Raw genomic sequence first — 121,896 nt, 5'->3', positions numbered from 1 at the left:
AACGAAGTACGAACGCCAGAGGAGGCAGAAGAGGCGGCTGTAGCTCTGGCGATTGTCACGACGGACTCCAAATACATCTTTAGCGACTCAAAAACAGCCATTAGAAATTTCGCAAAAGGTAGAATTCATCAACCAGCAGCCAAAATTTTGAAATTTTTTGATTACTCTAAAAACGCACGTTCGATCAAAATTTTGTGGGTCCCCGCACACGCGGGTCATCCTGGAAACGAGGCGGCGCACCAGTATGCCCGAGGATTTGTCGTAGGCCGGGAGGTACGTTACCCCGAACTAAGGTCGGCTCGAGAGAGATACCCTACGTACAGAGGAATTACGAATTGGTATGAAAACAACAGACTGAAATATCCGGAGCCCCACTATACACTCAGCAAATCACAACAAACATTACTTAGAAAACTTCAAACAAATACGTGCTTTAATCCGTATAAGCTAGCACAATGGTATCCAGGCGAATACAGCCCCTCAAGTTCACTTTGCGGTGACCAGAGGGCAGATCTCGTACACATGTTTAAATGTGAAAGCATGCATCCGCCGGAGGGCCTGCAGGTTACCAATTCGGAACAGTGGGAGACCGCATTGCTTAGCTCTGATCCAAGCCGGCAACACGCCATCACGGCTTGGGCCAAGGAGGTCGTCGAGCGCCATCGAGCGATGACCACCCCTGAGGCGGCTTGAGGAGAAGCGAACTCCCACGAATGAAAGAACTTTCCCAATTCTCCTCAATAAAGTTTCCTCCTCCTCCTCCTCCAGTCCCGGACGCGACTTCCCTCGCATCCCGGACTAGGGGCCCCACCTACACATCCCCCTCCCTTATCTCTACTCAATATTACGTTTTTCACTCACTCGCTCCACTGACTTATCGAAAAACTATTGAGAGATAAGAGAGGAGGATGTGTGGTTGGAGTCTCTTGTATGGCACTCCAGCGGCTGCCGCTGCTATCCGTGCGCGTGTGAAAAGGGCTCTTTGGCCTTGTGTCTGGAGCTGGATATGGAGCCTCCCACCCTTTCGTGACAATGCCCGACGCCACTGTTGAACTAGGCAATACCACGAAAAATAAAACTCGCGTACGAGTCAGTTGCATCGTCGCAGCACGAGCAGAGTCAAGGGCGAACTTTTCTTGGTTAGCAAGCAAACCCGTTCATTCGAGGCTATACAATTGCTGTGATACGACTGCAAGGTGCTCCAGGGTGCTTTCAGACTGAAAGAATCTGAAGCATTAAAAGACTACCAGCTAATAACTGTTGAGGTGCAAAATTGCCTGCACAGCCGCACATAAATGTTTAGAGTTCTTCGATACATGCATTATTGTTCGGGAAATCGAAGCATGCTGGATTTATCAGCCTAACTTGAAAAAAGAAAGGTATTTTAAACCACCAGCCAGCTCATATTCCATGTTTTTCAACAGTGGCATAGCAAAAACACTGCCTGCGTGCCACTCTTGATAAGTCTTACCTCCCAACAAAATGCAACATAGTGCGGGTTTCCAGCTGCAAAGACTGAAAACGGCGCAGGTTTTCCCTTTAAGATGACCACCTTGGTTTTGGAAGCCCATGCCAAGGAAGCTGGGGGTGTACCGAAGCATAAGTGCAATGTATGAGACCCGCTCCCATTCCGTACCAGTACCATAAAACCTCTTCCATCGCCTCAAAAAAGAGACTCAGAAAGGCGATGTCCTGGTGGTCTTTATTGCACCCAAAAAAATGGCTGGGCTATGCAATATGGTGCAGACAAGGCACCAGAAGGAATGCGACATCAAGCACGTAGACAGGTTTGCCCTGCACAAGGATGGGGTCGCTTACCGAATACCCCTCTCCTGTGGCAAAAGCTACACAAGGCAATTTGAACGTTGCATAAACATTAGACTTTGGGAGTGCCACACAAGAGTAGGCATGTTGGCGGGAAATGGGCAAGTGGCTGAGAATTGTTGCCACAGCCACGGTTACATGCCTCAATTCCACAAAACAATTCTGAAAAAGTTCGTGCCCCACCCAAGCAGAGAATTTAGCTCGTTCATCACCAAAACCTCGGCCTCCTTATTTGATAATGAGGTTTCATACCTTGGTAGAAAGCTGTCCCACACACACAAGCTTGCCAGTATTTTGTGATGGTTGTATGTTAGGTCCTGGTGTTATTACGATGATGAATATGACGCATCTGTGTAAAAAAACTCGGTTGATGTTCTGCACTCTGTCGTGTTGTTTTCTTCCTCGTTCGCTGTCCTTTGCGCTGTTGTAATATGAATACTAATAACTGCATAATAGGTTTGGTTAACTTCCTTACCACTTCTGTGAGCCTCTTTGGGGCTGGAGAGGGACAGAACACATGGGCACAGTCAATGTACTGTCATGGATAAAAGATATGACTTTAATTCTGATATACATTCAACAATACATGAGCTGCTGAGACAGTGCACCACGCTACCATACATGGTATGTAGTGCTCTGGCTCCACATCACAGTTCCCGACAGAGGGGCCAAACAGGAGAGAGGGGCTTTGGTATACGCAACCGGCCAACATGGCAAAAGGCTGACAGGGAGAGGGGGGAGAAGTCTCAACAGTAACTGACACAACTGTGTACACTGGCTGGAGAGCAATTGCAAAAAATAGACACTTCATCAGCACAAACCTGCCCTGTAGGTAGAGACATGCACCATGTGAACAGGGGACAAAATGGTTCCGCCAAATTCGCACCGAGGTCTTCTCAGCTAGACACCCGATAGAGGCACTGCTAGAGCTACATCCTGCACAGTCTCACCGATTAAAAAAAAAAAAGAATTTATATGCGCCTCACAGATTCTAGTAAGCCATTTACATCCTCTCTCAGATGCTAATTGCGTGGTGGACAAAATATTTCGTCTAACATTTTTGCTTATAACAAACTCATATCGATCGTCCCCTGACGAAGTTCCCCTGCACCACTGTAATATTTGCATACTAAAAATGAGGAGCTTTTCTTTCTAATGTTTGGACATTATTTTTTCAATGGACAAAGAATGTTGAGGAATAAAGGAAATGAAAGAGCAATCAAATTTATCCATCACTACCACTACATGCCAAATGACGCTTTCATTTTCTACTTGGTGCTACACTTGCTAAGCCATCATAAATGCTTTATCAGGAGCTTATACCTACTACTGTCGAACCCGGTTATATCGAACCCGGATATATCGAATTTTGGTTATATCGAACTCATGAAATATCCCCTTGAAAATCCCATGTAAAAGTATAGGAAAGCCGCGTCATATATCGAACTCAATTTCACCGGTCGTTCGATATATCGAACTCCACACCACGCACTGGAAAGTGTGCCTTCCCCAAAGACAATCGAATCACCCTTGGCCGTTCGCCGCGTGACGTTTTCAAGCCACGCGCGGAAGAAATGAGAGGGGGCAGTTCAGCGACGGCCATTCCCCAAAGGCACGCGCATCTGCAGTTATCGTTTCTCGCACGCGAGCTCATGGCGTTTGCAAGCCATGTGCGTGGGTGTGCCCATTCTTTTGTCGAGCTATCTCTCTTCTTCAGCATGCGCTAGCTACGCATGCGCCAAGCCAGCTCGGCCCGTTTTCAGACAGACATGGACGCTTTCTCCAGCATGTGTTGCGAACCCTCTGCGCGCGGCGGCTGACGTGGCTATGGCGCCTGCGGATGTTAAGAAGTGGCAGATTTTTTTTTTTTTTGTGAGAGTCATCCATTCTTATTGTTGTTCTGCACGCGCGGCGTAGCGTAAGATATGTCGGCTGCAGACGTTAAGAAGCGGCTTTTTTTTTTTTTTTTTTTTTTTTTGCGGGAGTCGTTTATTTTTGCATGTATGAATCAACGAAAGCACGTGGTCAGCTGCGATCATGACGCCCACCCTAAGCGCGGCGTGATAAATCGAACCAGGCTTGTGCAATCAAGCCATCAGGGCACTCTGCCAAGTTCGCTCCCCGCCACCGCAGGAGCTATCAAAAGATAACCACGCCGTGACGTTATCGCTGGGCAGCATCTTGGCATGCTGCCAAGAAATGAGCTATGGATGAGACGACCGAAACGGAGTGGCGCGCGCCATCCACATGCAAGCGGAAACGCTCGCGATTTCTGCCGCGGCGACTCAGAAACCTTGTTTTGAGCTGCCGCGGTGGTTCAAGCGGCGAGAGGGACACAGTTCCAACAAGTTGAAAATTTTTTTCTCTGTCGCTGCCGCTCGTCGCTGAGATCGCTCAATCGCTGGCATGTGAGCGAGCTGGCCTTAACGCTTTTTATTTTGTTTGTTTTTCAAATTCCCGGGTGCAAAAGTGGAGGGTGGGTTCATTATGCGAGTGGGTTGATTACGCGACAAATACGGTATCGTTTTTTCGCATCGTAAGTGCCGTCACAGGCTGATTTCTGTATATCGAATTATCGATATATCGAACTATTTCGCGATCCCCTTTGAGTTTGATATATCCGGGTTCGACTGTATATTAATTATGACTAATCGAAATCCCACCTGTTTGCAAGTTTGAGGTAAAATACCAAACTAGGCGCATGCGCATTCTTTCTCAATTTATCAAGGATGGCGAGCCAACATTCAAGAAACGTGACTCCACTTAAGTTCACCTGCTCTTGACCTGAAATCAAGGTATGATGCCACAGTAGTCTTGCCCAACCACACAAAAGAGTTCTTCAGGGCTCTATGATAAGCAGATATAGTTGTGACACTGTGCGCCCTGACTGACTTCGTGTTCCCTCATTTCTCTCAGCAAAAAAAGAAAAAGAGAAAACAAGCAAGTTCCTGTCAACCAGATGTATAAACTCCAATACAGACATGCATGGAAAGAAGTGAAATTACCCCTCAATTTTTCAAATGCAACCGTGAGAACAGTTGGAGAAACGGGAGGAAGAAAAGGGGGCTTGGACATGGTAGAGAGCGCATGTCACACGAGACCCGGCGGCCAGAAACACGACGACACGTGAACGAGAATTCCCAACACTGCACAGTTGTATGCGCCGCAAGATCAAAAGAAAAATAAGTTATCTCTCGAGGGAAGTATGAACGAAAGCAATGAAGCACAGTCCTCCCTCTCTTCACACTGCGTGCACGTGTGATTGTGCATGCAAATCACATACGCGCACGTGCAAGCACTGCACAGAGCAGTAGTGTTCATACAGGGCTCTGTGAACCAGAGGAGACAGGTGCGGGGAAAACCAGACTCGCAGCCTCACCCATAGGCACTCATGCATACACCACACACATGCACATACACACATCTACAGGAGCAAGCCTCCTTTTCCCGTAGAAAGTTGTAAAAATCAGAACCGCGCAATAAATTAGGGCATTCTTTCTCCATGTCCACGATAACTGGAGCAAGCAACACCTCCCTCAAAAATCGGTTGGTTAAATCTGGATGAGGACACACAATGTGCAAAGGACACACACTTCAGGTGACAATGGTGACGATGGCAATGATGGCAATGACAGCAGTGGTAACAACAGCAACAATGAAAAAAAAAGAAAAAAGGAAACGTCCTAAATGAAAAATGGGGGAATGAACACCGAGGTGAGTGTAAGAAGCGCATGGCACAATTCTTACTCATCTCACATACCGCTCGTTGGCGGGCCTTGATCCGCACGCTGTCACTCACTTCCTTTGCAAAAGGTCTTTTCGGAGTCGCTCGCCGAACGCCTCAAGTGTAGTGCGAGCTGCAAGCGCACGCGTAAGGGGCGCTTGTCACTGCTGCTGCCCTTCCTACACGTTCTCTTTGCGTCCGCACACAGCACACGCACATCATGTCTTTTGCTCGGACAAGGTATTCTGCACAAAATCCGTAGCCAGCAAAGCTCGACCTTCGTCTTGGGTGGGGCAACACTAGAGGGGCTGTACAACTGTCGCATATCGACCACACCACTATGATCACTCTTTCCCTCCTACGGCACTGACAACGTTGGCCACTAAAGTTAACATAAAAAAAAAAAAAAGAGAGAATGCCACTTATGAAACATCACAGCCTCGTTTCACGAAAACGCCTTACTATTTGTACTCTTCGATTTGTGTTTTGTGTTGTCGTCACCACCAACTTCATGGGTTGTGTCATTCGGCAAGAAAATGGTCCAACGTCACAAGGGCAAAAGAGTGCGACTGAACCTGCCCCTTGACGTGCTAACAGTCAGCCTAGATGGTAAACGGACACGCTGCGAGAAAGGGCCAACACAGGCCATATTTCTGCACCCCCTCAACAACACTTTAACAACAAGGTCTGAAAACTCCTGGAGAAAGAATAGAATGCTTCACTGTATGCATGTACCAGCACTCATAGCTCAACTATCTGCACTCGATTCCCATGCTGGACCAACAGGTTGTACGCACCACAGTGCGACACAATGCCTACCACGACTCAAGCTTGTGCTTAAGAGCCAACTCACGAAAACTCATGCACCAAGATGGCCTCCACTTTGATTCTAGTCTGCTCAGAACAGCTTTCATCCCTCACGATGCAAACTGGAGAAGAACGGACATCCCGATCCAATATCATGCCCTTCAAGCTGGCCACAGCTGTTAATGGTAGGGGCACGACTTACAAGGGCCCAAGCCTCACCACCACAACTGTGAGACATGACTCGTGCAACAAGTGCTCTTTGGTGTTCGCACAGCGGTTATAGTTTGCACTAAACTTAAAGCCAGCACCTCGCAACAAAAGGAAAGCGGCGACACCTGCAAAGGCAGGCCATTGAAGGAGGTCATAATCACATCTAACGAAATTTATAAAGCAGTCACCCCCCCATCATCAAACCTCCACAAAGCATACAGTAGGCAACACTGGATGCAGAAATGTCATAGGACGCTCACAACCTCGGAAGTCATACCGATCTTGAACAAAAACCATCTCTCTAAGCTCTAGTGATGTGACATTTTCGAGCATCACAAAAGGAGTTGATAGGAACAGATTAAGCCGCGGCAGGCAGCTGACTGATGCGACCAAATTTCCAAGGACATACAAGAAGTCTGCCTTCCTGCAACAGTGACCACATGTGCACATCATCTCTCATGGAACTGCAATTTCATGATGGCCTAACACTTTCACGCAACTAGAGCTACGTCTTGCACTTCCTCACCATCCCTGGAACCACTGAAAGGTGAGCACTGTAAAACAGGGTCCCCTGTGCAGAAAAAGTAAAGCCTTGCCAAGGCTGCAGTCCACAAACACATGCTCTGGAATGTGCACAGCTTTGCCATTAGTAACAACAGTCCACTGCACTGACAGTAGTGTGACAATTTGCAGGGGTCACAGGGGCCAACTGAGTATTTACCCAAGTGACCTATCCTTGCTGTGGAAAACGTCCAGGAATCCAACAATGGCACATCGCACTTTGGCGATTTTTATGGCAACCGTCAACCGACAGTTGAGCTGCTGCCCATTTCAACAGTGTAGCTCTTGAAGTGTGATCACACCCATAACGAGCAAAGCACATGGGTTGTGACAGAAGAGAAAAAGACACGTAGGTGGATAGAATCCGTAGCGATTGTCCCGCAGAATGACCCTGTATGCAAGGTGCTAAGCCTCCAGCAGCCTGTCCCGTGACACATGGGTGCCAGTCTAGAGTCGTCTTCTCTCACAATGACAGCACTGAACTGAACAAGGACTGATCGCAATGCCTTGCGGGTGCACTAGAAGCATCTAAGCGCGCATTAAAGCACAGTAAGCACAATTAGTTCGGTGCACCATGAACCAAGAATGACAGGCTGCGGCACCATGAAGTGATCAACTTCGCGGCAAAGCAGTGCTATGCCACTCGCATCTGAGAGTATACCATGGAGAAAGATGCAGAGCTCAAACTTTCTGCAACATGGAGGACACATACATGGAGACACCCTATCATTGTCTTCAACGAGGTGGACTGCACACGAGACATTTGGAAAGTTCTTTTCTGACACCTGGAAACTGTGGAACCCTGCTAAGAGCCCACCCAGTAAGAACCCCTCTAAAGGTGGGGCTAAATGGGGAAACCGAGGCACCACATTTCAACTGCGGGCCACAAACTCCGACACGCAGGAACACAGCCCCTCTCAACACTCTGGTGAGATCACCAATAGATGACTGCCATTCCAAACCGCCAATGAAGCTCTTGACCAGTTACGGTTCCCTCTCTAGTAATGCAAAGTCAAAAGGTGGCTGCGATTGCTTGACTGTGTCTTCAGAGCAAAACGGTGCCTTTTGGTCACACTAGGTGGTATCAGCTGTCGTAGCTCAGTGAAAAGACTTCAAAAGCTAACCTTCGTCGAGCCACCTCTGCCGATCATGACCAAAGCAAACTCCAGACAAGGCGAGTCTCCATCACCAATTCAGACGGCTCTGCTGTAAAGCCCTGGGGTAAAATGACTTAGTCTTGAATCATTGCAAAGCCAGTCATGCACCCTAGGAGATGGTGGATGCCAACGCTGGTCCCACATCCCAGAAGCGTGCGGGCCGAAGCTGGTACTGCAGTGCATGTCGGAACTGCTCCACATGGCACCGCACGGCTAAGTGTTTGCCAGGGACAATTCAGATCCGATTTTGTCTCGTTCAGGACGAGTTGCACAAGGGTGGTGGTGGGGGCCTCGAGGATGCTCCTCAGTGGGAGGTGCGGCCGCTCTTGGGTGCCCCCGATCCTCCGCCAGGATTCTTGCACTTGAAGCTGCGCTGCTTGGAGAGCTGGGAGGCCGAGCGAGCGCGGTCGGGCGGTGCCCCCGACCCTGGCGTTGGCGCTCCGCCCCCGTCCGAGCAAGCCCCGTCCTTGTCAGTGGGCGAGGCCAGCGTCAAGCTGCTCATGGATGAGGACAGGTTGATGGCTGAGGCCACCGACAGCGAGCTCGGGTACTGGCTGAGCTCGCCTTCGTCCGCAGGCAGGCACGTCTCCACCATGGCTTCCAAGCAGTTGACAAACAGCTCCGCATTGTCCAGGTTGGTCTGGCTCTGCTACAGGAAGAGAGTGAGGAGGAGGAGGCAGTTGCACTAAGCAGAACACAAGACTGCTTGCATTCAATCATGCATCGCAAGTCATGAGTAGCACTTCATTCTTTACTCAAGGATTACCCTTCTTAGTCCAAAAGCCCTGCAGGCAGGGAATTAAAATGTTGGGGAAAAAAAAAAAAGATTTTTAGTGGCAATGGTCACGCGTCTTTTTTTAAAGGCAAGTCTATTCATTGGTAAAGCAAACAAAAAAAATGATTACATATAATTCACTGATTTTGGCCCTGTGTTGCCGACTCTTAAGAATTATCAGGGTGCTTAGAGAAATAACAGGGCCTATGCAAGTATGTTTTTTTACAGATAGCTGTATGAAACAAGTAATGAGAGGAGGCAGAGAGGACAGCGCAAGCAATGGGAAGAACATATTTTCAACTGACAGCCTCCGTACAGCTTCCACTAAAAAAATCAAACTTATGCAGGTCTTGTTACATCTGTAGTAGCACCAACAATATCTCACAATTCTGAAATGCCATACCGAAATTGTTGAAATCATGTTGTTCCACCGCCCATGCACTCCCCTCTGCCTCCTTTCCCTACTCTCATCTCTCACATGAGGCGCCTGTCTTGTATGAATGGATGGGTGACTGCACGTGACGTGTGATTGCCAGTGGTATGCACGGTCGCCTGAGACAACTGTCGTCCTACACCCCAACCCACAACTGCACACCCTACACAACTCGTTACTGAACCTACTACTCCGACGATCTGAGGAAAAAGCGTTGTTGAAAGCTTGCATCATGTGTGTGCAACACAGCGTAAAATCCAACAGTCGTCCCAGAATCTCACATAGAGTTACACCGTCTGGTGTCAGCATTCCGCACCAGCACAGCTGTTGCTGCAATTTGCATCATCAATTCGTAAATGTGCAGCCATATTTTTTTTTTTTTTTTGCAATTCTGTCCATACATTATTTGCTAATTCTTGCTTTACCCTTAAATTAGTAATAAAGAGCAATTGCTCAAGCTAATAGGATTCAGGAAAAAACTGAGGTGAAGAGAAACCAAAAAAGGAATGAGGTAGAGCTATAGTTCGCTAGCTAACGTTTTGACAAGTAGATGTGTCTTAGCCTGGGGAGCCCAAAAGAAGTCGCTTGTTTGATTTCCTTTGATTCGAGGCAACAGTTGAACTAACGAGGGTATGAAACATTGTGTTAAAACAATACCCTAGAATGCCCGGGAGTCCCGAGGGCAAACTTCCATGCAGATACATACCTTGGAGAAAGGTCCAGCAAACCTCCACAGTCCTCCAAAGCCACAGGCTGTCGCAGAGAGAGAGAGAGAAAAGGAGATGCACATGTCACACAAGGGGCGACACAAAAGGGGAGCAGCAAAGAAGGCAGGTGAGAACTCACTCTGCAGGTAGTGCAGCTGCTGCTGGCTGCTGTCCTCGCAGGCGATCATGTTCTGGATGATGCACTGCACGGCACTCAGGATGATGTGGTCATGGTTCTGGGACAGCACCGTCGTTATCTTGGCGTCCAGCAAGCTGTGACTGCAAGGTCAACACACAACGCAGGCCAGTCAGGTGAAAGGGGGTCGATACCTTTGTGGCACTGGAAAGCATCTCTTCATTTTCAAGAATCTTCTACTCCAGAAGCACTAGCTGCCTACCTGGGTGGTACCTTTCCATCCAATTTCACCCTCCAGAAGCACTATATAGAGCAATCTTCCCACTTCCCCACCTTTCTGATTTCTCGCCCAGAAGATCGTATAGCAGCAGAATACAAAATAACGACCGATTTAGATTGGCTAGGCCAAACACAAATGAGATGTGCTAGCACTTCGGTTAAGGTTTCTGGCTGCACTTACTCATTAGCGTACATCCGCAATGTTCTAACACATTATGTGAAAGACAACTTGACATAGACCGAAAGCCCCACTTTAACAGACAGTTACAAATTTGCCTGTAAGGCCTAGGGGAAGGTGCCTGACTGCGACTCCAAGGGTCCCGGTGGGTTCAACTCCCACCTCAAAAGTGCTGATGCCCAAGTAGGCTGCTCATGCTACTTCAGCCGTAAAATGCGGTCTCATGATGTCACACTACTCGTTGACCGATCAGTATGCAGCCACGTTACCTGCCAACTGGCACTTGCCAGAGGCAAGCTCGTGAGGAGAACCACCGGGAAAAAAAACATTGGCGAAATGTAGGAGTGGGGGTATTAGTGCAAGTGTGCTAAGGGTGAAGGAGAAATCGAATTCAAGGATGCAGCAGGAAAGCTGACTGTCCACTGGAAGCCCACCCACCTTTCCACCGAACCTCCAACAGCCCAATTCAAGCATCGAAGTAATTATCAAGGGTAAATGCTACTGTTACTGCAGCTTCCTCACATAAGATATCATGATTGTCGTTGCAAATTTCCTTTCTTTTTTCTCAATCCCTTTCGTCTCAATCAGCTTTGATACATGTGTACGCATGCCCTGCAAAGAGCTCGTGCATACAAAAACAACGGTTGCACTCACATGACGGGGAACACCTTGGGGAAAACCACAGAGGCTTCGGCCAGGTACTCGTACAGGATTCGGGTCTCATTTTCATCCGTTGCAAAGCGCACCAGGGTTGCCTGCAGCAGCGAGATGAGGAAACACCACGATTCAGAGGGAAGCGCCACTGCACCCAGCTCAGCAACAGCGCAAAACTGTGACAATTCCATCACAGGACGAAGCTGCTGAAGAGGCCACAAATTGACTTCAATCGAGCGAAGGACACGACGCCTAGTTAGCAGTTAATCCATCGCAAACAACAAGTTCTCCAATCATGCCAGATGTTCCAAAACACCCAATTCTCTAGTTTCCCACGATTAGCATCATAAATGCGCAGTAATTCCTGGGTGCTCACTTTTATACAAATGCTGATATCTCTGCAAATGCCATGTTCTCCACAAAAGCCTAGTTCTTTGCAAGATCCCCTCCTTACCCCCTTCCCTCCTTGTGCAGGAAAGAAAGGGTATGCATGTCATGTGCAGTGACTCAATCAATGACATGACCTGTGCGAGTGAGTGGTGCATTTAGAGATGTACTGAATGTTCAAGTGAACGATGCTCACATATGTTTGGTGCTGTTTCTCCTGAAAATTGCCCTATACTACTCATATTAATACATTTTCACATAATATAGTAATGTGCCCTTATGACTCTTTTTATGAGGGAGGGGATGTAAGAAGGTCATATCACACCATCAGTTTCAGTTCTGAATGAAGGAGAGAAGAAAGTTGGGCTGGTTGGTTGAAATGCAGGCTCAAAAAGTGTGCAGAGATGCACAAGGACAAGCTGTGAAAAACGTTCTCAAAGCGAGGACAAGTGTGCTTTTCTCGCCTTGTCCTCGTGTTTCCATGCAAGCTTTTTCAGTATGCGTTTCTGGACTGCCTATTCACTATACAGGGAAACCTCGTTATAATGAACAGTTAAAAAATCGGAAAATAGTTCGCTCTATCCATAATTGGTAATATAAAATTTCATAGAAAATACATGCAAGAGCAGCAAAATCCAATCAGAGAAAGCACAGCAACTCGGAGGATGCCTATTTGGGTCACGTCCATTTATTTACGCACAAAGAGGCAGCGCAGTAAATCCAATGCAGCAAGCGCTTCTTGTGAAGTCGGAATGTTCTCATCGTCTGCAGGGTCAGCCTGAGCTTCGTCTGCGGGATGTTCAGAAACTTCCACAGCGATTTCGGCGTCCGTCAGTACAGCCGTGGTCGCCGCGATGTCGTCGCCGCCTACAATGTCCTCTACAGTTATTGCAGCGGGCATGTCACCAACAGAACGCGAAAAATCGTTCCAGGCTCATCGAGCTCGCGGAGCTCTGCTTCTGCTTCGTCGGGATCGTCCCCATCGTCATTTGATGCACGGGCCTCTGCTGGAACAAAACCTGCGTGCCGAAAGCAGTTGGCAATCGTTTCGCCTTTCACGCTGTCCCATGCCACTTTAATGTTCCCAGCAAGTCGATCTTCAAGTCCTGCTTCACGAGAAGAGTGCCAATCAGTCTCCTCTTGTAAACTGCCTTGAAGGCCCCGATTTTATCTTGAGCTTGGTCTTTAACGTCAGTGCTGCTCTTTTATTCACGTTCACCGCCATCACAGCACTACGCACACCACACTCGACACGACAACCGACGCAGCCTCCGCCGAATGCTACGACGGCCACGGCGCTGTCGCTGCCACTGCTGCTGAAGTGGTGCTGTCAGCGATTGTGAGATGCGAACAATTTCTCGTGGCCTCCGAGATCACCTCCGCACGCACAGCTGTCAACTCCCAATGCCGTCGTGGCATCTGTGGCGCTGTCAGCGCCTGCGAGGTAGTCCTGAACGTTTGCTGCACCGCACAACACACATGTAGTGCAATGGAGCCTACCTCCTGCGTCGCGAAGTTCGTAATACAGTGAAAGCTCGTTAATTCACAACTCGTTAATTCAAAATTTTGGATAATTCGAAATAGTCATCGTGGTCCGGTCCGCAGTGCATAGAAGTCTATGCGCGTAACAGCTCGTTAATTCACTCAAAAATTGGCGCCGCCACCCATAAATTGAACTGCGCGCCGCCAAGCGGCGCTGTTAAAAACCATTGTTGGAAGCTTTCACGGCAGAACGATAGATGGCACAACCATCGGGGCGCCGCTAGGGTGCTGGAACAAGTACTAAACAGTCTTTCCTGCCGCGACTCCTTCGAGGAACGACGTTTTAGTGTTATCGACCACGGTTTCGTGTTGCATTTCGTGAGCCCACGTTTTGCACGCCGCTTGTTGTGAGCTTGTGTCCGCGAGATGTGTTCGCGTGGGAAATACTGTGCCAAGACGGTGAAGGAGAAAGTAGCTATTTTACGCGAGGTGGATGGACGGAAGGCCAGCAAAGTGGAAATCGCGAAAAAGCATGGGATTCCACCAAGCACGTTGTCGACGTACGTCCGAAATAGGAAGGCCATCGAGGATGCCTATGAAGCCGAAGATTTCACCAGCAACAGAAAAAGGCTTCGGTTAGCCAAGTATCCGGAAATTGAGACCGCTGTGATCACGTGGGTGAAAGAAATGAGAAGCGCTGACATTCCACTGAGCGGCCCAATTATCATGGCGAAGGCGGCCGATTTCGCCCTGCGCTTGAATGTGGAAGATTTTGTCGCCTCCGAAGGATGGTTTCACCGCTTTAGAGACAGACATAATCTTGTCTTCCGGGTGTTGTCTGGAGAAGCCAAAGAAGTGGATGCAGAAACTTGTGCCACGTGGCGAAGCGGTGCTCTGCAGCAGTACTTAGAAAGCTACTCGGCACATGATATATTCAATGCTGATGAGACGGCTTTGTTTTATAAGCTCCAGCCCGACAGAACAGTAACATTTAAAGGGGACAGCTGCGCTGGCGGCAAGCGAAGCAAAGAGCGGATTACTGTTCTGGTCGCCGCTAATATGACCGGGACGGAGAAGGTCCCTCCTTTTGTTGTCGGCAAGGCACATAAGCCTAGATGTTTCAAGAACATTAGGACGCTGCCGACGGAATACTCCGCCAAAAGCAAGGCGTGGATGACGGGCGAATTGTTTAAAAAATGGCTCTTGAAATTCGATCGGAGGATGGAGCTAGGGAAGCGTCAAGTTCTCCTCATTGTGGATAACTGCTCGGCACACAAAGTCGACGCCGAGCTGAAAGCCACAAGGCTCGTCTTTTTGCCCGCCAACACGACTGCGGCCTTGCAGCCGATGAATCAGGGGGTGATCAGAAACATCAAATGTTTCTATAGGCGCCACATGATTGAGCGCATGACTTTGTGCACTGGAAACCAGAAGACCAGCACCATCACATTGCTCACAGCAATGCACATGTTGGTGCGTGCATGGGAGCAGGTCACGCCGTCCACAATTGCAAACTGCTTCCACCACTGTGGCTTTGCTGCCGGAAGTATGAAAGAAAGTGGCGACGATGGGAGTCCGGAGCCTCTGCCTGCGGCTGTGCGTGCTGTGCTGCAGGACGTCAGTTTTGATGATTACGTTGGAGTAGACAGCGATGCAGCAGTGTGCGGTGCCCTAAGTGATGAGGACATTGTCGCGGAAATTGTTGGGGAGCAGTCTGTCCCAGAAGAGGCAGAAGACGAGGACGACGACGAGGAGCAAGAGCCCGTGCGTCCATCCGCGGCAGAAGTTATGGGAGCGCTGTCGCGCGCCTTTTCTTCAGCTTTGAAGAGGGGGAAGAAGACTCCCTGCATCGCATTCGCATGCTAGAAGACCGAGTGAGTACGGTAGCCCTCAGAGAGAAGAAGCAGAAGATGATAACAGACTTTTTTGCTAAATAAATGTTTTTCGTGCCCTCCGGGCATCAAACGCCTTCATTTTTGCTCACTTTCATTAGTTCGAATTTTGGTTAATTCGAACTGGCCTGGCGGCCCCGTGGAATTTGAATTAACGAGCTTTTAACGGGATGTGTATCCGTTTTATGCCGAACCGCGCTTGCTATGGGAAATTAAAAATACATGTGTTTGACAAAAATATTTCGGAAGAGTTCGATATACTCAATAATTCGTTATATGCGTGTTCGTTATATCGAGGTTTGACTGTATCTAGCTTTGCGACCCGCCTTGGTGGCAAAGTGGTTGGGACGGTCGACTACTGTGCCCAAGGATGCCAGATCAAATCCAGCCATGGCGGCCACTTTTCGATGAAGGCGAAAAGCAAAGCCCCCGTGTCCTGTGTAATGTCAGTGCACGTTAAAGGAGCCCAGGTGGTCAAAATTTCCAGTGTCCTCCACAACAGCGACTCTCATAGCCCGAGTCCCTTTGGAACCTTAAACTCCATAAACCAAACCAAACCCTAGAGTTACGCCTAGCATCTCTCACCCTATGTGTCACATGAATTCCGGCTATACACAGACCTCTTGTGTCCACAATAAACAATCTTGGTTTTATAATCTGCAGTCTACATCCGTTTCAGTATGACTCTCACTCTCTACATCCGATGGGTCACCACTTACAAGGACGGTGAGCACCAGGGCCTGCGTGGGGAAGTCGGTGAGCACCTCCGGGTCCAGCAACACGTTGTCCTCATTGGAGACGGACACCCGAGAGGAGCGCGGCGGTGCCAGCGTGGAGGCATCTCCCTCCGTGGTGCCAGGGGGACCCTTCTGCGACCGGGGCGTCGGCATGGAACTGCTGCGCTGGGTACGGAACAGCGGACGGCTTCCCCCCTCACCCGTCGTGTCCAGGCTACGCCAAAACTTGGGGTCCTTGGCCGACGAGGAGGGCGTCACACCACCCTGCATGCAAGGTAAGATTTGCGCGTCCAGTGCCATCCACTACTAAAGTGAACGCAGAAGCGTGGAATAAAGCAAAAAAGTAGCTTTATGGAGCACCGCACGAGAGTGATCGCCACGTTGCTGTATGCCTACGAGAAGTACAGTGCCTCTATGGGATGTGTCAAATAGGTTAAAAGTTGCTTTCATTGAGGGGGCCAGAAATTCAGGACTGACAAGAAGAAGGCATCTAGCTGTCCTGAAAAGAACTGCATGCAATCATTCCATTTTTCTGTCCCCAGTGATGCACAAAATGGTTGCTGCCTCACCGAGCCCACTATTTTGCCAAGCGCAGTTATGTGGCAGTAGCCAGCAGGCACACTGCAAAATAAGGTACTACACGTATTTGAAAATAAATGCCCCAGACGCAGCCGATAGGCTAGCAATTCCACAATCATGAGTTCTGCGCTGTCCTGACAGGAATGCGTAGCTCTGCCCACAGGCCAGAATGAAATGGGAGTGTAGGGTAGCCATTAGAACAACCATAAAACTAACAATAACACCACATTGCATAAAGTTAAAAGCTGATGATCGCATGCATGCCCTGCTAACAGCCAGTAGCCCAAGGAGCTTCCCACAGCGCACTTTAACCAGTGCGTAAAGCATTATTACCACGGTAGTTAAAGGCCCCGTTCACTGAACAAAAAATGACGAGCATGGTGCTGGAAGGCGGTAGCTGGCAGCTGACATGGCCACATGCTGACTGGACGTAGTGCTGCCTGACATTACAGTTGGCAGGAGCTACTAACTTGGGCCTCTCCTTTCGTATGAGAGGGTGACATCTGGGGCCGTATTACGCACCGCTCTCAAACGGATCGCTCTCAAAATCGCTCTCAAAGGCCTATGTCCTATTGGTCAGTTCTGATCGGTCAGTTCTGCGTCACCGGTGGACGTCATCAAACGTCATGAACACGAAAGAAATGATGACGTTGAGCCCCTAAATATGGCCGCCAATTGAGAGTGTTTTTTTGAGAGCGACAGAAGCAGTCTCAAACGTTTGAGAGTGAAAATGGCGGCCGCGTAAATTGCGATGCGCCGCTTTGAGGCATTGTATCGGCGATCCACAGCGAAGAATGAAGCACGAGCGCGCGTTTGACTTGCCGGACAAGTTGCTCCGGCTCTGTTCAACTCGGGAACAAGCAGAAAGTGTAGTGACTGCGCGACGATTGCCGACGAACATCGATGAACGGCGGCTTGCGGGCGAGTACGTCGTCACCGCGGCGGCAAGCGCACCGCATTTTTTTGCTACCGGAGGCTTCCAACCACGATTATACTGTGCTTCCAACGTACGTAGGGAATGTAAGATCGTTTGCATCACGCAGTGCGTCGGCAGCGGAAGCCATCGGGCGGAACGATGATTGCCGTCAAGAATACGGAAACAAGTCGCTAGGCAAGGGGTACTACGCACGTTGTGAGCATCACAATAGTGAGTAGATTTTGTTATTGACTGCGTGTGTTTGCCGAAGAGTTCTGAAGATCATAGTAAACTTGTATTGTGCCTGCTTTATCTCAGATCTGCGAAGCGAACACGCGCATTTCGTGACACTGGCTGCCCCGCCGGACCAACGCCTCCTCCACGGCGCGTTCGTCTAGCGTTTGTGAATGCGCCGTAAAAACGCCTGCTTCTTTTCATTTCATCCTTCTGTCAATTATATATTCGCGAATCAAAAGCGTCCAAAATAAAGTTGTAAGTTCAGTGCAGTTGTGTGTGTCCCTAGTCTTGTCCTTGTCTGCCAGCGCTGCGACACCATAATGTTTGATAGCGGTACTCCTGTGCATCGAAAGGTGATCGAAGGTCTGCTGAACACCTGCGTCTTTTTCCTGATTAAGATCTAAAAACCCGTGTTGGTCATCGAACGATCTTGATTATATGCATTGATGTGTGCAATACCACTTGTTGTAAGTCGGCTTCTCTGCAAGGCTTTTTTTCCCAACCAAAAGGTCTCGTTCCCACTCGTGCATTGTTTTTTAACAGTTGTCTTCAAAATGACCTAGCGAGAGCTGTCGAAAGGGTTCTGTATACCTGCCCTTTATATGTAAAGCACGGAATGAAGGGACTATTGATTGTCCAGCGCGCCTTGCTCCTCGATGACTGGTTTCGGGCCATTTGTCACGCTCCCTGCCTGCGACACATTCGCGGCTTGAAAGTGAATGCGCCGTAAGAACGCCTGCTTCTTTTCATTTCTTCAAAGACCGGGAGTCTTTTCTGAGGACAAGACTTTTTCTTTCTTTTTTTTTTTTTTTTTGAAAACAAGCCTTGCAGGGAGAGACTGACTTAGATTTCGGCTTCGGCAAGAGATACATTTCCTGAATATGCTGAGACGGGCTATATGCCAAAGAATGCATGTTGCAGTGAAATTCTGTTCATGGCAAAAGAAATAGGAGACAAACATTTATAGTGTTTAAATTTATTTGCTGCCTAAGAAATCGGGGTGCTTCTGTTTTGCAGGTAATCATCACTACCAAGTTACAAGGCTGTCCTTACAATGATGCTTGCCTAAACAGCATTGGCACACGTTGTAAGCATTCCTGCGAATGTTTACAATTCTGGCTGTGGGCTACTTAGTATAGATCTTCAATTGAGTGCTAAAGCATGCTCAAAAGCTGTTGGGATTAGCAAAAGATGGGCCTAAGTGGATGTCATATTTTGGTTACCCATGAGACGGCAACTACCCACTGAAGTCATGGCTGATTACACCAGTGCCAAAGCCATCCCAGTCCCAGCTCGCTGTCTCTTCTCTGCTACCGTCTTGCAGCCTGGTACAGTTGGCTGTGGTCACTGTGGTGTAAACATGCTTAAACTGAAAAGTGCAGTATTACAGCAAGGCAGTAAATGTTCATGATGCTGACTGTAATCAGAAAATACTACCAACAAAGATCTTTTTTTTTTACTGCCACTTATATTCAGTATAAACACTTATTTCTTGGCAGCCGCATTTCACTCGAGTGTTTTTACTGCAAAAGAGGCAGCATATAGAGAAGCACATGCACCTTGATATACATTGACCATACAACATTGACATGTACATTCGAGAATAAATTACTAGGCCCAAAGAAGCCATTCCATTGCATATTGAAGCTACCTATACAAATAGGTACTGTATGCATGGTGCAGTATACAAAATGCTTATATATCAGATATAACAAAGCTGTAGCTGCTGCTCTGCTGTAGCAGCTGCTAGGAGAATAGTGCATTTTACTTGGCTTCAGTGCCCAGAATGACTGCTGAATGACAAAAATCTTAGTGACAATAAAATAACTGCAATCATAACAAATGCATTGCTGGGGCTATGTGTGAATAAAGGTTATTTTACACTAATAAAACGTGCAACACTGTCAAGAAGAATGCTAAACAGCTTGAAGACAGTAGACGAAGCTAAACTATAAGCATCCAATAAATGAATACGCCATAAATGTGTGATATACACATTTTGCACAGCTACTTTTGTCATTGGCATTTATTTTCTAAGTCTTTTCAACAAATAACCAAAAAAATTCATCTTCTGTTCAAACTGGTATTTTAATAGAAAAGGCTTGTACATAATTCACACAATATTGAAAGAGAATGCGTAATGTGTGTAAATTGAACATATTTTGAAACACTAAAGACTCTTTGATGGATATAAAGGCACTTGAAAGCTAGTTGTCATAGTGCGATCGCAGAAATTGAGCCGATTTCGAGCTCGCTCGCGGCATCACATGCATGATACACTTGCTTTTCCTGCCGACAGAGTGGACACCGTCTAGCATGAACAGAAACTATGACACCGTCAGAGAGGCCTTGCAACAATGTGCGACCAACACCATCACTCTTACCGCTGCGCGAAATGCAACATACTAGACATCCCTGCTCAGGCCTACCTTTATCGCCTCTAAACTGAGGTCTGGTAGAACAAACTCGTTCTCGCCTCGGTGACAATTAAAAAAAAAAGTGCTTTCTTTCTCTTGAACAAACCAAAACGGAGCGTAAGCGTCGGTTTCTGTACCTCACACAGAACATCAGCTACTGAACATGAACGGAATGGAGCATGAACGGAGCAGTAGCATCAATCGCAATATGAAGAACCGAGCCCAATGTGCCTGAAGTCAACTGGTTGCGAAGCACAGCAGCGAGTCACTGTGGCTTGCACGACAAGTCAGTGGTGAAGGGTCGTGCGTCAGATCTCGTTTCCCGCACTGCAGTCGCGAGCTCTTGCATAGCGGCTGACACCTACTTTACTGATACTGTCAGCTTCCATCTATCGGCAGAAGTAATAGTGTAGCCTTCATTTTCCTCTTGTATTTTCCAAAGAAACAACACTAGATCACATGGCTACCGCTCGTCGCTCTTGTCATCGCTGGTAAGCACTGATGAAAAACACTCTTCAGCAAGCTATTTTCGTGACAAACACTTTCACCAAGCTGTTCACTGCAGGTTCGTAGCCTTTACTGCTTTCAGTCAGATTTTTCCGGCAACTAACAACATCCGCAGAGGACCTCGATTTTAAACTACGCGTAAAAAGCAGCAACTAGACGGGAAAATCAGCTGTTTCTTTGCAGGCCGCCATGTTCACGCCTCGCTGTCGTCAGCTGACCCTCGCGGCGGAAATCGTTACCTAGGCGCACATTTAATTGTAATACTGAAAATGCTTCTATTTTTACTTGCCGTGTAATAGCTTCGAACAATGTTTCTTAGGTAAATAGAACATTTATACTTTTATTCGCTGCGTTTTCACGAAAAATGTTTGCACACGGCCCCTTTATCGTGCAAATAAAAGTTTCCGGGGTGGGGCTTTGCTATTAAGCACCCTAGCCTGCTTGTAATTGGCTAAAGCCGTGATGTCGTCACACTTCACATGTCTGAGCCTCGTCATTTTGACGTCACGCTCTCAAACTTGAGAGCGTTTTTGAGAGCGGTGCGTAATACGGCCCCAGAATCAGCCTAACAGGAACCTTGCATTTCCGTTACTCCTAGGCCACACAGGCACACTTATGTGGCTTGGTTACGGCTTTATATGTGGGCTGGTAACCTACGCTATCGCGCCATAGCCTTAAAGGCAGAGCTTAAGTGTCCCCGATTATTTCTATTTTAGGAACCCTATGTTACAACAACATGAGAGATGTGACACATGCGTGACGAGGTTGTCTGCCTTGCCAATCAACACACAGCTAGCCTGCTGTGGCTAAGTGCGTGCCCACCTGCTGTGGCTGCCCTAGCTGCTGCTGTCCTGCCTGCTGTCCTTGGGTGGCCCCCTGTGGTCCCTGGGAAGCAGGTGCCTGCTGCTGCTTGGCCAGGCGTGCCTGTGCCAAGGCATTCTGGTCCAGGAGGTCCCAGGACTTCTGCCGCCGGCCCTGCTGCTGGCTACCCAGGGGAGGGTGCAGCTGGTTAGCGCTGCTGCTGCCCCTGCACACACACATCACCATGTCAGAGCCACGTTTGCTGCTGCCTCTTGCGCCCACGTCAGCCAATGACCTGCCTGCAACGGCAGACAGTAACACGAGTCCATATTCCAAATTTGCGCCGTCATTGAAGGTGTCGCCATCTCCCTGAACTCGAATCACCTCATTGGTGAACACAGCAGAACTGGTATGTCCACCACCAATCATCCCACCATTGCCACCATTTCCGGTTCCGGCATTTCCGCCACTCGGATGGCTCGAGGTCGGAGAGACAGCGACACTTTCGATAATGACGCAAGCTCACAGTAAGAACACGTGCTACTGCCCCAGGCACTGTGTAGAGAGCACATAATTAGGACTCCTGCCTTTGGCGCACGGTATACTCGGAAATGGTGTGCCACCAGCCATCGCTTGAGCCGCCATGCCATAGATGAGAAGGAAAAGCGGCTGAATTAAAGTTCCAGAGGAGGACGAAGGTTCGCAGTTTTGGTCACATTAGCACTCAGACATTATTGAGTGTTGAATCCACGCCCACACTATGAACCACACAGGGCAAACAGCACCACTGGATTAGTTCTACAACGTGGTGCCATATGTGCACGAAATCCTCAATTCAGAAGTCATACCACTGCATACCTTCGTATGTAGCAAGTCCTAAACGTAAAGGATTTTTGTCTCAGGCATAAAATGAAGCCCTCATGGTACCACTAAGGATTAAAGGACCGTGAAATGTTCTGTGATGGTTTCTTGCTGTGAAAAGAAATCATTTCCCATCATTTTAACACTGTCCTCTCCGCGGAAAATGGGGTGGTTTTTGGGTGGTGTCATTATTATTTTTTTCTTTAACAAAACTTGCTTGAAACAGGAGTGTCTGGTATCAAATTGTAGAGGAGGGATTCCCTTTCACAATGGTATTAGTGACAATCAACATATTTATTGAGTAGGTGACAAAAAAAAAAAAAAGGCTATCAGCAAGAAATTGCAGTTAAAAACAAATACACAAAAGCATCTTAGTTTCTTGGCACAAATAAAACATACAAAATTTTAAAAATATACGTTTTTGCAACAGGGATCAATGCAACATTGCAGCAAATTCTAGCTTTCTGTGTACAGTATTCGCTCAGTTAAGGTAGAAAGCAGTAGTCGAGGTCGACTACGCTGAGGTCAATCCCTGGCTGTCGCTCTAGCAAAAACACGACTCCCTGCGCTGCCGGTGGCAAGTAATACTGCCCAAAAGACGCTGTCACCCTGCAGATAACAGTTGAGACCTTCAGAACAGTGATCTCTTCCGATCAGCATGCAGAAAAGCGGAAATTTTCTGGGGCGAAAGGGAAACTTATCGGGACATAGCTGTCGACATTCTGGGTAGGTTTGATGTAGTCTCGCTGTCAGTGCTAATGTCTGAAGAGCTGAATTCGTCTTCCGACTCATCACTGCTGCTGTTCGCATCTAAAAACGAGCTTTCCGATGCGTCAACTTTCGCGGAACCGCGCCGTTTCCGCGCAGCAGGAGCACACGACGTCCACGCCATGACATAAACAAGGAGCGCCGATCACCTGATTCCGGAGACCATCAGGACGGGCGCGGCACGGCGGAAAAAATAAAACCAAAAGCAAAACTGAAAGAAGGGTTCCTCTAGTTCCCACTTGATAATGCCATTTGTCAAAGAGCGCTTTGAAAGCGGGAATATTCTAACTGTGAAACCATTGATAGTGGGCTATATCGATGGGAATAGGTGCGGGCAGGAAAGTGTTAATGGCCTTTCGGCCTTTAATGATGCCGTCGCGCCTCCATTCCGATTCCGGTGTTTTTTCTAATCAGATGACTCAAGGTCAGAAAGATAGCGACACTTTTGATAATTACGCGAACTCGAAATATGGACCGTGGACTGCCCGGGCAATGCGTTGAGACAGCCACTCACCCAGCTGGCATGAGGGAGGTAGGGGGACTAGGCGCCGCTCCACCTGCGGCTGACGGGGACGAGGCGCCCCCGACGACACTGCCCGATGAGGCCGAGGATGACTGTGTGGCCAGAGAGGTGGGCACGGGACTGGGCGGGGTACGTGCCAGGGCCTCTGATGCCACCCGCGTGGCCACCCGGTGCTTCAAGTGGCACCGGCTGCGCACCTCCTCCGATACCGACACCAGTGCTGCAACAAACAGTGCCAGGACAAAGGCCATGCGCTCAGCACCCACAACATCTCCAGTTTTGAGAGAGACTGGAAAAACTAGCACATTGCAATGGCAAGTGGGCTTCAATGAAAAAAAAAAACGACATACAGCGCACTGGCGATTCTGCATGTGAATTCAACCAGCTTAACAGCTGCCCCTGAACAAGAATGCAGGCACGGTGACCAAACGCACACGTCACTCGGCGCCCTCAAAGTGTACAGGCACTTGCCAGCACAGTCAACTCTTCCTATTGTTACTACCCCATAAAATGAAGTTTTTTTTTTTAAGTGTTAAAAACGCCGGAGCAAAGACGGACTGTTGCCCTTGTCTGGCTTCGGTGTTTGTCTTCAAATCTCATTACAAGAGACACTCGGTTATAAGAAACATTTGAAAAGGATTTGGTTGTGTTTCCTACGTCTGCTATGTTGACAATATTGCATACAAGAGACATGGTTAAAAGAGACACTCGGTTACTAAGGGCAACTTTTTCAGGTCCCTGGAGTAAATCCTTCATTATTTAGAAGAGATACAACCCAGGTGTGCTCATGCAATGCAGCTGAAGCGTACCAACTTGTACATGATGCACTTCAGATTTACTTTGCTAAATTCTGTTCCATATCAGCATCCTTTTAGTTTTATATGTCAAGAACTGAGGAGTGCTTCTCCATGATTGGAAAGTGTAAACAACCCCGCTGTTTTAGCCACTGGCATTGCGTTACTGTCACCTACGAAGCAAATCAAAATGCATGAATGACATCCAGCATTTTTAACTCCTCGCTGTTAAAATTTGATCACAAGATGAAAGCTCGAAATCCCGATGTCTTTTTCTTTGTGAGCAATGCTTCGTTATTTTTCCCTCCAAACTAACAACCTACCTTCAACCGACAGACAAAGGCATTATGTACTCAGTCAAGTTGCTGTACAAAACAAGGTTGGTAGAACGCCTGTTGCTCGACAGGCAGCAAGACTGTAGAGTAGTAATTGATGTGAAGTTCGCTGTTCAGGTGATTTCAGGTGCCTGGAATGGCCTGAGAAAAGAAGTTGTGTAAAACCATTTCAGAAAAGCAGGCTTTAAATGTGGTGATATGATGTAAGAGGGCCTATATATGAATACTGTGGATAGCTTCCTGGAAGGTGAAGCTTGGGCGAGCATCCAAGAGACTGCTGAGATACCAGAATCTTTTGAGGAGTTCGTATCTGCAGATGTGGATCTTGTATGCTCCCGAAGAGCATACAAGAGATACGGCCCGTATTCTGAGTTGGCGTCATTATCGTGAGTGTCGCTATCTCCCCGACCTCGAGTCACCTGATTGGTGGAAACGCTGGAAAATGATGTTGCCCCCTCTTCCGGTTTCGTAGTGGCAACACCCTGTTCCGGCGTTTCGACCAATCAGATGACTCGAGGTCACGTGAGATAGTGACACTTCGATAATGACGCAAACTCGTAATCCGGACCATGGTGTGGGCAAAACAGGTTACAGTGAGAGAGATACTGACTAGCCAATCACTTTTTGAGTAAACTGCAGTCACTGGCAGCCTTGCTATCTCTATCACGCCTACGATCAGCAGCTGATGAGGTGTTGACCCTAACCGACTCAACATGTCTTAACCTCTTCATTTCATTTTTAATTTCTTGCACGGTCCTTCTAACACTAAAACAGTGCTGGTTAAGAGGGTAGAGCTGAGACACATCAGCAAACCAGTTGGAACCTGTTCACCGCCCACCCACCATACTGCAGCACACTCTCCTTACCACAACACGGTGTAAAGCAAGCATTAAAGAAAGCAAGTCCTCCTAAACTGGCACCAACAATTAAGTGCATTAAGTTCCCAGGTGAAAACCAGGGAAAGACAAAACAAAAATCACGAACGATCGAGATCCATGAGGCAGTGTATGCATCAGCATTAGAGAGTCTGCCTCCAGACTGAACACAGCTTCATCCCTTGATGGCCCATCTGATTCTTCGAACTTGCCTTCACCATGTGTTCGTTGTACGGGGTCCTGCTGGATGTGACAGGGTGTGTGGAGGTTGTTATGAGGGTGGACGCTCGCTGGTGGGAGATTTACCTTCCAGGTACGGAAGGTGTGAGTGAAGTGGAGGCCCAGACCCTTTTCCTGCACTAGCACTACAGCCCCCCCTCAAAAAGTTACGCCCATGACTGTCTGTCTAAACCCAGGAAGGTGGGAGCTGCCAACTTGGTCAGCACTTTTGAGATGGAAATGAAACATCTCCCGGACCCCTGAATCCCGAATCACAAACTCTACCCAAGGCCATGCAGACAAATTCGTTTGGTTTGGTTAAAGTGAGGCTCCATACCTCCATGTCAAGAGGTTTTTCATGCAATGTGGTAGACTGTGGCTGTGTGTTAACGAGTGTGTGCTACTCGGAACTGAAGTGAAAACCAAAGTGCATACCTACTTTGCATTTGTCCTAAAGATACTAAATCAGCCACCATTTTTTCTAATGCCAACGCGTTAAAACTAGGGGTGTGTGAATACTGAAATTTTCTAATATGAATCGAATATGAATATGGGGAAATAACGCTTTTGAATATCGAATCAAATATAGACTATCAGATCACTGAAAGAAAACAATAATTACAAAGCAAATATCTTTCGTCTTGTTTATTTCAGAAATCGTATGAGATAACTTCCTGGTGGAGATGTCATATCGCTGCTGAATAGAGTAAACACTCATTCATTCGGCCTTCAAGGCAAGGGACAAGAAAGAAAAAATGTCCGAATAAGTAGTTGAAAGGAGGAATTATTCAATGGGCCTGAGAAAATTGTAGAAAACCATTGTGTCGCAGTAATTTTATCTGATTACCACCTGCTCACTGCACGATGGTTGTCTGTTGTTTTGAGGTGAAACCGAAGTGAGACCGATGATCTTTTTTTCTTTTTTTTGCTATGTCGGGAAGGCACCTCTTCACAAAAATTCCCCCATAGCATCTTGAGGATGCTTCACTGCATAATTGACACGCTGAAGCATTGCGGTGAAGCCCAATGTTTCCTCTTCACAAAAAGGCCCCCATCGCATTTTGGGGATGTTTCACAGCACTGTATTCAACACGGTCAATCGCGCAATGCAGTCTGCGTGAATTCAAAAATTTCTAATATTTGAAAAGTTCTCGAAATCACGCAGACAGCGCTGCGCAGACCGTTTTGATGACAGTGCAGTGGAGTATGCCTAAAATGCGATGGGAGCCTTTTTGTGAAGAGAAATTTTGCGCTTCACCTCACTGCTTCAACGTGTTGATTATGCAGTGAAGCATCCTCAAGATGCGACCGATTCATATTCAAAATTTTTAACAGTCGCACACCCCTAGTTAAAGCATGTGTAGTGACAAGCGCAGTGTTCACATACAAGCAGCACGACTGCAATGACTGCTTGAATAGTACTAGGAAACAGGCTCCAAGGCAGCGTCTCTCTCACCTGCGAGGTAGGCCACACTTTCAGGTGTCACTTCAAACTTGTCCCTGCAATGGGACAAAACACTTGCGTCACAATGTGTTCGACCCAAAGGGGCGTCCTACACCCAATCAAAGTCAATGTGCAACATTATTCTAAGAGAAGATTTGTTTGAAGCACTTCACCCCAATCGTTTATGCATTTATTTCCCTTAGAGCCAGCAGATGCGGGCGAGGGAAATGGGTTACATAAGCATGAACAATAAAGAGCAATTAACTGAGATGCAGATACTTCCAGGGCATTGCACAGCTCTCTTAAATCATTGTTTGCAATTCGGCTGGTTGGTGCATTATCCTGCCAGCAACAGTGGGAACAACAGAGAGAGGGGGAAAAGAAAAATGGGGGAGAACACAGTTACACCTAACTGCATGCATAACACTAGCTAAAAGCACTGTGAAACCTGACGGCCCCATAGATTTCATTACTGCATCCAAAATGAAGTACATGCATTCTTCATCAAAACCCTTATTGCGAGAAGCTGCAACGCAGTCAAACGGCAAATACTGCTTGTGAATTTGGGTGTCTCCGATAGCCCGAGTTGCTGAGACGTTTGACCCTATAAACCTTAAAACAAAGAGCGATGTACCCTGACTCAGAATGGCTGGCAACCGTGCATGCCGAGACAGACAGAAGGGGTCACTGACCTCTTGTGTGGCTTGGCCACAATGCCCAGAAGCATGCTGAGCACCCGCGCTGTCCGGGATACCGTGGTGGGCGTGGGATGCCTGAAGCCTGGACAAGGGAGGGAGAACAATGTTTCCATGTACTATACTAACAGCGCATCTAAAAGACAGACAATGGAGAAAGGCACTTGCACACACACACACACGCACACACACACGCATGCACACACACACACGCACACTGTTGGCATGTCATTCTTGGCTTAGTCAGTTTGTGCACGTCAATTTAAGAGCTACTCCTACTGCTGCTGCCAATCAGTAGCCCAGAGAAGCTAAGAGTAAGACAAGTGGCTCCCATGGCAGTTTAAAAAGGATAGTTCGCAAGCTACACATAATAGATGTTCTGTTCAATGAGCACCTGAGGTAATAAAATGACGGAATATGACTGACATCTGGTAAACAAAATACATATGAGTGCACAGAGTATTAAATGAGAAATGGAAGAAGCAGAGCAAAAAAAGTAGGGATATCATTATGACCAGCAATGCATGTACAGCCAAACATCAGTGCGAGAAGCCTTCCAAAGTAATAATTTTCTCTGCTTAACAAGCGCATGCAACATGCAAGCAACTGCAAAACAAAATAGTTTTTCGATTTAACTTTACTACATATAAATGTATAAATGTCTATGTATAAATGTCTTCTACATATTCTATGCCTCGCTTAAACTTAAGCCCCCCCCATTAGTTCGGCTTTATTTAGACCTGGCATTAGCTTGTTCCTGGAACCTTCCTCATAAGCATTGCTAGCACCCAGGAAGGTTCCAAATTGAGGTGTTGTACAAGCAGTGCAGTCAGTGGTTCCTTTTCGTACACTTTCTCAACAGTGTGTTACTCTCAAGCATAAGCAATGAAGCCAGACAAAGATGGCACTTCATCGTCAACCACCCGATAATTCCTGGCCCCAACAGCCCTAGGCTGCAGCTCACCCTTGAGCAGGTGCCCGACGAGTGCAAAGTGGAAGCTGGAGTTGAAGCTGAGCCCCACCGAGTGGTCGAGCTGCTTGAAGTGCCACTCCAGGGGCTCCCGGGTGCTCATCATGATGTTGCGCAGAGTTTGCTGCATGCGCGGCACATCATTTTTTCTCCCGTCAGACAATGGCTCTTCCCCCGCACCCCAGGCAGCACAATAACTGGCCAATATTGGTACTGCAGTTGGAATGCCACCACAATGCCAATGTTGGGCTGATTTATTGTGCTTTCTGGGACCTCGGTGTGTAATTCCTATTGTCTCTTACCGGGGGCGTGTCGAACATGCCCTGCGAGTCGAGCGTGTGTAGGTTCTGCTCGAGCAGGGCCAGTCCGGAGGCGTACAGGTTCATCTCATCCAGCTGTAGCACCGAGATGGCCACCCAGAACAGGGCCCGGTGGATGGGTGACTCGAGCCTCAGGAGGGGCTGCAGCCGCGTCAGACCCATGATGATGGCATCGATCAACTGCAGGTCCTGCAATCCGGGGGGAAAGCGCACTTCACATATACGGCCGCCCAACGGCCAACAACCCACCCCACCAGTGGAAGAGGATCCCACCTGGAAAGCCTCGAGGGCCTTGACGAGGACACGCAGCAGCTGCTTGGCCTCCTGGTCGGTCACCCCCTTGCTTATGCAGCCAAACACAATCAGGGCCCGTGGCTGCAGGGCCGGGTTGTAGCGGAAGGCAAAGCTCTTGGCTAGGGCCGTCCACTGGCTCAGCCAGTCACAGCTGGGAATGTTCTTCATGCACGCCTGCGACGAACGAGAGGAATCTATGCAACGCCTGTTGCGAGGAAAGGCTCACGGGCCCTTTGACAAGGCTTCCACTCTCGGCTCCCTCACACCAAACACATTAACAAAACAAAATAGAGTAAAATCATATTCATTCAAACTACTGCCTAAAAAAAACTAAAAAGAACCTCTGGCATTCCTAGAAACCCATTTGGCAAAAAACTTAATAATGATCGTCTACCTTTTAGACGAAGATAGTGCGACTATTGAGTATTTTTGGCATTCCCATCGATGCTTTATTATATGCATGCTGTCAGGAGCATCAGAGCAGAATTGCTCTAAAATAATTAGGGCTTCCCTCCCCGGCACCCTTCAAGGTGCGATGCAATAGCAGTGGCAACCCCTCATAAGCAGCCTGTGACGCGAGGCTTCACAGCACGACGTATAGAATATAACTCGATAAGTGCACATTTTCGGAACAGTAGAAGAACCACACATATGGAAGTGTGGAAAACGTCCAGTACCACTAATGCGCATCTGAAACGGCATGCAACTGCAATCGGTTAGCTGGTTGATGTGCAGTCAACAGCTTCCGTTTACTGCCCTGGGCTGAGGGCATGCTTTTTTTTGCCACCACAAACATCGCTGCAGGCTGGCATGAGTAGCTCAAAGCTCATAAAACCATACTCGTGTAACGCATAGGCTCATAAGATGTACCAGGATGCAGCCTAACAAGTGCAAGACCTGCAGCGCCTGTCTGACAACACAGCCTTACAGGGGGCGGCATTGCCTGTGACCATACCAGCAGTGAGATTTATATGCATTTCCAAATTAACAGTGGTGAAATTAACAAACATTTAGTTGCAAGTCTCGTGGATTACACTGAACAGAGAGCAGGCAGCGGCTGCCACGGCCACGAGCCTCTACTCTCCAATGCCGCCGCCAGCCGCGCCAGCATTTTGCTTCGCCCATTCTTCAATGTTTTCTCCTGGTCTTATGTTCTTTCCCCCTTTTTGGAGGTGCACAGCTTAAAAACTTTGAGAGCGCTGCAGAGATGTGCATTGGATAAATGCGAAAGCATGCGCGTTAGCTGCTCTTTAGTAGCTCCTAGAGTGTCATGACTCAGCACTCCTGAGTGTTATGACTAGACACTTACACAATTGACTTACACAAGTCATGGACTCGATAGCCATGGACATTTGATCTCCAATCTGACTGACTCATGACTAGTGACTACGACTCATAACTAAACTATAATGGCTCACATGATATGACTAGGCATGACATGACATTTATATACCACTTGCCATTACGTACACATTCATGAATATCATAGTCACCTTAATGCAGCGTCATATCATATATATTTTTGCAAACATAGCCAATTAAGGGGGGACACGGGTCTTTCGGGCCAAAAAATTGCAAAAAAATCACTTTTAAGAAAATGTGATTTTCAAAATCAGTAGCCTTTTATCTACCTATCTGCTAAGTTTTTCATCTCTAGGATAGTATTTTAGTCACAGTCCCAATTTATATAATCGATGTTGCCCGAATTTGGGCCAAAAACAGCCACCAAAACAACCATTTTCCGCATGGCGTAGCTCCCATTTCGTGCGCGGCACCGAAGCCATCTTGGTGTCATTTGAAAGAGCCGCCTTTCGTCTTCAAATTGTCGCCTCTGCTGTTTCCTTTTGACCATTGGTTGCATAAAAAATAGCAAAAAATAAAGCCTGGCATTCGCAATCCCATTGGCTTTCGGGGTGCAAGTGACAGCAGGGCGTCATAGCATTAGTGGAGCTGGCTGACGGCATCTGCTTGGCGTGCCCGAGCCGCGGGGAGACTATGGAGACGTGACACCAGTCACTCTTGGTTCCAAACCGCAAGGTCCATTCTCGGCAAGATTTTGGGAAAACAGAAAAAAAATTGATTAACCATTTCAAGTGATGCCCTGCACCGGCTGTGTGCGCTCAGGCCGACAAAAGTTGTGCATCAAACGATTGAGCGTACGAGCCTGAAGTAGGCCTAGCGTGTTCCCCAGCACGGGAGACTGCTACTGTCAGTGGTCGCAGTAGGGTTATTTTTTAACCTACACCAGCTGCACCAGTGTAGGAAATCTCCTATACCTACAATGAATTTTTGCAGCACTGGTGTAGCTAGTGTAGATTAAAAAAATCGCCCTATTGATATCGCAGGCCGCAGATGGGCAGGAAAATAAGCTCAAAACAGAAAAAGCTTGAACTCGCGGCAACTCTAGCAATGAAGCGGTAGTCAGATTGTTTTCGTGACGATAACGGCAGCGCAGCGGACAGTCCGCTTGATGAGGCAGAGTTCACGATCGTTACATGCAAACAGTTTGCAGAGACTGGCGAAGTGTAAGACATACGGCGGCAATATTCACGTTGAAAAAGGTGATCGTGAATAAGAAATCGCCATCAAACTTATTCTCCAGTGCGTAAACTGCGGGAACACGTTGTTGTCATAGATCTCGCCGCACATTTGCGCCGATCAGATCGCGCTCAAAGTGTTTAGTGAATGCGCTTGCTTCCTGTGCAATGCAGAGCACTGGGAAGCAGTAAACAGCTCCAAATGACATTTTTTTCCCCACAATGAACGTTCCTCACCACAGCCTTGATGGGAGAATGTGGCAAAATAACTTAAGTGGGAAAAAAAAAAAAAAAAAGTTGCTGCCCTGCAAGCGACTCGCGCAGCTGAAAAAGTGACAACTGAGCATGCTGCAACTGCAAATCAAAATGAAAGAGGCGACACTTTGATGTTGGAAAGCAAAGAAACTACATCCCTGAAGGTTTCTAGCCATTTTAAATTGTAAATGTGCGCACTGCACCAGGAAATGTCTTAAATAATCCCCCACTTCTTTTCTTGCTCTTTTCTCAAAAAACATGTACTGTTGACCACTTGTAGTTTTCTGGCCTCAATATCTCTGCACCCAAAGCACATAGAGCTGGACTTCTTTTTGCAATGGGAAGCTGAATGAATCCTGCGTGAAATGCTGGAAGCAGATTTCTTGTTTTTGAAAGTTAAAATTAATTATTTTGATGAGTTTATTCCTACTTGGTAAACACGCTTTGTATACTGAAATTAATAGAGCCCCAAAATGAGAGCTAATTAGCATATTGGGAAACTGCTCCCAACATATCATTCTTTACTGTTCTGGCTACCTTATTGTAAGTTTTTAACAACCCATTATTTCAGAATTTAGGCCTCAATATTTATTACAATTTGCCAAAAAATAACAAAAAGAAATCTAAGACCCATGTTCCCCCTTAAGCGCCTTAATAACTGTGCCGCCCTATCGCAGGGACGTATTTATGGCCATGTGCTGGGCGCCAGGGCACCCAGGTGTGGCAGTGCATAGTTCAAACTATACATGGCAGAAGCGACTCGCACTGAAGTTAATGGAATTTTAAATACACAGACTTCTATGGAGCTAGGGTGAATAGAGCAGTGGAGTTCGAATTATCCAAGAATTCAAATTATTTAGGTTCAAATTATTGAGCTTTCAGTGTACAATTTTAAGCCAGGAACAAAATGTGAAGCCACTTTGTACACTAGAGTGACGTGCACTTGCACACTGCAGCAGCAAGTTAAGCCGGGACAAAATAATGCCAAACATTTGCACATTCCAAAGTACGCACTGATCAGTTTGTGTCACACTAATGTGTTTAGGCGATCTATGGATAATGCTTCATGGGCTACCATGTTTTTCAAAATCCAATGCCCCACATCACCCTGTGGTCTGAATTTAGTAGGGTGCTCAGCTAGCTGAAAGGACCATGAAGCAATGCCTTCAAATCATCAAGGCGTAAAATGCAAAGGTACAGTATGCTCTATTTCATGACCTCATAATTCGCCCACTACTGACCTCCATGATCTCTAGGAGGGCGTCGGTGATGATTTCAAGGTACGCAAGCGGCATGCGCTCCTGGTCGGGGTTGGCACAGGCAAACGACCGGTCCAGCAGACCGTGCCGGCAGTTGGACCGGAAGGCTGTCACTGCCGTCGACTTCACCTTGCCGATGCCAAACAGGAGGTAGAACTTGGGCAGCGAGAATTCGTCAAGGCTCAGCCTGAGGACGCGCTGCGTGTCTGCAGCAGGCACCAGGGTAACACAGTCACGCGAAACCCCCAACGAAGAACATGGTGGCAGTGAATAAGGCTACTGTCGGATACTCTTCTCTCATTAATACTTTGTTCTTTCTCAAAGTGGCGTGCATCAGGAAGTGGGGCTAAAGCCACATCAGCCCCAAAAACAAATTCCAAGTTTTTAACCGCTTTAGAAGACGGAGAACTAACCCCACACAAAAGCAGCGAATGCAAGAGTAATATCCATTTTCATAACATATCCTTACACACTGAACGAAACTCTGCTCACTGTAAAGCAAGAAATAGCAATCACTAGAGCACATGAATGGTCTGACCCATAACTAAGCGGTCAGAAACATTCAACAGTCAAAATTTCACAGCATATAAACAACAGCCATTGTTGGGGTGCAGCATGGTGTGTGAGGGTACCGCATTGACAGCCATTGCCTCACGGAGGAAAAGCAGCCTGGAAATATGCCACACGCTTCACTGTGACCCTAGAGATCCAGAACTCTGGTCACGTCACATGAAGGGGCCCACTTGCCGTTGAAAGAGGGCTTGGTGCAGGTGCATAAGGAATGTATGATGTTGATGACCAGGCCGTGGATGGAGGCCCTTAGTGAGATGGGCCCCGTGTGCACCAGCAGCGTCACAATGTGGAAGAGGTACGGCAGGTGGCTGGCCACTGCAAACAGGTCAGAGGTCACACCTCCGGTTACACAATTGGCCCCTCTCCCCAACCACTGAGGGCGCCGAAAGCACTGACCGTCTAGCGAGTTGTTGAAGGACAGCATGAGCAGGTAGCGTGCCAGGATGGCAATGTCGTCCCACATGAGGTGCTGCTCCAGGGTAGGCGTTGGGGACGTGCACGTCTTCTCTATCACCTGCACCAACAGGGGGCGCATGAACGGGTATGTTGCAAATGATAACAAAGCTACAATTTCAGCTGCGGTTGATAATGTTAAAGAACCATGCTTCCTAAGCCAAACACCCCACTAAAGATCACACAAGATGCACAACATAATGCAACCAATCTATTTCTTTTAAATGTGTAGCAACCTGCAACGTGCATTAGCAACCACAGGTGCATGCAAGAACTATTCCGCAATCTGACACAAAAAAATTTACTGGTCTTCACATTTGCTTTGAGTCCTAGTAAGACGTCAAAAGCATTTCTTAGAAGAGCAAAGGGAAGTACGCACCCTGCACAGGCGACTGATCACTTTCATGGCCACCAGCTGGACGTTGGAAGAGGCCAGGGCCACTGCCGTGTCGGCCATGATCTCTGCCTGGGCTGACCCCAGGCCACCAGTCACACTTCTCTGCAAGGACACATTGGGACCACTCCCTCAATCCATGCACACACCCTTCACGGCACTTCAGGAGAGGGGAAGACAGCGGCCCTACCTTGATGAAGCTGTCCAGGACCATATCCAGGAGGTCGGACACCTGGCCGATCTTTCCCCAGATCTTGGCCTGGATGGAGGGGTACATCTCGACCTCCTCGATGGTGAGCGTGATGAGCTTGTCCAGGATGGTGGCCACCCGCTGCCGCTTGCTGTCGTCCGAGTGCTTGCAGAAGCGGGTCAGGTTGGGCAGCCACGGGGTCATGTACTCCAGGCACAGGTGCTTCAGCTCAATGGAGGACGCCCGGAAGCCCTGGATGCACTCTTCCAGGAACTCCAGCGTCAGGTGGGACGCATTGGTGGCCAGCTTCTCGCTGATCTGCTTGATGAAGATGGTGTTGTTCGATGGAATGCATAGTCCTGCGCAGAATCAAAATGGACACATGGCAGAGGACTTCAAACATGGAAGCACAAGCGGGCACACTGAACTCCTTGAAGTCTCCTCAGTTTTAAAGCTACAAAGGAAAGCCTCTTGCATGAAGCTGTTCCTCCCAAGAAACCTAGAGCATGCTGGAACTTGGAGCCCTCCGAACTCAAATGGGCTGCGCCCATAGCTCTACGCCGCGCCACTCTCCGAAACACGAATGGACTTCGCAAACACGCCAACCGACAGCGCTAATCTGCCTGCTCGCCCATCATTCTGAAGGCAGTTCTGCTGGTTCTGCTAACGGATTTGGTTGTTTGAGCAAGTTGATTGTGTCGAGGTCATTCCTGGCCACGTGGTTTCTCCATCTCGTTTGAATCGCTACCGAAACGGAAGATGGCTGATCCGCCCACTGATTACCGGACGTTGCCAGTGAAAGGAAAGTGCACGGCTATCGATTTGGAGACGAAGTGCAGTATCGTGAAGGACTACAAAGAGGGTAAGAAAATGTGTGAATTGGTTAAGAAGTACGCACTATCACAACCGACAGTGTCGACGATCATCCACTCCGCTGAGAAGTTCGACAAAGTAAGTCCTCGCTTGACAGTGGGCGCAAACGCATTCGACAAGGTGCCTACAAGGAAATGGAGGAGGCCCTCTACAAGTGGTTTCTTGGCGCCTTTGCCCAGAACTTGCCTATCACAGGGCCGATTCTGGCCGCAAAGGCGAAGCAGTTTGCCCTGCTAATTAACAATGCGTACTTCCAGCCAGGTGGTGGCTTTCAAATAAAAGTTTTGTCTATCTCTGTTCACCCCACCATTACTTTGGGATTTCTCAAGCCGAGAGGCGGCCGTAGCAACCTTCTCGTATCTTTTACAAGGCCCTTTTCGGGGCCACCAAAACGATGCCTTGGCAGAGCTTGCATGTCACTTGCCGTTATGCTTTAGTTATGCTTTTTTTCGTGCAAACCGTTTATAACAATTATCGGTTATAACAATGGAATTTTCATGGCACTTAAATATTGCTATAAGTGGACTCGACTGTACAAAGCCCACAAACTGTCCAGCTGAAGAGAATCATAAGTTTGTTTAAGGTGTCCAGGTAGAACGAGAGGAAGAAAATGGTTTACACGGTATGAAGGAGTACTGAACAAGAGTAGAGGGGATATGCCTCAGTTCACAGGTCGAGGCTACGTTTCAACAAGTGGACTTGTCTTCGTCTGGGCGTCTATGTGGTTGTTGTTCTGTGTTGTGATTGATGGCGCATAAGTGATTAAGACCATCATTTGATCGAAAGATAGCCATTCGGATTGAAGGTTCAAGAACTCGAGAAATAAAGAGCCAGGGACAATGGAAATGCACAAGCGTGCATTTCTAGTTCCGTATCCCCACGCGCAATCCCTAGATCGCTGCGTCCCAGCTGTCACATGCAGCTGAGCATGATGAGGGATTATAGCTCACCAGCAGTCTCCAGCAGCTGGCCTTCAATCTTGAGGTCAAAGGTGGCGGTGAGAGCGCAGAGCAAGTTGTACGCAGCCGTGCGCAGGTTAGGGTCCGAGCTGCCCAGGTTAAGCAGGGCCATGTTGAGCAGCGTACCTGGGACGTCCTTCGGACGGATCTTCGTGTGCACTGTCACCGAGTCCTATATCCAGAGGCAAGAAAAGAAAGAGACCGTACGTGGCGTTCACTGCAATAAAATCCACTGCACTCTTTTGCACCAACAAAGAACGCGCAACTTGTGAAACTCACACATCTTACAGAAAATGCACCAAGGCAGACATCCAGCACAGGGAGGAAAAAAAGAAAAGTAAGAAGACTCCGCTTGAGAGTTAGCTGCCCTAGCCTGGTGACTGCGTCGTAATTAGTGGCTGAAAAGGTCCCTACTCACGGGCTGTGACAGTTCCCAACGGGTGCGTATGTGGATGATGGCCTGGACGATGCTGTCGCAATCGTTGTGGATGAACGACAGCGGGCCACTCTCATTGGCGATGGTCAGTGTGAACTGGTTGTCGTCCACCAGGCACACCTGTTGGAGGGAACACCAGCCATAAACACGTCACTCCAAGATGCTCCATCAGGAGCACTATAGACACCCAAAATGGCGCACAATGCGAGAATATAAAAAATCTAGTGAAGCAGCTGAGAGGGATGCAACAACATAAAAAAATTAAATCTGGCACCGCAGCATGAAAATGGCAAAAACACCGAAGGGCCTCTCTATGAGGTCTACCGTATAAACTATATTATAGGTTGAGTGGGAATATAGGTCCACCCCCTTACCTTAAAGTGAAAAAAAAAAAAAAAAAAAAAAAAAAAAAAAAAAAAAAAAAAAAAAAAAAAGTGAAGCACGTACATTTACATTGGCTGTGTCCCTGCATCACCAAAGCTACGACCTTACTCCAAACTTTCAACAGCATCGTCAGAAAACGGCTCTTTGCTGCTTGCCACCTCCCAGAGTGTGTCATCTAGTTCCATCAAGCGTATTGCTGAAAGGCTGCATGTGAACAGCTGATGTCGTCTGTGGTACCATACTCCAAACCGCTGAACTGCCACTGAGAGAGCGGCCATGTTGTCGTTCGCTTAGACGAACATCACTTTTTCTGGAAAGCCACTGTAAGCCGTTATTCATTGCTAAAGAGGCATTTTATACTCTCATAGGTCGAACGAAAAAGAGCACGCGAAGATAAATGCACTTGGGACACAAAAAGAAAGTGTCAGCGACTGTAGGATGTCGATACCGTTTTAGCTGTCTGTTTACGAGCAGGCACGCCACTTGTTGCCAGACTGTGCCTTAACTTCTGCTAAAGACCGCTATATAAGACAAGGGGTCTTTAGCTTGCTCTTTTTGAGAAAAAATCTCGACCTACATTCTGATTTAGGTGGTACATTGAGGAGCTACTTTGCTAAGCATGAACTGACATCAAGAGTAATGAAACAGAAAATAGTCTAGCATGAGTATTGTCAGACTGGCGAGCTTGGTTGGACTTAGTCATTTGAAGTTTTTTACACTGGCATGCATTCAGATCATACAAGCATAATGAATGCATCTACTTCTGAGGAAGCTCGAATGTGCTGTTCTCAACTTTAGTGAAGATAGCAAAACCGGTTGTGTGTAAACTGACTCTTTTGACTGCAGCTACGCGTCTTTGCTGGAAAACATGCTCCAGAAGGATCTCTTTCCACACGGTAAATGTGCACGGACTCGCTGCCTCGGCGGCATAGCATAAAGTACAACTGTTGGTGCTGGTAATGTCAGGAAGCCTATGGTTCAATACTGCTGCGGTCATGGTGTCGCATACACAGAACAAAGCACCATGTACGTGAAACCAGTTGTATTTCCGTAACTCTTCCCGGGGCTATAAATGCTTACAGTCCAAATGAGATTTGACTATTCACACTGTTTTCTACTCTGGACAATCATTCCCCGCACAATGGCCAAGCAGGTCACCGGACAGTTGCCAAAGTGCAACAGGTTAATAATCAGTTTACTTTGAAAACATAATAGGAACAACTTTACAAACAACACATCACAGCAGCATCAGTTTACAAGAAGCGAGCTCAGTTTGTAAACTGACGGCCCCTGGACAAAGGTCTTCGAAGCTGCGGCTCTAACTGGGCAACTTAGGCACACTTACCTCTTCAATTTCAGACGCGTAGTAGACATCATTCAGGAGCACCGAATGGCTGAGCACCTTTGTCTTCTCAGCCGAGGTCACCTGGATGGCGGTTGGACCGACCTGCAGGGAGAGGACAAAAACAGAGAAAGAAAAATAATGTCACAATAAAGGTGAAAGGAGAGTGACAGTACACAGTAGCCAACCGATTTTTCGAACTCCAATAATTCGGACTTGCGCGATATTTTGAAATTTATTCAGGAATCGTCACACGGCCCATAGGAGCGTGTATATTTTCACAACAAATATTTCGGACCTTATGGTGTTCAAAAGTTCGATTTTTCGGACGAAATTTGGCGTGAGCAATACTGTAGAGATTGTTTTTTGGCTGAAGGCTCGTTTTTTCGGCATCACTTAGACATGTGCGGGCGTCGTTTTCGCAAACAAGTGGTTTTGCACGGCTGTGAAAGCTAGGTGAAGCAGTCATTCGGACAAACTAGCTTGGCTCTTCATTCACTGTCGCCATTTGAGGCACTAGCAATAAGTGAATGCTTGACCTTTTTATCGCAACCGTCTACAAAGAGCGCGCAATCGGTTTGAAAATGGAACTTGAGCACCATCCGTCACAGCTCGCTCCAATACCGCCCGTGGGGAAAGGGGAGAGGGAAGGTCCGGTGCATTCGTGATTCATGAGGGCTCTCGTTCAGCTCGTTTTTCTCCCGAGAGTTCTATCTCGCGGTCTTGGCTATCATTGTTAACCATGGAAACTGAATGTTACTGTTTCGCTCGGCACATGCATTCGTTCGTAGCACGATCGACTGCGTCGCAGTGCATCGTGAAATGGCATGAACATGACGAAAACTAGACTAGCCAAAATATTCTAACTGGAGGGAATTATACAGTCCAACCCGAATATATCGAACTCGAAGGGGATCGCGAAATAGTTCGATATATCGATAATTCGATATACAGAAATCAGCTTGTGACGGCACTTACGATACGAAAAAACGATACCGTATTTGTCGCGTAATCAACCCACTCGCATAATGAACCCACCCTCCACTTTTGCACTGGAAATTTGAAAAAAAAATAAAAAATGCGTTAAGGCCAGCTCGCTCACCTGCAAGCGACTGAGCGATCTCAGCGATGAGCGGCAGCGACAGAGCAAAAAAGTTCAAACTTGTTTGAACTGCGTCCCTCTCGCTGCTCGAGCCACCGCGGCAGCTCAAAACAAGGTTTGTGTCAATGCAGCAGAACTCGCGAGCGTTTTTGCTTGCATATCAATGGCGCGCGTCACTCCGTTTCGGTCGTCTCATCCACAGCTCATTTCTTGGTTTCTTGGCAGCGTGCCAAGATGCTGCGCAGCGATAACGCCGGGGCGTGTTTATCCTTTGATAGCTCCTGCGGTGGCGGGGAGCGAACTTGGCAGCGTGCCCGTGATGAGTTGATTGCACAAGCCTGGTTCGATTTATCACGCCGCGCTTGAGGCAGGCGTCATGATCGCAGCAGCTGACCGCGTGCTTTCATTGATTCGTACATGCAAGGATAAACGACTCCCGTCAAAAAAAAAGAAAAAAAAATCCTGCCGCTTCTTAACGTCTGAACAGCACAACGATAAGAAAGGATGACTCGCAAAAAAAAAAAAAAAAAGAGAGAGAGAGAGCTGCCTCTTTTTAACGTCCGCAAGCGCCATAGCCACGTCAGCCGCCGCCCGCGCGCAGAGGATTCGCAACACACGCTGGAGAAAGCGTCCTACGTCTGTCTGAAAACTGGCTGAGCTGGCTTGGCGCATGCGTAGCGCGTGCTGAAGGAGAGAGATAGCTCGGCAAAAGGATGGGCACACCCACGCACATGGCTTGCAAGCGTCATGTGTTGGCGTGCGGGAAACGATAACAGATGCGCGCCTTTGGGGGAATGGGCCCAGACCAACCGTCGCCGAACTGTCCCCTCTCATTCCTTCCGCGCGTGGCTTGAAAACGTCACACGGCAAACGGCCAAGGGTGATGCGATCGTCTTTGGGGAAGGCACACTTTCCAGTGCGTGGTGCGGAGTTCGATATATCGAACGACCGGTGAAATTAAGTTCGATATATGACGCGGCTTTCCTATACTTTTACATGGGATTTTCAAGGGGATATTCCGCGAGTTCGATATATCCAAAATTCGATATATCCGGGTTCGATATAACCGGGTTCGACTGTAGCGGTTACAACGTAAGCATGGACAGCTCCTGCGGAGCACCACTGCGCACCTGGTGACCGCCTTTAGCGAGTTGCATGCTTCCCGGTGGTGTGCACACCTGCCTCATCTGCATCAGCCAGCACAAGCGCACTGGCAGCCGCGCCTGCCATATCGAATCACGCGAGCGTGTGCACATGGGCGGCATGCGGAAGCCGATTACAGTCGCAGATAGCGCTATGCTATAACTCCCTGTTATCAGCATATAAATGCAGCGAAGTTTGTGATTTTGAAAGCTGATTTTTTGCAGCAATAAAGTGAATTTTTTTCAAGTACTCTAATTTCTCGACCTGTTCAATTATCTGGACCATTTCCCGGGTCCCGCCGAGTCTGAAACAACAGTGTGCGACTGTAATACATAACATTATCCACGCACTCCGCAGAGCTAACACACACGCTCAAATGACAGTACCAGTCTCCTGCAAGGCACACAAGAACGAAAACCACTCTGGCGCAAACCCTAAGCATTCCTACTCTTAATGGTGCAATACAATATGGTTAGGTAATTTTATGCAATTGTCTTTATGTGTAAGACAAATGCGGGGGCAAAACAAGACAATTTTTACACATCAACTGGAAAGGATCATGTGACAACAAGGGCGACGTAGAACCTAGTACGTCATGGCTGCGTGCTGCCAATCTGGTCCTCCTTGCCCTCTCAACACACTTTTTATTTTTGAACTTTTCCCCTCTATGCTTTTTCCCTGCCACTCTGATGACCGGATGTGGAGAGTGGGGAGTAGGTGTATCCTTGTCCTCTGCACGCTTTTCTTTGGCGATTTTTTTTTTTCGTTTGACGGGTGCTCCGGCACTGTGGGCTGCTGTTCTTCTGTATGCTTTTTTTGGTTTTCCTTTACCTTTTACCCTCCTTTTCTAACTGCCACAGATGGGCAGCCTCGAGATTCGGGGGGTATAATTCACGCTCTTCTTCCCTCCCCCTAAATATACTTTGCTACCGCTTCGTTTCAGAAACTTGGCTTGACGACCTGCCATTGTAAATGAACAGAGGAATAACAAAGTTTAAGTAAACACGTAGGCATGCCACCTCCTCAAGCTGTGCTTACTGCTCAATTTCTGACACTGCTCTCCGTGCGTGCGTGGTACTTCATAGAAGGTACTCAGGCATTACAGGCATTACATTCATTCATTCAGGCATTACTTTTGGGGCATTACATATGCTGTAATTAATTCTACTCAGTAAAACAGAAAAAAAAAAGTATTCTTGGCATGCACATAGAATGACGGAGTAACGATTAACTTAATTTGAATGCTATAACTCTGTTCCTTTTCATATTGAACAACCCTGTGCAGACCATAGAGATTAACTCCTCCAGATTTGTGCTATATAAAACAAGGCGAGGTTGTGGAGGAACAAAGAGGTAAGTGCATTTAATAAAAAAAACCTAGGACATTCAATGTAGGTTAGCACGGAGAGGGAAATGGGGGTAGGGCGTGGTTAGTAAAATTTCAGGTAGGCATATGAGACCTCTAGCACTTCTTGCGAAGTATGGCTATGAGAGTCTCACAAGCTCACTTACCAGAAATCGAGCGATTAGGATGCGGGATGTATTACAGAAAACGGCTATTCTCTTACTAGAATCCTTAATTAGCGCCCCTCGAATTTTTGCCAACTCTCGCCTTCCATTAATTGGCGGTGCCAGTTATATAAGGATACACGAATGAACAAATGTCGAAAGAGAAGAGGCAGCACTAAGCTAGGGCAGACCCATACCCCTAACAGTGATTCAGCGAAGAGCAAGTCAAGTTCCTCAGTGGTTTTTCAGCAAATTTGAGTGAAGAAACATTAATGAGAAATGAAATGCATGAAAGCCTACAAAAAAATAGAAGATAAGAAGCGTAATGCTAATTGACGCATTCACCATTCCTGTATCTTCTCTTTTTTTTTTTTTCTTTTTGCCACTAAGCTTCCCATCTCGATCAGCGGAACAAACTTTTGCCCATTAAAGGCACCTGCTGAGTCCACGTCTTTGCGCCGTTTTACCATGCGTAGTATGAACAAGTTCGAGTTATTCAATGTGTAAGTGCTGAGCCGCACGCGTAAGGATGAGCGGGAGCTCTCTAATTCCGCACAAATCGGTGAAATGAGGACGTGCAATCAACAACAACGGGCCACCCGGTTAAAGTTTAACACAGTCTCAGAAAGACAAGGAAAAAAAGTTCAATAGAAAAAGCATGCAGAGAGTGCAAGGATGCACACACTCCCCCATTCACTCCACCCAATCGTTAGACAGGCGGGGGAAAAGTTGAAAAAAAAAAAAAAAAAAGCCTGCTGAGAGGGCGAGGAGAACCAGGATTGCAATACATAACCGTGATGTAGGTTCTACATCACCCTTGTTGTCATGTGATCCTCCCCAGTTGACATGCAAAGATTGAGTCCTGGCGAAACGAATCAGTCCTTGCTTCGACACAGCATCAATCAAAGGTTAAGTGCCTAGGCATCTTTTAACAGCAAAGCTGTTCAGGAAAGTGTAAGAATCGGAGGAGAGGCTCTGTCGCACAGGATGCAGCAAGGAGGAAGCATGAAAAAGAACATGGTAAAGGTGATGTCAGCGCTAGCAAGACCAGCTGCACCAAGTTTGGTGTATAATGAAGGCCGCTCCCACCAGTCTGAAGGTCACCCTATACCCAGGCAGCCTTCACAGTCTCACCTATCTTCCTCACTCTGTGCTGCCCCTTGGTACGCCTGCCCTTCCCTAAGAGACTGTTCTATTCGATTTCGATTTATTTCACATTTCTAAAATAATTACAGATTTCACAAACACTTTTTGTACCCACAGCTAAAGAGGCTTTTTTGGGTTAGAGTGAATGCATAATGAAAATATTCACAACATTATACACAAATGCATGCCTGTTCTGCCAGCATGAGCAGAAAACATTAGAATAAAAACATTCACAAAACATTCTGTTACCCAAACAATTATATTACTCCAAGGGAATTGATTAAGTGCCCTCTGAATGTCTTGCCCAAGCCCATTTCCTCATATTTACTATCATATGATCAGACCGACTATATCTTCTCATCCATACTGCTTTCAATCAAGCCCACTATGTTGCTTCCTTCCTCAGGCTGCTATTCCCGAGTTTGCAGCAACTTTCTTAGTTCAAATACAGATCTCTTTGTTGATGAACAGGTAAGCCGTGGCGCAATGTACAATTTCCACACACTCCTCTTTTGCCAGACATTGATGAGCTGCGACATATACCACAGCTGAAGAGTGCCTGCCATATGCCTGTGAACCTATTTTTATTCTCCTGCCCTTCCGAGACCACTTGTTCTATACGTGCACGGCTACTTCTTTCAATGCCCCATCACCTCTTGAAGCTTACTCTAACCACACTGCCCCCAAAATTTGGAAATTCGGATAATTTGAAATAAAAATACAGTCCTGGCTGAATGCCCAAGTCATTAATTTGGGCATGGATGGGCTCGCACCGAAGCCAGTGATCTTCCAAACAGACCAAATTCAAAAGGCTAATTAACGAAATTTTACTGTAACTGCTTTTCCCGGTATTAATTTTTAACATAACCACTTCACTCTGATTCTTTGGGATATCAATCATTTGCCCTAATTTTGTCTGTAAGAAACTTGACAGGAGAAAGTGAACAGCAAATTAAAGGTCACCAAGGTGTCCCCAGAGTTCTTATAGCTGGCCCTCTCAATCCACCCATCTCAATTCCTACCCCCTTCTCTAATACCCCTGTTACACGGGCATGTTAACGGCCGTTAGGAAAACGGCAGTTGGCCTTAACGGCTGTTAGGCGGAGTTACACGGAAGCGCAAGCGCCGTTGGAAATCCAACGACGATTGACACCAACGAAGGTGGCCGGTCTCCGTTCTGCCGCTGTTTCTATCCGTTTCGTCGTGAAGTAGGCAAGATGGCAGCCCCCAGCAGCAACGTGTCTCCGCTGCAGGCGAGCGCTCTGACGTGAAAACGCTTTGCCTGGACAGCGTCACTGACACATTTACTTACAAACTTGTGGCAAGATCACCTTGCCGAACTGCGAGCGCAGAAGCACACTGCGCCCGTGTACGCAAGGATGACGGCGCTGGAAACATGAAAAGTGCCGTGTGAGCGCAGCCACCATCGTTCCGTTCCCAAGACCGTTACGGCATTCAACTGACGCTCAACTGAACGGCCGTTTAAAACGCCCATGTAACACGGGTATAACTGTTGTTCTCCCACTGCTTCTGCCGAGGACTGTTAATGAAGGTGACAACAGTTCCAGGAACTTCAAAAGCAGCAGATGTTAGAGTAAGCACAAACCCATCTGCTTGAAAACAGAGACCTCTGGCATCACTCAGTAATGCCTCCAGCATTCATAGCCCCAGATGCATTCATGGCCTTCAAAACTTCAGCTTATCAAACCGTTTGGCAGCGGGTCTAGGCATAAACACGAGGTGCTCCAATGATGGGAACGTGGGCATCAACACAGCGTACCTTGATGGCCACCTTGGTGTCCTTGTGGGAGAGCTTGAGGGCATTGTTGAACACCTTGAGGTCCTCGTCCAGGGCCAGGGTGGCGCCGGGCAGCCGCTGCTGCTCGGGTTCAATGTACTCGTGCAGCCGCTGGGGGGTGTCCATGAAGACCAGCTTGCGGTTGCCCTTAAGCGGCGCCAGGATGCGGTCGTGATACTTGGTGTACTCGCGCACCCAAGAGTTGCAGTTGTATACGTAGGCCGCCTGCACCTTCTCGTAGGCCACCTCCGGCAGCACGACAAACCACTTCTGCAGAAACTCCGTCTGCAACCACACACAACATTGCCGGTCAGACACGCCAAGGCGACAGCTTGCTGAACAGCAGCTGCACGCAGAAGAGAGAAGCGCCCCCACTCACTCTGAATCGGTTGTCGGCACAGGTGTGTGTGAAGTCAACAATGAGCTCGAAAGGCTTGTGGCAGAAGGGCTTCAGGGTGAGGATAACGTGGTAGATCAGCAGGTCGCCATTGGTCTCTCCAATTCTACGCAAGCCCATCGGAGCAGCCATAATTACACATGGGGCAAGTACAATCAGATGGAAGCACCACAAGAAAAAAAAAAAGTTTAGCCAGACTTTACTCAGACAGAAGAGAAAACAACCAGCTGAAACTAGCACAAGGCAAAGAAAAGTACAAGCTATTTTTATGCATGCCTTTCTTACTGCTGCAAACCAGTGCAGCCCTAGTGGTAAGTGAAAGCTCGTTAATTCGACCCCCGTTAATTCGGCAAATCGGTTCATTCGACGTGCACGCGAGGTCCCTCCAATTATACATAAGAGTCTATGGGGCAAAACTCTCGTTAATTCGACCGAATTTTGCCGTGCGTCGGTTAATTCGACGTAGCTCCATAGCCCCGCAGCCCGCCATTTCGCATTTCACTGCGGAAGGGGTAAAAAAAAAACACGGCCAAGAGCGGCGCTAGTGTGAAGCTGAAAAAAAAAAGGCAGCGTACGCCATCCGCACTGTCATTGCCATCAGCAAAATGACGAGAGGGGAGCGAGGTCAGCCAGAAGTTCGTTCTTTCCTAGCCCTACCTTCGAGCAGTGGAGTTGTCGAGCTTCGCCTCAGCGTGTGTCGTCGCCACGTGCTTTTTGCATCTACGGTCACGCTTCGCCTACGTGTTTACTGTGCTGCGTGTGTATATAGAATGCTGTGCTTGCGCAATCTTGTCGCCGAGTGCTGCTGCGATGGCGACACCAGCAAAGCGGCCGAAGTATGAAGCGAAGGACCTGGCCACAAAAGTGCAAATATTGAAGGCGATCAAGGATGGCGTTTAATGCCAAGACGTGATGAACAAGTATGGAGTGAAGAGGACAACCTTGGCCACGTATGTCAAAAAATGAAAAGAGCATCTTGGAGGTGTTCAACAGTGAAAGCTTCAATGCTAAAAGGAAAAGACTGCGGACGGCGGGCCACCCGGAGCTCGAAGAAGCCATACTGCGTTGGATCACAAACGCACGAGAGGCCTATCTCCCTGTGAGTGGGCCACTAATTTGTGCACAGGCTGAAAGATTCACCGCAAGAATGAATGTCGAAGATTTTAAAGCCTCTGAAGGTTGGCTCGCTCGTTTTAAAAGCCGGCACAATCTCACGTTCAAGAATGTGTGCAGCGAAAAGCTGCCGCGAGCGAAGAAGCAATCGAGGAGTGGCGGACCAACGACCTGCTTGAACATCTGGCTGCGTACGACGCGAGAAACATATTCAACGCTGACGAAACAGCACTGTTCTTAAAAGCTCTCCCGGACAAGACGATAACTTTCAAAGGTGACCCGTGCACAGCAGGAAAACGCAGCAAGAAAAGAGTAACTATTCTACTTGCCGCCAACATGACGGGAACAGAGCGGTTGCCGCTCTTAGTGATTGGAAAGGCGCAGAAGCCTAGATGCTTTAAAAATGCGAGGAACCTTCCCGTTAATTATCACGCTAACAGGAAGGCTTGGATGACATCCAGCATTTTTCAGACGTGGCTGCATCAGCTTAACCAGCGTTTTGGAATGGAGAAGCGCAAGGTCCTCATGGTTGTAGATAACTGCAGTGCTCACTGCAAGGTGTCGGGCCTTGAATGGATCAAGCTGGTGTTTCTCCCACCTAATACAACCTCAGCCCTACAACCCATGGATCAGGGAGTAATTCAGTTCGTGAAATGCAAATACAGAAAGCACGTTTTGCAGCGCATACTTCTGTGTATGGAAGCGGGGAAGAAATACGAGCTTACGCTCCTCAGCGCTATAAACATTCTGGCTCATGAATGGACCAAGATGCCTCCAGAAGTGATCGCTAACTGCTTCAGGCATAGCGGTTTCGTATCACCGGACTGCGGTGCAGAGACACTGCCATGTGAGACTGCTAACGCAAACGCAGAGGACGACAGCTGTTTTGATAATGTCTTGCCTTCTTCTGTGCAGCTTGCTGATTACATCACCATCGATAATGGCGTCGCAGTCGCCGGACAGCTGACTGAGGACTACATAATTCAGGGCGTGAAAAGTACCGGCAATGACGATTCATCAGAAGATGATTGTGAACAGCTGCCCCCGCCGTCGAAGCGCATGATTAAAGAAGCCGCAGAAGCGCTGTCCATTCTGGAAGAATTCTGCGAACAGATTACCGATAGTGCGCATGCCACGGAGCATCTGGCAGCGATTACAGTAGAATCTCGATGATATGATTACAGCTGGTACGAATTTCGGGATGATACGAATTTTAAGAATGCTTTGAACGGACTACATTTTATAGAATACGTTAAGATTCAGGGTGATACGAAGAATTCTGAACCCGCCGCGGTTGATACGAACGTGCAAACCAGTCGCGCATGCGAGCGGGCCGGCACAGCTGGCCTCAAGAGGGTAACATAACCGACGCGGCCGCCGCTAACTCCTCTCCCCCCCCCCCCGCTGCGAATGATACGAACGAACATTGTACAAACGCACAAAGTCGCCAAGCAGCTCAGCGCAAGAGTTCACAGGGAGAGGGTACCCACTGCGGCCGTTGCCTCTCCTCTCCAACCCTCCCCTCACCCCACTAGCCACCCTACCCCCACCTCCATTTCGTAGCAAACCGACGAACACTAGACAAGGACGGCCAAGGCGAGGCACGTGCCCAGTCGTGTACGTCACTCATTCGCTGGCAGCTCATTGGTCTATCGAAAAGTTGTCTCGCCAGCTGTTCCCAGGAGGCCTGTGACGCTGGCTGCCCCTGCATAGTTCACCTTGAGGCTTGGTAGGTCCCCGTTCGCCACTTCTTTCTGTCGTTCGCTGTGACGTGAAGTGCCCAAACGTTAGAAAGACGCAAGCGTTCGCTGCTGCCGAAATGTCGCGGAAGCGTTAAGCCCATTCTTTTAAGGAAAAGCTTGAAGTGCTGAAGAGGGTTGACGAAAACCCTAAGAAGAAGCGTGTCGACTTAGCAAAAGAGCCAGGGTTGGCACCGTCGACGCTCTGCACCATTGTTGGGCAGCGAGATGCCATCTTGAAGAATGTGCAGCACTTCGGCGCGAACGTGAAGCAGGCTGAAACAGCGACCCATGTCAAGCTGGAAGAGGTTCTGCTGACTTGGTTCCGCGAAGTGACAGCGGCCGGCGTCAACGTGGACGGCAAGGTGCTACATGAAAAAGCCGACACCGTCGCGCTTTCGCTTGGAATTGAAAATTGCCAAGCGTCTGAGGGATGGCTGCACCGGTTTAAGGAGCGGCACGGACTTGTCTACCGGGTCGTCTCAGGGGAAGGCAAGAAAGTGGACCAGTCAGCTGTAGATGAGTGGCTGAACACGCTGCCGGCGCTGATTTCAGTGTAGGCGCCACGCGACATACTTAATGCCGACGAGGCGGGCCTCTTTTTCAACCTTCAACCGGAAAGAAGTTTGTGCGTAAAAGGCCAAGCATGCCAGAGCGGCCAGAAAAGCAAGGAAAGAGTAACAGTATTCTTTTGCTGCAACTCGGATGGATCCTAGAAACTCCAGCTTACCGTCATCGGTAAGTCAAAGAAACCGAGGTGTTTCCGATTGGCGGAGCGTTTGCCTGTCTTTTACAAAGGTGACCGAAAGGCGTGGATGACTGGAGATTTTTTCCGAGAGTTCTTGACAAGCCTTGATTGGAAAATGGCATCAAGAAACCGGAAAATTTTGCTTTTCGTGGACCAGTGCTCTGCCCACCCAAAGGAAATGACATTCAATGACGTGAAATTCAGGTTCCTGCCGGCGAACACTACCAGCCATCTTCAGCCACTGGACGCTGGGATAATTAGAAATGTGAAACATCATTTCAAAGGACTTCTAGTGAGGCGTCTGCTGGCGAAAATTGATCGTAAAGAAGCAAACTTGCGGATCAGTCTCTTAGATGCTTTGCACTTTCTAGCCATGTCGTGGGATAGTGTAACTTCAGACACAATCTCGAACTGTTTTGGAAAGTGCGGATTTGCCATCAGACTTGATGCGGCTTCAGCAGGAGATTGTCAAGAGCCAGATTAAGACCTCACGATTGATGGCTGGGACAATCTGGAAACTGAAGCTTCGGCTCGGGACTTAGTTACCGCGGACGACGTTGCGACCTGTGGGCTGAGGGCTATTGAAGACTTGGTCATCGAAGCGAATGATTGCGAAAATGAGCCTGACAGCGATGGTGACGCTGACGACGAGTGTGATCAGCCGTCGTCAACGGCAGATACTCTTCGCGCTTTGGAAGTTCTGCGCCGCACCGTAAGTGCCGGCAGCGTGAGCGACGAAACCACCGCACGGTTTTATGCCTTTCAGGCGGAGCTTGTCCGCGGCATCAACAGCAAAAAAGTGCAGACAAGCATTGCGGACTTTTTCGGCCGCAAGTAGTTCGCCATATTAAAGTTTAGTTCATTTTCAATTGATTCCCATGTGGAAATTGACTTGTTTTGGATCATACGAATTCGGGATGATACGAATATTTTTCGTGCTCCCTTGGAATTCGTATCATCGAGATTCTACTGTAGCACTATTGTCGCCAGTCAAATTCGCCCGAAAAAACAGATGGTGATAACTAACTTCTTTACCAAATAAAGGTCATCCAGGGGCTCATTTCATTTTTTTTGTTTTTTTTCATTCGATAATTTGACAATTTTTCACGGTCCCGTCGATGTCGAATTAACGAGCTTTTACTCTACATGATTAGCCTATGATCAACAATACAAAAGGCTAAAGATGCCCCTGAAGAAAACGAGAGAGATGCCCACATTCTGCCCCATTTGCATTAATAAAAGAATAAGTTGTTTCTAATTTGACCAATTTTCAAGGTTTCTGGGGCAACGGACAAGACAACTAGGTGGAGGAGGGTCAGCTAAAGAAGGCAACGCAAGCTGAGACAGGTGGACAGGATGCAAGGAGATTGCCTTACTTGTAACGGCGGGCAATGTAGTAGAAGACGGGGTTTCCGGCACGTGACGTGCCGGCCTGGTAGAAGATGTTGAGCGACTTGATGGACTTGAATTCGTCCTTCTCATGCATGTTGTGCTTGGACATAATCTCCTCGAACTTGGTGCTCGTCATGTCCATGCTGCTCCACCTGCAACACAGCAGCAGAGTTAGCCGGGCCGGTCACTTAAAAATGATTACAAAAATTGTGCTGGACTTCAATATACTGCACACGACCTCTTTGCCAACTGCAGCACCTGCAGGCAGCAGGTGTCATGCACAGGTAATGGAAATCAAATGTTATCACTCCCTTGTCCTCTGCCTCAAGGCTAATATCCACTTATTGGCAATTAACTACTGAGATGCAACAGCAAAATAATCAAGCAAGAGAGAGAGAGAAAAAAATAATGAGAGAGGGGACAAGAGAGAGGTGGTGAGAGGGAAGGAGGGGTTACTCACTGAGAGTCCATGGGCTTGTGCTCAGGCGGCCCCAGGTAAGCCAGCAGGGTGGCCATCTTGTCGAAGGGGCGCCGGCCGACCGCCTTGTGGTCCCGTGAGCTGGACAGGTAGTCGCCAATCTTCTCCTGGTGGTTCCACAGCAGTCGGTGCAAGGCATGCACGTTGGCGTCGCTCACAAACGACATGCTGTGGCTGCCGGGCTCCACCGACTCACAGTCGGACGTGATCTGCATCACCCACCTGCACGAGAGGGCACACGCACCGGTCAGTCGCCCCTCTGGTGAATCACAACTGCAGCAAACCCTCGATGAGAACAAGAGTTACAGTTCCAACAGACTGGTCTAGGCATTATATACCCGACAGAGAACCCTCTGAATTCTGATGCCCCCTCAAAACTTGTGGAAATAACAGTAATTGAATCTGGCATCCTTATCATCACAGAGAACGTGTTTGCAGCATCACTGAATGCTACTGCCGACAGCTATAACTATGAGAAGACTCGAGTCGATTTCCATGAATCGCTGTTGCGAAAACTAAGTGTTAATCAACAATACATTGTTAACATTGTTAAGACATACTCAAACAGTAGCTGTGCTCTGAGCCTAGTCGTATAAAATTCTCGGCTAGGCTTCCATTTACCTAAACACCTTGCATTTCACTCCCGCAAAGTCATAGATAATTGCGAATCAGTAAGTGCTTACCTATCGTCACATACGAGGCTGAATGAGTATCTTGTAAAGCATCAATAAACTAGTAAGTGCTGCACATCGCAAGTACCTAAGCTCACTCAATAATCATGACGTGCATATTGCAAAGGTTATTGATAGTGACGTGGTGCAGCATGCAACGAGCATACCGGCAGGTGCCTACACACAAGAAAAGAAGGTACCCTTGCAGACTGTGCTCCAACCCGCCATCCTTGATGTGGACCGTTATGCCCCCATTGTCGCTCCATTCTCAGGTGCCTGTGCATGTGTGGTCACAGTCGAGACTGCATGCATATACCCATCCCCACCGCTACCGCCATCGTTACCACACGACTTGGTTTCTCCACACTTTGGGCAGCTTAAACTAGCCACAGCAAGCGTTCATTTCCCCTCCATGCGCTACAGTTGCCACTTCCGTATCGACAGCTCAATGCATTAGTGCACGTCTGTAATTATCCCATCTCATGTCACATATGGGCCGCACAGTTCCCAAATCCAGCGCTTTCCTCACGAAATCCATCCTCAGCACAATTTGCATCCAGGCGAAGCTCCAAGGGTTCACCATTAAGTTGACCATCATTGACAGGAAATGAGCAGTGAAAGCACACTGCAAATCATCCGCACATCCCTAGTGAATATATGATACTCACACTCACGTGCACTGAGCGGAAAGGAAAATGCTGCATGATAGGTGTGGTCATCAACAATAACCGGACAGCAACGCGTTTTCACTAGCTAAAGCACATGAGAAAGGTGCCCACGCTGACTTCAAGCCACCACAGTGGGAATGGCACAGATTTTCAAACCATAGACAATTCAAACCATAGCTTCAAGCATGCTATAGTTAAAGATCAGACTACTTTTTACCCTTCCTGCCAGCCCAGAGGGCAGCTTGCTTCCCTTGCCCATTCTCCTTTCCTCCCAAATTATCAACCCAGCGAATGAACCACCTAGATTCCAGCCAGAGAATGCATTCCAAGTGCCAAAGCAATCAGAAGTCAAATTATCGTGCAAGGGTGCCCAGTTTTCCAAAAATGTTATCTGCACTTCCCAGGAGCTTGCTTTCTCTTGCCCTACTATTTGCCCAATGGTTATCCTCACAATGAGGAGAGCAGGCAGTGGCGAGTGCCTGACCTCCGACCGGCCTCGAAGTTGGCCCGCAGGAAGTCGTTGAAGGGCAGCATGTGCTGCTCCTTGCTGAACTCCACGTGGTTGGCAATGTTCTGTAGGATCTTGGACATCAGCATTAGTCCTCGCTTGACACGCGACGATGGCTGCCGGTCCACAATGCCCATCTCGTAGGGGGACACTGCAGGAAAAAAAAGAAGGGAGGAGGAGGGGGAGGGGGGGGTCCTCAGTACAGTGGGGGGAAGCAATAACCACAAGCCTGGGTTCAGGTGACCTAGCTACACACATTCTGTACCCGTGCCTTAGGAAAAACCTATCCACTAATGTGTAGTTAAAAAGCTTAAGCCGTGAGGTTTCAACTTCACCGTGTTTGTGAGCTCCCTGATGACATTTCATGTAACTCGGCCTGTCGCTTGCACAAAAACATTTTCAGTACCTCCCCCCCCCCTCCACTAAGCAATTGTGGACTGGAATGCTCTTCGCCACTAAGCCATCGCCATCACATGCCCATCTTCATTTCTTAAAGCCGTGGCAATCCATTTTCAATGAATATTATAAGAATGTCTTTTTTTCCTCCAACATTTGTAATCCTACCCCTTAGCCTTATGCAATACCGTATTTGCATGATTCTAATGAGCCCCCGATTGTAATGCACAGTAATATTTAACACCTGGAAACAATGAAAATAATGACACAGATTCTACCGTGCACAAGAAATAATGCAGTGAACAAGCGTCTGGAAATTGCCCAAAACACACACAAACACAACAATGAGACATGAACATCATAGGCTACTCGTTGTCAGAGTTTGAAGGCAGCTCTTTCTCGCTGTCCACCGGCTACAAAACGCCATCTTCAGTACAATCCAAGGGGTTGGAAATTATGCATTTTCTTTTTAATGCGCACATGACCATTGCTAGCAAGGGGCCTTCCACGCACCGTGAATCCATCTCGCAATGCCCCTGAGTGTTGCTATCTTGAGAAAGCGTGAGGCCCTGCTCACAGAGCCAGTCGCTCTACACTGCGCGCATGCGATCCTTTACGGGCTTATTTAATCCATGACATCGTGATTTAGGCACACACTTAAGCACACCAGGCTGGATAAACACTCAATCAAACAACAGCGGCAGCTCACCAGAAGCCACCCATGCTGGAAGGTCGCCGCTTGCTGGTACCGAGGGCAATGTGGCTGGCAATGGTTTACTGAGTTGCTTCATTTCGGGTTTTGAGATTTTTATTTCGGTTTTTAGATTTTTCTGTCCGGCTGTAATGCGCATGTATATTTAAATGCTTATTTTTGCAAAAAAAAAAAAAAGTGCGCATTAGAATCATACAAATACGATACTTTAAGAAGGAAGTCTTTAAAGAAAATAAGTAAAACAAAGTGAGACTGAAGCACCCTCTATAGAAGTGGTGAAATGCTCAGTGCTTGTCTTGGCAACGTAACAAACCTTTGGCGATTGTCAAGTTGAAAAGTCACCCAATTGCCTTGAACTGGCACAGCAGTGACAGTGCCCAAAAAAGACGAAGGGAAGGCAAGGGTGCTCACCGATGGCCGGGTTGATAAAACGCAGGAAGATGACCGTGCCCACGGCACTGATGTTGTGTGGAAAGTTGGGGAAGCGCTTGTTCAGCACCTGGTACAGACAGTGGCACATGCTGCGCAGCTGTGGGGGAAACCTGCACAGGCACAGAGCACTCAGGCCCTTCCCCTCACCTCTACTTTACACTTTTGCTTCTTCCTACAAGTCAGAATACTGAAAGCCATCGTTGTGGCGAGCAAGAGATGTGAACACTCGAGTAGTGGTATAACCTGTAAGAAACGGTTAGTTTTCTGCAACCAAATTCCATTCAGCACTGAGTCAATTAAAACCTCGTACAGGTACTTCCTGAGCCCTGCTCTTGACCAGAAAATACATAGCAACGAAGTACACGTAACCGTTTCCTGACAGTCAGCATTTCCTAATGCAGTGCAAATGAATACGGTAAAGGCTCATTCTCACAAATTTTAAAAAAGTGTAAAAAAAATGTTTGAATTATCCAAACCAAAGTATAAATTACCAAATGACCCTGTAAAACTGACATGAATAGGTTGCATTACAGTAAGTTTATGCAGTGAAAGTGAGATGAACACAGCACAATGATTACTAGAACTGCTCCAAAATGTCAAGAGCCTCTGCAGCATCCTTCGCGGTGCCATGAACCATTGCTAGATAGCGCCTCCTCTCGCTGCAAGCCTGATGCTCATGGCACTGATTAATAACGAAGTCAGAACTGCGAATTTGAGCTGAAATTTATTTAGATCTGCATTTAATATGAGGCAGAAATCTGACATGATAAAATTGGAAAAACAAACCTCGTATTATATGCAGGTTTTTACGGTTAACTTGCAGCAGCTGAGGGACGGATGAAAAGACTGATATGCAGGCAGTACAACCACTACTGGCGTGCCAATGCATGGCCAATTCTTTAATATATCCCACATGATGTTTCCCATAACTCAAATCAGACACTTCGTCACCTGCACCAACAGGACTACATTGGACGTTTGTCAATCCACTGTGCAACTGTAGCCTGCAATGGGGACTAACGAATTCTTGCTATATTTAGCTAGCCACGTTTATAGCTACGGGAACTCTGATACAGGAATGAACAAAGGTGAGCAACCTTATGAGGTTGCCCACCTATGCCCACAATTAACCCCAGCTTTGCCAGATCTGTGGCCTGAAGTAACACAAAATGCTGTCATGGCAACCCTCTCGCCATATGATGTAGAAGACAATTCAACCACACGGACACTGCACTGCAACTTCCTTCAACTGAGAGAATGACAAGGTGCTTCAGCACAGACAAAACAGATAATCAAAGGATGGAGCACATTTGGTTCAGAGGACTCCGTTCAGTCCATCCGTGCGACCTCATGCAACAAGTGTCCGAGTTTCTTGTGCTGCCACCATATGTAGTTGAACCTCTACACGGCAAAGTCAGAAAAATCTGCCATTTCCTTCGTTAAATTGAAATTTCGAAACATCGGAATTGTCACCTTGCATGCAGAGAACCCTCCAGAACTCACAGACCCTTCAGAAGGAAAGCCTTGAATCGTGATAGAATTGGGCGTTACGTGCATGATGGCAACAGCGCGGACGTTTACAGTGAAAGCTCATTAATTCGAACCTCGATAATTGAAATCTTTGGATAATTTGAACTACACCACTTGGTCCGACCAAGCTCCATAGAGATCTGCGTGTAACAAAACCCGCTAATTCGAATGCGAGTCTATTCCGCAACGAATAATTTGAACTATGCGCTGCAGCGTACGGGCGGCTTGGCGCACAGCACGTGGCAAAAAAGAAAAAATCCCTTAGAGAAAGAGCGGCGTAGTTAAAGGTTAAGCGCGTCCAAATCGGGGACAGAAAATGAAACCAGTGCTGTGCGATGTCAATGCACATTAAAGATCCCCAGGTGGTCGAAATAGCTCCGTAGTCCTCCACTACCGCTCTCTTTCTATCCATTTTCACTTCCCCTTCCTCCCTTCCTGATATTGCGCCTTTCTTTTCCTGTGAACCAATTATTATTATTATTCTTTTAGAACCATGAAAGAGTAGGTAAAGCCTAATGGCATAATGACTGGCACGACGGCGCTGGAAGGTTGGTGGCCGCGGCTGCCTGCTCTCTCTTCCGTGCAACCTCCGAACCTTGCAACTACTAAATACTCGTTAATTCGAGGCCTGTTAATTCAGAAATGCACATAAGCACTGTTGACGCGGTTCCAGCAAACGCCCATGAAAAGCTATGACTTCGGATGAACGCTACGGGTTATGATTTTTTATTTTTTTTGCAAGTCCATCCTTTTATCCATCGGCAGTCAAGGAGAGCAGGAGGTCGGCTGCAGTCATGACGCTGGCTTTTAGCATCGTCCGCTTCAAAAAGCGTTTGCTGCTATTGCGCGTGGCAGTAGACAATGCCCATCCCAATCGCCTATGGCATGATAAAGTGAACATGCTGAAATCGAGGCTTCCACAACTGGACAAGTGCTGGCGCTTTGCAAGTTCGTTTCCCCTTTTGCTAGAGCCAACCTCAAAAGAAAAACATGTCGCAATGCTATCACTGCCCAGCATCTTGGCGCACTGACAAGAAATGTGTTGTGGACTGTGAGGGCGCGAAATTGAGAGACGCGTTAACGGCTGACGCCTTTTCTTTTTAAATACTGTCAAACCCGACTATATCGAACCCATTTACATCAAATTACCCCTATATCGAACAATTTATGAACATTGTATTGTTAAAATGAGAATATATAGCAAAAAATACTAATATGTCGAACAAAAATAGCAGCCGCGCTTGATATATCGAACTTCCAGCCGCGCAAAACTGCTCCAGAAGTTGGCTTTCCCGCGTGGCGGCCGGGCGAGCTGCGCCAACCCCCGACAATGTGATTTAGCCCAATAGCGCTCGCACGGCGCTGCTCTCGCTCCCTCAGACAGCCACCCGGCCACCCCTAGCAAAAGTGGTTGTTCCACTCTTGTTCCACTCGCAGCCACCTCGCAGCCACGTGCGCCTGCATGCGGTTGTCTCTGACTCGCTCGACTGCTTCGTTCCGTGTGCTTCATAGCTTTGTGGGAGCGGTGAGCTCGTCCACTTTGTGAAAGATGGCTGCTGTGAAGCGACAGAACCTAACCATATCTGCAAAGCTGGAGATCATCAGAAGAGTTGAGCGCGGAGAAAAGAAGTCGGATGTCGCCGCAGTGTACAGCATCCCCAGAAGCACGCTGAGTACGATTTTGAAAAATTAGGCTGACGTTAGGGCTAAGGCAGACAAGAGGCCTGCTGCTACCACCAGCACTCGACGAGTACGGACTGCTGCATTTGAAGACGTAGAGGCAGCAGTGTACAAATGGTTTGTAGACATTAGGTCGCAAAACATCCCCATTTCTGGTCCAATGATCGAACAGAAAGCGAAGGATTTCGCTTTCATGCTGAACTGACCCGACTACAGAGGCGGCTCAGGCTGGCTGTAGTGGTTTAAAGAGCGTCACGGCATTATCGGCCGTGCTGTTACCGGTCCGCGCAGTAGATCTCGGCAGCGTGCAAAAGTGGATCGATGAAAATTGGAACGACATCACAACAAGGTACCATCCCCGTGATATATTCAACGCCGATGAGACTGCTTTGTTCTGGCAAATGCTTCCGAAAAGAACGCTGGCCTGTCGTGATGACAAGTCCCACGGCGGGAAGGTCAATAAAGCCAGAATATCCGTGTTGCTCGCCACCAACATCGACGGGTCAACTAAGCTTCGACCGCCGCTCGTAATAGGAAAGAGCAAATCACCGCGGTGCCTAAAGAACGCACTTTCTGTTCCGGTGTCTTACAGATGGAACGGGAAAGCTTGGATGACAAGCAAACTTTTTGGCAAGTGGCTCAAGTCCTGGGACGACGACCTGGTAAGCCAAGGCAGAAAGGTCTGCTTGCTGGTTGATAACTGCTCTGCTCACCATTGCAACGTCAGCAACATCGAGCTTCACTTTCTTCCGCCCAACACAACGTCGATGCTGCAGCCTTTAGACCAAGGTGTCATTCGTGCACTGAAGGCAGGCTATAGGAAGCGACTTGTGCAGAGGCTTTTGCTAAACCTCCGCACTGGCCGAGAGCTGAAAATTGACCTCCTGGGAGCAATAACTATGCTGAATGCGTCATGGAACGACGTCAAACAAGAAACAATTCAGAACTGCTTCCGTCATTGTGGACTCTGTGCTGCCGGTGAGGCTCGCGCGAGCTCATCAAACAATTACAGTGAACCCCTCGATACCGGTGAACCGCTGGAGGAACTTGACGAGTTGTTCAGCCAGCTTTCCGAGTTCCCGAGTGCTGTTTGTGATGGGACTGCAGCAACAGACTTCGTCTATTGACGACGATGTTCCGACAACCGGAGAGCTCACTGACGAAGACATCACTGCCGATCTCACTAGGGATGTCGCCGGTGACAGTAACTGTGAGGATACGAGTTTTGGCCCGCCATCGTGTTCCGATGCACTTCACGCGTTGAGCGTTGTTTGCCGTTACTGTGAGTCAATAGAAGGCTGTGGGCTCAGCTGTTCCCAGCCGCTCGATAACGTTAGAAGTGCATGCTGAATAATGCTTTCAAAATGAAAAAGCAGAAGAGCAGTGACTATTTCTCGCATTGATAGTCCCACCGTAAATGTTTTCATCAAATAAAGAATGCTTTTTAATGACGTGCGGTTTATACACAGTCAAATTTGTTAAAAGCTGTATTTCAAATTACCCGATTTATCGAACTAGTTCCAGTTTTTTTACGAGTTCGATATATCCGGGTTTGACTGCATAAGGTGAAAATCGCACGTGGGTGAGTTCATCATGCGAGTGGGCTCAAGTGCGTGACAGGGTCTGAGTGGAAAGTGAGGCTATCAGGCCCTTCCAATATTTTTTTTACTAAGCTTTATGGGTAAGCGCGATAATCGCAGCGCAGGTCCCTTTGAGCATTCAGCACCTGCTTTGGGCAGGATTGTGACCATGACATCCTGCCAGAGCTGCGTCCGATGTTGCTGGCCACATGCATGAAGGATGGCTGCACGTTGCGCAGACGCTCATGCCACCTAGTGGTTTCCTCCAACAATACGTTTGCGAACCGCACCAGTACTGTCCCAGATGGCACAGTAGGCAGCAGGCTCCGCTGTCACTGTATTTACATCAGCCGTGCGCTCTTCATCTGTCTTCAGAGCGGTACTTTCCCGCACGCACTCCACTCAACCTTCCATGCTCGCGGCACAATTTTTCCGCTGGTTCATTTCGAGGCAGCAACAAAATTTCACTACACTGAAAGTGCAATAAAATTTACTTCATTATACTGAGAATACACGGTGTTCCATGGACATGAAGTTATGTAAACGTAAATACTTTGTTACATTACGTTACACTGATGATTTCATTGTAGTGAAGTTTGTCGCATCGAGGTTTGACTGTACACTGCCTCAATGCAGGCTGAAGAGCAGGCAATGCCAAAAAAACAAAGACCCACCGGTCCGCAGAGGAAATGACGGCATTGAAGACCCTCTGGGTGAGCTGGAGCAAAGCACGGCGGTTCTCCTCAACGTCCTCGTGTTCGTCCACACGAGCGGGGTCCACTTCATAGCTGGGCCCCTCGGCCGTGAGCAGGGGCTGGATCAGGGGTTCAAGCAGGCTGTGCAGGTAGCTGGCCCCGTAGATCTTGAAGCAGAATGCCATGATCTTGCTGCCTAGGCTGTTGCCCCGGAACAATGTTTGCATGCAATCCGACAGCTCCACCTGCACGACACAGGGAGAGAAGGGCAAATGGAGGTGTATCGACGCAACCGGAACAGGGAAGCCCTCAAAAGGCCGGTTCTGAAGGCTGCCTGGAATGCCTCCACAGCTGACCCAATCATGCTTAAAGCACAAATGTCTTCGCCACTGTAAGCTTCCCTTACATTCTGCTTTTCATCTTATACGATGCCGGAGGCATGAACATCGACGTTTCAAATCAACTCAACAGCAGGTACCCACACAGCACCAATCCAAGGCATGCAAGATCATGAAGGGGGCGACAAATTCTCTTCCCCTCACCTCCTTGTAGAACATGTTCCAGAGCAGCGGCGACAGCAAGTGCTTGGCATCAAACAGGGTGACAAAGACGCGGGCCAGCTCATCCATCTGTGGGGTGATGACCACACTGGCCAGGGCCATGGCGATGGGCAGCTCCCCTTTATCGCCAATCATGGTGACCAGCTGCACCAATTGCTCAAACCGGTCGGCTAGGACCGTCTCAGCCAGCATGTCAAACTCGGTGCCCTGCTGTAGAATCTTTGTCAGCACCTCCATAAAGGCGGCCCGCGTCTGCAGGTCTTTGTGGTAGCCCAGCCCTGCACCATAGGGGAGGAGCAAAGGCTGGCTAGTGTGTCCCATGGTGACAAGGTTTCGGCAAGGGATAAATCAATGCCAAGAGGGGAAAGAAAGAAAATACCAAGCACAGAGTAGAACCCTGCAATACCAGAGACAGCTGTTAAAGACGATAGGAAATAACGAATATTTTCCACACACCTAGTTGGCCGCCTTATATCCCCCAATAAGCAGACTTCTTTTGTAACAGGCCTAGGGGGCATCAGGAGTAACCAAGGAGGAGTTTCTCCGTATTTTGATCAATGACCTCACTTATAACAGGCACCTTTTGGGGGCTCAGGTTCACTCTGTGGATGCAGCATACCATCGCTTGGTAAACTGCAGCTGCATCTGAGTACCAAGGCACTATCAAGACATTTCTTATTACAAGAAATACACAGCAAAGAATGGCCTCCCAGTCAAACCCCCCGATTATTCACTTCTTGAATAATGGCAACTGCAGCCGCTTTATCAATTCTACCTTGAAAGCAGGTACGCTCCTTGTGCCAATACAGGGGCTTCTATTGTTAAACTTGGGTGGCCGGTTCCCATTAAAGAGTTTGCCCTGTAAAATGGCAATGGGCAAAAGAAGGCTTCCAATTCGTGATCAGTAAACTGAAAATTCTAGTACTTTACATATACTATATCAGGAACTCTGTTATCTAGAAGTACAGTCGAACCCGGTTATATCGAACCCGGATATATCGAATTTTGGTTATATCGAACTCACGAAATATCCCCTTGAAAATCCCATGTAAAAGTATAAGAAAGCCGCGTCATATATCGAACTCAATTTCCCCAGTCGTTCGATATATCGAATTCCGCACCACGCACTGGAAAGCGTGCCTTCCCCAAAGACGGTCGCATTACCCTTGGCCGTTTGCCGCGTGACATTTTCAAGCCACGCGCGGAAGGAATGAGAGGGGACAGTTCGGCGACGGCTGGTCTGGGTAGCGCCGCGCCCATTCCCTAAAGGCGCGCGCATCTGCAGTTGTCGTTTCCCGCGTGCAAACACATGACGTTTACAAGCCATGTGCGTGGGTGTGCCCATTCTTTTGCTGAGCTATCTCTCTCCTTCAGCACGCTCAACGCATGCGCCAAGCCAGCTCAGCCCGTTTTCAGACAGCCGTCGGACGCTTTCTCCAGCGTGAGTTGCGAACCCTCTACGTGCGGCGGCGCGGCGGCGGACGTGGCTATGGCGCCTGCAGATGTTAACAAGCGCCAGCTCTCTGTTCCCCTTTCCCCCCCCTCCCGAGAGTCATCCTTTCCTATCGTTGGGCTGTACGCGCGGCGTAGCGTAAGATATGGCGGCTGCGGACGTTAAAAAGCGGCAGGGATTTTTTTTTCTTTTTTTTTTTTTTGCGGATTGTTTATCTTATTTTTTTTTATCGTTTATCCTTGCATGTATGAATCGGCGAAAGCACGTGGTCAGCTGCTGCGATCATGACGCCCGCCCCAAGCGCGGCGTGATAAATCGAACCAGGCTTGTGCAATCAAGCCATCACGGGCACTCTGTCAAGTTCACTCCCCGCCACCGCAGGAGCTATAAAAAGATAAACGCGCCCGACGTTATCCCTGCACAGCATCTTGGCACGCTGCCAGTGAGCTGTGGATGAGACTATCGAAACGGACTGACGTGCGCCATCGACATGCAACACAGAAACCTTGTTTTGAGCTGCCGCGGTGGCTCGAGCAGCGAGAGGGGCGCAGTTGCAACAAGTCTGAAAATTTTCGCTGTGTCGCTGCCGTTCGTCGCTTGCATGTGAGCAAGCTAGCCTTAACGCATTTTTTTTTTTTTCAAATTCTCGGGTGCAAAAGTGGAGGGTGGGTTCATTATGCGAGTGGGTTGATTACGCGACAAATACGGTATCGTTTTTTCGCATCGTAAGTGCCATCACAAGCCGATTTCTGTATATCGAATTATCGATATATCGAACTATTTCGCGATCCCCTTCGAGTTCGATATATCCGGGTTCGACTGTATTTCCTTGTGTTTAAAACTTAAAGTTACCACTCAGCTGCAGCAAATTGATGTCAATAACTTTCTCAGCAGGAATAAGTATGCTGTACAGCTGGCATATGGCATCCTCAGGAATCTCATATGCCAAGTAAATAACTACTTTTTTCTGCTATAATGAGCTAGAGCAACATGTTACAGCACCCTTTTATTGCACTCTTACACCATTTGGCAAAATTATCAAACAAGAGCAGCTAAGTAAAACAATGAGAGCATGAAACCCTACTATTAGGACCTCTCGTGCAATTGATAAAGCCCCTCTCCAGCAGTCTCTGTTATATACTAAGGTTCAAACATAAATAATAACTCTAGCATCTCATAATTACAATATCCAAAACTCTTACTGACTGCATTTCAAGAGAGTCCTAAGTCAAGCATCCAAGAAATGTCTGACATCTAAGTAGTTACTGAAATACTGAGGTTGCCTTTAGCTAGAACAACAAAACAGAAAAGCATGGTCAAGGGTCTTAAAACTAAAAACCAGGCGATCATCGAGGTGCTGTCTAAGATCCTGCACACAACTGAGTCGATGCCTCTACAAGGCCTAGCCACAAGCATCTTTTAGAAAAGCAGGATACCCAAGAAGCAATCACGTTTTAGGTACACACCACCTCATTCTTTCCATGCCTCAAAGGTACTTAGTGGACAGGCGGTTATTTAAGGACCAGACTCAACACAGTATCCAATCTGGAACTGGTACCAAGTGTAACATTGCTACAGCCAGAGAAAGCCTTCCTGCCACCCTCACATGCATTTACCGCATATGCCGTTTTCGACCTGCCGCATATAAATGTGGCAAGCAATCGGAGCAGGGGGAGAGACCCACCAATGGAGTGCATGAGTCCCGAGTCAATGTTGGCACTCAGCAGGTTGGACATAGCTTGGATGGTGCAGGTGCGCAGCTCGCCCAGCTTGGAGGACTGCTGCAGGCGGTGTCGATGTCCGCCATCCTTCTCCTCAGAAGGGGGCGCGGGGGGTGCCTCGCTGCACTCGTTGAGCAGGTTCATGAAGAGGGAGAAGTACTTAAGGAAGAGCTGGGACTTGGCCTCCATGAGGTCACCCCGGTCACTCTCCTCGGGCTGCAGGGGCAGCCCCAGTAGCAGCGCGGCCACCGCCTGCATGCACGCCTGGTCCAGGTCCCGCGTGATGACTGTCACGTCCCCGCAGCCCGGCGGGGCCATCTGGTGGCTGTTGCCCATCACCCAGTCGGTGAGGTACTCCACCAGCTTATTGCGAAACTTCATCTCCTGCCGGAAGGCCAGGTCGTCCCGACGGGCCATGGTCGCCTCCACCAGCTGGCACAGTTTGGTCTTAATGTGCAGCGCATGCACAGTCGTGTCCAGGTGCCGCACGTACCTGCGGCAAGTGCACAGTCCGTCAGCCCGTCTACATGTGCTGAGCCATGTGGGGTGCCTCACTGTACAGCATTGTGATGCACCACACTGGTACGGTACCCAAACAGTGACGCACTCAACCAGAAACCCCGTTTTCTCACATGCAGGCAATCCCATCAGGCAATCCCATCAGGCAATCCCATCAACAAACAAAGCCAAACTAAAAAGGGACACACTTTTTGTCTTTCCAACTGATTACTGTAGTGAACTGCACAGCAGCTTTGCAGAGTTTAATTAATGGCATAGCCTCACCTGACGATGGTGAGCATCATAGCCTCGATGCTGGTGACCCCCAGATGCTCGGTGGTGTGGTCCAGCCGGTTCTCAAAGACACTCTTCATGATGAAAATGACATGTTCGATGAACTGTGTGTTGGTGTCAATCACAGTTACCTGCAATAAAAGCAGAGGGAGTTAACGTATAAAAACTGGTTCGAACTCCAAGAGTCATGTGGAACCGGAGGCAAGGAGACACAGTGGCCTGAGAGAAATAGCACATCTCAAAAGGAAGTCTAACCAGCTAGGGCTGAAACGTGCAGACCTTTGAATCTCGAGAAAGCTATAGCCCCTGTATGCTTTCGCGCTGCGGATGTATTGAAAAAGATGTGGATCATAGTTTTGTCTCATTATACCTAGCAGACACATCACCCAGAAGATTCCTACTTTAATGAAAAATATTGCAGAGAAGATGCAGAAAATTCAAGTAGGAATCTGACACAACAATATCGCTAGATAATTTTTATGAATCTACATACGAACACCATTGACCCAATGTCCTACGTGAGACGGCACTGCGTGGAAAGCGACACCAAATCTTGGTGTGGCCAAATCCGTTGCAAAGAGGGACAGAAAATTTGGTGAATTGGTAACAATTCATGCTCACACAGCACAAAAGACACAGAAAAGAGGCAATGTACTTTAAGCTGAGCTATATGGACCGCTACCAACTCGGCCAGCTTTTTTTTTAAACCCCGTCCCTAGTTTATTGGGCAATTTTTTGTCTGCACAGAATTTGTGGCATGTTTGTCTCTCTGCACCTTGTCCACATTTTTTTTTTTCTTTTTTTGCGCAGCATGAACGCGCAAAAAGAGGAGCCAGACAGCAGAGCGGTACAATCTGAACAGAATTCACAGACTGCAACCCTGTGAATACAATACATTTCTCTCCTCAAATTCTATCCATTCACTCCGATGGCATTCCCCGCCTAGGGTGGATGCATGCTCAGAGAGAGAGAGAGCAGTTCCTCCCACCTGCCCCTGTGGGTCGAAGAATTTCTCCACGATGGCCTTGATCTGGTCGAAGAGAATCGGGTACAGGGTGGGGCTCATCTCGTGTGCCACCAAGTCCTTTACGTGCTTCTGGATCTGGGTGCCAAACTTCTCATTGTGGCACACCAGTAGGCGCAGCAGCTGGCCCACAAACCTACGCACGGATGGAGCGCACACTCAGAGAGCACCTAATGCACGCGACAATGCCAATTGCAACACTGCAGTGCCCTACTGTAAAAAATACCGAGCAAGCACCTCCCCTTTTATCTCACACGCCGAATATATTGGAAAAATGGAGGGAGGCACTTTCCCAGTACGCCGCCAAAATTCAAGATGGCGACAACAAAATTTTCCCGACAGAAAAGAAAATTGAGAAATTTTTTCTCTGATGGGCGGATTGTGCTTAAAATCTACAATCAGCCACACACTGTGTAGTCTCGTTACGTCCTGATGCAAACTGATCGGCGCCTGCCGCCGCCGTCTCTCAGCAGGTTATTTAATATGTTAGTCATTTCATTTCGGGACAAGCTCCCACTTAATAGCAGCCATCTACTCCTCTGGCCGTGCATATTGAATGTCTCACTCACAATGATCATCCGATGCCAGCCGTCAGCCTTTGGGCATGTGCATATCAGGGCAAACCGGCACCATACAGATGCCATTTTTGTTTCGTGATGCTTTTGAGAGTTAAGATTGGACTGGATTCTAGGACAGCTGCTTGGGTAAGGTGTGTGCTAAGGGTAGGGAGTGGGGAGGTGTGACATGGGAGGGGAGGGGTTGGCACAGAAATGTGAAATTGGCACACAGCATATGGCACATGGCGAAACTGAACAAGGGTTGAGGGATTACTCAGTCCACTAGCCAACATTTCAACAAGCGCACTAGTTTTCATCTGGATGAAAGTGATGGGCAACAGCTGAGGCGATTGGGCAAAGACAATAGCCCAGATAAAGACAAGTGCACTTGTCAAAACGCTGCCTTGCCGACTGAGGCTCCTTCTGAACACTTGTTCAGGTTTCTTTGACTTTGTGTACCCATCTTCGACACCTCATTCTACTGTGAATTCAATACAGCAGTAGAAGGACAAAATTGGTACTTTCAGAACTTGAGCTCCAAATGTGCAGCCCTATACTTTTGTCACACTAAGTATGTGCACTGTTGCAATAGGCCTCTTCAGCTTAACTAGCTAAGTCTGGACATCCCTCTCTTGAGGTATTCCTTCGCCCCTTTCATCCCTTATAAACAAGAAGAATGCTTTAAATATGCCTTGCAAAGCAATGCTGCTCAGAAAGTGTCTTCTCTAAATCTGCAACACAAGCGAACATAGAACTACAATGTGTAGCTTTCACCCTTTCCCTTAACACAAATTCTCTCTTCCACTTTTTCCCTCTCGCTCCCCGATCTGTGCATGCCGGACAATCATGCTGCTTACCAAGGCGGCAGTAAGTGCTGCTTCCTGTGGGATCCTGCCTGTGTGATTGGGCCCAGATATTCGTCAGCTTGTCAAGCTCCCAATGCAGTTTTTTTAGCAACCCTTTTGGCAGACGTAACAATGCCGTTTTTTTAGTAACCCTTTTGGCAGATGTCACAATGCAGTTCTTTAAGTCTTTTTGGCAGACATTAATCAATGCAGATTTTAGTAACCCTTTTGGCAGACGTCACAATGCAGTTTTTAGTAACTCTTATGGCAGACATTACTTCCGATGCAGCGTTTAGTAACCTTTTTTGCAGACATTACAATGCAGATTTTAGTAACCCTTTTGGTAGACGTCACAATGCAGTTTTTTAGTAACACTTATGGCAGACTTTACTTCCGATGCAGCTTTTAGTAACCTTTTTGGCAGACATTACAATACGCATTTTAGTAACCCTTTTGGCAGACGTCATAATGCAGTTTTTAGTAACTCTTTTGGCAGACGTTACTTCCGATGCAGCTTTTAGTAACCTTTTTGGCAGACATTACAATGCAGATTTTAGTAACCCTTTTGGCAGACATCACAATGCAGTTTTTAGTAACTCTTATGGCAGACATTAGTTCCGATGCAGCTTTTAGTAACCTTTTTTGCAGACATTACAATGCAGATTTTAGTAACCCTTTTGGTAGACGTCACAATGCAGTTTTTTAGTAACACTTATGGCAGATTTCACTTCCAATGCTTTTAGTAACCTTTTTGGCAGACGTCACAATGCAGTTTTTTGGAAGCCCTTTAGGCAGATTTTACTTCCGATGCAGCTTTTAGTAACCTTTTTGGCAGACATTACAATGCAGAGTTTAGTAACCCTTTTGACAGACGTCACAATGCAGTTTTTTAGTAACACTTATGGCAGATTTTACTTCCGATGCAGATTTTAGTAACTCTTTTGGCAGACGTCACAATGCAGTTTTTTGGAAGCCCTTTAGGCAGATTTTACTTCCGATGCAGCTTTTAGTAACCTTTTTGGCAGACATTACAATACACATTTTAGTAACCCTTTTGGCAGATGTCACAATACAGTTTTTGAGTAACTCTTTTGGCAGACGTTACTTCCGATGAAGCTTTTAGTAATCTTTTTGGCAGACATTACGATGCAGATTTTAGTAACCCTTTTGGTAGACATCACAATGCAGTTTTTTAGTAACTCTTTTGACAGGCGTTACTTCCAATACAGCTTTTAGTAACCTTTTTGGCCGACATTACAATGTAGATTTTTGTAACCCTTTAGGCAGACGTCACAATAGAGTTTATTAGAAGCCCTTTTGGTAGATTTTATTTCCGATGCAGCTTTTTAGTAACCTTTTTGGCAGACATTACAATGCTAATTTTTGTAACCCTTTTGGCAGACGTCACAATAGATTTTTTTAGAAGCCTTTTTGGCAGATTTTACTTCTGATGCAGCTTTTAGTTACCTTTTCGGCAGACATTACGATACAGATTTTAGTAACCCTTTTGGCAGACGTTACTTCCAATGCAGCTTTTAGTACCCTTTTTGGCACACATTACAATGCAGATTTTAGTAACCCTTTTGGCAGACGTCACAATGCAGTTTTTTAGAAGCCCTTTTGGCAGATTTTACTTCCGATGCAGCTTTTAGTTACCTTTTTGGCTGACATTACAATTCAGATTTTCGTAACCCTTTTGGCGAAGTCACAATAGAGTTTTTAGAAGCCCTTTTGGCAGACGTTACTTCCGATGCAGCTTTTAGTGACCTTTTTGGCAGACATTACAATGCATATTTTTGTAACCCTTTTGGCAGACGTCACAATGCAGTTTTTTAGAATCCCTTTTGGCAGAAACCTTTTTGGCAGAAATTACAATGCAGATTTTAGTAACCCTTTTGGCAGACGTCACAATGCAGTTCTTTAGTAACTCTTATGGCAGACGTTACTTCCGATGCAGCTTTTAGTAACCTTTTTGGCAGACGTTACAATGCAGTTTTTTATTAACTTTTCTGGCAGACGTCACAATGCTGTTTTTTAGTACCGTAATTACTCGCATAATGCTCGCACTTTTTTTCGCAGAAAATTGATGCTAAGGTGGAGGGGTGCGATAATTGTGCGGGGAAAGGTTTTGAGTAAACGTTTTGGAGCGCTAGAAGCAAATTTAAATCAATGCGAATCGGGATTCTGAGGTCAGCTATTGTAAATATAACGAAAACATTACTTTCAAGCAGAACTTACCCTTGTTATAAAAGAACAGGGTCGCCAAAAGCACAAATTGCTAAAGTTCTTTATTTACCGCACGCAGCCTCACCATCACTCCTTGTGTTCCGTGGTATAATGCTCACAGCAGACCATACAGTTCTACTCTAGATCAGAAACCTGATACGAGTTCGTATCATCACTGCAATCGCTGTCTCCAGTAGCACACTATGCAGAACTTGTTGATGTCGAAGTGCCTGCTGGCAGCGCGGTTGCTATGCTGTAGATCGTACTCGAAAGCATTCAGTTTAAAAGCAGCATTTAGTTTAAAAGCAGCCCACCGCGATGCGGCACCAAGAACACAGTAGACGGTGGAACAAAGCAAGTAATGCGGATGGAATGAAGGAACAGTGACAACGAGACGTGGAGACACTTTGCAAAATGGCGAAGACTACGAGCATCATATATATATATATATATATATATATATATATATATATATATATATATATATATATATATATATATATATATATATATATATATATATATAAAAAAATGACGAGCATAAGCGATGATGATGATGATCTGCCCGAGCACGCTTCCGCCACCTGGTAGCGCATGCACACAACGAGGCCAGCTAGGTTCAGTAGCACTCCAAAGATGGCGCTTGTTGCTACTAGCAGACGACTCTCGTGGTGGTAATATTGGTGATGCGATGATTATGCGAGGAAAACAAAATTTCAGATTTCTGATGCCCAATGTTGGGGGTGCGAGAATTACGCGAGTGCAAGCATTATGTGAGTAAATACAGTAACTCTTATGGCAGACGTTACTTCCGATACAGCTTTTAGTAACCTTTTTGGCAGACGTTACTTCCAATGCAGCTTTTTGGCAACCCTTTTGGCAGACGTTACTTCCAATAGTATTTTAGTCACCATTTTTAGCAGATGTTACTTCTGGTGCCGTTTTTTAGTAACGCTTCTGGCAGACGTTACTTCCAATGCAGTTATTTGGTAACCCTTCTGGCAGACACTATTTCCGATGCAGTTCATTAGCAAGCCTTTTGGCAGGAGTTACTTCCGATGCAGTTCTCTAGTAACCCTCTTGGCAGATGTTACTTTAAGGCATCAAGCCACAAAAACAGGTGGACAACACACTCACTGTGTGACGGGGCAGAACTGGATGTCCTGTCCCGGCGTGAGCATTCCGCCGGCCACCCCAACCATGGCTCCCTTGGTGCGGGCATCCAGCGAGGTGAGGGTGCCCCCATACAGGGAGGAGCGGGGGGGCGCCCGCGCGGAAGACGAGGGGGAGCGGCGCTGCAGACACACGCCCCCGAGGGCACACAGGAAGCCTGTCATGTTGGCCCACTCGTTCACCTGGTCCTCCAGCTCGTGCTCGGTGCTCTGGTGAGAAGCCCGCCGCTTGCCTATGGTGCGGTGCAGAGACTCGCAGATCATCTGGCCTTCCTCCAGCTTGGACTTGGGGTAGCTCACAAGCAGCTTGGTCACCGCGTCCCAGTTCATGAATGTGTCCTCCCATGCCTGCACACAGCACACGTTCGGAACGAATGGTAAGGGCAGAAAGGTGCTGCAAAATCTATGGTGCTTGTTCGACATCAGTGATCTTCATAATACAAATTGTGTTCAGGTGAACCCGTCGCTGTCCAGTGAGCTGTTACTTGTGATCCGATGCCCTCTCCAAGAAAAGCTTACATTTATGCTGAAAAACAGTGAAAAGCTACATAAGAGCAGTGCTAGATGTAAAACGGCAAGTTTTGTCTCCAACATGACATTTCAGTGAAGCCTCCTAATGCAATACAATTTTTGTGGGGCTTCACCTGTTGCTCAACATTTGCACAAAAATAAAAGGTGACGCATGTGGACAGAAAACTTTGAAAGTTCTGCCACATTACCATTCACACAGAGGACACAAAATGGCCACTGGTCTCCTTCATAGAGAATAAGATGGCTGTCAGAAAATAACTTTTTTCTGCAAACCTACAAACTTGTTTATACGATACACTCAGTGCTGGAACTAAGAAACTAAACCAAGACACTAACTACGGCAAATTTTGTGCTTCAGCCTACCTGTAACTGGCGTTCTACCACTAAGGATAACAGTCAAGTAGCAGCATTCTCTACTGCTTCAGGTAACAGACCCAGAATGGGTTGTCAATAAAATTGTTAGAGGGTCAACATTTCAAATATGCTCATCACAGTGTCCCTAGGCCAGTAATAAGACTAAAATGTTTACGCATTTGGATGCCATTAACTCCATCATTCTGGAAGCAGAACTGTCACGGACAACCCCACAGTAGCCGGCATTCAGTGTTGCGAACCGTTGGTGCACACAAGTGGAGAGGGCCCATCAGTGTCCTAGTCTGAGCATGATTTAGTGCATCGTTCAATAGCTTTCCTGGCCATGTCTGCACGGTGGACCTCAGCCTGTCTCTTTTGTCACACAATGATTGCTAATCCATCCGGGTGTCAGCAGCGTCTTGAGACTACCACGTTCACGTGAAAACAGCAGGTTTCCCTTTCCTTAGAGCTACACATGAACGCACAATTTATGGCATAGTATGCTGGTGTGGTATACCCTCCCAGCTCAATATAGCACCTTCAACACCTACAGTAACATGCTCAGAGCCCCGTGGTACCCACCAGTGAGCAGCCCTGGGTGCAGTGCTCGATCTTCCTGAGCAGTGCCATGATCCTCTTCTGCAGCACGGCCCGCCCTGGAAACAGGAGACGCAGGCCATGAGACCACCAAACAGGATACAGAGTCCACTAAAATGCACAAAGCTGCCCGGACTACTGGTCTTCCAGCAAAGAAAGAAGATTTCATCATAGCATTCTACAAGACTTGCCTTTGCTGCTTAACTTGCTTAGTTACTAAAAGCATACAAATAGATTGAACTTATATATTTAAGAATGTCTTCAAATGTCTCCTTCCCTTCACATTTAAAAACAAATTGATTTTTGGAACAACACGGTTTACTGAGAGCGGCATCAGCTTGACCCTGCCATTTATTACCAAGTGACAAACCATGAAAAACCTTGCAGGAAGAAGACAGCAAAACAGTTGAAGAGAGGCACCCTCACCAGTGGTGAGCACCGTGCTAGCGGTGGCCAGCTCCTGGTAGACATGGTAATTGGGCAGTAGATAGGTGACGGTGAGGTCATCCTGGCCGCAGCGGATGTCGGCCTCCTCGCAGAGCAGGGCGAAGCAGGACATGGCCACCAGGACGGCATCAATGTCCACACTCCAGAGGTACATGAAGAACACCACTTCCAGCTTGATGTGTGCCTGCTTGCAGATGGCCACGTGCGACCCTAGGTTGGCGTACTCCCGGTGGCGTGCCAAGAAGGCATTGCGGCACCGCAGCACCTCCCGCAGCCACCGCAGCACATCCGTGTAGCCCATGATCTGGTGTTGGATTAGCTTTTGCGAGATGGAAAACAGTGCCTGCAGAGCCACAGCACACACAGCAGGCATAAGGGCAGGTGAGTCACTACAAGTTAGGATGGAACAGTAAGGATGGGAAAATTGGTACAAGGTCGAGTGAGTTGGTGCAACTGCTAAGCAGTCAGTACAAGACGTGAAAGAAATACCCCAGGCAGCACGAACAATCGGCCCAATATCGGTTCTACTGCACTGATATGTCCGGTTCAAGATAGGTCAATTTCATAGCCAATAAAGCACCTATACTGGACCATTAGTTTGTGCCGCCTGGGACTGAACAAGCAAGAGGGAGCAGGTGGGGGGGCACCTGTGAGGAGAGGTCCCAGCAGGTGTTGATGGGTGCTTCGGGATTCCACCGCTCAATGTGCTCGGGCAGGTGCAGCACCAGCAGAGCCTCCATGGCCTCCTGGGCCAGGTCCTGCATGCTGGGCGGCTGGTGCACCAGCGACACCAGCCCATTTATTAACTCCAGGGTGCTGCTCTGTACCTCATGGCCCGCCTTGCCTTGGCTCTGTAAACAGTGGAGGCAACGGGTAGATTAGGGCCACAGCACTCAGATGAGCTGTAGCTGCCAGCAGAGGCACTCACGTTGAGCATGAGCATGGGGTCAGCATGAATGAGCCGCACCATGAGCAGAAGCAGGTTCTTGTACGAGAGCTGCTCCTCGGTCTTCTCCTTGAACTTTAGCGTGCTCACCTTCTCCTTTAAGGTGAGGCTCTACACACACAACAAACAAGTAGAAGTGTCAGGCAGGGCTTTGTTTTTTTCCAGTAAGCATTGGAGAATGGACCTCACCGGGATCATCATCTTGGCAGGACCTCCCGACGAGGAAGATCCTCCGCCGTGGGCCGAAACAAAGCCCTGGGTGACCCGGTTGAGGGTGTCGGTGAACATGTGTCGCAGCTCGGGGGCCTTGGAGTAGAGCAGGTCCACCTGTGGCCACCAGGGCAGCCGTGGCTGGCTTACCACCCGCAGTAGGGAGCCCAGCAGCACGTGCTGGTATGTCCACGTGGGGCCACCCGCATGCAGGCACACCTGCACGTGCAGTGAGTGAATAACCGAGGAAGTGGCCATGCCAGCTTGAAACCTGGCGTACTGCATCTAGTGAAACTAAAACCTCGAGCTCATCCTGTCAGCGTAGCACAATCAAAGGCACACAACAGGTGGTCCCGACCAAACTTGAGACACTCTACGGACTATTACTTGACTGCTAAAACCTGCTTAGAAAAGGAATTCCATTTATTTACTCATCCAGGAACTCTGCATTTCTAATTGAACTTTAAGTACTTACATACTTCATTCAGCATTTCGGTGCCTACTGCTTGTTTAAAACGCAACATCGCTAAAGGCCCCATTCTGCAGAAAATGCGCTGTTGTCGGCATAGTGAGCGAAAAATCACAGGCATGGGTCTGGAGAGTGGTAGTTGGCACGTGACATCGCTAGGTGCTGATTACCAAGGTACTGATTCCCTTGACATGGCACGGTGGGATTGGAATCGAACTTTCAAAGACCCTTGGGCAAGGAGTAAGACATGCCACCCCTAGGCAATGTAAGCACATCTGTATGGCTTGGTTGAAGCGAGGCTTAATAGGCACCTATAGAGAGTAGTCTTTCACATAACTGGATGGACTGAATGCTATTTAGTATGTGTGAGATAATAGAGGCATAGATTAAGGGGTCAGTGATTAAGCAAGCATCAAAGTGCGTGCACATAAACAAGGATCCACAAAAGGACATGAAGACGGGAGCCATTAATACTGCATTGTCAAGCCCTTAAAGGCAGAGCTCATGTGCCCTCCCAATTTCATGTTGTTGCTTTAGACAGTGTACTGGAAGCTGCTACAGTTTAAAGCACCACAAGAGCCCAGAAAAAGCTCGTGGACTAATGCAGGTACGCAGAATCAAATGGACACTGCCTAAACTTGGGCTTGCAGCAGGTCTGTAATACCTATGCTGCTCCCATTATGCGCTCACTGCCATGTCGCAAAAAATTTCACAATGAATCGCATATCCACTCCCTCCCCTCCTAGGATGGTGCTGACAGGTGCTTACACAAGGGTCGGAAGAGAGAGAGAGGAGCTGACCAACCTTGAGTGCCTCATTGTTGTGTGGGTTGATGCGAAAGCAGGAGACAAAGCAGTCGGTCATGAGCTCCACATCCTGGGCCACTGTGGCCTGGCTGCGGACAAAGGGCTTGGCCGGGTTGAACAGCAGCAGCTGCATCATACCACAAGACAGCCATTAAAACCAGTTTCAACATTACACAAAGAACAGTAAACATGCACCAGCATACACATCGTACCTTGAGATCATTGATGACCACCTGCACGAGGGCAAAGACTACATTGTTGCTGTCCAGGATGTTGATATAGGTAGACGCCTTGCACAGCTTCACACAAGTCACGGCTGCAGCCTCCGTCAGCTGCTTGCTGGTCCCGTGGGGCACCAAGGCCTTCTTGACGTTGTCGATGAACTGCCTCTGCACAATCACAGGACCCCATATGGTGCATTCTGCTCAGAGATGATGCACGGCTGCATCAGTAGCAACATCTGTCAAGCTGAACGTGTGTGCAAGAAGAGGAGGGAACCCCAGGCCACTCATGGGGTGCTCTTCTTTTACTTCCGGTGAAATTATCTTCGGTACAAATGATTGTAGCCTTACGTCCCCTTCTAGCCAACCCTCCCATAATATAAAAGCACTGTTCCCTACTGCCTTCTGCTGTGTCAATGACAGTTGGCTGCTGCTGCACATGCACAAGGTTTCTTCTCACATTCTTTAGACCAATGTGCAGTCTGGTACACTCATGACGAAGCTAGGTTGTTCCAAGATCTCCAGCCACGTCACTGACTCATGACTGTGCAGCTATGGCACACATACCTTTTTCAGGTGGCGCGGTGAACAGGGTGCCCCGGAGTCGGCATTCACTATTTCCTCCAGGATTATCTGCAAGGCAAGCAGGCCACATACAGCTGATCCAGCTGAGAAAGATCCAGCTCCGCTCACTGCTCAGCAGAGCACTCCGCTGTATCTATCCGCTGGCAGAATTTAATCCACTACACACGCACACAGGCCGCTCAAGTGCTAAAAATGCGGGCGAAATGGACTGTCAAACCAGTGACCAGTGGTAAGGTACACTACTCAAAAGATCTTGGGCTGCAGTCTGATGCAAACACCAACCCTTCCTGCCCAGTAAGCAGTTACACAGTCTTCAAATCCCAAACACCTATTGTCAGTGCCAGCATGACCAGATAGTGCTGGCAGTCAAAGCCAGCATTGCCACAACACATTCACAGAACTTTTCATGGGAGATTTTGTACCGAAAGCTAGACTTAGGTAGGTTTTCAAGCCGTCGGCGTGGTACCATGGCACCATGAAAGACGAAGAAGAAAAGAAAAAGAAGAAAACAGGTAACTCGGCACTTGGTAGAGGCGAACAACAACAGCGAGTTGCTAGGACAGAAGGTTCATTTGAACATTTTGACAGCGGCACATTAAATACAGCTCTCCGCAGAAAAATTCACTGCAATACTCACAGCTTTCGCTCTATTGCTAGATTAAAGCTATGCTTAAACCCCCCCAATTCTTTGCACTTGAATAACTAAGGCCACCCAAAAAATAAGATGACCAAATTAGGGGGCGGACAAAGCACACTGCCTTCCAATACCTCACATGACAGCACAACGCAGAGAGCTGATGTGGCAGACCAGTGATATATTGCCTGAGGAAGTGACATGGCTCGTGTAGTACTCACGGGACAGAGGACGAGCAGCATGATCTGCAGGGGCCAAGCCTGGGCCCTCCGCTTGTTGTTCTCCGCAAAGCTGTCCAGCACATCGAACATGCGGTCACAGGCATCTGCAACATAAACAGCGACAGGCACACACATTAGCACCACGAATTAATAACCTCAGCAGAACAGGATCAATTAACGAGTGCATGCTCAATTTACAGAGTAGTGATGAGTAATGGGCATCACGTCAATGGAATTAAAATCTCCAGTCAAGGGTGATGGAAAGTGTGCGGGAAGGCAGCAGCCTCCCTGGCAGGTGGAGACACCCACCTGCCAGCTCATCGTTGGGCTTGTTCTGCAACTCCATGAACTCGTGAGGATACGTATCCATCCAGTTCCAGATGGCCTGCATTAAGCAAATGGCCAGTCACAGGAGGTCGAAGACTCACAGTCCAAAAGTCTCTGTGTATATGCAAGGCTATCTCAAGTTGTGATGGACACATTTGCAAGCCCACTAATAATGTTTTTTCGTCTTTTGTCATGCAACCAGAAGGCGACTGAAACTTTTGTATCACCCTCACTAATAGAAGGCAAAATTTCTCAGACAGCCAGCAGTTTAGTATAGTTAGTAGTATTTCTTTAAATTATACACACAAACAAGCTTCCCGTGGAGCCCATTAGTGTGAAGAATAGGAGCCTGGCCCAGTTGGCAAATGCCAGCCCTAATTAGATGAGTAGCACGAAAAAAAAAAAAAGCAACATGGAAGAGAAGTGCCGTTTTCTTCCCATAGTCCTTCTTCAGTCTGTATTTTCTCATACTGAACTACTGTTCGAATTATGGACAAAAACTTGAGACACACAGTGCAGGGTGTCTAGCAAACCACTATTTTCAAAATCCCTGACTTTTCCAGGTTTTCCCTGATTATTTCAGGTCAAATTCCCTGACATGTGAAGAGGCTCAAAAATGTAGCTGCTGATGATAACGAGCATAAACAAATAATTCCCAACAAAAAACTATTTATTAATCACATTCTGCAGTTTACAATAGTGAAATGCTGTTACTTGTACTAATGACGGGTAAAAATGTCACAAGTTTACTGAAATTTAAAAGTGCACTGATGCCAGCCTCAGCAGAGCTCCATGATACTGCCAGTTGCGAAATTTCCTATATGGGGCACGTATCAAAAAACGGCGGTTTTGATTGGTAAGAAATCGGGTGTATATAGGGCCCCTCAATGCGAGGCACCCTAGGTCATGGCCGGTCTCAAGGGAGAGTGTGCTTCTCTTAGCGCGCTCTTAGCGAAAATTCATAAAGGTAAAAGCCATAGAGTTAAATAAGAGGAGACGCGAGTCTCAGAACGGTCGAAAATGGTCAAAAATCAATTTTGAGTAGAACTCATTTTCAGTGCATTTATCCTCTCGAGCACCTGGACTCAAATTTATAACGCTTTGGTCAGGAAATGTGATAAAATTTGCTTTCAAAACATCACGGCAGCCACGAAATGCCTCCCGAGAAGAGGAATTGTGTTCGAAATTCCTGCGCGTGCCCCAGGCGTTGCAGCCAGCAATCGCCGCCACCTTGGGCTTAGTTTAAAGTGTAGTTCAAAGCTGCCTTTGTGCGCAATTTGCGCTATCTCAAAATGGGTTCGCTCAAGTGGACTGGCTGCGCGCGCCGGCTTTCCGAACGCTGTTGATGGTCTCTAATTAGCTCTCACGTGGCGCACTTAAAAAGCGCACCGTTCCGCGTCTCCCATTGATTGGCATGATCGGTGCGTCATTTTTTTCTTGATGTTTTGCGTTCGCAGCTGTGGCCGCCACTTCATGCGCGTCTCCATTTGCGCTAATGATTCTCGATGTACCGCTGTGTGCAGAGTTCCTTGAGGTCGAGATGCAGGAAAACAGTAGATTGTAACCGTGCATGCAACGAGCCTTTGGAAGCCATAAGAAATGGCCGAGTTACAAAAACCAGAAGACGTCGGCCACAAGTGTGCCATCGGGACAATTGAGTTACAGCCAGTGCCAGACTTTATAGATGTGCAGGGAACATCAACCACGCTGCCCGATGACGACACCGCGGGTTAAAATTACAGCGCAACTTGCATCCCGGATCACAGTACACTTTGAGCTGACGCCGCTGCCACATACTACTATACGGCGGAGCCGGCGCACTGAGTGGTAGGCGCAAAGTCCGTTCTGTCGGGAAAGTCAACGCCCAACGCAAGTTTCACCTTGGCGTTAGCGAAGAATGCGATGCCGGTTAACGAGTTTTATCACGCACATGAAGTGCGGAACCTGCGGTTTGATATCACGAAGTCGTCAGCGGTCAACCGCTGGAGTGTCACAACGAACCTCAGCCGTAGCTCAGCTCGCCGATCGCGCTAGCCGCTGCCAGAGTGATTATTCCTGCTTTTTGTCGCGTACTACTCCCACGCAATGCTTCCGCATATTTTAATGAGTACCCAACTCACGTGCATATTAGTTCTTTTATTGTGACAGCAGAGCCATGCACTGGTGTCAATATATATCGTGCGTCGCACTGCAGCGCGGCCGCGGTGAGGGCCACGCGCTCAGCACACACACAAAAAAAAATTAGCATGAATAACATATTTGTTGTGCGCCAGCTTAAAATGAAAATGCACTGCAGAATATATCGTGACATTTTTCCTGACTTGGTGAAATTTTTTGTTTCCCTGACATTTCCCCGATTTTTCCCGGTGCATAAAATTTCCCTGACGATTCCTGATTTTCCCGGTTGCTAGACACCCTGCAGTGCAATGTTATGTCGAAAAATTTAAGAAACACACCGAAATCCCACCCCAAATGCGAGCTCCTGGCAATGAAAAGAGGGCACCTTCTTCCCCCTTGTAAATGGAAGTATATATAGAATAAAACGCAAAGGTTAACATTCTAGAACTTGAATTTGTCTATTATTTGCTGTACCATAATTCGAGGAGAACTACGGCAGTTACAACATGCACACAACTGAAGATAGAAGAGCAACAATACATTAGTGAAGAAATAAAATAAAAAAATTTGGAATGAAAAAGCGATGCCAATGCATTTTTTAGCCTGACTGCAGACTAAAGCAGCACCATTTGGCTTTTCAATGGCCTAACAAGCAAGGTGACCAACTCCAGCTAATCAAGCCAATAGGGTCGCTCAGAAACAGAGAAAACACGCAGTGCATACCTTTTCCAGGCTGCTCATGAGGCAGAGGTGGGCATTCTTGCGCAGGGACCGGAACTTGGAGTTGATCTCTGCAGCAGAGCAGAGAAGAAGCAACCACATGCGGTCAAGAGACACAGCAAGGGGGCAGTGGTGGCAGAAGAACTCACCATTCAGCAGCTTGATGAGCCTGGTCACGTCGACATTTATGTGCTGGATGAGCTCGATGTCGCTGAAGTCTGTCGTCTCCTCGTTGGCATTGGAGAGCTCGTGGAGCCTGTGGAGCATGTGCCCATCGGAAAGAAGTCTCAAAACCCTATTTGTTCGAGATAGTGTTTCTCCGCTTCCTCTTACAAGTGACTACTTAAAAGAAAAGTTTGAAACTACAAAGTAATTGTTGAGTAATACAGCACTGATGAATGCTTTCAAACTAACCTGACGCTGGCAACGAGGGCCGCTGCAAAATGCAGCTTTATCTTCGTAACAAAAGACGATGGCCACCAAGGAGGAATAGCACCAGTATTCGCAGGGGATACAACATTTGCTTTTCAAGTTGTAGAACACGATCATGTTAGGCAACAGAGGCATGGCAGCAGTTACGAGCTCAGCGAAGCCTCAGTATAGGGATACTCAAATCATGCCCGCATCAGCAAGACATTCAAGCTATAAATGAAATTTAGTACTAGCAGTAGTACAGGAATTGTATAGCGGTTATGTTCATTTTGAGCAGAAGATGAGCTCAGCAGTCGAATATGAAGCCGACCATGCATTTACAGCAATGTACACCGAGCAACTTTAATTACTTAAACAGATATGACCAGCCTGTAGCAAGATAATTAGCAAGCTGTAGCAAGCATCAGCATATGCTAGCACAATGCTTGCTGATAATTACCCCCAGCATCATGCCTCCACTCAGCAATGGCTTGAAGCAGGGGGCTCAAATCAGCAAGGCACAATTATAAAGGCACATCAGCGTCACCGAAGTTAACTAGAAATATAAGCTTGTAAAAAAGCATACATTTTCTAGCACATTTTTCTTTGCTTTCACTCACTGAATTCGCTCACGAAACAAAGAAAGAAATTTACAAAATCTTATTCTAGACTTTCCATGTGTCTAACAGAAATGCGCCTTTTACATTGCTGATTTCGGCAAACCACTATTTCCATTCATTTCTGAGAAAAAGGTACAAATATGAGAAAGTAATTTAAACTCTCATTAGTGACCATGGAGGCCAATCTACCCAATTCACGGCGGAAGTTGTCGAAGAACTTCTCCACCTCAGCACCTGCAGTTTTGCCACTCAACACCATACCATCCCCAAAAGAACAACCTGGTGAAACACACTAAACGGGCACTCACCACCTTGCTGGCTATGCACGTCGCTGCAGGTCATAAGGACTGGGATGGCGTCCTCCCGTTCATTACTCATGCATACAATGCAGTGCAACATGACACAACTGGCTACAGCCCCTTCTACTTGCTCTATGCTCGCTCGCCTCGCTGTGGCCTCGACACCATACTGCCATTTTTCATTCATGGTGAACCTCTTGCTGTCATAGACTGCAGTGCTGAAGAAGCGCGCTAGCTTGCTCGCATTTGAATTTTATCTTCGCAAGAGCATTCTAAGACACCAACAAGTTTCTTTTGTTTCTGGTGATGTTGTGTGGTCGCGGACACCTCTACGTAAGCGCGTTCTTTGTCAGAAACTGCTGTCACACTACACTGGACCGTTTGTTGTGTTAGAGTGTATAAGCGACCTGAAATACGTTATAACACGCCTAACTGCAAGTGGTTGATGGTCAAGCAGTCTCAGGTGGTGCATGTGGCCCGCCTCAAGCGATTTCATCCCAGAGGTTCTAATTAGCTCGCCTGACAGGCCTTGTCTGCGAGGAGGGAAGCGTCACGCTCCTTTGCAGAACATCGACGGAAGAACAAGATCAATGGTAGGACGGATCGGCAGAGAAAAAAGAAGAGCAAGGGTCAGAAGGACATTTGTAGGCTTTGTCGCAGTCCTGCTTCGATCGAAGCCTCTGCAAATAAACCCTCCTTTGCGTACTAAGCACGTAACAATATCTAAAAACGTTTCTTGAAATATTTTCACCTTTCCTGCAGTTACAGCTTCAGCGTGTAATTCGGACCGCTACCTACAACATGTTTTATCATTACTACTTTCCTTTAAACTCTTGCTCCACCTTAAAAAGGTACTACCAGACTCAAGAAAACAAACCGACAAGAACAGCTTGAGGCCGGCCACTTACCTGCCGGAGATGCGGTTGAAGACGGCGTTGAAGTTGTTGAGGCTGAGCGCGAAGAGCACCTTGGAGGCCAGGTTCTTGAGGGGCACCACCATGGAGCTGTCTGGCATGTCGATGAACTGCAGTGATACAAGCATCCCAACTTGCAGCAACAACAGAGAAGCCTGCCTTGCCAACCCCACAGCATGCAGTTGGTTTAACTTCCAAGTCTACCATTCGCTTTCCACACAATAAACAGTGACAACGACGAACATCACCAAAAGCGAGTTTGCGTAGCTAATGAGAACTCCTCCCACACTCCCTCAAGAAAAATGATCAATCAATCTTCACGGACATATCTTGCCTGTTACTACATCAAACTTCTCTATGGTAAATAAACTCACCCCAGAAAATAAAAAATAAAAACATTTACACATACTAGCAGAAACCAAATTTATAACGACACCTTGCACCCCACATAGAAATGCTTACATCGCTAACTGTTTTATATATATTTTTTTAATGGTTCACGCATCCTTTTCAGAGAACTAGCAAAGATAAAAGGTAATACAACAAGGTTCTAGCGCTAGTCACGATAAAACAACATCGAAGTGACAATGACAACATTCAAGAAGTATGGCATCCATCAGAGGGAGCCGGACATAACTCTTGCATTTCCTTTTAATTTGTCAAGCAACTCTGCCTTGATATACCATTAAAATGGGTGCAAAAGAGACACCAGCAACATAAACATGCTCCTTGACATGAGGCTTTGCGCTCAAGGAGAAAAAATTAGAGAAGAGGACCGACCTGGCAGAGCTCGCGCAGCAGTGCCTTGACGTTCATGGTCTCGTCGTAGCGTGTCGTCTCCTTTGGTTGCTGCGGAAGTGGAGTCGCAGAGATCTATGGGTGAGAACCAGTCCCCGCTCCCCGTCGGAAAGTTGGACCCCCAGCAGTCACTTGACACCAAGAAACAACGGCTAGGACACGGCCACTTTTCATGCAGACAAACGACCAATGCTCACGGCCACCACACACAAAACGACCAGTCAAACAAGACTTCTTCATCTATACATAAAGACTCCCTTTAAGAAGAACTTGAAGGGACGCCTTTACAAAGGCGGTCCCAAAAAAGATGTCTGAGCAAGCTAGGGGTGTTCATATACATAAATACACAAAACCGACACTTTAGCCTTTCAGGGATAGAATAGTCACAAATAAACAATTTGCTCTTCCGTGAATTAGATGAGCTGAAGACAAGAGCGTGAAACCGGATCACATTATCCTGCTCAAAAATGAAACTGGTCCAGTATTCTTTTTTTTTTTTTACTGCCTTAGCTTTCTCACTGTGATCCACAGTGGCTACTACTTTTGTTTTGTCTAATTTTTACTTTCCATCCTGCCCTAAGTGCTTCAGAACTCTAAATAAACAATAACAGCCGTCTTTGTAGCAGTTGCAGGCTCCACAGCTGCACATGTTTCACGCGTGCACATGGTTTCAAATGGCTGCATCAGTAGCACTTGAACGGTGCTCAATACAATATGCTGTTGCAGAATTATACCCTCTCTCTGATAAATCGTGTCCAATCTGCATACTAGTGCAGTAACTAGAAGGAGCTTTATTATGGCTACTTTTTATAGCCGCCAAAACGAGCCCTAGTTTCCCGCAATTCCACAAGAAATTGCAGATTTAAGCATTTTTTGTGGAATTGTGTTCACCATACATATTCTCACTTTTCTATCCAGCTACTGTTACGAAAATCAATAAGAATGCCAGAGTAATTTTAAGTTGACTAATTTACCTCATGTCTGTGAATATGACACACGGGGGAACTATGAGACCTCAGGGGAATATCGAAAGAAGTATTATAGTGATTATTACACATCCTCGAAGAGTTGGAGTAGGTTACATTGCATTAGGATACATAATAAAAAGTGACAGAAAATGAAATAAAGTACATAATAAACTTCTGGAATATCGGCTGCATTAGTTGTTTCTGCACCTACTGAGTAGCAAAGTACAGGTGTGGTGCAAAACAGGCTGTCAGGTGTTGTTTACAGAGACAAAAGCACGGCTCCTGTTTAGTCTGGTTTGCCTACTAAATTATCTTCTCTAACAGCGTGGGATTAGTGAAACATGAGACCCAGTGCAAGACAAAATGCTGAACACATCAGACGCTCTAATGGCACAACAGAAAAGAAACAAAACAAAGCTCTGCGCAAAAAGAAAAAAAAAAGGGAACAGGCAACCGCATTGCACAGCATGCAGGTCATGAACTCACTCTGCTGAGGCATTTTTCGAGCGTGTCCAGCACAATGAGCTGCGACTCGTAGAAGTTCTTCTCAAACTCAGGCTGGATCGGACTGTGCGTCCTCTGGTACACAAACTGCACAAAAAGGAAAAGGGGAGAGGAAAATCAAAGATAAGGCTTATCACAGCCTCCAACAAGTGATTCATATTTCCCTCCTTAACCCCACGCAGACGGTCCCTCTAAAAATATGCACGTTTTTCACGCACTAAAACATAATATTCCTTCAGATGACAGCAAATTCATTTAAATCATTCACACAAAATAAAACAGACACATCCATTCCGATGAACAGAAAATATGATATATAGAATTCCCAAGAGCAAAATAAAACCTAATTAATGGCATGCCCAGAACAATAACAATTAAAGTATCTCACCAGAAAGTAGTATGGTACAAAAATATATTTGTCAAAAATATATGGCCCAAGGGTTTTGCTTCTAAGCCCCATAGTAAGCTCGTAGCCCATTTCCAGCGTTAAAAATCTCGTACATGACAAATCTCGTGCTCATTCTCCTCTAGCTTACGTAAATATTTCAGTACTGCTTCCAGAAGCCTTGTTACAGGGCTTAGCAATGAACCACTTGGCCCGTATATTTCTTAAATAGACTGTACATGTAAAGTACATTGCTAATCATAGCAAAAGAACAGGCTATGAAGAAGTTGAAAAAGTTGATTGGTTTGAATTAGGATTTTTCCAAATGGAATTAAATGGGAACATTTGAAACTAGTCAGGTTTTTGCACTACTCTAATTGGCTCCAATTGGTACCAGCTACAAATACCAGTTTGCATTTTAAGTTGGACCTAATGAAAATGTTCAGCAAAATCCAATTGGAATTTTTTCTTATTGGGACCAGTCAGGTTTTGAAATTGTTCCAAATAGATCCAATCGGATCCATTTAATACCATTTGGAATTCCAATAGGAATTTTGCCCACTAATATACTCACTCTTTTTCTTCTAACCCACACAGAGCTAATCTATATCCACACAAAGTTCAACACAAGGATTCCAATCTCATGATCATCGTCAGCCTGATTAGACCGACAGCATATCAGAGGCCTCTCCTATAACCCTCTAGTAAACCCTGTCCTGTGCCAGGTGCATCCAGTTGATACCCACAAACATCCTAATCTCTTTACCCAACCCCACATGACTCAGTGCCACGCTTGGCTGGTATTAACCCTCCTTCTAAATCCATTCCATTCTACCAAGGGGATACCGGTTATCTTCTCACCATACCCCATGTCCTGCCCAAGTTGAACTCTGCGAACTCAGAGACCTCATCAGGAGACGAATTTTACTCAGCTACTGTTCCCTTGAACTGGGCACACATGCATCTAATGACAGACCAATGAGAGATAAATGGCAAGTACTAATATAGTAAACACCAACAGCGTACAATAAATTCCAAGCATTAGGCACACAGGAACAGAAGCACCACTGCAGTTTTTATGAACGTAAAGGTATAGCAAAGTTAACCTCAGTGACAAGAGTTCCCCAGAACACATTCTTGTATCAAGAGTACAGATGACCTCAAACACAAAGCGTGAACAATTTGATCCATAAGCAACTTGACCAGAGTTAATGCCCCACGCCAAGCAATACTACTTAAACTTTCGTGTAATCTAGCTTGATTTTATGCACAGAAGGAGCATCAATAAGCTGCACAATGCATTCATAACAAATTGGGACACTAAGAAGCATAAGCACTTTGCTGTGTGTTGGTGGCACTGGCACATTCTATTAAGCTGAAGTGTGTGTGCGTGGTGGTGGGGGGTAAGGTGGGTCAGAGGAAGGTGCAGTCATCACGGCACATATATTAAATTGTACAGTCATAAGCAAAAGTGGTATACAACACTCAGTGGTGACCATACTCGAGAAAAGTGCATTGAAATGCCATCTAGCGACAGCGTCAGGGACAGTGATAGCGACACATGCATGTGGATAAAATGGGGCACCGCCACTATTGCCTCAATCTCAGGTAACTGTTGCTAGAATAAGTTCGCACGCAGAGTTTTCTGGAGATCCGTCACCGGCTGAGTGTTGTATACCCCTTTTGCTCACGACTGTACATTCCATACCAGAATAGTTGAAGGTTACTGGCAGCCTTTACTGCCACCATGCCATTAATGACATTAACAGGGGGGCCACAATTTGGAACCATTTTTTTCGTTGCTCATTCTCTTGCTCTTCAAACATTCATAATGCTGACTCATGACAGCAAAACAAGATGATGATGAAGCCAGTATCAAAGGCAAAAAAGCAAAGAATGATTGAAAAAAAAATAAATAAAAACAAACAACTCCCTGGATGCATGGCACCATCAATGAAAGTAATCTGAACATGCCATGCATGCGCTAGAAACTAAATGTGGGGTTAAGCTTGCCCAGGTGCTTTTCAGATGTTGCTTGCCATGACACTGAGGAACTTCTGAGGCAAATGACGAAAGGCAGACAGGAAAAGAAATCAGTGAATCGAGCCCCGTGTGTGTGCGGCCCAATGCTTGTCAGCATGTGACAGGTAAAACTCTACAGAGCCTGAATTGCTATCTAATGATGCAAAGTGGCAAGAAAAGGGTCGCTACACGTTCCACTTTTGATATATGGGAACAAGGAAGCAACAATGACAGCATCAAAATATACCTTCTCTTGCAAGTATTACGTTAACGCCTATTTGAAATGCAACTGCCAACTTTTAATGCTAAAATATGAGGAGAAGTGCATTCTTCTCGATTACAATAAATTTACTAGGCACACCTATTTACAAGAAATACTCATAGATGGCACCACATCCCTATATACAAGGATCACTGATAGATGGTGCCACATCTTAGTGACAAACTGAAGGCATCATAAACCAGCTGACAGGACGATACTGGATGACACAGTTACAGACACATGCCTGAAGCCTTCCCTTTTCATCACCAAGAAAACCTATCCCCCGAATAAAACTATGTAGTACATGACGAACACACAATGACATGACAAATTTTGCCCTCCAAAGAGTAGATGCACAACAAACCCATTCCAGAATTGCTTTCAATGCACAAAGGCTGACCCCATAGAATTCAGCACTGCTACCCTCTGCTGCCCAGGTTTGAAGCAGAGCGTGGCAAGACAGCATGCAGCAGATGGAGGGAAGCGATTAATGCAAAGAGGCACGCACCACCTCGTTCACCGAGTGGAGGATCTTGGTGAGCCCCGAGATGACCAGGGAGAACTTGTACTTGCTGATGTTGATGAGGCATTCCTTGTTCTGCTCCACATTGATGCGCGAATGAGTCGTCTGGGGCCCACTCCGGCATGGGAGCTGCACACAATAATGATTCCATGAAAATGTGTGGAAGCCAGTGTATAGAGTGCCACCAAATGATGACATGGAAGATCAGACCGCAAGATCTAGTTCTGAAAGGTTGAAAAGACAAGAACAGCAAAGTTTCCCATCGAATTTGAATGTGGCCCGAAAAGTTGCAGCTGACCCATCACAGTGGTTTTAGCGTCTGGCCACCAATGCTAAAATCATGGGATCAAGTCCCGGTCACAATTGCTGCACTTCAAGATGCCCGTGTGCTATGTGATGCTGGTGCACACTGAAGAACCCTGGGTGATCTTTCCTCTACTAAAGCATCCTTCATAACCCATGTGTCACCTCAGATGTTAAACCCTACATACAATGTACTGTATGCTCTCCATCATCGAAAAAAGAGGCAAAACCTCAAAGTGAAGTGACTCAGCAGGTGACACAGCATCCACAGCAAGTGGATGCAGCTAGCACAGAACCGGGTTAAGTGGAGAAATATGGGAGAGGCCTTCACCCTGCAGTGGGTATAGTCAGGCTGATGATGATGATGAAGTGACACAGATGACAAAAGCGTGCAAGCACCTCTGCAGCAGGTCGAGCAAAGCTAAGGTGGGTCCAGTTAAGGGCTAATCAGCCTTTTCCAGGAACATGACTTTTACGCAGTCAGGTTCCGGCATCAATGCTTCATTTCAACATACACTGACAAATCAAACCGGAGGAATCAAACATCTGCGGAGGCTGTCTGCACTGTAAAGGTACTGGGAGAAATCTTAGGAAAGGAGCTAGCCGCCTCACAGAGTGTGCCACGCTGTGGTGAAGTTCAGGCCACGTGAGTGTTGCCAATGAAATGCCAACAACTAGACTGTGATGAAAGCATCATGCATACATTAAGTATAACCTTTGCTTATAGCATATAAATAGGGTTATTCGTTTTCGGGTTTTATATCTTTTTTCAAATTCAGAGGGCAAAAATCGAGCATTATTTTTGTACTTGGCAGTAGGAGAGAAATGAGGTTTTTCATAGAAATACTCTGAAATTCAGGTTTTATTGGGTTAAATTTACAAACTAATAACTTATTCGATTTCTCCTAATGGGTGGGTAACGATTAGGGTTATGCTTTGGGTTGCCTTCAAGAAAGTATTTCATAATTCGGTGTTTCTGTCGTAATTATTACTCTCAGTGATGTGCAACAGTCAGTTTTTGGAAGAGAAACATTTTATTCACGTGAGTATCGTCATCGATGTTTTATGCGCCCTTATTAACATGCAGAATCATCTGCATGCACAATATTTCGGTCTCCATCTTCTTTCTTTTGGTTTCTTTAAAGGTATCTTAACTGAGAGAATGTTCGATCAACATCACACCTGCCAATAGCAAGACACAACAATGTCAACGTCGCATTTGCTAGCCTGGGATAGCGCGCACAGTTGCGTCATTCCAATAGTCCAACACTTCAACACTTTAATTTGTGGGGCTTGCTTCCAGCAAGTACTGGTTAAACTTTTTGCGAAGCGAGCCTACATCACCCGTCCCGGAAATAAAGAGAGGTCAGTAGTCATCAAACAACTGACTCTGCAGCCGCTTTTGGAATGGATCGAGTAAGGCACCCAGTTTCCACATTGTCAACTGGTTTTGGTCTTTGCCTGCGACGTTCAGTTTCAGAGTGTAGCCCCCATTTTGTTTAGATGTTCGAGCAAAACTTTTCACAAGAATTTTTCACTAATGTGTCACTGCTCTTAGGTAACATAGACAAAACACCTCTTGCTTGATTGCTTTTACCAATCGTGGAAAACTAGTTAACAGTCTGCTGTAACTGGACGTTTATGTGGTGATCGAAGCTTGGCATCAAGAGTTTTCCACTTTCAGGCGTTTTCTGGACATCTAAAAGTGGCTCGAGTGCATCTCTCATTAAGACTGCCTTCGCATAAAGAATCTCTTTATCAGAAAGTATTGCTCGGATAGCTTCTGTTTTGGTAGTTTCATACAAGCTTTCAACAAGTTCCGTGGGCGCAGTTGCTCCCGAAACTGGGAAAAATCGGGTTTTACCTGATTTCTTTAGGAACATGTTCAAGGTGCAAAAACTGGGTAAAATCAGGTTTTACCCAAAAACAAACAACCCTATATATGAAGCAAAGGGCTTAAAGGTTATCAAGCCACCTCGTTAAATGTCAGCAGATGGCAGCTCAAAACACTGCAAAACGGAAATACTGCAGTGGTTTGAGCAACACACTGTAACAAAAACTTTTTTAGTAAACACGTGAAATGAAAGTTCAAAGACACATGAGACAAGCTGAACATTCCTAACTTTTTTTTTTTTTTTCACTACATATTTCCATCTCTTGGCAAGTCCCATTAGAGTCAATGACCCAAGGAACAGGTGCAAAATTGTCAAGCAGCCTTGGTATGCGAGCAGTACACATTACATTTACATTAAGCATACATAGAATTCAGTACGCACATACAAGAGTATCTGAAAATCAGATCACAAAAGAATACTACATGCTACTTCACCCTACTTTCTAGTGCTCAGGGTTCCGTTTCATTTTCCAACCTTGGGATCTCCTTCAGTATATGATCATTCTGCAGCATAAATAAAATAGGCCCTGACCCTACTTCTATGTGCAACAGCAATGCCAGGTCCTGGAATGTGTGAGCAATTTGGCAAGCATATGCAGATAAAGGCACTCAGACACCCTTCAGTGCTTCTTGAAACGTTCTTAAAGACTTTCCCAAATGCGTTTTGCCCCAGACACTAACTTTTGAGCTCAAACCACGGCCTCATGTACAGAAGCAGCGTGGGAGGGGCAACAAATCACATCAAGTAGCAATCCTTCCAGTAAGCATACAACTCTGCCCCAAGCACTTAACAAGAAGTTGTGGCTTTGGAAAGGCAGCAGGAGGGAGTAATTTATGAATCATGCTACTGTTCGGCCTGAATTTGTCATCAGCCGTAGTAGTACCGGTGAAATGAGAAATGTTAATGCAAACAGGTCACAAAGTCAGACTCGATTCCTGCGGTAAAGTGTTCCTCTGTGTTCTCTTCTTGCATTGTATTCATCCAAAACAGCCAAAATTCATGTCAAAAACTGAGACATTTCCAGGATGCCCTGTTACAGCAAATATATGCCTCAAAATTGCCTTCTACCCTAAAAAAAGCCACATAAATGAGCTAAATTGATAAGATCAACTTGTTATGTTAGTAAACCAAGTGTCCTGCGAGCAGTAGCAGTAGACTAACAAGAAATACATGCTATTTCACCACTACTTTGGAAGGCAAGGGATCCAGTTTTAATTTCCTACCTTTGGATCCACTCCTAGATACACATCATCATGCAGCAAATTCATATGTAATAATAAAACACACTGATACTGGAATATGTGAGTGGCTTGGCTTAGTTAATAGGGTTTAACGTCCCAAAGCAACTCAAGCTATGGGGGAAGTTGTAGTGGAGAGCTCCGTAAATTTCAATCACCTGGGGTTCTTTAATGTGCACTCACATCACAAAATAGATGGATGCCTTGGTTCTGCCTCCATCAAAATGCAGCCAGGATCGCACCTGGGTCTCCAGGCTCAGTGGATTAGCAAGACCATACAGACACAGGTAAAGAGATGCATTTAGTACTTAATTCATGGTTGGGTTCACAATGGCTCCTGTTAGCAGAGCAAGGAACAGTGTTTATGAATATTGACAATGGCTTGTTGTACACATTTTAACTAGAGTAATCACAAAAGCCGAAAGGCTGTTGTGGCTCAGTTGGAAGAGTACTGATACTACTATCATTCTCAATTTCTGGAACATGTGAGTGGTTTGGCTTGGTTAATACTTCTGAAGGAAGCCTTCACCAAATTTTTAAAGTGACCGGCCAACAACATTACCGGCAGCGGCTGCCATCTCTAGCCTCCATTCCCTTGGAACCACCATTGAGCAGGAAAGCTGCTTGCGAGGCCCTTGCAGTGAGTATTTCTCCGTATATGTTGAACTGTGAACTTCCACTTAAAAATTCCCAGCACTCATTCGACAGTCTCGGGTACCCCATCTGCACAATGCCCATAGCAGACATTCTGTCCTGCTACAGATTGAGGAAAAGATTCCCGTTAGGCCGTCCCTTGCCATTACACTCTCTATATGACACCCGTGTGCCGCAGCACGTGACAAGGCGCAGGTTCTACGAAATTTCGCCGTTCGACCGGTCACGCAAGCCGACAATTTAGGCGTCGTCCGCGAACCAACGTACCGCGCATCAAGGCACCGCCGCGCGGTCCTGCTGGCTCGCAACCGAAAATAACCGGACACGGGAAATCCGCAACCGACGCATCTGCAGGGCTGTGCGCATGCGAGCATCAGCCACAACCGCAAGCGAGGCACGAACCGCGACTACCGTGCACGCGCGGGGGAGGCAGTGGGGGGAGCCTCGTCGTCGGTGCGTCCCACACGCGATGAATGGGCCCGCACTCACGATGCCAGCGACTCAGCCAAGGTCGCCGCTGCCAAAATCGCGCGTACCGGCTTGTCTTTCTCTCTCTCTCTCTATCACCCTCCCCACCCTACTTTTCCTTTTATTTCCTGCGCCCCTCACACTCCTGAATGAGACGGGCGCTGCTTTTACTACCGCGGCCCGCACCTCGGTCGTCGTACTACGCCAAGTGCGCGCACGAGCAGAGAGGGAATGTCAAGGCACTAGCTGCACGTGAGGTGTGGTGTAGTAGTAACAAACGTGAAACGCGAAAACAGCGGAAATGCCCGGCTCTGAAAACGGCGCCCTTTCCCACCTTTCCCCGCTATCCATACATTTTTGTTCCTGCCCATTCTTTGTCATGCTCGAATGATGATTAATAGCAGTCAAGGCGTCACGAGACGGCGTGCGGCACTGGCCAGGATAGCGGAAGACAAACGCTGCGATTCTAGAGCACTATAGCTGCGGCGCGGCCGCCCTGGCTCCATTCATCTGAAAGGCGGTCGACGTGCCGCAGAAGCATAACAAGCGACGCGCTTCTGGCCAGCGCTCGCTCGCAGAGATGGTCTACCCTATGTGGACGACACTTGTCACCTAATAAGTGCGTAAACGTCGTTCTGCTTCCTACACTTTGGTGTTGGTTTATTGTGCGCTAGTAGCTCAAAAGGGGTGCTTTCCACTTCTTTGCGTACGGGGTCAGTCTACACTCCACCGACTGCAGTTACTGCTTTTTCAGGCTGATCGTAGAGCAGCCTACATGGGGAGTAGCGCGGAGCATCATGCTGGCGGACAAGCAACCAGCAGCGGCATGCGTGATCCCGGTGTTCACCCGCAGCACTTTTTCAGGCTGATCGTAGAGCAGCCTACATGGGGAGTAGCGCGGAGCATCATGCTGGCGGACAAGCAACCAGCAGCGGCATGCGTGATCCCGGTGTTCACCCGCAGCACGTCCCGTTACGAAGGCGCGGAGGAGTTGTATCGATCGTGCCTGCTCCTGAGCAGAGGGGAAAGAAAAGTGCGCTGCGGAGTCTCGCGCGCAGCGAGGCCGGCCGGTTAGCCCCGAGACACGGGCCGCCAGCGAGCGTGGTCGCGAGGTTCAGGCACGCGATATCGAGGCGCCGAGCGGGTACCTTCGCCGCCTCCGCTCGTCCTGTTGCGACGCCGCGACGGCGGACCACGGGACGAAAACCTGCTTCCATGCGGCGCGAGTGTGGGCGTCCGAGCCGATCGACTTCCGCTCCTATGCGACACTTTTTTTTTTTCTCTTTCTTTCCTTCCCCTCTCGGCGCTCGCCGCCGCACTGGCCGCACTACCAGGCTCAGCGCTCCTCCTGCGGCGAAGTAGGAACGCGCGGGCGAGACTGCGGCCACCAGCCAAAATAAAGAAAAACGTCGGTAGCGAGTTGGCAGGCCGTACGGACCACGAATTTGGCCGATCGCAAGCTGTGCTAGAAAGAACGACGGCGCGGCGCCGGCCCACAGAACGGGGAAAGGCAGATCGGCGGCAAAGGTCGCTCCAAGAAAACACTGCTGTCGGCATCCGAAGCCGCTGCCACTGATGTTGCCCGGCTGACAGACGTCAGCGGTGCGGCGCTAAAACGACGCAGTCGGAAGGCTCACCTGTTCTTCAAAACGTGTAATCAGCGACGCAACCCACTCTACGGGCTTGGTGGCCATCGTCGCCTGAGCTTGTAGGAACATCAACAGAGACCATCGAACATTTTGGACGCCATCTTTTTAATAGACGCGCAGTGAGCACGCATGCGCCCCTCTGCGTGCGCTATTGGTGGAACGCTCAATGGGCGTCGTCTGCTAGCCAAGTGCGCGCGAAGGTGCTGCCGCCACTCGCTGACGCGCGCGCGCGAGTAATTTCGACGCTGCGGCGTCGACCCATGGTTTGTCAATGCCAATGGTCATTCTTTCCCGCTAATTGTGCTCTTTTTAACACAGCAAGAAACAATTTTACCGCTTTAGGGGACAAACGAGTCCCCGCACGCGCGAGTTACGTCGAGGTACCACGGCGACAGCAATGCCCATATCAATGTATGCATGTGCATATGAAAAGAATCGAACTGTCTGCTTTTTATTTAATACGGTGTGCAGCTTGTCTCTGTGAGGTTGATGCACCATACTGAGGTTATGCTTAAACAAAAAGTATAAATTATATGGTTTTAACTGATATGGAAGTATGCGTGCGGCAGCAAAACGAAAAAGAGACCGGGCCGACGGATACGATTGCATTGTACATATCATGCGAGTATCACCTTGGTCTGCACATATCTCCCTTACATCTAATTATCCGTTTTCGTACTTTCTTTTTTTCTTTGTGCCTGGAGGAAAATTGGGATATACTTTTTTCTGCTAAGGTTGCTTAAAATCGGACACTACAGGATTCTCCCCAGATAGCTCCGAAACATCACGGTAACTTTTAATTTTTGCTTTGATCGAACGTTATTTCGATTATCTTACTGTCCTCTTTTTTTCTAATGCAAACTTAGCAATGTTACAAATGAACGTTATAGTAGTGTAACATTTCTATAAACGTTTAAACAATATGAATGTAACTAGCTTGCAATATAAGCGTAACACTCTTGAAAGTGGTAAGGCAACCCTACGCGAGCATGCAGGTCCGCCACTGGTGACAGTACACAACTTGAACGCTTTGCAAAGCCCTGCAATGAGGACAATGCTAGACAGAGAGAAAGACGAGCCGCAGTGGAAGGAGTAATTTCGACAGGTGCAGCACAGCCCAACATGCAACTCCGACCAACTAACACAGAGTCAAGTTTTTTATGTCCACCGCTGAGGGGTGTCTCATTAGTGACAGTGGCGATTGAGTAATTAGCAATTAAAGCTTTTTGAGATGTTTTCCATAGGGTGCTTTAAAGCACTCTATATGGAAATCAGTGGTCCAGTCGCAAAGGGCTGTTGTTAAAAAAAATGTTGCCAGAAAATAAAAAGGGAAAAGTAGGGACTCAAAAGTACTGGGACATTATGCTAACTCATAATGTCAACCAATTATCATTAAAACAATGTTTATTTGGAACATTAAAAAATATTAAATACAGAGGAGGGAAGAAGGTGGGATTGAAAGAAGGAAGAAAAAAGTGCCGTAGTGGAGAGCTGCGGAGCAATTTCGACCATTAACGTACGCTGACGTCGCACAGCACAAGGACCCTCTCAATTTCGCCTCCATCGAACCGTATCCGCTGGTGGTCAGGTTCGAACCCGGGTGCTCCGGTAAAAGAGTCAGGCAAGACCACCGCGGTGGGGCATAAACTTTTAATGGTCAGGTTTAGTATAAATTTTAAGTTTGAACGTCTTGTTAACGCTTTTCTTTCATATCACACAAGTGTTTGCCAATATACAAATAGCTTATATAACACATTTGTAACATTGTTCGAATGTTGGTGCTACTTCCATAGGTACAAAGTTCGGGTTCTGAGCGAGATGCTACGGGCAGAGGTTTGATAGTTGCGTACTGCGAAATCACCCTGCAGGTGCGCTCCCTCGACTTTGTTACATAAACGTTCATCAATATAGATTTCTTCCGAAAGCTTTGTATGCTTATTTGTACGTTGTAATAGCAATGAATGAAGGCTCCCGAGAGGCCTTTGTTGCGGGTCCTGAAACTTACAAATTATTTTTGTAGGCCATTAGAGCGGTGAATGACAAGCCGCGACGTGAAATATATACGTCAATTAATTAATACACGCGAACCGACCCCCCCTTTTTCGTCTTTATTTGTAACCATTTTTTTGGTCATCCCTCAACAGTCATGCATCCACGCTGCAGCTGCCTCCCTTCACACTTGCAACCTATCGAGTCATAGAAGCCCACTCTCGGTGACAATTATGCCGCCCCTGCAGTAGACAGTGCCTCTAAAACAAGACCAGCTGATACCCTAAGGTTGGGGGGCGGGGCAATATCCTGATGTCATGATGCCAACAATAATGCTGTATATTGGTGCTTTTTGGGCGGTCCCTCCTTCTGGGAGATTGTGGCTTTTTTTTTTCTTTTTTAGTCAAACAGCAATCAGCATAACAAGAAGCGCAGCGAATAGAAAATCATGTAAGCTCATAAAACCGGATAGTATACGATCTGTGATGCTGAGAGCCAGTGGGAGGTATAATGTCCATGCTTATCACAGTTACGTAGACTGCCCTAACGCGCCCCCTCTCTGCGACCAACAATTTCTCTACCGGCCCCCTTCTTTTCCTGGTGGCATCTCCTAATAATCAATCATTCTTTCCTATTTTTTAATCACTTATTGCCCCGAACCAAATATGCCTACTTTGTATTACCACCCCTCCCCATTTATTCCGTTCCCCCTTGATTTCAATTCACGTGGAAACCACTGCCTGCGACAAGGACGTGACATACCGCATCATTTACCGCATATGTGCGGAGGTGGCCTTCACTAAGTTTTCAGAGCCCTGGGAACCGCGCAGCCACATTACTTGTCGCGAACGCTTGATCAGTGAAGTTAATCCAAATAAATATTACGATTAGAAATTGTCACTGTGTTATGTAAAATATACGCAGTTTTTCCTATGACACATCGCCGCATAGAAAACTGTAATAATTGCCCATTTCTTAGCGCTGTTTTGTTTGAAATTGTATAACCTGCTTCCTCTTTAAATGCTACGTGGTTATATCAGACTTAAAGCTATTACACCAGTACATTGGCGTGTTTAAATTTTCGCTAAGCCTCAGACTACAGCAGATACAACAGCTCGTTGAGTTTAGACCGAATCCAAGCTTTCAATGGTTTGCGGTCACCATAAAGTGTCCAGGGAAAGCTCCCTAAAGGGAGCAGGCCATTTTACTGATCTCAAAGCAAGTGGCTTCGGGCTGTAGTAACCCGAGTGTGCAAGTCTAATGCTTCTCACAACTCAGTGTCGCACAAGGCTTCGGCCGTCGACCTGTTTGTTAAAAAAAAGTAAATGTAGTTCTTTTTTTTTTTTTTGAGAAGTGCAGTTCGGGAAGACGACAATTTAAGTGGGAATGGGGGTTCGTGGGGGGAAGTTAGGGAGTAAGCTGTGTCTAAGATGGACTGCGGGCACATATATGTGGCGCATATGTAGCGGAAGGGGACTGCGAATTGATATTCAACCAACCGGATATCTTCTATCGTGCACTTACGGCTCAGTACTGTACAGCACTGGCGCTCTTGAAGTACGCTTCCCTCGAAATGAGACCACCGCATGGCGAGTTCGATACCATGGTACGAGAAGGTTCATACTAGGCTTTGTGTGAGGCCACCGCCGTCAGCCAACAGGCCCAATTCGCCTCTGCATTAGAAGCAAGGTCCCTCGAACCTGTTGATGATATTTCACAAATAAATACCGCTCATATTGCGGCGCGAGTGCGTACGCACATGCCGTCAAACGAGCACATGTATAGTGTACGCATCCGGAACTGCGGCTCATATTTTTGCCAAGCGCAATCAACCGTAATGTTATGGGCCTAACGCGCATATCGTGCCGTGCCTTTGATATGGTTCGGAAACTCCGGGCTGGACACATTTATAGCTCTAGTTTTGATGTGCTTCTCTTCCTCATGTGGAACTGTACAAATCGCGAGACGAGGTGCTCCTACAACCCTCCATGTTTAGGGGTACTGAGACCCGCTTTTCTCCAGCCAAAATTTTGGTCTCCAATCAAGAAATGCAAATCAGTTAGATTATTTCCATTGACGTGAATAGTCATCGCTGTATGACTCAGTACCCATGTATATATTAGCCCTTCAGGGCTTTCCCCACGGAACTGACATTAAGACGGATACCTATAAATTTAAGGATCAAGGTTTGTAGTGCTAGTTTGCACGACTGTCATCCGCATCGTGTATTCTTTGCCGGTGTTACATCGACTGGCAGGCTTACTGAGGCTTGTGTTCATTAAACTTGTATAGATATATTGAAGCAAAAAATTCGAGGACACAGTGGCGACTAAAGTGATGGAAGGCGAAAGCCTGAGTGCTTCATTCTGCTAAGCGACTGCTGTGCATGTAGCGATGAATGCTGCTACGAGTAAAGCGAATGACTATTCTTTCACATTCTGCGAGTGCATTTATTCAGTGAATTCTGCTTGGCAGCAACGAGATCGCGCTCCTTGTATCGCAGTTGTTCTACGTTTACTGTTGGTGATTTTACCGGATGCGCGGCATTAATTAGTAATTAATAATTAATTAGTAATTTGTAATTAAATAATCAATTGGTCAATAATTACTAACTGATAATTGATTGACATAATGATAATTGATTCGCGCATACTGTGATGGTGCTCTGCGATTGGTCGAGACCTCCATGACGTCATCCCGTCTCGACCAATCAGAGCCGCCGCAAAAGCGTGACACTTTTGCTGACGACAACGATGAGGCAATAAAGGCTTTCGCCTAAATGATCGCGGTATACATTTGCGTTGTCCGGTCGTTAATGGCTCCATAAGAAGTGCGAGACGAAAGCATTCCAATGAGGCCCGCTGTGCGAGAAGAGCTTGAGAACTCTCGCTTGAGGACTTGTCGTCTGTAACTGCATCCATTACCAAATATGAACCTCGGCTCTTGTGGTCGTGACTATACTGTGCAAACTCTATCAACATGTATATCTATAGTCACCTGTATCATACGTATACCTTCAGCGGGCATCTTATCTTCCCTCTCCTTCTCTCTTTATCGATGGATTGCCGCTCTTCAAAACCGAATAGGGTACATTCAATGACAAGAAGCATTATAAGCCACAAAAGAAAAGAAAATGGATACCATCGACAGACGTTCTCGCAATCTATAATTGCAGTTCGTGGAGGCTGATTTTAAGGCCAGTCTATATATACCGCCATTCATTCACAAAGCAGCTTCACCAGGGATGGGTGAAGTCGGGAGAAAATTTATATGTTTCGGAAAACTGTGTTTTTCTACTCTGTTTTTTTTTTCGATGGATGTAAAACAGGAAGAAAACGCAGGTGCATGACCTACAATGCCCATGAATATGTTATAAAAATAGTTCAGAGAAAATTTCATTTCCGATGGACAGCTGTGTTAAAAAAATAACTGATGCGATAAAGTGCGCCTTATTGAGTGTTATGTTTCAGTTCCAAAAGTATTTGTAGTTTAACCATTGCATCACATTTATCTCTTTGTCGGTAAAACAGAACTGAACGACATGTTGTGCGGTTTTTCTCTGCAAGTAATGCGGCTGCATGAGATAGATAAGCATTTATTTAGAGCAGATCGTCATATGTCAGCCCCGGGTAGAGAGTCTCCTCAATCCAGGAAGCTGCGGACCCAAGCCATTTCCCTAGTCCGGTCGACCATACTGCGCTGATCATCCAGGCTGGGGCTTGACAGCTGGATCTTTCATTGCTCTTCTGTTAGGTCTCTGGTGGTTATGGTATCATGTGGTCACTTTCACAACCACGCCATATGTTGTAAGCTGTTTGACACGTATGTTATAGAATGTGCATTACAGAATGTGGTGGACGAGATCACATGCAGAATATGCCGCGGACGTGACCATTGATTTGGATTTGCCGGTGGATACATGACTGCTTCTTCTGTGCTACTTTTTGGTGCGGTGACGAATATTTCCTTCGGCCAAGATTGTAATCCAGGAGGGTGTCTGTAAGGCCGCAGTGAAAAGCGACTCGCACGTGGAGTCGAGCTGGCGGTCGAACCCCCCACACGCCGAGGCCAAAGAGCGAGCGCGGTTTTTTTTTTTTTTTCCTTTTCTCCCCTTTTCTTGGGCGCGGGCGCGCGGGAGGCCTGGTTGGTTTCGTCCTTTCGCCCCGAGGCGTCGCCAAGAAGCGAACGACAGACGCATCCAATAGGGAACCAAAGCTGGAGTTTGCTCCGCGACGCCAGCGCTCGGTTTCCAGCGGAGCGGAGAGGAACTACAAAACCTACGCGCATCCGCGCCCGCGCTGCGCGTGGCTGTCTGCGGAGTCTGCGCAGCCCGCTCGCTCGGGAGCACGTGCTACGTTCAGCCCCGCGTGCACGCGGAGCGGGAGAATGAGAGTGAGGACGAGGGGGGTTGGTGGCGCGTTCTCGCGCGCAAAGCCGGCGCTCTTTGCCAGTGGGATTTCTTAATTTTGCTTTTTTCTGTGCCCCGGCTGACATAGAGGCTGGCTGGAGGCATGTTTTTTATCGGTGCTTTTGAAAGCAAGAAATTATGATTAATTGATCGCCGGACATTGTTTTCGAAGAGCGCTTGTTGGCAGGCTCAGACATACATAAAAAAAAAAATGAACGCGAATTACGCTGCTTGAAGGCGGGAGGCAAACGACAGGTATCTTGAAGGACTTGAGGCGGCACCTCTTGATGCCTCTGTCCATGTTCACAGAATGAAGGGCCCAACCTTCGAGTGCTCCTTCCTTTCCCTTTGTGACTGGTCACTTGAAAGGGGCCTATTCAGCTCTTTGGGGACAAACGTTTTAGGCAGTGCTGCCGGCGCCGTGGGGCCTGTTTTCGGCGCGTTTAGGATGCGTTCCCTACAAAGGCACAAAGCATGTCGCCTTACCCTTTGGTTCCTGCCGACACCGGCCAGGGGAAGTTCACTGCTGCGGCGCTGCCATCCGAAATCGATGACCTAGCTACCGTTAATGATGAGGGGTTTCTTAACGACCTGGGTCATTTCCCAGAAGCCGAGGCATGCCATTTTTGCGGCAGTTTCCTCTCCACGAGACCAACAGCGAGGAAATGTCTGACGACTTTCCATGCTGACGGGGACATCTCTCCACGGAAATCTTTGTCTTCTTAATTCCACTGTTACGCTGCGCAATTGCTAGTTCAGTTATCTCCTATAGCGAACGCGCAATTTTGAGCTCCCGAAGCAGGATCGCGTATGAGGATAGGATGATTGACGTAAAGTGATCGCATTAATGACGAATATCTGTTTCTTGAGGCTGACCCGGTTCCACGATGGCTGCTTCAGCACCGCCAGTTAGAGAAGTACGACACACGAACGGTACGAGATATCCCCCCCCCAAAAAAAAAAAACGAAAAAAAGAAAGGCCCACAACCATCCCGTTACCGTTTCCACACAAGCTTCGCGAAAAAAGTGCGCCGTCATTATTTTCCTTCTAGTTCTTTTCTTTCTTTCTTCTTCCCCCCTCATTGTTAGAGCGCGACGGTGGCCACAATGCGGCCGGAGGAGGAGAGAAACAACCGAGCGCGCGCGCGCAAACACGTGCTAGAAAGCAGCGCGGAGCAGACGACAACATGCTTTTCTATGCGGCGGCTAGCAGACGACGCGGCCGGGCTGCGCGTAGATTTTGACGGGGTCTCCATGGAGGGCGCTGACGCACAGAGCGGCGCAGCGCCCCCTGGCCCAGGTTTTCTCCCCTATTATCAGCCGGGAACAACAGTGGCACGCTTCTGCGAACCACTTTACGGCCAGCTCGTCCAGCGATCTCCTGCCGTGGCACCAAGCATGGGTGCAGGGAGACGCCGTTAATGAAGCTTTTTGCACTGCCACAAGCGCTCACTAAATGTCCTGCAGAAAGCGACAATAGGCGCGACCCTCGCGGCCCTCCCAAGTAGGCAATCAGCCCAGCGATCTCCCGCTGTGTCGCGAAACATCGAGGCAGAGAGACCCCGATAATGAAGCCGTTTTGCCCTGCCCCAAGAGCTCACTAAACGCCCTATAGAAGGCGACAATAGGCGCGGCACTTAGCCCCCACGCAGCGGCTCATCGGGTGCGAGCAACAGCGACGCTACACTGCTCTGGGACAGTGCCCCCCCCCCCTTCCCCCTCACCTTTTCCTCGAACGGGACGGCGGGGTGGCCTAGTCTCCAGAATCCCCCGCGGCGTTTCTTTCACAAAGGCGCCAGCTGCAGGGCCGCGTCGCAAACACGCTGAGGAGGGGAGGCAAAGACAGGCGCCGTGTGAGAGGGTTTGGGGACCGGCGAGTGGAAAGAGTGTGTGTTTTGAATGTTGTATTTTTATTTGACGTAATTAAGGACCTGGATCCGAGATTATCCCCAACCCACTGGGGTTGGGGCATGTTTTTAAATAATTTGATTGACTGCTTCCTCACCGCCTGCCGAAGACAGCATAACATCACTGGCGCAGTACGACAGGGTTCGGCACCCTACCACAAAGAAGTAAGCAACAAGGCCTCGGGCAGCAGCAGCGGCAGCCAAAGGACGACTGCAAGCTACCTGCCGAGGACGGCCAGCCAAGGCGTGACTGCCGGGCTTGGTGCTACTACCTACTACCCGCAGCGACGCTGGTGACGGGTGAATGGGATTTCTCGCGTCTGGTCGAGGTTGGCTTGGCTTGTGCTAGGGAAAGTGAGGTACTAGGCAGTAAGGACGCCAGATATGATTGAAAGCAAAGCTTACGCATATCCCCTGACGGAGGAGGAGCGTCTGGTAATTCGGCAACTTGAATTGGATTTTGAGCGAAAAAAAACGGGAAATTCTGAGAGAAGAAGAGAGATTGATGAGAGCGCTGATGCGTGAGCATGCCGGCGGCGGAAAGGCTAAAACTGCGTCCGAAGCAACGGAGCAGCGACAGTTAGACCTTGGCCCCGTGGCAGAAAGCACTAGTGCAGTTGAGGGCTGCCCCTCCCGGTATTCGACGAATACAGATAGCCTGGACGAGCGAAGCGTTGCTAGCTCAGGGCAGGGAGCGGCGGAAACTGCTAGTGCAGCCCCACAGGCGCAGCTAGAGGAGCTAGCGTTAGGGGGCGAGACGAACTGCCCGAGCAGTGTCGTGGCGCGATTGGAAATGCGCGAAAAAACGGACGAGCCGTTAGCAGGGAGCCCGACAGCAGCGGCGCGGATCCCGCGCACAGAAATTTCGCTTCCGAAGTGCAAGCTGATCAGCCGACGGAGACGGAGTGCGCCCCGTGTGGGGACCTACGCGCAACAGGTGTCGAGGCTGAGCTTACGGTGAGGGCGCCCGCTCCATTTGATACAGAGGGCGCAGTAACGGATTCTGGCCAGTTTGATATCTCTGGTCAAGAGAGCGAACACGCTAAACTACAGCACAGTAGTAGCAAGGAGTACGCAGGTGGGCCTCTCAAAATTCGTGTAGGCACGACAGCAGTACGCGGCCTCAGAAAGTCGAGGCCGCCGAAGGTAAGGCGCGACGACGTTTCTGTTTTGGGAAGCAGTCTCCCATCGACGGTCAGTGTAAGGATCTCTAGTGCTGGCGCCGCGAGAGGAGGCAACGATGTGCCGCAGGCGCTAAAGGCCACTGCTACACGACAACGCGGGCGCCGAGGTGCGCACGAGATCTATAGTGTTCCGGCGTATAGCAGCAGGCGCCTGCCCAACTCACTTCGTCAGCGCAGGAAACTGCATGGGCTAGCCTCGTCATTGGAGCCCCCGTACAAATCTTGCGCAAAGTACAGGGACGAAGAAAGCCTCACTGTCCAATTTTGTATCTGGTTGTTTGGCATAGCCATGCTGGCCTCACCAGGCGTGAGGGTTCCTGCTTACCCAACGGGTGGCGTGCACGGAACTGTTTGGCGGCACCAAAAAGTGGTGTAAAGACAGTTGCATGACGGAGCGGGAACTGTGCAGTGGCGTGAGTGTTCCCGCCACCCGCCGTGTTTTGTGATGTGAACGGTGACGCGTGCTACAACCGTGCGCCGCGGGTGGGTGCTTTGTGCTGAAACTCGGACTATGGCGAACTCTGCGTAGCCAACACGCACTCTTGTAGTGCAATGTTTTTTTCGTGTGTCTTTACATGTGCCTCATGTATAGCAAATATAGGGCGCACTGCTGTGCGCAATGCAGGATGTGGCGGGCTGTCATGAAGAACTTCCGTGTCTTCAGTGCCGTTGTTTGTATTGGTTTTATTTCCCTAGGTGGGGACGGATTTAGGTGCGCTGTAGCCTGGCGAAATGGTCGCCTGAGGGGGAATGTTGCGGCCTGTGTTTTTGTTTTGTATAAATGAGCGGATTCCAAGCTCATTTACCCTCTTAGGAGGGACGTGTAAGGCCGCAGTGAAAAGCGACTCGCACGTGGAGTCGAGCTGGCGGTCGAACCCCCCACGCGCCGAGGCCAAGGAGCGAGCGCTGTTTTTTCTTTTCTCCTTTTCTCCCCTTTTCTTGGGCGCGGGAGGCCTGGTTGGTTTCGTCCTTTCGCCCCGAGGCGTCACCAAGAAGCGAACGACAGACGCATCCAATTATCAGCCGGGAACAACAGTGGCACGCTTCTGCGAACCACTTTACAGCCAGCTCGTCCAGCGATCTCCCGCCGTGGCGCAAAGCATGGATGCAGGGAGACGCCTTTAATGAAGCTTTTTGCACTGCCACAAGCACTCACTAAATGTCCTGCAGAAGGCGACAATAGGCGCGACCCTCGGCCCTCCCAAGTAGGCAATCAGCCCAGCGATCTCCCGCTGTGTCGCGAAACATCGGGGCAGAGAGACCCCGATAATGAAGCCATTTTGCCCTGCCCCAAGCGCTCACTAAACGCCCTATAGAAGGCGACAATAGGCGCGGCACTTAGCCCCCACGCAGCGGCTCATCGGGTGCGAGCAACAGCGACGCTACACTGCTCTGGGACAGTGCCCCCCCCCCCCCCCCCCTCACCTTTTCCTCGAACGGGACGGCGGGGTGGCCTAGTCTCCAGAATCCCCCCGGCGTTTCTTTCACAAAGGCGCCAGCTACAGGGTCGCGTCGCAAACACGCTGAGGAGGGGAGGCAAAGACAGGCGCTGTGCGAGAGGGTTTGGGGACCGGCGAGTGGAAAGAGTGTGTGTTTTGAATGTTGTATTTTTATTTGACGTAATTAAGGACCTGGGTCCGAGATTATTCCCAACCCACTGGGGTTGGGGCATGTTTTTAAATAATTTGATTGGCTGCTTCATTTTCGGGGCGGATTACCTAAGGTGACCGCCCTTGGGTCTTTGTTGATGTCTGGTATTAAAAAGCGGTCCTCGGACCATGTTCGACAGTCAAGATTGAGGCTCCGTGCTTAGAACGTATTTACAGTCCCTAGGCGTTAACCGAAATGCTCGGTAGAAAAGTAAGGGCTTGTAGAGTGACTTCTCTGTGTGAGAGTCTATTTTGTTTTAAGTTGCAGTTGTCTGTGTGACTCTTGCTACCGTAACTTACAGTTTGCCAACGTAAACTATTTTGCTTCTGTAAATATATATCTCCTCCTGACCATCATCAGATCATCGTCTACTGTTTCCTCACTGCCTCTTACCTGCCGAACACGAACTTAACATCACTGTGTCAATATATTTCTTGCATAAATGCTGGGTTCTCTAAAATAACTCTGGCAGTGATGCCCGTCCTCGGGCTGGGCATTGGCATCATTTCCTTCCGGTACTGTGTCTTCCGGAGCCCATAATATGTATACCGTCTGCAAGGTGACACGATGATTTTCAGGTGCTATGTTGAAAGTTCTTCATTTTTGGTAATTTTTGCCTGCATATAGATTGTAAAGCAGCTAACGAAGATGATGGCATGTTTTTTGCACGTCGAGAGGGCTGGGGCGATTGTAGCCTTCTCTGCTTATCAGCGTCGTTTGTTGCAATAGTTGCAGAGATCTTTTCTGCAAATGTGAAATCTAAGCCCCTAATTTAGTGAGCTTGTCTTCCCAGGTATCCTACTGCCTTACTGTATCCGTATGGCTTCCAGATTTGATCCATGCGCACTGCTAACGGCCCGAACTCTTGCCTGCGGCTACATGATAAAAGAAACGTTTTAATCAGCTGCTGTTTCCTCACTGCGATCTATGTCTAAAAAGTGGCTTGGTTAAGACAAAAAGAACAAGTCTTCCTTTTTCTGGCCTTAACGAGTTCACAATATTATCATCATCGTCATCATCATCAACCTGACTATAACCACTACAGGTTGAAGGCCTCTCCAATATTTCTCCAATTAACCCGGTTCTGTGCTAGCTGCATCCACTTGACCCCTGCGAACTTCTTAACCTCATCCGCCCACCTAACCTTCTGCAGCCCCCTGATATGCTTTCCTTCCCTAGGAATCCAGTTTATTACCCTAAGCGACCAGTGGGTAATAAACTGGCTGGACTGCTCTGCCAGTGGATCGTGGACGCGTGGAAAGAGATACCGGCCGACTTGGTGCGTAAGAGGTTCATAAGAATGTGCCACCGGTAACAGCTTGGATGGTTTCAAGGATGACTGTGTCTTTGAGAGTGGCGATGAAGCTTCGAGAGCGGCAATGATTGAGAATTGGATACCAGTGACATTGTGGCGGTTGTTTGAATAAATGTTTTGATAATGAAATGATCAGACTGTACAGTTGTATCTTCCTCATCACCTTCATCATCATCAGCCTGACTATACCCACTGCAGGGCGAAGGCCTCTCCCATATTTCTCCAATTAACATGGTTCTGTGCTAGCTGCATCCACTTGACCCCTGCGAACTTCTTAATCTCATCTGCCCACCTAACTTTCTGCCGCCCCCTGCTACGCTTTCCTTCCCTTGGAATCCAGTTTGTTACCCTAAGCGACCATCGGTTATCCTCTCTTCGCACTACATGTCCTGCCCATGTCCATTTCTTCTTCTTAATTTCCGCTAGAATGTCGGTAACTTGAGTTATTTCTCTGACCCACTCTGCACGCTTCCTATCTCTTAATGTTACCCCTACCATTTTTAGTTCCATAGCCCTCTGGGTTGTCCTCAGCTTAAGTAGAACTCTCTTGGTTAGCCTCCATGTTTCAGCCCCATAGGTGAGTACAGGTAAGATGCAACTGTTGTATACTTTTTTCTTGAGCGATACCGGTAAGCTGCTAGTAATAATCTGTGAGAGCTTGCTGAATACGCTCCATCCCAATCTTATTCTCCTTGTTATTTCCCTTTCATGGTCCGGATCTGCTGTTACTGCGTGTCCTAAGTAGACATATTCGCCTACTACTTCCGGTGCTTCACTACCTAACGTAAACTGCTGTTCCTTCCCGAGGCTGTTGAACATTACCTTTGTCTTCTGCATATTGATTTTCAAGCCTACCTTTTTACTTTTCTTGTCTAGGTCATCAATCATTATTTGCAGTTCATCCCCCGAGTTACTTAACAAGGCAATGCCATCAGCAAATCGCAAATTACTGAGGTATTCTCCATCTACCATTATCCCTAACTTCTCCCATTCCAAGTCTCTGAATACTTCGTCTAAGCAAGCTATGAATAGTACTGGGGAGATCGTGTCTCCTAGCCTAACACCTTTCTTGATAGGGAATTTTGTTACTTTCTTTACGCAGAGCTATGGTTGCTGTGCAGCCACTATATATATCTTCCACCACTTTCACGTACGGCTCGTCTACCCCCTGATTTCGCAATTCCTGTATCACAGCCGAGGTTTCTACTGAGTCGAATGCTTTTTCGTAATCAATGAATGCTATGTATAAGGGCTGGTTATATTCCGAGCATTTTTCTATCACCTGGTTGCTGGTGTGGATATGATCGATAGTAGAGTACCGTTCCCGAAAACCTGCTTGATCCTTTGCTTGATTGCAGTCTAAGGCTGTCCTGATTCTATTAGCGATTACCTTAGTAAATACTTTGTACGCAAAAGACGGTAAGCTGATTTGTCTGTAATCTTTAAGGTCCTTAGCGTCCCTTTTCTTATGAATGAGGATAATATTTGCATTCTTCCATGGTTCCGGTACCGTCGATGACACCAGGCACTGCGTATACAGGGTGGCCAGGTTTTCTAGCACGATTTCTCCCCTGTCCTTCAACAAATCTGTAGTTGTCTGATCCTCTCCAGCTGATTTCCCCATTTTCATAGTTTCTAATGCTTTCTTGACCTCGTCCTTCGTCACTGGTGGAACGTCTGACTGTTTTTCCCTACCACCAATCTCATTACGGTCCTGACTACTTTGGCTACTGTAGAGATCTGTATAGAACTTCTTGGACACTTTGACTATCTTGTCCATATTCGTGATGACGCTGCTCGCCTTGTCCCTTAACGCATACATCTATACATCTGGTTTTTGCCTATGCCCAATTTCTTCTTTACCGCTTTAAGGCCTCCCCCGTTCTTTACAGCATGCTCAATTTTCTCCATGGTATACTTCCTTATATCGACCACCTTGCGCTTATTGATTAGCTTTGATATCTCGGTCAATTCTATTTGGTCTGTCACAATGTTTTATATTCGTCATTTCCGAGAAAAAAAAATTACAACTCTAAACGCCAAGTATGATGAAGATGGCGATGAGTTTGGTCATCGTCTTATGGGCGGTCCCAAAGCGACTCAGGCTTGAAGGACGCCGTAGTAGAGGGCCGCGAAAATTCGGACTACCTGACTCATATTTAAGGTGAAAGGCTTGGATGGCTCATACTGTCGGCGTTAGTTCGTTCGGTCACACTATAGCTGTCAGTCAAATGACGTCATCACCCGAAACTAACGTCATTAGAAAAATAAAACTCCGGTCTCCACCGGAAATTGAACCTCCATCCCTCGCATCCCCAGCCGAACGCTTTAACCAACTGCGACTGCGCGACGCCCAGGATCGTGAAACACGCATCATAATCCTCCTTGTCTGCAGTGAGGATGATTGTAGCGATGACAATGACGCTGCAATTAGTGATAATGACAATGATGTAACAATGACTCGCTTATTTCGAAAACGCTACATTGTCAGTCTTTGTAAATAAAGCGCGCGCCCAATGCCCTCAGTTGCCAACACACAAGCCCAGTGGACAACACATCTGACCCACAGCACACACAACGCTTCCTTTCAGTTAGACGAGCCCTCTTCTCAAAGGTCAAGTCATATAGAAGGTCAATGAACCCGTGTGGTATCTCTCGTGAGCACTGGTTATTGTGGTGATGTCACAGTTGGCACCTCCAGCTGCCATCCAGGAAATACGTCATCCTGTTGCGGAGGATTTCCTCATGTCCGAGGTTCTGTCATTAGCGCTTGGCTCATGTCGGCGGCGCAGCTGATCATGATGCCTTCGAAGCACTGCTTACTCAGTTCTGACTCTCACTATCCGATTTCCTTCCAGCTCTTCAATTTCGCCTGGGACCCTATGGGATCCGGCTACAAAACTTCGGCAGAAAAATGAGTCCCCCCTTTTCACTCCGTAGGGTTTTTCTGAACCCTACTCAGGTAACTTCATCATCAAAATCTCCATTCTAGTTTTTTTTTTTTTTTTATGAAACCTAAACAAAAGATGTACAGTGGACTGTAAACTCTGCCTAGATGCTGCTAGTCGGTAAATTTGAAGCCATCTTGCCAAACGCATCGTCAAACTTCCTAAATCATTCGCGTCAGTCCCTCCTTCACTGAACGGACTGCCCTTTCTGCTAGTTCAATCTACTGAAGCTTATATGGTGCAGTTCAAATGGGACGAATGTTGTTCCTGCGCACAAATTCCTGGAACTCGACACTCGTAAATGGAGTCCAATTTTCTGAAACCAGAAAGGTATTTAGATAGTCCAAAACGTGCAACGATAATACGTAGGTTCTGTACGGTGGATGCTGCAGTTGCAGATAAGAGTGGGATAGCGACAATCTAACCAGAGTAGCTGTCTACTACCACTAGGATTATTGTTCCTTCCATTGGGCCAGCGTAGTCTACATGTGTGCAGGTCCAGAGCTGCGATGTGGCTGGTCAACCCAGTGGTTCCTTCGTCGGTGCCATTGCATGGTGTAGACACACTGGGCATTGGTGATGAAATTCCTCCACATCCTGATCAATGCCTGGTCACGGGATCATTCCTCTAGCCAATGTCTTGGTATAATTTATGCTCTAGCAGAAACTCTAGCAGAAAAGGTTTTCTTGCGGCTTATGGAATCACCACACAGTTCCCGTTGTGTACCAGTTCTCCCTCCACTGTGAGCATGACGATGCCGGAAGTGAGTTTCAATTCCTTATCCATGATCTTCATTGGTCAGCCGTGCTGAATTCTGTCTTGCTTTCTCTAGGACTGGATCCTTGCGGCTCAGGTCCTCCATTTGTGCCCTTAACACTGGGCTGGAATCTAGAAGCATATTGTGGTCAATACTTGCTCTTGCCCACTTGAACGTTCTTCCTCTGCTGATAACAGCTACTCAGTACATCCGTATTGCCATCTTGATGCCTTGGTTTGTACTTTATTATATACTTGTAAGCTCTTAACATTTGTGCGCACCTCTGGATGCGGGCAGCTACCATCGCAGGAACTGCTTTGTTTTCTGCTATTAATGGCTCATCGTCTGTTTTCTGAACAAAATATCTACCAAGCAGGTAGTCCTTGAATGTATCAATGGCAAACATCAAAGCCAAAGCTTCCAGTTCAAGCTGGGAGTAGTTTATTCGGCGCTTCTTAGTGCTCGGGAGCGGGAAACTTGGTCGTTGTCACCTGTTGATAAATATATTTTATTAACGATGCGACACTGTTGGTGAGCACATTCCCAGACACCCTTAAATTGTGTGGGGACAGCCGTTCCGGACTCAAAGGAGATGCCCTCGACTTGCGTGGCAAGCTCAGCTGGAAGACAGCTACCTGTTGTGACAGAAGAGGGTGGCCGTATGGTGCCCAGCTTTTGCCGGGTCAAGCCAAAGTAAGGGTGCAGGAAAGACTTAACAAGCAAAACAACCATTATACAGCAAGATACGATACAGAGAAATTCACACTAGCACATAAAGTACACAGACAAGAGTTTCAAAGAAAGACAATGCAAAACATGCAACTAAAAAGGCTTTCAGTAACACAGGCTTCACATCAATGAACAATGCACGAGTGAGAGAGAACAAATAAAAACTAAATTGTTCACCGGGCACTGTCGTAGACCGACGCCTCGAGAGTCACGATGCGGAAGTCCTGTGTACGAGCGCCGCTCCCTCGCAGATCAGTGGGCTTGCCGAGCAGCGGATTGACTCCGGGAGCCGAGCAGTAACACTTGCTAACTCGCTGCTACACTGGCTCTAACACTGCCTGGCTGGCCGGTTCCCGAAGCGACGCGACTTTAAGAATTAGAGCACGACGCGTCTGTTACGCCGTGCAAAGGCAGGCGCGCACATGCACGTAACTTCTACACTGCAAGCGTCCTCTCCTTCTCCCGTCGAAGCACGCGTCATCATTGGTTAGACGCGGCAGAACGTTCTAGAGATGAACAGCACCTTCTCGGCCGTATGTCACCATTGCCCCCGAGTAATAAGGAGGGGGTGACGCCATGCGGACAAGGCTACGGGCTCTCCTAGAGGGTAAAAGGACTTTTCTCCAATATTATATATCAGGCCCCCCAAGCGGCGCTGACTCGAACAAAATATGCGCCGAAGTACTGCTCCCATCCCTTCAGGTGAAGCATCACACTCCAAAATAAGATCCTTGTCAGGGTCGTAGTGAACAAGATTGGAGTTTTGCAGTGTCTCCTTAATCAGACTGAAGGCCTTGGCCCCCTCTCTTCCCCGCCTTCATCAAGCATCTTTCCTTAGCAAGAGGTTCAATGGGAACAACACTGGATGCTAAGAAACTTAGATGGTAGGTGATGAGGCCTAAGAACGGACATAGCTCCTGGATATTCTTTTGCTCAGAGGCCTTCATAATGGCCTTCATCTTTATCAAAAGGGTGAAAACCTTCCCTGGCAGTAAAATGTCCCAAACAGTTCACTCCCGATTCACCGAAAACGCATTTCTCCTCTCGAAGCTTGCTGCCATTTTCTTGTAATGCGGCCAGCACTCTCAGCAATCTCATATGCCAAATTCCTGCTTTCGCTCTGCCGCGAATATGTCATCCTGAGGCACTTGTGTGCCTGGGATGTCTTTCAGTACCACTTCTGTTTTTCTCTGGAAGATTGCAGGAGCAGAAGCAATCCCTTCTTCTGCGGGTGGTTGTAAGAGAAAAGACACTTGTGCGTATTCAGCACTGCTGCCTTCCTTGACTCTTCTTCCAAAGGCGCATGGCAGTATGCCTTCTTCAAGTCGAGCTTTGTGAGCTCTTAGCCGTCTTTGGGAGACGCAAACTTGTGCTCTACTTTTACTATAGGGTGTATTGGTCAACTGCACAAGATCTGTTCAATGTGACCTTGAAGTCACCACAAATCCTGAAGCTTCCATCTACCTTCACACACACTGGTACCACTGCAGTGGTCCACTCACTGTGCGTAACTGGTGACAATATGCCCTCTTGATAAATCCTGTCCAGTTCTTCGACCACGCTGTCTCTCAAAGCATACGGCAAAGACCATGCCTTGCTGAACTTATGATTCACATCCCGCTTCGAGTTGATATGTATAGGTGCCCCATTCAAAAGACCCGTTCCAGGTTTGAACAATTCCTTGTACTCCATTGTGAGGCTATTAATGTCCTCATTCTGCACCAGGCCTACAACTGTGCGTCCAAAAAGGTCGAACTAATGGATGATGTCCCGTCCACAAAGTGATGGCCCTGAACACTTAGTCACATAGATGCTGCCCTCAACTTGCCTTGGTGCCTCACTACTAGGTGCAAGACTTCCAGCAGTGGCACTTTCCCTGTATAGAAGTACAGATTTCTGCTTGTTTTCTCTTGAGATGGTCATAACATGACCCAATGCTTGTACGTGTCCTGCGAGATGATACACACGGGTGCGCCCGCGTTAATCTGCATTTCCAGCTCCACACTCCACAGTTCAGGTTGATTTATCGTGGCTCAACTGTTGCCTGTGGGCTCTACTCTGTGAAAAGGTTGATGTGCTCTGGTTTTCCAACAGAACGTTTGACTACACTCTACCCTCTTGTGTGGAGGGCCCGCCCCCTACAGTCTTGCCAGATGTCCCCGTTTGTTGCACTTGTAGCACGTAACGTTTTTGTGCGAAGTTCGGTGGCGCATGGTTTGTTTCCTCCCAGCGAACACATGGCGACTTTGCTGCAGGTGTTAGGGATGGTTTTGACTTCCCTCGCCGTGACTTCGGTCGCAGCGTATTCACACTTGCTATCGATGTCAGCAGGCGCGTAGTTTGACCATGGCAGCCGATTTGCATGTTTTATTGTCAGTTCCGCTGCGAGCGCAATTCCAACGACTCTTTGAACGCCAAACTTTTCGGCTTCGCAAGCAGGATACGCTGTATTCCTTTATCCCGCAAACAGATGAAGAAACTTTCCCGCAAATTCCGTTCAAGAGCCCCACCAAATCCGCAATAGTTTGTGATTTTCCTCAACTCCTCCAAGTAGTCCGTTATTCCCTCGCTGCTGTTCTGTTTCATAAATGTTTCATAAATTTCAGAAGGTTCGGGATTCAGGTGCTGCTTGAGGGTTGAAGCGAGCGTGTCATATGTCGCATCTATCAACTTTCTGGTGCCATTAGGATTTGCATTTCAGGGCTTAGTGCCGAAGTTAGTGTTGTATTCCGCACAAGTTTCGGTTTCGTTTCCGTACAACAGTGCTATCATCATCAGCACATTTTCTCTCTCTCTTCTCTCGAGCTCACACGCTTACACTGCTTACACTCTGACGTAAATAAACAGTCTACCCTGAGCTGCGGTCTTCGCCTGTTCGTTCCCTCCGTCCGGATACCGGACACCACAGAATGACGACGAGGATTCAAGCATAGTTTTCCGTTCCGAAAACTGTACATTCGCCAACATGTCGGGCGGATCTTACCCGCCGCCCCCACCGTTCCTGCCTACGCCAAGCGAACCTGCAGTACCTTGGCAACAGTGGAAGTTGGTCTTCCTGAACTTCCTGGAAGTGGTGGGAGGCGACGAGCTACAGCCCAAGCGTCGCAAGGCAATACTTCTGAACTCCCTCGGAATCGAAGCCAACGTGTGTACCACAGCCTCGACGCAACAAGGAGCACCGCAGATCCTTGGGCAAGTGTCACGTCAAGTGCTCACGAAGACCTCTTCAATGCTGCTGTCGCAACGCTGGATGTCCACTTCGCAACAGCAGCCAACGACCTGGTGGAACGTCACGGGTTCTGTCAGCGCAAGCAACTGCCCGGTGAGAATTTTCAAGCCTACGTAAACGGTCTACGAGAACTTTCCGCAACGTGCAATTTCGGAACTGCAACTGACAGCATGATCCGTGACCAATTACTTGAGGGAACAACTTCGCAAAAGATACGAGAGCGCTTACTTTACGAGGGATCGTCTCTCACCCTTCAAAGCGCAGTTGACATTGGAAAGCAGATCGAGCTGGCAGAAAGGCAATTAGAAGAATTCAACGTAAGCGCTCCTGTGAACGGCGTGCGAAAAACAAAAATGGAATCATTCGACTCCTCGCATGGCACGTGCTACCGCTGTGGTTCGGCTTCCCATCTAGCAAATTTCTCTGCATGCCCAGCAAAAGCCAGACACTGCCGCAACTGTGGAAAGATTGGACATTTTGCAAGCGTCTGCAGGACAAAGAAAAAGAAAACTGCTAAAAGAAGAGCACCATGCCCGAAAGCAGAGACAGCCAACGCCATTACAATCTTAAACGTCAACGATAGAGATGGGCAACCGAAAGAATTTCGTGCCACAGTTACGATATGGCAACGTCCTTTTTCTCTCATTGTTGACACTGGGGCTACAGTCTCTCTGCTGAGCGAAGAACATTACCGCAGATTCTTCGCGGATATCTATGCGTTGTGCTCGCCTGCTGTCACCCTCCACAACTACTCCGGAGAAAAGATAAACATCGTCGGATGCTTTCTGGCTGACGTGGTTCATGGCGAAACCACCGCCGGTGTGCTGTTCCACATCACAACTAAAGGCACGTCATTGCTGGGACTCGACGCCATACGCAGTCTGGGCATAAACATCGTCGGTTCAACTTTAACCTGCCGCAGCGTCGCGCACGCAGACTCTCCCCCCTCGCTCCCCGCCGAGCTGCAGGATCAGTTTTCGCACCTCTTCTCGACGGGCCTCAGGGTAGTAAAGAACTTCGCGCACTACATTCAGCGTCGCTCGTCCGTGCCGCCGGTTTCTGCAAAACTTCGGCGCCTGCCCTTGACTCTGCGAGAGCAAGTTTCCGAGGAGCTACGCCGTCTGCAGTCGCAGGGGGTAATAGAACCCGTGTCTGCGTCGGAATGGGTCTCCCCCATAGTCGTCGTGCGAAAGAAAGATGGCTCGCTTCGGTTGTGCGTGGACCTCCGCGAGGCTAACAAAGCTGTCATCGCCGACGCGTTTCCTCTCCCGCACGCGGAAGAACTCCTGCATCAACTAGCAGGTGGGACGTGTTTTTCGAAGCTTGACTTGGCGTCTGCGTACCACCAAGTTGAACTTACACCGGAGAGTCGCGACCTAACAACTTTTATCACGCATGATGGCTTGTTTCGATTCATAAGAGTATGTTTTGGTCTGGCCTCTGCTCCTGCGGCTTTTCAGAGAATAATGACATAATCGTCTGGGGAAGGACACGCCAGGAGCATAACAAAAATTTGAAGCAGGTACTTGAACGTATAAGCGCTTCAGGATTGAAGCTAGATGATAAATGTCTTTTCGCTGTTCCTGAGTTGCACTTTTTGGGACATGTCGTTAGTGGGAAAGGTTTGTGCCCATTGCCTTCCAAAGTAGACGCTGTTGTGAAAGCGCCTGCCCCTCATGATCTCTCAACATTGCGTTCTTTCTTGGGACTGGTAGGGTACTACTCCCGTTTTATTCCCCGATTTGCTGATTTGGTCGAACCGTTAAGAAAGCTTTAGAGGTCAAATCAAAAGTTTGATTGGAATGAGGAAGCTCAACGCAGTTTTGATCTCGTCAAAAGCTCCTTATCAGCTAGTCCCGTCATACAGATGTTCAACCCAGAGTTAGATGTAAACGTCACCACAGATGCTTCGGAAAAGGGCTTGGGGGCTCTGCTTCAGCAACGCGATGGTGAAGATTGCGCACCGTTGCATTTGCATCGAGAGCCTTGACCGCGGCGGAACGAAGGTATTCCGTGGGTGAACGAGAGGCTTTGGCATGTCTGTTTGCATGCGAGCATTGGCATGTCTACCTTTGGGGAAGAAGATTTGTGTTGCGCACAGACCATCAGGCTTTGGTAACTTTGCTTTCGTCAGCTGGCGCAGGACGTCGGCCTCTTCGATTATCCAGATGGTCTGCTCGCTTACTGTACTACAACTTTTCGATCGAGTATCAGAAAGGGTCTCAGAACGTCATTGCAGATGCACTTTCACGCCTGCCTATTGAAAGCGCTTCAAATCAAACCGTAGACGAAGAAATAGTCTCGGTCGTGTCATCATCCATGACAAAAGAGCAGCTGCAGCTTGCTACCGCTGCAGACGAACTATTGCAAAATGTTGTGGGGTATGTCACAAAAGGGTGGCCGCTGAAAGTCCGTGGCACATGTGTTTCCTTACTTTGACGTGCGAGAAGAACTGTCTCAGGTGGATGGCTTGTTACTCCGAGGGGAAAAAATTGTAATCCCCGATGTGCCGAAGGCTACGCTTGTCAGCTTCGCACACGAAAACCACCCTGGCATGATAAGGACTAAGCAAAGGCTGCGCGACCTCTATTGGTGGCCTCGAATGGACAAACAAGTTGAGGAAGCTATAAGTCACTGTCACATTTGTCAGACACTCGACAAGTCTGCTAAACCATCTTTCGCGCCTTTGCAACCTGTGGCATTCCCAGACAAGCCATGACAAAAGCTCGCGATGAACATTGTAGGTCCTCTTGAATGGGCACCTTCCAACTGTCGATACATAATAACCCTGATTGATTACCACTCGAAGTGGCCTGAAGTTGCATTTGCACCGACAGTAACGTCGCATACTGTTGTCGAGTTCCTGCAGGAAGTATTCAGCCGCGAGGGTTTCCCGGACGAAATTGCAACTGACAACGGACCGCAGTTCAAGTCACAAATGTTCGAGGAATTCTTGCGCGAGAGGAGCATTATACATCGTTGCTCTTCAGTACTACCCTCAGGGAAACGGTGCAATAGAAAGATTCAACAGGGTGCTCAAAGATTGGATACAAATGGCGAGATTGGAAAAACGCCCGATGAAAACTTCCTTGGTTGACTACCTCGGTACATATAGATCAACTCCACACGCGACGACTGGCTTGTCACCTGCGAAAATCCTACATGGTCGTCAACCCAGAACACGGCTCAGTATTGCTGGAATGCCCTCTGGGAGCGACGTACACTCTAATGCTGTATTGAAGCCCGTTCGCGAGAGGGTGCAAGCTAAGCAGTCGTACACCCAACAGTATACGGATAGGAGACGCGGTGCTAGGGCCCCAACATTTCGAAACGGTGACCTCGTTCGAGTAAGGATTCCCAAAGCTAGAGGCAAGGCATCGCTTTCATACATGGGTCCATTCAAAGTAGTCAGAAAAAGAGGCCGGAATTCATTTCTCCTAAGCGACGACCGCATCTGGAATGCATCTAAATTATCTCGCATACCAGAAAACAGCTATGACTCTACACCGTCCTGGGCACTGCTTCAAGACAACGATCCAACTACTTCTGAAGATCGCGCGGAACCAGCACCAGCTGAAACGACATCTGAACCGCAGTCTCCAGTGGTTGAAGAAAGTTCAACTCCTCCGCAAAGCAACGACACAGGACAAACGCTGCGTCGAAGTGCAAGAGACCGTCGCCCACCTGACAGACTTCAATGCTGACTTTACTGTTTTTGCCCTTGTGCATACTGTGCTTTTACGTGTGTTTCGTGAAACGCTGCGTCGAAGTGCAAGAGACCGTCGCCCACCTGACAGACTTCACTACTGACTTTACTGTTTCTGCCCTTGTGCATACTGTGCTTTTACGTGTGTTTCGTGTTTTTTTAAGCGGGAGGTGATGTTGTATCCCGCACAAGTTTCGGTTTCGTTTCCGTACACCAGTGCTATCATCATCAGCATATTTTCTCTCTCTCTTCTCTCGAGATCACACGCTCACACTCTGACGTAAATAAACAGTCTACCCTGAGCTAGTTCACTGTACCTGAGCTGCGGTCTGCGCCTGTTCGTTCCCTCCGTCCGGATACCGGACACCACAGTTAGAACTGTGCTCTTCTTCATGTCGTTCGCCATGCTGTTCGCGTCGAAGAACGTCTAGAGTCGCTTGACTTGTTGACCCATGATTCCGCCGCGGCGTCGAACTGGAGTGGCGTCGCAATGAAGGGCTGAGTTGCATTCGCCATGGCGGTTGCGTCGTGGCGTCCCCATGGCTGGCTGCCGTGCAGTTTTCGCTCTTCACTCGTTCGCGTGCCTGTTTGCTGGTCGTTCAGCGCTGCAGCGCGGTACAGTACTACTAGCTAGGATCAGATTAATTCCGTCTTCGTTGCCATTATTGTTACGGTTGTAACAATGACTCGGTTATTTCGACAATGCTATGCATAGTCAGCCCTCATAAAGAGAGCGCACGCCCAGTGCCCCCAGTTGCAACACACACAAGTCCAGGGTGGCCAACACATCTGACCCACACCACACACAACAGATGATATTAGCAATTATAATGATGGTGCATTTCGTTGGTAAAGATGAGGGGAGACGCAGCAACGCTCAGGCTTTCGCATTTCTGCAGTGTAGATTCCATAGTGCTCTCGGAATTTTGATGTGCACGTTGCACAGTACACGGGCGTCTTGCTTTTTCGCCTGCATCGACAAGTGGCCGCCGCAGCCGGGATCGAACCCGCGTCCTTCGGTTCAGCAGTCTAGCGCCCTAATCGCTGATTCACCGCAGCATATGTATGTGGTCAGAATGCGCCCTTGCATTGGAGCGCATGCGGATGCCAATGAGAGCTCTGAATATCGTATTACGGTTCTGCCTGTTCTTAGCAGCAGCAGGATAACCGCAACTGCAGTGGCAGCGGCAGTAATAGTAGTAGTAATATGCGTTGTGGGGCTAGTTGGTTCATACTCAGATAAGTTTTATGCGCACAAAAAGACGACACAAAAAGACAAGCTCCGTCCTGTCTGCCTTGTCTTTTTGTGTCATCTTTTTGTGCGCATAAAACTTATCTGAGTAGTAGTAGTAGTACACTTGGGAAGCACTGTTTATTAAAACGATGAAAAACATAAAGCTTAATCAAAGGACTGCGATTTGCAGCAGCGCATGTTATAGCAGAAGCCCAGGAGTATGCTATAAAGCTCATTAGGAAAACTACTTCGTTAGCTCACTGAATATGGTACCCCTAAAACGCCAAAAAGGGGTCGATCTTGAGATTCCTTTTAGACCGCTTTCAGAGCGAAATCAGCAACAAGTACCAATCGCCAATGTATAGTCCACCTGTACTCAGACCTAATCACAACCATGCGCAAATAAAACATAACGGTCCCCTCCTCAGAGTTCCGTACTCCATATAAGGGCAAATCAAACTTCTCCCTTGACTCCCTCTAAACCTGGCAGGGGTCTACGCTGTAGCACGTATGTCCACAAGAAACAGCACGCCACGGGAGAAGACAATATTACTGATGCCATAATAAGCAATCTGAGCACCAATCATTGCAGGGTTTAGTCGATGCATCAGCGAAGAATTCGAGGAGAAGGATCTGTCAGCTTGCAAACACGCGGACATCATCATTGTACCGAAGGCTGGAAAACCAGCGGCTATATACAGTCTCTCATCTCTCTCTCTTTTCTTGTCTGGGAATGTTTTGCATGTACCTCGATCTAGCTCCAACATTACGTAAGCGAAAACAACCCATGGATTTTTTTCCTGCCTGTTTGGCTTTTATAGGTTCCTCAGCACAAAAGGGAAAACCCTCCTCCTAGCATTCGATCCGAAATGAGCAATTGCAGGGAGAAAAATCTTCAACTACATGAAGGCACGCTGGTTTGCTCCATAGTCTCTCCGGGGCTAGTCAACATAGCAATGATAAACTTACCCAAAAAGCTGTTAACCAGAAAATCATGAAGATGATATCACAATATGGGCTGCGAAGGGATCCTTAGCGCAGAATGAGAAACCTCTGTAAGGAGCTTTAAAGGACTATAGACACCAAATTTTAGTAGCATTTTTCTTCTTGTTAATGATGCGTAAGCCATTACTGCATATCAATCCGCACGGAGTTTTCGCTTACGACCGCTAAATAACTTCTAACTAAACTTTCTTTTCTCACCAGTTTCGGTTTCGTTATCCAAGATATGGCTGTCATGTAACAATCATGTCGTGATCTGCGGCATGAAAAAACAGCGATATAATCGCTCATTCTTCACTTGTAATAATTTCTGTTCTTGAGGCATGCTGGCCTTTATCGTTGTAGTGAATTCATATGACACAGAAAGGATTATATCGCTGTATTTGAATCCCTCGCGTGACCTAGACTTGACTGTGACGTCACAGCAATCGCTCGGCTGTTGAAACCGAAACCGAAACAGGTGAGAAACAAAATTCGGTTATAAATTATTCAGCAGTCGTAAGCGAATGTGACGTAATGATCCATGTACAGTAATGTCCTAAGCATCGTTACAAATGATAAAACACGAACAAAAAATGAGGTGTCTATAGTCTTTTAAACCAAGTCGAAAAGTTAGATGTAGAGGATCGTGTTCAAAGCTCTCTGAGAAATCGGAATTTATTAGGCTATACTAGGAGGTCTTGTGGAGAAATTGAACTGTACCCGAAACTCCAGAAAGTTTAAGAGACAAGATTAGAGTTTTAGTGCTGCGGTTACAAAGCAGTTTAGTAGCTCGTTACACGATCAAGACTGTAAAACCCACATTCAACCAAATTTCGATAATGATTAGAAGGACAGCCGGGCAACAGAAGGGATGCGGCATCGGAAAGATATGAAGAAGGTAGACACCTTTCGTCTGCAGCGCAAACAATTGTGAAAAAGCTAGCCGTATCAAGAGATTAGAACCATTGATTAGAAGGGCTATTGATATCATCCCAAGTGGAGCCTATAAAATGGCCCCACACCTCCAACCACCACATCAGTGGAATGTAGTAGGCCACTCGGGATAGGCAACACCTTCGAAGAGCTCAAATAGGTGGTTCTGCAGGGAAAGTGAAATCAAAGGGTAACAACAATGCGAAAGAGTAGGGAAATCCTCCTCAGATAGTAGTTATGGCATGTACTGAGGACTGTCGAGAGGAAGTCCAAAATTCTGAGCATCCACTTAAACTCAATGCCCCGACACATGCACCACGAGTGACAGAAGGACAAAACAAAAACCATAGTTCGAGTTCTGGTAAACCAAGCATCTAAATAACTCGAAGCAGTCTACGTGGACATAGGAGCGTCTGTCGAGCTAATCAAATACACAATACAGTCGATAGCTATAAAGGGCGAATTGTCGGTGCTTCGATATATACCAGGCATTCAGAGGAAGCGGATTCCCTGGCCATAGCCATCGTTATCACGACACGGCACCAACAGAGACAGTCGCCGCATGGAGGAGTTTGTCATCGTAGTGACAGACTTCCATATTCCATAAAACTTCAAGTGAATATTTTGCTGAAATACTTCACGCAAGGGTGAGCATGTTATTGCAGTCGGCTCTCCGGTTCACATAAAAAATGGGCACAGGGACAAGAAAGCCTAGAAGGGAACGAGATGCCAATCGAGCTTTCACAAACTGGACGCATTCCCATCTTTACCTCAACCCCTTCCTAAGGACCGTGCAATGACTGATTAGAACAGTCTAGGCTATAGAAAGAGATCATATCTACACAAATAACCATCCTCCTCGGACTCCATACGATATGGACTG

At 47.6% G+C, this 121,896-nt stretch overlaps 2 protein-coding genes across 6 annotated transcripts; one reads left to right on the top strand and one right to left on the bottom strand.

Moving 5' to 3' along the window:
* Nucleotides 1-1,679: 1,679 nt before the first annotated feature.
* Nf1 (neurofibromin 1) lies at nt 1,680-94,166 on the bottom strand. Of its 5 annotated transcripts, none has more exons than XM_084597690.1 (49): nt 94,028-94,166; nt 87,818-87,961; nt 84,623-84,727; nt 83,151-83,243; nt 82,365-82,480; nt 80,276-80,382; nt 80,130-80,197; nt 77,271-77,346; nt 76,962-77,065; nt 76,089-76,154; nt 75,513-75,689; nt 75,299-75,427; nt 74,005-74,244; nt 73,798-73,926; nt 73,517-73,720; nt 72,849-73,212; nt 72,408-72,481; nt 70,906-71,288; nt 66,105-66,276; nt 65,108-65,247; nt 64,288-64,817; nt 61,133-61,428; nt 60,570-60,835; nt 55,085-55,215; nt 53,509-53,716; nt 51,701-51,940; nt 51,225-51,392; nt 46,231-46,354; nt 45,834-46,136; nt 39,157-39,258; nt 37,410-37,547; nt 36,983-37,163; nt 35,160-35,518; nt 34,955-35,074; nt 34,519-34,636; nt 34,297-34,437; nt 33,532-33,755; nt 29,478-29,672; nt 29,187-29,393; nt 28,879-29,008; nt 27,912-27,999; nt 27,232-27,275; nt 23,544-23,772; nt 21,422-21,626; nt 15,926-16,207; nt 11,446-11,546; nt 10,338-10,477; nt 10,198-10,244; nt 1,680-8,932 (listed from the first exon to the last, which is right to left on the bottom strand). In XM_084597690.1, exons 1-49 carry the CDS (start codon nt 94,106-94,108, stop codon nt 8,588-8,590), a joined length of 8,634 nt encoding a protein of 2,877 aa, XP_084453816.1. In that variant the 5' UTR covers nt 94,109-94,166; the 3' UTR covers nt 1,680-8,587. The 5 variants fall into 5 exon arrangements, with proteins under 5 accessions (XP_084453816.1, XP_084453817.1, XP_084453819.1 ...); XM_084597691.1 differs by having other exon boundaries at nt 1,680-8,929; XM_084597693.1 differs by having other exon boundaries at nt 53,542-53,716.
* A 19,726-nt stretch (nt 94,167-113,892) lies between these two features.
* Nucleotides 113,893-117,860, top strand: LOC146195130 (uncharacterized). Its single transcript, XM_084595955.1, has 3 exons — nt 113,893-114,119; nt 114,740-115,406; nt 117,399-117,860. The coding sequence occupies exons 1-3, from the start codon at nt 113,893-113,895 to the stop codon at nt 117,858-117,860; spliced, it is 1,356 nt and encodes a 451-aa protein (XP_084452081.1).
* The last annotated feature ends 4,036 nt before the right edge of the window (nt 117,861-121,896 follow it).

Source organism: Amblyomma maculatum, chromosome 3, assembly GCF_055883805.1.
Source record: "Amblyomma maculatum isolate TAMU_Amacu chromosome 3, ASM5588380v1, whole genome shotgun sequence".
In the NCBI taxonomy this organism is placed as follows: domain Eukaryota; kingdom Metazoa; phylum Arthropoda; class Arachnida; order Ixodida; family Ixodidae; genus Amblyomma; species Amblyomma maculatum.
The sequence above is the reverse complement of the archived record's forward strand: the minus strand, read 5'-3'. Positions and strand labels throughout refer to the sequence as shown.

What these genes read in the sequence shown, in the direction of transcription:
- Nf1 (XM_084597690.1), bottom strand. Translation starts at nt 94,108, where the DNA reads ATGTTCCTACAAGCTCAGGCGACGATGGCCACCAAGCCCGTAGAGTGG. An exon ending in ACACCAAGGTGGCCATCAAG is followed by an intron (nt 39,259 to 45,833) that starts GTACGCTGTGTT and finishes CTCTCCCTGCAG; the next exon opens with GTCGGTCCAACCGCCATCCA. An exon ending in GTGGCCAAGCCACACAAGAG is followed by an intron (nt 27,276 to 27,911) that starts GTCAGTGACCCC and finishes GTCCCATTGCAG; the next exon opens with GGACAAGTTTGAAGTGACAC.
- LOC146195130 (XM_084595955.1), top strand. Translation starts at nt 113,893, where the DNA reads ATGTCGGGCGGATCTTACCCGCCGCCCCCACCGTTCCTGCCTACGCCA. An exon ending in GGAGCACCGCAGATCCTTGG is followed by an intron (nt 114,120 to 114,739) that starts GCAAGTGTCACG and finishes CGTCAACGATAG; the next exon opens with AGATGGGCAACCGAAAGAAT. An exon ending in AGGCTAACAAAGCTGTCATC is followed by an intron (nt 115,407 to 117,398) that starts GCCGACGCGTTT and finishes GCTGTATTGAAG; the next exon opens with CCCGTTCGCGAGAGGGTGCA.